General features: G+C 45.0%; 1 protein-coding gene and 1 non-coding gene across 4 annotated transcripts; both read right to left on the minus strand.

Moving 5' to 3' along the window:
- Positions 1-24,385: 24,385 nt before the first annotated feature.
- Positions 24,386-118,724, minus strand: LPGAT1 (lysophosphatidylglycerol acyltransferase 1). 3 transcript variants are annotated; one of them, XM_062210302.1, is made up of 8 exons: positions 118,559-118,724; positions 109,494-109,758; positions 69,573-69,691; positions 63,337-63,432; positions 57,053-57,326; positions 52,315-52,441; positions 31,097-31,206; positions 24,386-29,166 (listed from the first exon to the last, which is right to left on the minus strand). In XM_062210302.1, the coding sequence occupies exons 2-8, from the start codon at positions 109,729-109,731 to the stop codon at positions 29,015-29,017; spliced, it is 1,116 nt and encodes a 371-aa protein (XP_062066286.1). In that variant the 5' UTR covers positions 109,732-109,758; positions 118,559-118,724; the 3' UTR covers positions 24,386-29,014. The 3 variants fall into 3 exon arrangements, with proteins under 3 accessions (XP_062066286.1, XP_062066287.1, XP_062066285.1); XM_062210303.1 differs by lacking the exon at positions 118,559-118,724 and adding an exon at positions 111,049-111,069; XM_062210301.1 differs by lacking the exon at positions 118,559-118,724 and adding an exon at positions 110,610-110,679.
- On the minus strand, positions 68,520-68,621 carry LOC133774040 (U6 spliceosomal RNA). Its single transcript, XR_009868018.1, has one exon. It is a non-coding gene; the product is annotated as a U6 spliceosomal RNA (small nuclear RNA).
- Positions 118,725-121,896: the final 3,172 nt, after the last annotated feature.

Raw genomic sequence — 121,896 nt, forward strand, 5'->3', positions numbered from 1 at the left:
ATATGTCCACAAAGACCCTTTTTCCAAATAAGGCCACGTTCACAGGCACCAGTAGACATTTGATTTGGGGGGAGCCACAGGTCAACCCACTACATGTAGACATACGTGGGCCTTTTCTGTTCCATAGATCTATTTGTCTGCTTTCCCCCACAGCACATGATCTTGGGCACCATAGCTTTATAATAGACCTTGAAATCAGGTAATATTAGACCAAAGTTGTTTTGGCTACTCTAGGTCATTTGTATTTTCATATATATTTTGGAATCAGCATGTCAATTTCTTCAAAGGGACTATTGGAGTTTTCATTTTGAGAGTCTGTTGACTTTTGGGGAAGAATTAACATCCTAACATTACTGAGCCTTCCAACCCATAAACAAGGTAGGTCTCTCTGTTTATTTAGCTCTTCTTTAATTCCTGTCAGCAATGTCTTGTAGTTTTCAGTGTACAGGGTTTTCACATCTATTTCTATATTTACCCCTATTTCATATTTTTTGATGCTATTAAACAGGGTGTCATCACTTAAATTTATTCTAGTGGCTTATTTGTAGGCAATCAGATTTTCTTCCACAGCAACCACGTCACATCGTTTGAGAATAAACACAGCGGAACGGCTTCCTTTCTAACGTGGGCTTCTTTACCTTGCCTGATGCATTCCTTGGCGTCTCCAGAATAAGGCTGGTAGAAGTGGTGAGAGTGCATGTTCTTCGGCGCACCAGGTCTTAAAGGGAAGGCATTGTTTTTCTCCATGAAATCGCCTGTGAGTTGTAGGCGGGGTAACCAGTGCTCTGAATTTCCCCAGGTCTGAGGGGGTAATCTGGAGCAACTTACAGTGAAAAAACCGGGGTGGTCCTGGACAAACCAGGACAGTTGGTCACCCTGGTTGCAGGTTCTGGTCAGTTTCAAGGATTTGTTTTTCTCTGTGCATCATACTCTTGAGTTCTCTGCATGCCTGGTAATTTTGTGTTGGATGTCAGATGTGTGAGTTGCACTTTGTTGGATGCTGGATATTTGTGTGCTCCTATAAATATTTTTTAATTTTGTCCTGGAATGCAGTTAGACAACTTGAAAGAGTTTTATATTCCAGGTCTTTAAGATTTGTTAGCTGGGATGAGAGAAGTATCCAGTTTAGGGCTGTGTTTTCCTTCGTCCCTCCCTCACAGCAACACATGCCCGTTCCAACAGATGTTTAAGTCCGTGGCATTTGCCTGAGTGATTATTTCCCTTTCTTCCATCAGATGGTTCCCAAGGCCACGCATCCGCCGGGAGTCTTCCTGGCTGGAGATGGAGGATCCTTCCCCTTGCCACATTATCGAGCCCTTTCCCTCTGCTCTCGGTGGGCTGGTGACTCCAGTCTGCCTCAGAGCTCCTCTCTGCAATCTTGGGATCTCCCAGGAAGATTTTAGTCAACTTCATCAGTTACGTGGAAACATGGGGCTTATGGTTCAACGAACTTTGGGAAACATTGCTGGCCATGTCCCACCTATGAAGATTCAGAGAGCACATCAAGATTTTAAAGGCTCTGATAAAAATTGACGTACAGAAACGCGATTGCTTTGTTTACACCTATCCTAAATGTATTCGATCTCAGTAGCATTTAGGTGATGTGAGAATCTCTCTGGACCATTGATTATTCTTAGGAATGTACTAGAAGAGGGCTGACGCCATGGCTCTCTTGGTTAATCCTCTGCCTGTGGCGCCGGAATCCCATATGGGCGCCGGGTTCTAGTCCCAGTTGCTCCTCTTCCAGTCCAGCTCTCTGCTGTGGCCCGGGAGGGCAGTGGAGGATGGCCCAAGTGCTTGGGCCCCTGCACCCACATGGGAGACCAGGAGGAAGCACCTGGCTCCTGGCTTCGGATCGGCATAGCTCCGGCCGTAGCGGCCATGTGAGGGGTGAAGCAATGGAAAAGGAAGACCTTTCTCTCTCTCTCTCCCTCTCACTGTCTGTAACTCTACCTGTCCAAAAAAAAAAAAAAAAAAAAGGAATGTACTAGAAGAAACACCACCCAACTCATCATGCACAAAGAAGCTCTTCTTCCTTTCCACGGAGCTCCAGAGCTTACAGAGGATGAACGCGTGAATGAGTAAATGAAACAACTTGAGAGCGTTCTCAACAACCCATTCTGATGAGCCTTCTGGATCGGCCTGGGTTTCCACAGGACTCCCTCAGCCCCTCACACTGCATGTTCACTTGCTTCTGCTCCCCGTGTGCTTCGAACCCCGCTTTAATCCATTTCTTCTTATTTGGAATTGGTTTAATGTACCACAAGTAAGACAGTGTACACAGATGGACAAGGACACAGGTGGAGCCACAGCGTTCGCACAACACCAGGGGGCAGCCTTCGCACTGCACTCCATGTGACAGGCATTCCCTGGAGTTGGAAGGAAGAGTGTGCAGGCAGCAGCACCGTGGGCATTCTCATTCCTAGATCTCTGATCACACCGTGGCTATTGTGCCCATTGACTGTCAGAACTCTACCCAGCATTCGCGGCCTTGCCTAAGGCAGTTCTCCAGTTTCCTCGGGATCGTCAGCCCCTCTTTCTCTGCACTCCCATGATCTGTCAGAGTCCGCCTGGGGCCAGGAATAGTTGTGTCCAGGCCTTTCCCCGTGACACAAAGGCAGGAGCCGTGTCTTACTCGTTTTTATATCTCTGGATCCTCACACAGGCCTGGCCTGGGAGACACACAGTGATTGTTTGGGGAATGTTGAATGAACTGAGATCAGTGGAAACTCAAGAACAGGCGTTCTCAGCCCTCCTGGGACAGTCTTGGGGGCTTTTGGATGTTAGGATACATGTCAGCTCTGGGTGAGACGCCAAGGAAGCGGTAAGACTCAGTTCAACGTCCAGTCTACTGTGTGGATGTCTTCATGCTGCTGGCCATTAAACCTGGCGGGTGAGCCCCAAGGATGCCGGGCACACACACCTACGTACGTTCTTACGTGCACGCACAGGGACAAGGCAGGCAGGCAGAGGAATTTTCACACATGGTCATATGCACATAGAAATGAAACACATGAGAGATCATGCATGTGTGCACACGCACACGCACGCACGCACACACACACAGGCTGGGGTATCTTTGTGGCCCAAGAAACACGGCTGAGCATCAAGAACAGGTGTGAAACGGCAAGCAGGCAGGAGTCCAAGCGAACACCTGAGCCCTCTCTCAGTGACCGAAGTCAAAGGAAGCTGGAGAAGCTGAACACCGAACTGCTCCCAACCTTCCCTCCCTCTTCTCCAGAAAGGAGTCGAGGGCACAGGGCAATGGGCAAGCAGGAGCCTTGCAGCCTTTGCCTCCTGGAGGGAGCCGTGGCGTCCTGTGTTCCAGAGGGCAGCGCGCACTGGCTTTCTCCTCATCACACACGCCAAGGGCCCGACTGAGTGTGGTGTCTGAGTTAGGTTTCTCTCTGTGGGCTGTTTTCTCCTCTACAGATCTGCTTGGTGATCCTGGCTTTGAAAGGCTTTCATGGGGTGGGGCAGGGGCGGGGGCGGGGGTGGGCGGGGGGGGGGGGGGGGGGAGAGGCCTGATGAGTCAGCAGCTTTAGGTTCCAGTCCTTGGCAGGTTCAGAGGCCCACAGGCCTGGGAAGTGATTTCCTGCTCAATCGCAGCCGCAGTGCCCCAAGGACTGATCCTCTCGGGTTTCTTAGCATCCCTGAGTCGCTAGGGAATTGTTGAGAACCTGAGATTTCCTCAATAATTTACACTCCTGCTCCTCTCCTTACAGGATCACATGGCCCTGCACAAACGCAGTGAACTTGATCTTGGGGTAACCAAATCTCCCAGGTCCAGTAACGACCACAGGGGAGCACTACTAAGGATTAGCTCAACTCCGGCCAGCGTGGCTGCAGGAGAGCTAGACCTAGCTGAAGGCCCAGGACCCAGAAGGGACACTTAGGCTCAGCAGTGGGCTTCCAGGTGCAGGGGCATGGAGAATTACAGAGAAAGAGGAAGCCCAGCGCCCGGGAAGCCTCGGGGCAAAGGTCGAGGCATGTTGGGCCCAACCTCCCGAGCCTGTGGGATGCTGACCGAGTTCACTCTAACGTGGATGCCCCATTCTCCACCCTGTCTCTGGCTTGGTCTAAGCTGCAGGGTCTGCAGGTCATGCTTGCTACTTTCCCATCCAGCCAAGCTGTGGATCCACCACCTCCCCCATCCCATGTTTCTGGTTTTTCTGTCTCTTCACCCTCTCTCTTCACTGGCTCCATTTCCTCAGTATTTAAACATACTCAGGTCTTTGAAATCTTAAAGTAAATCCTCTTTTGGCTCCCCAGTCGCTACTCTGTCCTTTTCTTCTTGATGAGCCACTGGACAGTGACAGAGGGCACGACCCCTTCCGCACACCCACTGCCCACTGGCTCTGGCCTCCTCCACCTGCTGCACTGAAGTAGAGGTTCCCCCACCCGCCACCACATCGTGATAACATCTGACTATTCCACAGGAAAACTCTGAACTTGCTATTCCATCAGAAGTTGACTGAACAGCGTCTCTGTGACGGGCATTGAACTCTAAAGTGACATTTAAGGTCAAGGAGCTTAGGGTGTGATGGTGAACAGATACATAGGCCAAGCATTCTTGGTCTGATCATGTAACTGAGATGCGTCCAGATGTTACAGCAACCCAAGGAAGAACATCGAACTTGGAGGAGAAGAGCAGCTGGCCAGGGAAAGGCTTTCTCGAGGACCTGGGCTGGATATGGAGGAAACGAAAAGAAATTGGAATTTTGGCTATGGCGTAGTTCGCATTTCAAGTAGTGGTAACCCAGCTCAGATCAGATCATGCAAACCAATGAAGCACAGCACTAGGACAGCTGCGTGACGCTGGCCTCAGAGCCACACAAAGCCCGTGGACTTGCTGTTGTCCTCACATCATCTCTGCTGCTGCCCCCTTTGTACCGGGCTCCTTCTCTCCTAATCAGTGTCAGGACAGGAGGGACATGGCCTCCGGCAGCCTCAGACTTGCATCACCCAGAAGAAAATGAGAACTCTCTAGCATCCATATATATGTCCCAGAGCAGGTCTCGGATTGGCCCAGCTTGGGTCATGTGCCAGTCCTGGACCAATCGCTGTGCCTAGGGAGTACTGAAACTGATTAGACCTGGATCTCCTACCCATAATTAGGGCCAGGGGTCAGATAATGAGGTTGGCAGTTTCATCAGGACCACACAGACGTGAGAGGGATAATGCATTGATTTGGAAGTGGTTTGTCCCCCAAGGGTTCCTGTGTTGAAGGTTTGGTCCTCAGTGTGACAGTGTTGGGGGGGCAAGTGTTAGTTAAGAGGTGGGGCCTACCTGCACCCATGTAGGAGACCCGGAAGAAGCTCCTGGCTCCTGGCTTTGGATCGGCACAGCTCCAGCCATTGCAGCCATCTGGGGCGTGAACCAGTGGATGGAAGACCTCTCTGTCTCTACCTCTCTCTGTAACTCTTTCTTTCAAATAAAAATAAAATACATCTTTTAAAAAATTAAAAAAGAGGTAGGGCCTAGTGGGAGGGGGCTAGGTCACTGGGGGTGCTGTCCTCACAAGGGATAAGGTAGTTCTTATGGGACCCTGTTAGCTCCTGTGTGAATCAATTGTTATCAAAGGGTAAGCCTGACTGGCTGCCTGTCTCACTGTGTGACCTCTCCCTCTGGCTTCCTATTTTTTTTCTTTCAAGATTTATTTATGTATTTGAAAGGTGAAGTTACAGAGAGGCAGAGGCAGAGAGAGAGAGGTCTTCCATCTACTGGTTCACTCCCCAATTGGCTGCAATGGCCGCAGCTACGCTGATCTGAAGCCAGGAGCCAGGAGCTTCTTCTGGGTCTCCCATGCAGGTGCAGGGGCCCAAGGACTTGGACCATCTTTCACTGCTTTCCCAGGCCATAGCAGAGAGCTGGATCAGAAGAAGAGCAGCCAGGACTTGAACTGGCGCCCATATGGGATGCTGGCAATGCAGGTAGCAGCTTCACCTGCTGCGTCACAGTGCCGGCCCCACTGACTTCCTGTCTTGCCAGTCTCCCTCTCTGACTTCCTGTCTTGCTGTTTGACCTCTCATACTCACTCTGCCTGTGGGTGATGCCATCTGCCTAAAGACCCTCACCAGAATGGAGCAGAAGTTGGCATCATGCTCTTGACCTCCTAGAATTGTGAGCTCAACCAACATCTTCTCTTTTGTTACAGCGTCTGGCAGTGGTCTAGTACAGATGGCGACCCAGAGGAGGAGGTGCTGAGAACACAGAACGCCAGGTGTTCATTGTAGAGAACTGTCCAGACGGAGAGACTCACAAATGCAAAGCCCTACAACAGCCATGGGGTGTGTGTGAGGATTACCAGTGGTTTTATCAACTAGATCGAAGGATGAAGATGGGCTCTGCAGCATGTGTGTGTCTGTGTGTGTGTGTGTTCACGAAGTGCTTTATGTTCCCTGTTTTAATGTGCAAAAGTGAATGGCCACGTAATTTTTCTGAGTTGTGACTGAGTTGTGTTTTTCATGTTAGAGTAGTCCCTGGTGGGTTTTTATCCCTAGAGGTTCTGCGCTCCTCACATACACGTGTAGACACTCTGCAAGCTGTGCACTTCCACCCAGGATCACACCCACTCTCCTTGCTGTGCACCTGCTTACAGACATCGAGACAAGGTCCTTCCTGTATTCTTCTAAGGAAACCCTCCTAAGCTGAATCCTCTGAACTGAATATTGTGCCATGGGGAGTATATGGTCAGAATCAGCCCATCGTAACACATGGGACTGAAATCCAACACTAATGCATCTAACACTTCCCGCTCCTTTACCCAAGGGTAACCAAGTGGAGTTAACTTAGAGGGGATGACCTTGAATGTATTTCGTTTTTTAAAAACAACTAATTTCCCTACTTCATTGCTCTGTTAACATGACTCACTCCTTGCAAATCTGATCACAAAAACAGTGTCCTCCGAGCCTACCCTGAGAGTTGCTTACTGCGGGTTAATTATAGGGAAGAGCCACGTGTGTACACCTTGGCTGGAGAACAAAGCCAGCTGTTACCAACATTGGGGAAGCAGACTGGGCAGCTCCGTGACTACATTTCTATTTGTCTATTCTGTTGATTTTTTTAAATTGCTTTTTACATAACAGGACCATCACTACTAGCATTGTGTTGGCTATCTATTGCTTGTAATAAATTACCCCAACATCTTATGGCTTAAAGTCATACCCATGTACCATCTCACAGACTCTGTGTCAGGAATCTGGGTGCAGCTTTGTCTCGGGGACTCTCACCTGACTGCCATCAGGGGTCAACTGGGGCCTGATTTTCTTCCAACCTCCTTGAGCTGGGTGATGCAGGATTCAGTTCCTCAAGGCTGCTAGCTGAGAGCCTCTGTTTCCCACTGGCTGTCAGCCAGAGGCCGCCCTCAGTTCCTTGCCATGTGGGCCTCTCCAACATGGCAGCTTGATTTGTCAAAGCCAGCGAGCGGCAGAGCCTGCGTCACCTTCCTCTGTAACCTAACCACAGACTTGGCGTGCCATCCCCTTCTCTCTACTGTCCTTGTCAAAACCAAGTTAGCAGGTTCAACTCATACACAAGGGAAGGGGCCTACACATAGGCTCAGGGCCAGGAGGTAGGGTGCACTGGGGACCCTCTCAGAAGGCTGCCTACCATGAGATGCAGCCGTTAAAAAGTGCAACTATTTCAGTGTCACATTTGCTAACTTATATTGAATGGAACAGAGGTCCATCAACACGGTGTGTTAACCCTTGATTAAAACATACTGATTTATGTAAATAAATACGTTATTCTCAAACATGAGACTGAAAAACAAACGTGATTTCCAACTTTGTGTACTGACTTCCAACGCCAAAATGAGCTGACGTGTGCTTCTGTGTTGGAAATAATGATTCAGGCTGCTGGGTTTGCCTGTGAGAGAGATCCGGTGTGAAAGTGGGAATCTACTTAGGCCAAAGGGGAAAAATGGTGGCTCAAGTAGCAGAGTCCTGTGAGGGGCAGCCTAGACCTCCGGCGCTCTGAGCCTCTCTCGGCACACCCTGTGCCTGCGTTTCCCTGAGAGGGGCCAGTGCCTCGCGGCCACCAGCACCGTGGTCCCCCCAGAGCTGCCATCAGAATAAAGCTGAGACTCAAACCGTCAGACCCTGCAGCCTAACTTGCTAAGAAGAGGCGCTGTCACACATCCTGCTGAGTGCAGTCAAGGGTGTCGGGCGCTGGTCCCTAGGTGAGTCCGTGTGCCAGGGAGGGAACCCTGCCAGAGTCTGCTTGCTTCTAAACACATGACTGGAAGAGGACAAAACCAAGAAGAGAGGAGAGCTGGACAGACAAGGGGAAAACCCTCTCTGGCCCTCACTGTCTCTCTTGCACACACAGACGTACAATGTAACAGAATTGGGGGTGGGGTGGAGAAAGAGGGTTGGAGGAAGAATTCCCATCTGGGATCTCTTCCATCAACCAGTTACATAACCCCAGGCTTGGCTAACCTCTCTCCAGACCTGGGTTTCTCAATTTATCAAAGGGAACTTGACTTTCTTGCCCAAGAGAAGCGCTGTGAAGATAAGGTGCAGTGGGTTGTATGATCTCCCCCTTAATTTCATGTTTACTCAGATCCTCCGAATGTGGCTTAGTTAGAAGCAGGCTGTTTGCAGACATGAGTAATTAAGGATCTTAGGATGAAGTCGCCTTAGTTTAGAGTGGGCCCTAAAGCCAGTGACGGCTGTCCTTATCAAAAGAGAGGGCACCGAGAGAACAGGAGAAAAAGGAGACAGGAAGGTGACAGTGGACTTGGGAGATGTGAAGCAGCCAGGGGAGACAGCATGGAACGGCTTCTCCTTCATTGTCCTTGGTAGCATCCAGCCTGCTGATAGCTTGGTTTCAGATTTCTGGCCTTCTGGACCATGAGCATAAGCTTCTTTTTCTTTTTTTATTTATGTATCTGAAAGGCAGAGTTGAAAAGAGAGAGGGAGAGATGGCCAGGCTGAAGCCAGGAGCCTGGATCTCCATTGAAGTCTCCCATGTGGGTAGCAGGGCACAAGCATTGGGCCATCTTCAACTGCTTTCCCAGGTGCATTAGCAGTGAGCTGGGCTGGAGGTGGATCAGCTGGGACTCCAACCAACCTGAATCGGCACTCACATGGGTCGCCAGCGTTGCAGGCAGTGACTTAATCTGCCGCACCACAACACTGTCTCCAAGAATAAATTTCTGTTTGTTTAAGCTACACAGTTTGTGGCACTGTGTTATGGAAGTCCCAGGAGACTAGCACCCAAGATAAGATGAAATGTATGAAAAAATATCACGGGATGAATGATGTTCCAAGAAGCACAGCAATCGCCTGGCGCCTGTCAAACTCGGCCTGGCAGGTGTGTGGCACAGGCGCAGTGGTTAAACCGCTATTGGAATACTTGGCTTCCATTCAGAGGGCCTGGGTTCAAGCCCTTTATCCACTCTCCACTTCAGCTTCCTGCTGATGCACACTCTGGAGGCAGCAGGTATTGGCTCAAGCCCTTGGGTCCCAGCCACTCATGTGGGAGACTCTGGTGGAGCTCCTGGCTCCCGGCTTCAGCCTGGCCCAGCCCTGGCTATTCTGGGTATTCAGCGAGTGAATCAGCAGATGGAAGATCTCTCTCTCTCTCTCTCTCTCTCTCTCTCTGTCTTGGCCTCTCCTTGTCTCTCCATCTCTCGCTCTCCCGGTCTGCCTTCCAAATAAATAAGCTCGTAGTTATTCGGCCTAGTTCAGAGTGTGCAGATCTGCCCCCATTAGGTTACCGCCACAACCTCAGTGCTGCAGGAGTGACCTGCAGCTTGGCCAGCATCACTGCGCTCAGAGGCCAGGATTAGTGGGTTCAAGGCCAGCTCCAGGAAGTGTTGCTGGGGTGCTTGCTGACGCGCTGGCCACAGTTCTGAGCACCTGCAAGTGCACTGTGGGCCAAGGGGGAAACCCGCACAATGGCTCCAAAGTGGCTGAGCTCAGATTTGAATCCCAGCAGTCATGCTTCAGAGCCTGTGCACTAACCACTCCACCACACTGCCTCAAGGCAGCAGGGACCACGTCTCTCTGATTCGACACTCACAGCTGTTGACGAAGGCTCAGGCTGCAGCCTGGCCCTCCTCCTGCTGCCACCTTCCAGGGTGATAGCAGGCTCTGACAGCTCCCACCTTCTCTAATCCGACTCCTAAGGCCAAGCCTATCTTTGATCTTCCCACTGGATGTCCAGCTCTGATAGCAAAAAGCTCCTACAGAAGGGCCACGAGCTGGCTGGAAACGTGAACCTAACATGAGCCACTGCCCTGCTCAGGTGCATAATGTCAGGTGGGACAGAGCAGGGCGCTGGAGGAGTCCTTGCTGGACCCCAGGCTGGGCGGCAGACCCTGTAACTCCAGGGGGAAGGGGTCCCTGTCAGTGTCCACAGAGCAGGGTGTGGGTGGGTGCCCTGACCTCCTCAGACCCTGGCCTCCCGCCAGCCTCTCCCTGCCACAAGCCACTTTTGTGGCTCCAACAGCCCACCAGCTCCCTGTGACCTCACCCAGATGGTGGCTTCCCAGTGATGTCCCTCTCTCCAACACAGCCCTGAGCCTTGGGGCCGTGGGCTCAGTCTCTCTGGCAGTGCATCCCTTAGAGATGTAGGGAGCAGCTGAAACCCCACAGGCTCATCATTCCTTGCCCTGGGCATCCTCGCCTAACAAGCGGCACTGCCACCCATGCACCTGTTCAGCCCAATACCAGGGGTCAGCTTCATTCCATCTCTCCTTCACTCCACTCATCAGCACGTCACACTTAAGTCTTCTTTCCAAATCTGTTCCGGGGACACCACCCTGGCGGAGGCGAGGCCCATCTCCAGCCTGGACACCATGGTCACCTCCCAACAGGGCCCCTGTTTCCCCCTTGGACTTTCTGATCCATTCCCCGTGCAGCAGTCAGCCGTCTGTGAAAACCTTCTAGTCCACTGCACGGTTCTGTTAAATCTTCCAACCGCTGCCACTGGATGCAGAATGACAGCCCTAAGCCCCTGTGTGGCCCTCAGGACTGTCCCCCTTGTGTCTCGCTTCCCTCTCCTGCCTGCTCCCCACACTGTGGCCACACATGCCCTCAGTCTGCCCCCACCATGCCTGTGGCTTCCCACCCTGCGGCTGGGGCACCCAGTGTCCCCACCCTTGGGAGTGCTCTGCCCAGGTCCGCGCGGTTGCCTGTTGCCTGTCATCAGGTCTCAGGACAGGTGTCACCTCCTCAGAGAGGTCCCTTGACCACCCCTCCCTCCATCCACCTCCCCATTGGCTCTTCTTCACGGCACTTCCTCGTCTCGTGAATGAAACCACAGTCCTTTCTCATGGCAAGACTTTGTGGTGGTTGAGTTCTCCAAGGTCACCACAAATACTATTAGTGGATATTGAACCACTGGGGAAGTCCAGGGCTAGGCTTCTTGGAGTCCCTAGCAACAGCGTTTTCCCCACACATTAATGCAGGCCATGTTTGGCGTGTGCTTCTGTTTAAAGGTGGTGTTTAGTGTTTACCACTGACTCATGCGCGTTGAACTCACAGCCACCCACCAGCACCACAACCCGTGCTGGATGGAGCTTAGCTAGCACAGCTGTTTCCTTTGCCAGGCACACCAAGGCCTTCTCACCCCTAGGCACCCTGGGCAGCCTTCGGCACCATGATCGGGAGCCATTTTCAACAGTGACATCATCTGCACACGTGCCAAAGTGCAAGGCAGCATGGCGCTAAAGAGACCACGGAAAGGATGCTGGGCAATGGTGTGAGAGTCACATCAAGAAGGTGGGAGCAGATGCGGGCACGACGTGGGCATGACATGACTCAGAACCAGACGTCTCGGCAAGTGCCCCAGGCGTTGCTTTTGGGTGACAAGTGTTAGTGAGCAGGTGGTTCCACAAGTGTAGCTTCTGCAGATGAAGAGGAGCAACCGTGTGGGCCCTTGTTTTCTGTTTCTCCCAAGAATACCTGCTCACCCTGGGGGACCTTGTCTGTGTTGGTCCCTGCAGGGTACCCAACAGCCAGCACCATGCCTAGTACCCAGTGATGGGGCTGAGAGAGGAAAATGAAGGGAGACGTGACAGCACAGGAAAAAAAGTCTGGGAAACTCTTCACCGCCAATGGCTGGGGATGCCCGTGGGCCACCTCCTGCGTCCACAGAGACCCCAGGACCTCTGTCTCTTCACACAGGGAACTCTGTCCCTGCCTAGCCTGCCCCATAGTTCTTTGGCTTCCCCTTGGGAATGCATGCCTTGCTTTGTCCTCTGTCTCCGTGGTTGGAGTCACATGGGCTGCACACGCCAGCAGGGCCTGGGCTTTGAACGCCGATGTTTGCCTGGCACTTTCCTTGTGTTTTTTTTGTTTGTTTTGTTTTTTTTTTAAAGGCAGAGTTACAGAGAGGCAGAGAGAGAGATTTTTCCATCTGCTGGCTCACTCCCCAATTGGCTGCAACAGCCGGAGCTGCGCCGATCTGAAGCTAGGAGCCTGGAGCTGCTTCCAGGTCTCCCATGCGGGTGCAGGGGTCCAAGACGGTGGGCCATCTTCTACTGCTTTCCCAGGCCACATCAGAGAGCTGGATCAGAAGTGGAGCAGCCGGTACTCGAACTGGCACCCATATGGGATGCCAGCACTGCAGGTGGCAGCTTTACCCACTGTGCCACAGTGCGGGCTCTCCTGTGTTTTAAGGAAAGGGTAAGATCACTCTCTTGCTTATTGTGCTGATCCTAAGACTTGTCTATAAAGCACTTTGCAAACTGTAGCGTCCTCTTCCACGGCAGGTGTTTGCATTACTCTACTCCTGGTTATCTCGTCAAGGGGGTGCTAGGCGACAATGGCTTGAATCAGGGGGCATTCCTGCAGGGGGTTCCTAGATTGTGACTGAGCAGCTGGACAGCGCCTGGGGCCTGGGGGAGCCTCTGGGCACCACCCTCACCCTCCAAGCCTGGGCCTCACCCCCAGCAGTCCTAACAGCACGGTGCGGCCAGGAGCTGGTTGGCAATGTGAGCCGGGCGTTATCTGACTCAGATGCTTAATAGCAGGCGGGACAAGCAGCTGGAGGTGCTGCTGGTGGGAAGGAGAAGCCAGGCTTCCCACACCTTTGGCGTTGTTTTAAAGGGGAGGAAAATCTTTCCCAGAAGCCCCCGGAGGTGAATTCCTCAGGCTCTGTGGGCCAGGCCTGGGTCCCACTGAGTGGTCGATCACAGGCTGCTGTGGTTTGAATACAATTTGGCTTCCGACCCCATGAAGGGAGCTTAGTCCTCAGTGTGTCATTAGCGGAACTCAGAGGGTGGGTACGGAGGCTAGCTGTGGTGTTTAGAGGCCGCTTTGGGAAGTGACCCGGTCAGATGAGGTCATTAGGGTAGAGCCCTACGGCTGGACCCTGGTGGCTGTGGAAGACCAGAACGGGCAGGCACAGAGAGACAAGCGCACTCCCTGAATCTGGCAAACAAGAGCACCATCAGCAGAGCCTGGACCAGTGGGATCTGCCTCCTCTTGGACTGTCACTTTCCAGAAACTGGAGCCAAAGTAAACCACTTTTCTTGATACAGCAGCTAGCTAGTAACCCAGTGCTGCCTATCGCACTACACAGGACAGATTCCAAGCTGATCTCGGATCATGCTCATGGGCAAAACGAGGGTTCAGGAGCAGGTGCCGTGGTGCAGCAGCTGAAGCCAGCCCTCGGGACACCCACATCCCGGACTGGAGCACTGATCCGAGAAAGGACCACTCCGCCGCTGAGCCAGCTCCCTGCTAATGGCCTGGGAGGCAGCGGAGGACGGCTCCAGAACTTGGGTCCCCGCCCTCCATGTGAGGACCTAGGACGGGACTCCTGGCTCCTGGCTGGTAAGGTCGTTTGGGGAGTGAAGCAGCAGATGAAATCTCTCTCCTCCTCACTGTCATTCTGCCTTTCAAATGAATCCTTAAAAGAAAAAGAAAAAAAAAAAAAAACCAGCAGGGTTCTGCCCCCATCACCTGCCACACACCTGCCTTCTCTCCTCCCGCCCAAGCCTCCGTGGCAGCCCCTCTGCGGCTCCCGCCCCACCTCACACAGTTTAGGGGCTGCCTGGCTCCCTCCTTCCGGTTCCTGCCATTCCTCCCGTGACCTCCCGCCATTTTCGTCTTCCTTTTCTGGGGCTCCAGTTCCACTCCTGTCCCGCCTCTTGTCTTCTTTGTGCCCACCAGACCTTCCTACAGCCACCCCGCCCGGCCGTGGGAGCTGGGGGCCCCTGGCTGGTGAGAGGGCAGTCTCCGTCCTGGTGCACGGCTCCTCCTCTGGTGCTGAGAAAGCGTTCCAAGGGCTCCTCTGTGCCTCCACGTGCACGCTGGGCCGCAGACGCGATCAGAAAGCCTGCAACACACAGCACCGACCACGCGGCTCACCCTCGCACAAATTCCTTTATGAGGTTTATTTATTTGAAAGGCAGAGTGACAGAGGTTTGGGCGGAAGAGTAAAGAGAGATCTTCCATGTGCTGGTTCACTCCCCAAATGATTTGGGCAGGCAGAAGCCAGAAGTCCAGAACTCCATCCGGGTCTCCCACGTGGGTGCCAGGGGCCCAAGGACTTGGCGCACTGTCCAGTGCTTTCCCAGGTACGTGAGCATCAGGAACAGAGCAGCCAGGCCTTAATCGGTGGGTGCTCCGGTGTGGGATGCCCGTGTCGCAGGCTGGACCACAACTCGGACTCGGACTCGTTCACTTCTGGCCTGACCATCCTGAGGTTCCAGAAGGCAGACAGGGCCGGCCTAACAGCCCCTTCTGTTAGTTGCAGGAGGCTCTGGAAAGCCAAGGCATTTGCCTGAGGCTATGGAGCGCCTCAGGGTTGGATCCAGAAGGACTTCAGGGTCCTGATCAAGCACCCCCCACAGCCCAGAGACAATGCGCCAGTGGCCTGTCGGAGCGTCCAGTTCACAGTCCAGACGCATGAGCCTCTGTGAAGCTCCTGAGTTCCAAACAACCAAGTCCATGGTGTGTGCCAGTGGGCAGGTGCAGCGACAAGGCACGGGGCTGCACATGGCGGCCCCTGAGCTCCGTTCCCACAGAAACTCCATTCCTCGCCGTTGTTTCACATGACCTCACAGCCACCCCGGGAGTGGCCACACCAATGGCCACCTGGACATGGGCAAGAAAGACCCTGAGCCGGGCTCCTGCCATGAGGCTCTTAGTCCCCTGGCGGGATTCCCCTCCCCCTGGCAGGCAAACAACAATGACCTTGCTCCTCTGCTGGCCGGGCTGCGGGACAACTTGCCAGCCAGTTTCTCAGAACAATGGAGGAGCCACTGGGGCCTAGAAAGTGGTTTCGAGGAAATGTGGCCAAGGAAGAGAGCCTGGAGGAGGGCAGGGATGACTTGGCAGGAGGCTCCGAGCCTGCCTGTGCCAGCAGCCCTGGCTGGGCCTGGGGTAGGCTCGGCCTTGAATCCCGGGGGGACCCTGGGGTGAGCAGCAGGCAAGGAGGGCGGAGGAGCGAGGTGGCGCGGTCCCCTCTGAGTCCGTCCCTGGCTTGGTGTCTCCTTCTGCAGGAAGCCCTCAGGGATTCCTCCTGTCTTCCTCCTCTCAGAATCCTCTGGAGGCCACCTGTGCTGTGTCAGTCAGCTGTAGCTGTGACAGTAGCAGAGCCGGAGGCCCCTCCCTCGCCCCCTCCAGTCTGTTCAGCAAACAACAGTGGATCGATCCCATCCCACTGGCTCTCTCCCGAGTTTCTGGTGTTGTCCCCATGGTGTGACTGGGCCTAGGGTAGGGGAGTGGTGTGACGTGGCTCAGAGATGGGACACTGTAGGCAGGAAAGGAAGGCAGGCAGGAATAAATGAAGTCACAGGACAGTGCAAATTGTTTTTGTTTGTTTGTTTGGCAAATGTATTTGAAAGGCAGAGGGAGAGAGAGAAAAAGAGCGCATGTGCGAGAGATCTCCTATCCCCGAGTTTACTCCCCAAATGCCCACACTAGCTAGAGCTGCGCCAGGCAAAACCTGGGAACCAGGGACTAAATCCAGATCTGCAACACGGGTGGCAGGAACCCAAGTGCTTGAGCCATCACCTGCACCTCCCAGGTGTGCACTGGCAGGAAGGTAGACTCAGGAGAGGAGCCAGGACTCGCACCCAGGCACTCTGATACAGGGTGTGGGCATCCCAAGGGCCTCTTAACCACTGTGCCAAATGCCGGCCCCTGCAAGCGGTATTTTGCCCACAGATGTTGCATCCGCCACCCTGTGTGCTGGCAGCAGCCGGGTCCCTGGGGATATCTTGCAGCCCCTGCACAGAGGTCTCAGCTGCTGCTCCCCGTATTCCCTGGGCGCCCTGTTTTCAGCTGCCTTCGAGGCGGGCAGCTCCAGGGCAGACCCTCAGTCAAGCACACACTTTGAGTCTTTCTGCTTTTGGCCTGGGGGCGTCTCTGGTTCCAGGGTGACCTCTCCCACCCGTGGCAGGGGCAGCCCAGCCATTTGGGGGAGTTACTCGTGGTGGAGCTGGGAGGGGCTGGTGGCTGTCCCGCCTCCCAGACTTCCGGGGCCCCGTTCTGGCAGTGCAGCTCTCACTCCCTACAGTTTGCTCTGCTTTTATCCTCCTCTCGGCCGGTCAGCGCCTGGCGCAGTGCCCCGGAGGAGGGTCAGGGAGGGGACACAGAGACCCCCCAGGGGCCTGGCATTTCCTCCTTGGGGATCCTGACACCAGGAGCCTCTGAGCAGCTCTGCCGTCCCCGGGGCTCCTGCTTTCCCAGCAGGTCCTGCCTGTGGCTGGGTGCCGGGCAGGCGAGGCCTCTGCAAAGGCCGGGACGAACAGAACGCGACAGAACCCTGTCCTCTGGCCAGGCTGAGCTCATGGCTTCTACCCCACTCTGAGCCAGCATAGTGAGAGCTTTTACCAGGGGCCCCGTGACGAGAGCTTGGAGGGGCTGGGGGAGCCTAGGCGTCAGGGGCCAGCTGTCCACACCTGCCACCCCCTCCCCACCACCAAATTGGGTTCTCCCACCCCACAGCCCTGGCACAGACTCGCCCAGCCTCTTTGTGAATCCTTCCAGCCACAGAAAGGGCCTGTTTCTCCACGGACCACATCGTAAGCACCCTTACTCCCGGCAGCGCCAGGAGCCTCCCAGACTCCATCAAGGGTGGGTACCCTGGATTCCCAGCCCCCTCGCCCTGGGCAGCAGGGGGGAAACTGAGGAAATCGGGTTAAGTCCAGACTCACAGCACCCGCTCTTCCCACTGAGCCTCTTCCCGGTGCTCTATCAGCCGTGGAAATCTCACCTCCCCCAGGAAGTCCTTCAGCCTGTCCAAAGGAGAGAAAGAACTCCCAATTCTTTGTATGAATCATTTCTCCCCGGGGCTGTCGGCAATGGGACATCTTTTTCAGATGTGCTTTTTTTTTTTTTTTTTTTTGACAGGCAGAGTGGATAGTGAGAGAAAGAGAGACAGAGAGAAAGGTCTTCCTTTGCCGTTGGTTCACCCTCCAATGGCTGCTGCAGCCGGCGCATCTCGCTGATCTGAAGCCAGGAGCCAGGTGCTTCTGCTGGTCTCCCATGCGGGTGCAGGGCCCAAGGACTTGGGCCATCCTCCACTGCCTTCCCGGGCCATAGCAGAGAGCTGGCCTGGAAGAGGGGCAACCGGGACAGAATCCGGCGCCCCAACCGGGACTAGAACCCGGTGTGCCGGCGCCGCAAGGCAGAGGATTATCCTGTTGAGTCACGGCGCCGGCCAGATGTGCTTTACTAGGAATAAGTCACCATGCGCTCAGCAGCCTCGCTTTATTTAGTTGGAGTGTTCTAAGTGTATTATGTGTTAGATCTCAGTTAAAAGAAGGGAGCACCATCCCAGGACCACCCTCCTCTATTGCGCAAAGAAATAAACATGGGCCAGCGCTGTGGCTCACTTGGCTAATCCTCTGCCTGTGTCGCGCGCACCCCGGGTTCTAGTCCCGGTTGCTCCTCTTCCAGGCCAGCTCTCTGCTGTGGCCCGGGAGGGCAGTGGAGGATGGCCCAAGTGCTTGGGTCCCTGCACCCACATGGGAGACCAGGAGGAAGCACCTGGCTCCTGGCTTCGGATTGGTGCAGCGCCGGCCGTGGCTGCCATTAGGGGAGTGAACCAACGGAAGGAAGACCTTTCTCTCTGTCTCTCTCACTGCCTACTAACTCTGCCTGGCCAAAAAAAAAAAAAAAAAAAAGAGAAACGCAGCAATTTAAAAATGAAACAAATCATAGCAACCAGCTCAAGCAGCTGGAGTCTCTAACGTGAACCACTCAAAAGGGTAGAGCACACACTTTGAAAAGTGCCGGACAAGGAAAGATGCAGAAGCTTCTAGAACCAGGTGGCTTTTACTGAGCCCTCACACGGAAGGAAATGTGTTCATTACGAACATCCTAGGGTAGTGGTTAAGATGCTGCTCGGGAAGTCAGCAGCCCATATCCGAGTGCCTGGGTTCGAGTTCTACCTCTGCTTCGGATTCCAGCTTCCTGTTAATGTGCACCCTGGAGGCTGTAGGTGGTGGCTCCCTGCCACCCACGTGGGAGATCAGGATGGCGTCCACGCTCCTGGTCCAGCCGCAGCTGTTGTGGGCATCTGGGGAATGAACCAGCAGATGGAAGATAGGTCGTCTCTCTGCCTCTCAAAGACAGAAAGGAGAGACAGAGACAAAGAGGAAGGAGGGAAGACGGGCAGAGGAATGGATGCAGGCAGGGAAGGAGGCAGGGAGGGGGGGAACCTTTTCACCAACGCTGCAGTTTGGAGAGCAGCTGCCTGCAGCTAGCGGCGGAGGCAGGAAGGGCTGTCCTTGGCTTGCTGTCTTCAGGGTGGGGTGCAGGGTTGAAGGCAAAGGCTGCAGCCCATGTGGCAGGCCGCCCGGGAGGAATAAGCCTGTCCATGTGGGCTCCACCAGTGTGCTCAGGCAGAGGTGCACACCGCTCGTGAGGGACCTGGGGGTGAGCAGGCGGCAGCAGCCCCTGGAGGAGAGAGGTGTGTGCTCCCCTCTTGCCTGCTATGCCTGCTGCTCCCCACTTCCCTGCTCAGAGCGACCCTCAGGGGCTCAAGGCCTTCACGTCACTTCCTTCTGGCCAGATTCTTTGCACCTGCATCCGTGCCCACCACGGCCACTCCTCCCCCCACCCTGTGGCAGCAAGAAGCACCTGTCAAATGAGAACCCTGTCGGTGAGAATCTCCTACAGTTAGACAGGGCCCCTCTGCCGTCCAAGGCCCAATCACAGCCAAGGCGCAGCCTGAGCCAATGCCTCTACTGCCCTGGCGGCCTCCTCCCCACGTCCAGAGCTCTCATCCTCACTGCGGTTGTCAGTCCTCCTCTCATGGGACAGATGATGCTGCTGCTTCCAGTAGTCAGCTATTTCACCGCCCCACTTCCAAGGAGAAACCGCCTTGTTAGTGCCACAGGCATTCACGCATTCACTGCCGGGCCGTTCCTGGCAATCCTTCACACAAACAAAGGCCGGCTTTCAAACGCCAGCCCAGGACTTCTCCAGATCCTGTGATGCCTAAGCATCACTCGTTCATCCCAAACTTCATCCAGATCTCTTCCAGGTGGCAGCAATATGGTGCAGCTGGTTAAGCCGCAGCTTGCGACGCCAGGATCCCTGATGAGTTCTGGCTGTTCCACTTCCCATCCAGCTCCCTGCTAATGCACTTGGAAAAGCAGCAGAAGATGGCTCAAGTGCTCGGGGCCCTGCCACCCATGCAGGAGACCCAGATGGAATTCCTGGCTCTTGGTTTAAGCCTGGCCCAGCCCCAGGATGGAAGATCTGTGTCTTCCTCTAACTCTGCCTTTCAAATAGACAAATGTTAAAAAAGTCTGTTTTGAGAAACCTGTTCCATAATTTCGTCTTGGCCCTGCGTCCTCTTCTGGAATGCCCGCTGTCGGTTGCTACAGTGCAGCTCTGTGCCCAGTGGGCTGGGCAGCTTGTTAGCTATGAGATTAGGGAACCAAAGGCTCTTCGGGCAGGTGAGGCTTTGACACATCAGCTGCTTATCACTTCCTCAGCCCCACCCCAGCAGAGCTTGGCTTGCAATGCACCGCTGCTGCCCCAGCTGGGCAAGTTTCACTGGAGCCTATGACGTCACTGCCGGCACCTCAATGACCATGGCAACGTTGGATTCTAACCTGCCCATAGCACTTTTGTATCTGGATTCCTAGGACTTGAGCATGTGGTGCTTAGCCATTGGAAGAGAACATGTCACTTCTCCAGATACATTTGCAACTGGAGAGGAAAAAGTTTAAAATTACTTTGACCTTCTTGAAGCTGCAGGATGCGTCCAAGGCTGTTTTATATTTAGGATGCCGTGAATTATACACGGAGAACCATGGTTGGTGAGGAGCTTCCAAATACTGGAAATTCTATTTCCCTACCTTTTGATCATCAGTTCAAGGGCTTCACCACAAGTGACATCATGTCTCAGAAGCAAAAATAGGCCCCTGTGAAGACGATGTAATGTTTTTGTCCAGCAGATCCTGTTTCCTCCGAATGCCCTCGTCTCACCTTCTTAGCCGGCTCTCTCACCACTGGCTGCGGTCTGGAGGGCCTGAGCTACATGATACAGGGCGATGATGTGGGGCGAGGAGCTGGCCATGCTGACGGTGGCTGTCTGCCTTAGAGACCCAAGGACCCAGGGCTGTGGAAAATGGGCTGGTGAGCACTCATGACCTCAGGGAGCATGGCACAATGTCTGCACAGAACTGGCCATTTGGAGTTTAGGCACAGCCGAGCAGGGGAATAATTCATACCCTCTGTGAACTCAACGGGGGTGGGATAGACAGTCTCCTTACCTAATGGATAATACTGTTCCAGTGTCCTGTTTGTGTATATGATCTCATTTAACACTGAAAAGAACTCTCTGGAAGTTTCTCATTCAACATACGAGGGGAGTGAGCTGAGAGGGTAAGGACAGAGATGGGGTTGCACTTGATCTTAGCCAAAAGGCCGAAAAGCAATAGAGATGGGATTGAAGTTCATGGGCCAAGTCCTGGTTCCTGCTGCCCTTCTGTGGGTTTTTTACTTGGACAAGACTTTGTTTGCCCTTGGTGCCATGATGGAGGAGGACTATGGTGCCAGAGACAGTCGACCTAGAATTATCACTGCCAGTTTCAAATGAGAATGATTATGAGACTGAAATCGTTACCCCCTTCAGTGTTAAGGGAGGCATTCTCTTCAGCTTCTGCTACATAGGGTAAAAACAATACCAACATGTATTTTACTTGTATGTCTAAAGACATAAATCATGGATTTCAGACATTTTTTTTGTGAGTAAAAAGTATTTCCCTACAACAGCTGAGGGGGAACATTAGTTAAAAAAATACCCTTTAGGTTTGGAAATTACTATATTCACTTTAAAATTGGAGAAAATGAAAATAGAGAAAGAAGCTTTTAGATACACTGTCCCTTTAACAGTTGGACTTAATCCTTTGCATTTAACTCTTGTTTACCAAACACCTGTTCAGAAACCTGAACAGAGCCAGTCTCTTGTTTTTGGGGAAAATATCTGAATGGAAGTCAACAGCGCTGGTTCCAGTCCTTTCAGTTCTCATAAGCAGCCATTTCAATGCCACCAGCAATGGACCAGGACTATACCAGAATGGAAGCTGCCATCCCAAAACAAGGTAATTTCCAAAGTTCTGCTATTTCTGAAATCCTAAAAGGCAATGACTTAGGCAGCAATGTCAAAAATAATACAATGATTACTCTCAACAAAGCTTCTTTCAGCCAGGGGGGTCCACTGGATCAACATGGCTTACATGAATTGAGGGATGGTACAATAGATCTAGGCCTCTTCCATGGTCTGGAAACTCAGAGCATCCCCCAGTGAATGGAAATTATGGGCAGCCTTGCCACAGTGTGAGAAGTCTCCAGACTTACCGAGTGTTTTCTATACCTGAGGACTTTCCTACTGGGGTAGCTCATCTTCAAAGATGGCTCCCCAGGGGCTGGCATTCACAGCCTTCTGTAGACCACCCCGCACTCAATCTGGACTGGACCTGGGAGCTGCTTTCCCAAATGAATGCAGCAGCAGGAGACACTACCCCAGGCCGGGGGCTGTGCTCTAAGCCTCTGCTTATGCCTTTGGGAACCACACACAGCCACTGCTCTCATTGTCCCACACTAAATAAATCAGAATAACGGGCCCAGGCGGTCTACTCCAATGCCATCCTTTGTCCTTACTAGAATGTGTGTAAGTCAGGGAAAGGCACAGAGACCTATTGTGGGCTACAGAAGCCTTGATTAAAAGAAGCGTTTGTATCATCACTATCTGGAACGTCCCTTGGTTGGGTGTCCTGGAGGGAGATGCCTGACGGCTGAGAGGTAGGCCTTTCTTCTGTAAAGTGGGGCGTTACTGGAAATGGGAGGTGGGGGCCTCTCCAGAGTCCTCAGGGAGGTCACGCTTAGTCCAAAGCCCACACGGCAGCGGACTCCCCCCGGAGTGTGAGCACCAGGGCTGTGTGCACCTGTTTGTGGACAGCAGCCTCCAGCCTTCCCTGTCTCCTGACACTCCTGGTTCCTCTTCCTAGCACTCTGAACCAGGAAGTGCTGCTTTCTCTGCTTCCAGGTAATCGTTTTCTCCCCCTCCCCCCTCAGCTGGTCCTGGCACAGTGCCGACTGGTCAAACAATTGAACATAGACCCTTTCAAGGGAGTTCTTGCATCAGAAATGAAACAAAGGGATGAAGACTCAACCACTGGCATTTAGGGGGAGGCTCACAGCTCTGTTTGCTCAGTGGCACCAGGATACTGCTATAGGCACAGAGTGGCTGAGAGTTCTCTCTTGCTTCAGGTAAGCAGTGAGAACTTAACCACTGAGGCAGAAAGAGTGCCAAGGGGGAGGCGACACCTTTCCAAGGGAAAGCTCAGGCTGAGCTCTGCAGGAGGCTGCAGACTTACTGGCAGGAAACACTGCTCCAGTTTCTTTTGTGAACTGAGCATCGAGCCAGTACTGCTCTGAGCACGAAAGGACCGGGTCTCGTTTCTGGGGTCAGCCGATCCTCTTCCCACATTCCGTGTTCGGTTCTCTGCACTCTATACTGCTGGGACTTCACGTCTCGCAAACCTCCAAGAGTTAAGAACACGGTTACCCAAATCCTGAGAGGTACACATTTATTGATTGCTATCATACTGGCATGTTATGATGCGGTCACACCTGCTCATACAGCTGACTTTTTCTTAGAGCCAAAAGAGGATGTTTTTTCCTTTAAAAATACATATTTTCAGCAGGAAGACACATTTGATAACAAACACTTTCATATTAAGTTGGAATTAAAACCAATGGCTTTCCTCCACCAACTCAAGGGGATGAGGGCTGGTCAGTAGGTCTCTAAGCGCTCACAACTGGCTTGAATTCAGGGCCTCTGCCCTAGTCTGCCCTTTGTCTTCTCAGAAAGTAAGGCCAATAAAAAAAAAAAAAAAGGAGAACCTCATCCAAAAAGCAGTCTAAGTCTAGAGAGAAAAGCAGAGGTAGAAGGTGAACTTAACTACTAACTTTTTGTAAGACTATGCAAGATGTTTTAATACATTTCAATTTTTTCAGTGGGACAAAACATTCTACAAACACCTAAACCACTGATGCTTTTGATGCATACAATCTTAGAAATGTCTACACTGAGTTTACTTAGCTTTGGGAAACACAAAGCAGGAAACCAACTGTAAGAACATATGAACTTTCCATATATTTTAGAAGCTTATCTTTGTCAAGTTCTTCAAAGTCAAAAGCTCTCACTCTGTCGTGCTGATGTTCCCACAGCTGGTGCCCACACCAGGGTCAGAGAGAATGACCTTAGGCCAGTGAGTAACCAACAATGAGGAGTTCACTCAACACTCACAGTTTAAACAAAACAAAAACAGGCTGAGGCGGACGTGTGCTGGAGACACTTACTGGTTTCCAAGAGCCAACTGTTAACTTTTAGAATTTTGCCAGCAGTTGTTAAACAGTCATTATTAAAATTGGATTACATACACTTACAATTAGTGCTGAAGCTAAAGGTAGTTTCAATGAATAGAATTCATGCAAGGGTAAGAAGCAGTTTAACAACAGACCATACATCAGTCTGAGTGACAATAAACTGATGGAGAAGTGAGTAAATGGATTAGGAGAGAACACCATTTTTCAAATCATGGTTGAAATGTAATCACAGACTGGCTATAAGGGGTCAGCAAAAAGCTGACAATTAATTTGCTTTATGGAACTTATACTACAGTATTTATATTTTATTATTTAATTGTGTCATACATCCTTGCTATGTAACTCACAGATACCTGTGTACACAGTTTTTTCCGCAGGAGAATGGGCTGTGAACCACTCCCCACACACCCTGGGTGGGGAGAACTGGGAGCTTTCCCACTGGGTTCTTCAGTTTGCCCCAGCATTCACTGTCCCAGCTCTGAGGCACTCCTGCAGGTGCCAACACCCAAACAGCTCAGGTAGCAGGCAAACCCCCACTGCCACTACTCAGAATTAAAAGCACTTCATTTGAAAAAAATCAACTTTATTTCTCTAGGTTTAAAAAAAAATAGAACCAGCTATTAATTTTTATTGAGAAAATGTTTCTTTTGGTGTTCACAACTAAATATCTGAAAAGGTGATCCGGTTACTAAGATCACCCCGATGCATTCACAAACCAGACCCACATGTGACCAGCCCTTTACAAAAATCCATTACAGTTGCCACAGCCTTTACATTCACCCTTACCACACATTACAACATGCAGATCCTCAAAGAAAGAAAAGTCAACAAGCTGAAGAAGTAAACATTACAGCATCAGGAAACAAAAATCCATCTGTATCAAATAAATACAACTTTGTAATAACTGTAAAGAAAATGAAAGCACTTAACAAAAATAATGGCAGCTGAATGTATAACTGTCTCATCACCCGGTCATAACCTAAGCTGCTGTAAAATGCATAGACTCCTCACATGGAAAGGATTTGTGCATCACAGTCATGTGCTCAACAGTTTTACACAAGAAAAATAAAGCCATTCAAAATGTGGGCATACTTTGCAACTAGGATACACTTAAAAAAAATGTTTGCTCTTTAAACTGTTTTAAAAAAATATTAAATGTAAAAATCCTCAGATGGAAATTGTGCAGAAAAGCCCCCATTTTGTCTTCCATATGGCTACAGTCACCCTCCCCCAACAGGTCAGCACCCTCAGCTTGGGCCCAGGGTCCAGTTCCTAACTGTTGGGGAGTGGTGCGAAAGGATTACAAGAAAGCACCAACCAATGACTGCTCCAGAGTACACCGGCCCCTCTGTGACCCAGAACCTTCCAACTTAGGTGACTTTGGTCCCAAACACATCTGTCTCCACCCACGCTGAACTGAGCCAGTACTCCTGCTGTCTGTGCGGCTCCTGGCTTTGCCTTCTCTGTTAACAGATGTAAGGCTCACAGCACTGCAGGGCAAAAACAAAACAAAACAAAACAAGAGAGCGAGAACAAACCATTTTTATCCATCCTTTGTGGACCAGAGCTGAGCACACTGGCAATGGTAACCCTGGAGAGAAGTCTTGTGTAATGACTTCAGAAAAAGAACGGAAGAAAACAATGAATGCTTCCTATTCAGTAGTGCAAACAAAACATTTTCTTTTTAAATATAAAAAGAATCCAAGAAGACTACCCATGATTAAAGACTACTTTCTATGTTTATAAGCAGGTCCAACTAGTTCAGGAGAGTCTTTCGGGAAGTGATTGTCAGAAAACATTACTCAGACGAATCCACAAGAAGTGAGCAATGGGGAGCAGAGCAGGAGGCTTTCTCCACAACACTGGCCGCTGGGCAAGCGCAACGCCCCAGGGTGCTCGGAGGCTGGCGCTGGTGATCCAGGGCTCCACTCCACAAAGAGGCTCGAGAGCAGCTTTAACTCCAGCAGCTCTGGGCCCGTGCAGGGATGGCTTTGCCAGCCTACAGGGTACTCGGGTGCTTGCCTCCTCTTCTGACAGTGGCCTATCCGACATGCGCGTCATTTCCCTGCTTGTTAACAGCCACAGATCCATAGGCAGAAGGAATTAATAAACAACTCAGTGTATTTTTAATTAGTAAAGAAAGTTTGATGAAAATACAAATTCAAACTCCTAATAAAATAAAAGAGTTTTGGTTCAGCTTGGCTTATTACTGGATTCATTATCCATTCATTAATTAATTATCCAGTAATCCCTCATTCCTTTACCATGGAAAATTAAAGATTTAATAATATTACAGATCCAAACTTACAACTATATTTTAAAAAAATCTATTTAGATTCGCTAATTTGCCCACCCAAAACATCATTTCCGCTCTAATTTTAATTTACCTTTCATTGCTTGTAGGTTGCTCTACAATATATGTATATTTCAACAGCAATAACTGTTCCTGAAGTTCAGCGTGAACTGCTAGCCTGGTCACTTCTGAAGTTGCTGGACCTGCCCGTGGCCAACCACAGGCTCCATCTCTGTGACTGACTGACGCCAGGGTTCCAGCAATGGATTCTTCAATCCTGTGTTCTGTGGGAATCCAGGCAGCACAACCAAGACCAGGAGGTGCTGCAAGTCTCCAAGCTACCGGAAGAAAACTGGCACGGTTTTATCTTCTTTCTCCTTGACAACACATGCATCACTTAGACCTCCTGTCGTCTCACTTCACAAAGAAAGCACAAATAGGAGTAACTGCTCAGTTCTGGACAGTGGCAATCTGGTGGCTCCCCGAGGCTATTTCAGAACACCAACTCTCTCTTCATACTCCTTAGTGGAAGCAGGTGAACTCCAGGTACCAACACAGAAAGCACCAGCAATGTGCTCAAACAAACATACTTTGCAAACAGAAGAGAGAGAACATGTTGATAAAGGATCAAAGAGGGGTAGGGCAGATGAAATGTGCAGCTATTTACACTCACAATCTACTTTCAAAGATTAACTCACACACCCACCGGTGCTCATCACTCTAGAGACTGCGGGAGGGCACCCTGCTGGAGAAGGAAAGAGTCTTGCTGGAAGGTTCCTTCCACGTGTGCAGTGCACCTAACGGTATCACACTGCTCCGGAGCAGAGCGATGGCAAAGGTGGCCCTGGGCCCCAACTGCACGTGCATGAATGCAGTTGTTTTGGCCAGGAGAGCTGGCCACTCGACCCTGTGGCTCGCTTTAGCAGCAAGGACTAAGCCTATCTTCCTGCATCTTGGGATGTGCATGTTATACTTCACGGTGAGCAATTTCTTCCCCAGGTGGCTGACTGATCTCTCAAGCGAACAATTTCAATTCATCTTGTAGTTCAGCGGTGTTTGCTAGGCCTTGGACAGAAGCATTGTTAAGCTCCTGCCTGGCTTCTTATCATCATCTACACCTCTAAACGGAGATGAGCTTCACTTATTCACCGTCACCAGAGAACACATAACAAAATGCTTACATGTTGAACAGGGTGCATTTTACAGCCACCGTTACACTCAACCAGACACACGACACTGTCCCCTGCACTGTGCCAGCGGTAGCACAGTATTCAGTGAGGTATTTCAGTTAGCACATCATCTCTCTATAGAAGCACTGAGTTCCCCAAAAGAGGAAGCTGCCGTGGGCTTTTATTTGGTGTTGCTTTATCTTTCCCACATAACTGGGGAAAAATTCACATCTTTTCCATTTTTTTTGGTGTATTCAAAAATAGGAAACATTAGCTTTTAGTTTTGATTTATAGCCTACTTCTCAGAATTGTTACCCGTGCAGTTAGTGACAACCGGGGAACCTAGGATGCTCCCATCACAGAAAGCTACAGCTGGCTCACTGGGGTCTCAGCAGGCTCTGAGCCCGAGCCTGGAAATGTCACGTCCACCCTGCTGCAGCGCCAGCACTGGTAGAGAAGTGTGGTTCTCCTGGGAGGTACATCACAGGAACACAGAAACAAACAACAAAGACGGTTTTTCTAGAACGACAATTGTGACTTTGCCCTCTTCAGAAGCAAAGGGAAGCCTTCCCTGCTGGTCTCTCTCCTGGCTGCACCCACCCTGAGAGGCAGCTCCTTCATGTGGCGACGGGACACACACTGCTCCAGTTCTGGGGGAGCTGTGTGCACACTTGTTACCATGAATAAGCCAGTGTCTGGCTCTGGCTCTTATTTTTCTAAGAAATGAGTCTATTTCCTCCTAAACCGATCATTGAAATGTTGGACATTAATTTGTTTCCATTGTCCCCATATGTATTTGGTGCTAACATGTCAAGATGGAAAGAAAAAAAAAAAAACCCTCTGCGCCATCAGGTCGGGTGGCATCAGGCCGCGTGACATCAGGTCAGGTGGCATCAGGCTGCATGGCATCAGGCCGGGTGGCATCAGGCTGGGTGGCCGAGGCAGGCCGGAGTCCTGCAGAGCAGCTCTGGCCAACACCAAGTGGGATGGGAGACTCGCACTCCCCTGTCCAGGCCACACTCTGCATCTTCTGCTATATCTGCATCCGATAACAGTGCATTTTGTAAAATACAATGATCAATCTGTGATATGCCTTCTATACAAAAAGAGAAGTTGGGTGAACCCCTCCCCACAGGGGGAAGGACCAGTGCATGTAAACAAGGTCCGGTTTAAGAGCGCAGTCTAGTACCAGCAGGTGTTCAGCCCACAGAGAATCCCGCAACACTGCGCCTCGTTAGCGGCCGAGGATGGACTCAGTCCTGCAGAGGGTGCCACTGGCAACACAGCACAAGTGGCGGCAACGGGGATGCCCGGGACACTGCCCTACCACGGACTCCTGGCTACTGGGGATGAATACAACTTTGTGAGCTTGAACTAAGTTATCACGTCTGTCTGGGGCAATAGTATTTCTCTCAGATAGTCTTCTAGGATGATTTTATTATTTCCTTTTCTTCAAATGTGATGTTTGCTTAAATACGTGGTAGAGCATATCCTTTTAAAACATGAAAAGTTCTTAAAATATATTAGCAGGTCATTATATTACCGATCCTCATTTTAGTAGAGTTTTAAAATATCCCAAAGGGGGATAAATATTAATCCATCCATTGAATTTCCTCTGCTTTATATATATATATATATGTATATATATATGTATTCTGATTTGCATGTGTAAAATAATGCACACTTATGAAAGTCTGAATTCCTATGTGACCTTGACAAGTCCAAGTCAATTCTTAAAATAGGCAGTGGTAAAAATACTGAATGATGTTGTACCACATATAGCCTGACAAAAACGCAAAAGACTGTATGAGAAATATCCACATGTTGCTGAGGGTCATCTCCCTGGAAACAGCTTCCTTCTGGCCCTTGGGAGGTGGAAAAGCTCCTGAAAGACAAGAGAGAGACACCGATTTGCTTTACCGCAGCGGCAGGGGTATAACTAGGTTGCAGTTTTTAAAAAGTATCATGTGACCTTCCATTGCTCGTGAAGACGGATCTTACTTGAACTGCAAATCCCAAACTGCCTGCCCCTGCAGCACTGCTTTACGCTCTCGGCTGCAAGGCGGCCCCTCCATCTCAGCAAACAGCTGGCTCATCAGCATCCTCCCGTACCAGGGAAACGCCCACTCCCCCGGCCCTAGTCACTCTCCCCCATAGCCAGGTTTGTGTCCTTCCTGGCTCTTCCCCACTATGGAATGGTCTAGATCCACCACCTATCTTCCTTTCCTCCCCCTCCATCTGCCCATCCCTCCCTCCCTTCCTTCCTTCCTCTCTTTCTTTTTTAAAGATTTATTTATTTATTTATTTATTTGAAAGGCAGAGTTACAGAGAGGCAGAGAGGGCAGAGAAAAAGAGGTCTTCCGTCCACTGGTTCACTCCCAAAATGGCTGCAACAGCTGGAGCTGGGCTGATCTGAAGCCAGAAGCCTGGCTTCCGGGTCTCCCACATGGGTGCAGGGGCCCAAGGACTTGGGCCATCTTCTGCTGCTTTCTCAGGCACATTAGCAGGGAGCTGGATCGGAAGTGGAGCAGCCAGGACTCAAACCAGTGCCCATATGGGGTGCTGGCACTGCAGGCGACAGCGCCCCCCACCTCCTTATCTTTCTACAGACTTGTTTACTATCTGTCTCCCACAGGAGTGGAATCTGCATGAGGGCAGGTACTTTGTCTTATTTCCTAACAGATCCCTACAGGTTTCCATCATCCTGGCCAGGCGAAACTGACATTACATAATTTCTAAAACAGTGCAATTTATATCCTCTATTTGTAAATGAAATCAGGGTTGTTTTTTTTTTTGCCACAAAAAGTGGTCTTTTAACACTGACATTTTCGAAATGCCATATAATGTATGAAATATCTCTTAAAAAGGAAAAAAACGAAATAAACAGATGTCTTTAAGTTCTTTTCGGGAAAGGAAAGCTACATCATCACTCCAGAGCGACAGTGCCTAAGGTCATGGCCATTACACTCTGCAGCACTTCAAACAGTCTTTGTCCTTGCGATAATCCCCCAGGGTAAGCTGATTCATGAGGGGATTTGCTTCTCACAAGCAATTTACTGAGTGCACTTCCAAGTTTCAAAGTCTAACATGCAAAGAGCTTTCTTAAAAAGAGGTCTCCATTATTATTGGTATAATTTAGGCCAAGTGTGATAAGGCAAGGCACCGAGGTTGGGAAAAGAGGGACACACAGTGGGCACCTTGTCACCTCCTCCCTCTCAAGCTCTGTTAATCTAAAACCTCCCGCCTGTTGCTCACTCAGGAGGTGGCAGGCACTAGGAAACAGGTGCAGCGCACAGCACTCTGGGAAGCAGTCTGCTAGTGACTGGCCTTCTACCACAGCCTTTTTGCTGTGTTTTAGTCTTCCCACAACATGGAGAGTAATAATAGAAGGGAAATAGTCTTTATTCCTCCCAAGGAGAAAAGTCCAAGACTATATTCATGAAAACTTAAAAAGTGAACTTACTCCTACTTGTAAAGATAAATATATAACAATGTACTTAAAATGATCTCAAATGACCGCCCTGTGATCGTATTCAAATAATCAAGGGCAATGCCAATGTAGTTTCACCCCACACACTCTCACACAACACGTGTGGCCTGTGCAGTCCCCTGAACCAGATACTTGCTGCACACAGGCTCATGAACACTTAGCTTGAATTAACATAACTCTGTCATCACAAAAATTTAAAGCTGAAATTCTTAAATACAGAAATATTTTATTCCTTTATCAGAAACATCAAAAGACAGTTATCTCCCCCAAAGTCTACCTTTGGAGTCAGCAGTACCTTCAGAAAAGTTCAGAGAAGGCTGGGTACCTGTTTCATAAAAATGTGACAAGAGGTCCTCTTTCTCAATGAACCGCTGGTAGAGCCAATCGGCAAGGTCATCATCAGTCTCCAAGGGCACATCTTTGATGGGGAAGATCCTAAGAAGAAAAGGGCGAATTCAAAAGTCAAAACCACGAGAAGGATCGGATCGCTTAGCTCAGATAATGGCCAGCTGAATAAAAATGAGAAGCCACCTTTTCTTTTGCAAAGGTTTTTCTCCTCAGCTTCTCAGGGCATCTTGGTTTTTGTAAACCGCTGTTGTGAATTACACAATGGAGACCAGGTATGCCTCATTCAAACATTTACTGGCCCATCATGTGTTGGGTCCAGTGACAGATGCTGAAGACATACTTTTAAATTATACTGCATCTATAAATAACTACTGAGAATAACTATGACTTTCTGTACTTGTGGATTAAGTAGGAATAGTATTTAGAATATATGAAGTTTTAAAATGCAGCTAAATCCAAAGATGCAGTCATATGTTTAAATGTTAGGCCAAATAATGTATCTTAGCAATCAATGCTTTTTTCGTAGGTCTAAGAACCAAACAGAATCTGCCCAAATTGGTGGATTTTCACTAATTATGTCAGAGGTACTGGTTGCATGGGTAGAGACAATGTTTACTGACAGAGTGCCACTGGAACCCTACTGTGAAGAGGCTGAGACCATGTCTGACTCAACAGGACACGGGGTGGGTGGTGATGTTCAGTGACACCCACGGATGTCAGAGGAGAAAGGGGCAGCATGAGGACCCCCTGTATTTGCTGACTTTGAAAAGAGTTTCTTCCCTTTTCTGTTTTCCAACTTTGTGTATGTGGGAGGCATTTCTCTTATTTCCTTTTCTCTGTATTAAGGTACACAGTTTTTCTAAGATTTCTTTATGTATTTCAAAGTCAGGGAGAGGGAGAGGAGAGGGGGAGGGGGAGGGAGGGGGGAGAGTTTAAGGGAGAGGGAAAGGTTTTCCCCAGGCCATTAGCAGGGAGCTGGACCAAGACCCATATGGAAGCCTGTGTGGCAGGTGGTGGCTTTACCCACTTCACCACACCATCCCCCAAGGCACACAGTTTTACAACTGCAACAGATTTGTCTGTATGAAGAATCACAGCCCTATCTGTCCCTCCAGAGGACTGATTTTCGCCTCTAGCCAGTCACCTTGGTATGTCTCAGCAGGATTCTCACTCAAGTTTAGGCCTTATCTACCAACTCCCCACTGTGGAAGATGGGGATTAAGCTCTCTCATCTTGCCTTTCCCTCTAACATTCACATCCTCCCACTTTTCCAAAGGTGATGTACAATAATGTGAACTAGCTCAGTACTAGACATCCCATTATTATGTAAATAGACTCACTTTTTCTTCCTTGCCCTATTTTTATTTGCCCTGGCTTGGGCAATTATATTATTTTTCATTTGCTTAGTTTTCTATTTACATATAACTAATTCAACCACCAGCTTTCAGTCAAGGTCTGAAGTCTATTCTCTGAAGAGGGTCAGCAAAAAAAATTTTTAAGGGCCAGAAAAAAAAAAAAAAAAAGAAGACCTAAATGAAAGATCTCTGCGAGTGAGATCCCAGTGGAAAGAACGGGGCCATCAAAGAAGGAGGTACCTTTCTCTGAAGGGAGGAGAGAACTTCCACTTTGACTATGACCCTGTCGGAATAAGATCAAAGTCGGCGAACTCAAAAGGCTTCTATAGCCTCGGCAACTCATGACTAGAGCCTAGGGAGATTACTGACGCCATGAACAGGAGTGTCAAATTGTTAAGTCAACAACAGGAGTCTCTGTGTACTTACTTCTCATGTGAGAACTGTCCTTAATGTGTTGTCCAATGTGAAGTAATGCTATAACTAGTACTGAAACAGTATTTTACACTTTGTGTTTCTGTGTGGGTGCAATTACTACTAGCAATTTTTTAAACTGGAGAATAACAATTCAGAAGGATCTTATTAGGTATAGATGACAACTACCAGTATTTGTCAACTGATCTAAGTCCGCATGGGAACATACTCTTGGGACTCCTTCCATGACATATTCTTGGGGCTCTTCCATTCTAAGAACACAGACATCTTCAGTTTTCATTTCAACATTCGTTTTTTGGGTTTTTTTTTGACAGGCGGAGTTAGACTGAGAGAGAGAGAGAGACAGAGAGAAAGGTCTTCCTTCCATTGGTTCACCCCCCAAATGGACGCTACCGCCGGTGCGCTGCACCGATCCGAAGCCAGGAGCCAGGTGCTTCCTCCTGGCCTCCCATGGGGGTGCAGGGCCCAAGGACCTGGGCCATCCTCCACTGTATTCCCGGGCCACAGCAGAGAGCTGGACTGGAAGAGAAGCAACCAGGACAGAATCCGGCGCCCCAACCTGGGTGCCGGCGCCGCAGGCGGAGGATTAGCTTAGTGAGCCGCGGCGCTGGCCAACATTCTTTATTTTTAATATTTATTTATTTTATTTGAAAGGCAGAGTTTCAGAGAGGCAGAGGCAGAGAAAAAGGGAGGGGGGGTGTCTTCCATCCTCTGGTTCACTCCCCAGATGGCTGCAATGGCAAGAGCTGCACTGATCCGAAGCCGGGAGCCAGGAGCCTCTTCCTGGTCTCCCACGTGGGTGCAGAGGCCCAAGGACTTGGGCCATCTTCTACTGCTTTCCCAGGCCATAGCCGAGAGCTGGATCAGAAGTGAAGCAGCTGGGACTCGAACCAGTGCCAATGTGGGATGCCGGCATCGCAGGCAGTGGTTTTACCCGCTATGCCACAGTGCTGGCCCCTCATCATTATTAATAATAAATACATTCTGAGACATAAGCATCTTATAATTTAGTGCTGCCACGTGATATAGGTGCATACACTTAAAATCATTTTGAAAAAAATTTTGATACACTATGAAATTACTTTAAAAGTAAAAGGCCAGAAAAGCAGACAGGGGTACACTGAAGAGCAAAACATATTCTCTCACCTCTTAAGCTTTGAAATTTAGCTGTAACTTTCCCTGTGACTTTTAATATCCATTAAAATATAGTAAGAGAGGGGTTCTGCTCCTTGTAATGGCAGAGTAGTTCATGGGTAACAATTGGAAATTCTGGACAAAACATAAAAAGTAATTAGTGGACAGCACTGGAAAGTGACTAGAAGCAGGTAGATATTGGAGAAGTGCCAGTACTTGGAAGGTGGGAATAGCACTGGGTGAATTTCTCATTTTTCTACAACTTTTCACTTGAGAATAGTTTCCTGCTAGTATCACATGGGGAGACGAAAACTTAAACAGAAACACATTTCAGGTCCTTACAGAAACGTAATCTGTAAATCGTACTGGTTGAAAGACTCCAGACGAGAGATTAGGGTGACTGCAGCAGGTGGCAGGCGAGGAATCCAGAAAGGAGCGAGGTAGAGAAGGGTGGCCACGGCCTCTCAGTATACACCCTGCTGAGTTTCTGCATGACCCCTGAACTGTGCACAGGGGGGGCAGACTCCAAGCACGAGACAGCCCTTGCTTCTCAGGCAACACAGTTCCTGGTGCAGGAAATGTAATCATTTCTCTTTCCTCCGGTTTAAATGTCCTTAAATATTTGAATGCTTAGGAAGGCCAGAGATGTCTTATTTTAAAACCTAAGTTAACAGCATTACAGATTATGGAATTTTTATTTTTAGATGATTGTCTTAACCCAGTTTTGCAGTATAAAATAATCATTTATTTTTTTAAAAAATTATTTATTTCTATTTATTTAAATGGTGGAAAGAGACAGAGAGATATCTCCTAGTCTCTGGTTCACTTCCCAGATGCTCACAATAGCTGGGGCTAGGCCAAGCCAAAGCCAGAAGCCTGGCCACACCCAGGTCTACTATATGGGTATGTCAGCAGTAAGCTGGAATTGGGAGTGGAGCTAAGACTCAAACTACAGCATGCAAATGCTGTCCGGCTAGGCCAAATGCCTGTAACCTCAAAGTACCATTAAAAAAAAAAAAACAAAAAACAAAAAAACTATTCACCTTTACCACACTGAGTATCAGCCAAATATCTGCATTACTTTTTCACTCACCTTTGCCATGTGACAGTATTTAACATAAAAGGTTTATCCACCCAGCCACTCTTAGGGATCCTCTCACCAAGAATCTATTTATATTTAGTTATTCTTTTAAAAATAAAATAAGCCATCCAAAGCATAGGTCTGCAAATCTGTTATCACTCAGCTAACTGTGGTAGTCCTGGCACCATGACCATCAAGAACCATGTCGGAGTCTGTTGTCACATACCATGCCCTTGTTGAAGAGAAATCAAAGAAAAGTTAATCAAGTTTTTCCTTAAGTTCATCTTTAATGGAAGTGTGAGGTCTTGACTGTTTTTTGGCTTTGTAGCTCCTGGGTGAGGATGAAACCAACACACGAAGGAGAGCAGAACTGAGGAAGCAGCTTGAGTCAGGAGATTAAGCCCATCAGAACCTGTCTTACTCTGGATGTCCAGTTATGTGAGCCAATGCATTCTCTTATGGGTGAAGTCTAATTCCACTTGAAGTGAGTTTTCAGTTACTTAGAGCTACAAATATTTAGCTTGACTTTTAAGAAGCACCAAAATCTGAACTTGACTTTCTACAACTTCTCTTTATGCGTGCTATGTTATAGACCACTTACTGTTTCCTACACATGTGCTATGCTTCCACTGTTTTGTGTTTATTCATACAGTCACCACACAAAACGTCTACCCATACACCTTTCCCCTTCCTACCTATCTAAATTCTATCATTCCTAAGATCTAGTACAGATAATTCATCGAAAAGGTTTCTCTGGTCGAAGCAAGTCCTAAGCCCAGCGGTTAGTGCAGGATAGTAGTCTTTGTAAGGGAATCATATCAGATAATACTTGCAGTATATATTTTATTGTATAAGGGTAATGTAGTTTCTGTTAATATAAAAACAGGTCTAATTAATTTAATAACTTAGCAAGAGTCACAGGGCTAAAGAAGATCTTCAAAAAGCATTTAAGGCCAGCGCCGCGGCTCACTTGGCTAATCCTCTGCCTGCAGTGCTGGCACCCCAGGTTCTAGTCCCGGTCGGGGCACCAGATTCTGTCCCGGTTACTCCTCTTCCAGTCCAGCTCTCTGCTGTGGCCTGGGAAGGCAGTGGAGGATGGCCCAGGTCCTTGGGCCCTGCACCCACATGGGAGACCAGGAAAAGCACCTGGCTCCTGGCTTTGGATTGGTGCAGCGCCAGCTGTAGCATCCATTTGTGGGGTGAACCAACGGAAAAAGGAAAACCTTTCTCTCTGTCTCTCTCTCTCTCTCTCACTGTCTAACTGCCTGTCAAAAAAAAAAAAAAGCATTTAAAATATCTTTAAAAGGAGAAAACTGACATTAAAAATAAGGCTACATTAAACAGAAGTAGTTTAGGCTCACCGATTGAATGTAAGAATGTGGAAAGGTTGGCGAAGCATCTGTCACTTTAAATGGGGTGAGCATCGGGGAAGGCTGTGTTTTGACAGGGAGCCTAACCTACCATCTGCCCAGAATAGTTTGCATATTCTCTTGACTTAAGAGACAGCCTGGCGGGCAGACCAAATGCTCCCTCAAGAGCAATCTACTCCTATTACTCTGATTGTTTGGTCACCATGGGATTAAAATATTAAAATGACTAATCCCCTAATATGGCAAAGGATCAAATGCATTGAATACCAAGTCCTCTTAGAATCAAATAAGAGGAGTTCTTGTGAGATTGAAATCCATACATACAGATAGACCAGAAATAAACTTTTACAATACCAATAGCTATCCAAATGAGAAACTAGCTCCTAATTTTTGAGAAACAAAAATTCTTATTATCAGTCATCCATAATGTGCTCTTAAATACAAAGTATCCTACCAAACTCCCCAGCATCAGACTTAAGAAGACTAGGCAAAACCGTACCTTCAAAAACAGATGTAAAACAGGTGTTTAGATGCCTGTCCCCCACACTGGGGTGCCTGCGTTCTAGTCCTAACTCCACTTCCAATTCCAGCTTCCTGCTAATAATATATGCCTGCTAGGAAGCAGCAGGTGATGGGTTCAAGTCTTTGGGTCCCTGCCACTCACTTGGGAGACTTGGATTGAGTTCTGGACTCCTGACTTCAGCCTGGCCCAGCTCTGGCTGTTGCAGGCACTAGGGAGTACGTCATTGGGGAGTTAAAATTCCAAAATATGAACCAAGAAACAAAAATATGGCTAAACCCTCAATTAAATTATGTAACATATGTAAGGAACTGAGCACTGAAGCAGATGCTAAGATTAACAGTTCTTACTTTCAAAAAGCTAATAACCTGGCAGGAAGATAAGAAAAGTAAACAATTGAATATGCTAAGTATCAGCTGATGAGTTTAAATGATGGAATGTGCATGTTTGCTTATGGTACAGGATATATGGAAAACATATCACTTACATTTGGCCTAAAAGAGAAAGTAGGACTAAAACATTTAAAACAAAAAATTTTAACTGACACATGCATAGATTTTTCAGAAGTTACACTGAATATAAGGTAGACAATGAAGGCTGGCGCCGTGGCTCAATAGGCTAATCTTCCACCTTTCGGCGCCGGCACACGGGGTTCTAGTCCCAGTCGCCCCCCTTCCAGGCCAGCTCTCTGCTATGGCCCGGGAGTGCAGTGGAGGTTGGCCCAAGTCCTTGGGCCCTGCACCCCATGGGATACCAGGAGAAGCACCTGGCTCCTGCCTTCAGATCAGTGCGGTGTGCTGGCCGCAGCGCGCCAGCCGCGGCGGCCATTGGAGGGTGAACCAACGGCAAAGGAAGACCTTTCTCTCTGTCTCTCTCTCACTGTCCTCTCTGCCTATCAAAAATAAAAAATAATAATAAAAAAAAAGGTAGACAATGAAGAGTGACAGCCCTTGTGTGAGGCAGTGGTGCAGCAGCCTAAGTCCCTGCTTGACCACTGGCTCAGGATGCCCGCATCCCTTATCCTCTTTGCTTTCAATCCAGCTTCTTGCTAATATATGGCTTAGGAGGCCATAGGTGATAGCCTGAGTACCTGGGTACCCATGCAGGAGACCCAGATGTAGTTCTGGGCTCCTGACTTTGGCCTGTCCCTGTCCTAGATGTTGTAGGACTTGGGGGAGTGAAACAGAAGATGGAAGAGCTCTCTCTGTCATTCTATCTCTTTGCCTTTCAAATAAAATGAAAATAAATAAATAAAAAGCTTTCCCTCCTCAGATGTTTCCTAGACAGAATCCCTTCCAATTGTTGCTTCTGCTATTTACTTCCATTTAACTTATGAACATATGAACACACTAATTACAAATTATCTCATTTAAAATTTTAATGGTTGACTTCCTACCCTGGATGGTAAATTACTATTTTACACCACTGTCGTCTTCCCCATCATGTTCCTCCTCCTCGTCTCTTACCTAAAAACTTCCTTCTCAGTGCCAACTCTGTCATTTGTAATATATCTACAATCATAGTTATTAATTTGTATTCTATTTTATATATCTGTTTACCCTATGAGACTGTGCTATACTCATCTATGCAACATACAAATCGGTACCTGCTCCTTGGTGGGAACTCAGGTTTGCCAAACTGAATGAAACTGAGCATAATCTGCCAGTGTGGATAGCCACCCAGGTACCACAGGCTCAGTCATGTTCAGTATGACAAAAATAACTCAGAAATTCAGAAATCACTTGGTACCAAAAATAGATTACGGACAAGCCATCAAATTTGACATTATCAGGATATCTCTTAGCGCTGAATTCCCAGAAGTTTCACTTTGAGCCATTAGCCTGAGGTAAGCTGCTCTGGCCTAATCCTCAATATACTAAAATGTAGTAATTAATAGCTTCCCCTTGGAACCATTAGAAAGGTATAAAAACAAGCAAACAAAACACACCCCCTCAGTTATCTGACAACAGAATTCAGAAGCTCAGAGATAAACTTTTACCTAAGGGAGATAAATCAAGGCAGCTTTTTCCCAAGACTCTACAGGCAGCAAATCTACAGTCATGCCAGGAAATCATTCCGACCTTAAGGTTTGTGTGGATAGGAACATGGGAAACACTCAGCACCCAAGCCACTGTTCCCCTCACAGTCAGGGACAGATGCACCCCTTGCCCTTGAGCCCTGCTGCCTGCCACAGCTAAAGCTCCAGCCAACCACGATGCCCCTTGAGGATATAAGGAAGATGGCACTGCTCACAACTGGAATTCATTTATTACATCTTTATTCAATGTATATCCTTTGAAACCCAGTAAGAGGCTTACCAAATGCTTACTGAATGAATGGAAGCGAACTATCCAGTAGGCGAAATATGACATGGATCAATTTGCTTAGAACAGTCACGTTTGTGCTTCCATGTGTACAGTGACTTTTAAAAACTCTTTATTTTGAATTTCACACTCAAAGGAAAGCTGCAAAATCAGTTAAAAATTCACACATATGCTTAACTGAGACTCCCCAAATATTGCTATGTCCCACATTTGCCATACTTCATCACCTCCTCATTCTTTCTCTCCATATACAAGGGTACTCCATATACAAAAGCCCATGAAAAATGGAATCAAGAAATACATTCATTTTGGTGAAAAGAAAGAAAGAGAGAGAGAGAGAGAGAAAGAGAGAGAGAGAGAAAGAGAAAGAAAGAAAGAAAAAGAGAAAGAGAGGAAGGAAGGAAGGAATCCATGCATATGACAGTACTTTGAAAAAAAAAAACCCTCAAAGAAATTTTTTTGTACCAAAATACACATCTTTCAAATATGTTTTCTATGAACTTTTGAAGTTCCCTGTATACATATATTTTTTCTCAATTTTTGAGAGTGAATGAGAGGTTAGACAAGAAGACCTAGGTAGCCCTTGCATTTCTCAGCTTCAAGGACTATAACTGAAGGATAAGCAATGATTATCAGAGAATTATGCTTAACTATAATTCAATTAAAGTTTAAACCCTAAAAAGTTTTAGGCCTGGAGACTTAGTATTTCCAACAAAGCTATAATAAATTAGAAAGCAGTAAGTAGTTTTGAATACCAATGGCCCTTTGCTAACGTTGAAGAGAGACTGGAGGTGGGAGAGGGCTCTTCATTTCTAGTTGCACACCAGCTTATACAGTTCTACAAATCATATCGTGTCTAGATTCATAAATGAATAACATCTCAGTAAATCAGCTTCATCTATGACCATCTTGGCTCTTTCTAGGTGTGGAGGCTAATTTTACACTTCCAGGCGAGGTCTCAACAGGCTAAGGGTTGCTCAGGACGCTGTAAGAACTGTGTGAGAACCTAGAGGCAACAAGAAAGTGGAAGATGGGCAAATTCACTCTGAGCCAGATGGCCATTCCTGCCCCCTAACATCAGACCTCCTGGTTCTTGGGGCCTACACAATCAGGTCCCTGTTGCCAGGCCTCAAATCTTGAACTGGGCCTTACGCCACAGGTCCCTAGTTTTTGGGCCAGGCCTTAGAACATGGGCACCCATAGTCGTGGGGCTACACTGCAGGCTTGGACTGGAACTGCACTACTGGCTTTCCTGGGCTTTCAGCTTGCAGACCACATATCAAGGGACTTCTTAGTATCCATAATCTCATGAGCCAGTCTCTCATAATGAACCCCTTTCCATAAGTTTACATAAATATCCTATTAGTTCTATTTTCTGGAGATCCCTGACTAATATGCTACAGAAACATAAGGAAATATTTTCATATATAACTTTGCATCTTCTAACCACAGGATGAAGATTTTATCATATTTAAAATTATGAGAAAAAAGTAAAAAAATATTAAATGATGATTCACTGAAAAGATCAAGGAAATACAAAACAGGCCTAAATACCATTTTTACTCATTAATAGCAAATATTGGTGAGGATACAGGAAAATTGGTACAGCCTATTCAGATCATCAACTTCATTACAGAAATACAAACTTCAGGGGATGGCACTGTGGTGTAATGGGTAAAGCTGCCACCTGCAGTGCTGGCATCCCATATGGGCGCAGGTTTGAGTCCCAGCTGCTCCTCTTCTGATCCAGCTCCCTGCTAATGCACCTGGGAAAGCAGCGGAAGATGGCTCAAGTCCTTGGGCCCCTGCACCCACATGGGAGACCTGGAAGAAGCTCCTGGCTCCTGGCTTCAGATAGGCCCAGCTCTGGCCGTTGCAGCCATTTTGGGAGTGAACCAGTGGATGGAAGATCTCTCTTTTTCTTCCTCTCTCTCTCTCTGTGCAACTCTGCCTTTCAAATAAATAAATAAATCTTTTAAAAAAATACAAACTTCGCCGGCGCCGTGGCTTAATTGGCTAATCCTCCGCCTTGTGGCACCGGCACACTGGGTTCTAGTCCTGGTTGGGGCACCGGATTCTATCCCAGTTGCCCCTCTTCCTGGCCAGTTCTCTGCTATGGCCCGGGAAGGCAGTGGAGGATGGCCCAAGTCCTTGGGCCCTGCACCTGCATGGGAGAGGAGAAGCACCTGGCTCCTGGCTTCGGATCAGCGCGATGAGCCGGCCGCAGCGGCCATTGGAGGGTGAACCAACGGCAAAAAGGAAGACCTTTCTCTCTGTCTTTCTCTCTCTCACTATCCACTCTGTCAAAAAAAAAAAAAAAAAAAAAAATACAAACTTCAACCCAAATTCAACTAAGACCACTTACTTAATGCCTCTATCTTGAGTGGTGTCAAACTAAAATGTTTTATTTTTTTAAAAGAGAGAAAAATCTAACCTGGTGTGGGAGAAAAAAAGAACTTGTGGGTGGTGAACAATAATAACAACAGACAAGCAGAACTGAAGATTAAACTTAATATGGAAGTTTCCATTTTCCAAGTGGAAACGGAAGAGTGATTGATGGCAAAAAGGTCTGGCCTTTGCATGGAAAAGCAGGGCACAGAGGCAGAGCAACAGACCACAAGAGAGGTAAGAAGAACAGACAGGAAGAGAAGACAAGCAGTAGCCAGCAGAGGCAGGAGTGACATGAGCAATAAGCACAAACACTGATGGAAAAAAGCCCCACCTCAAGAAGAAGTGGAGGCGAGGTGCTGCTCCCTTCCGCGGGAGGACATGCCGCCAGAGCTCCTGAGCCTTCAGAGGCGATCTGAGCACGCCCAGATGGGCCGCCTGCCGGAGCGGAGGCTGGCGGGCTCTGGGCATGTATCGTCAGTACCTGAGTGTCCCACGTATGTCTGTACCACTAGAGTTACTCAGTTACTGGAGGAAAAGCTGGCTTAAAACTTAGCCCCTAATATGCTGAATAACTAACCGTTACCATAATCATTCTATTCTACTTTGTTCTAACTTTTACATCAAAGAAGTATTGTTATATGAAGTCAAATCTCTCTCTCTCTCTCTTTTTTTTTTTTTTTTTTTTGACAGGCAGAGTGGATAGTGAGAGAGACAGAGAGAAGGGTCTTCCTTTTTTGCCGTTGGTTCACCCTCCAATGGCCGCTGCGGCCGGCACATCTCGCTGATCCGAAGCCAGGAGCCAGGTGCTTCTCCTGGTCTCCCATGCGGGTGCAGGGCCCAAGGACCTGGGCCATCCTCCACTGCCTTCCCGGGCCATAGCAGAGAGCTGGCCTGGAAGGGGGGCAACCGGGATAGAATCTGGCGCCCCAACCAGGACTAGAACCCAGTGTGCCGGCGCCACAAGGCAGAGGATTAGCCTGTTAAGCCACGGCACCGGCCGAAGTCAAATCTCTTAAAACTTTTCTTTTTAGGAGATATATTTTATTTTTTAAAAGGATTTATTTATTTATTTGGAAGTCAGGGTTACACAGAGAGAGGAGAGGCAGAGAGAGAGAGGTCTTCCATCTGATGGTTCACTCCCTAATTGGCCACAATGGCCGGAGCTGCGCTGATCTGAAGCCAGGAGCTCGGAGCTCCTTCCAGGTCTCCCACGCAGGTGTAGGGACCCAAGGACTTGGGCCATCTTCTACTGATTTCCCAGGCCATAGCAGAGAGCTGGATTGGAAGTGGAACGATGCCCAAATGGGATGCCGGCGCTTCAGGCTAGGGTGTTAACCCGCTGTGCCATAGTGCCGGCCCCTCTTGAAACTTTTTTAAAACAATGGGTAAAATGCTACAATATGAAAATCTAGACTACTGATGTAATTTGAGCATTTCAATGTGCTAGATTCAAAAGGGAAATATCTATTAAACGGGATGCATTTTAAATGTGAACTTATTAAATTTTTATAACTATCAGATGAAAATGCTTTTTATTGCAGTTATTCAAATTGCAAATTCTAAATTCTGTGGTAATTCATTTTTTCACTTGATTTTCTTAAGTGAAGAATTAATACACTCAAACCATAAAAAAAAAAAAAACAACTAGTACATTGAGATGCAAGAGTCCCTCCCCAGGGGCGGCCCCTGCCGCAGACAATTGCTGCAGCGGTCACTGCGTTGCCCACCTGTTTTTGTGCAGTGGGCGCATCCATTACATTTTCGACTTCTGCAGGCTTGAACTGCTGCCTTCCAAATAGCCAATTAAATTATAACCATTGCTTTATTATATTGATTTGAGGATGCCTCCAAATTTCAGGGATGTTAACATGTAAAAAAACACGCATCTGAATTTATGAAGTATAGTCTATGACTTCTTGCTTATTGTACAGTTTTCAAAACTTAATTCTGATCTCTAAGAAGTGACATTAATTTAAGGAATAGCCCTGAATTTCACTTTCATAACTCTCAAACACAGGAAATACACCTGGAAAATCACCACCACCCCCAAATCTACCGTGAAGCACACTGGGCTAGGGGAACAACTGCAGTTCTAAATAGGTTGAGGGGCGGTGCCTGGCGCAGGTTAATCCTCCACTGTGGCGCCACCATCCCATATGGGCGCCAGTTCTAGTCCCAGCTGCTCCTCTTTCAATCCAGCTCTCTGCTATGGCCTAGGAAAGCAGTGGAAGATGGCTCAAGTCCTTGGGCCCCTAAACCTGTGTGGGAGACCAGGAAGAAGCACCTAGCACCTGGCTCCTGGCTTCGATCGGCGCCGCTCTGGCTGTTTGCGACCATTTGGGGAGTGAACCAGCAGAAGGAAGATCTTTCTGTCTCTCCCTCTCACTGTCTATAACTCTACCTCTCAAATAAATAAATAAAATCTTTAAAAATAAATAAAAATAGGTTGAGGAAATTACATTTGAACAAAGATTTGAAGGTACTGAGGGAATACAGCATGCAGATCTTTGTAAGGGGAGATTCTTTGCAGAGGAAGAAACAGCCAGTAAGAGCCGCCATGGTGAGAACGTGTGAGGTATGTTCCCTAATAGCAAGAAAGCCAGTACAGCCAGTGGGGAGCCCAGGAGATGGGCAAGTGAGGTCAGCGGGAAGAAACAGGTGAAATGGGCTGCCACACCTTGATGAGACTTCTGAGTTTTCAGATGGGAAGCCGTGATGGGATTCTGAGCCTAGGCTGAAGGAACTAACTGAGATATTCAAAAGGATCACTGGATACTGTGTTGGAATAGATGCTAAAGGGACAAAGCAAAAGACAGGGCAACCCATTCGGAGGTTAGGTAGTGATCTAGGGGCAGTAATTCAAGTGGTGGTGGTGGCTGGGGCCAGGGTGAAAAGAAGTGGTCAGAACCAGGATATATTTCTGAATTTAGAACCAAAAGGACGTGAGAAGAAGAGAGGAGCCAAAGATGACTCTGGGCTTTGACCAGAGAAAGTGCCGCTATCAATACTGAGACGAGCAAGGCTATGGAGGAATATGCATTTTAGGAAATCCAGAGCTCGTTTTAAATATGGCTATTGAATTTCCTTGTGAAGAAGTCAAGTGGTCAGACCTAGACATCTGTTAAGCACATTCCTTTGAACAATACAAACACAGCATTTTGTTCAGCCACTCCTCTCTGGATGGACATCTAGGTTGTTTCTAATTTTTCATTCTTACAAAAAATCCTGCATTAATATCCTTGTCTTTAAGCTATGTGGTTCTAAGCAAAACTGTTGCATCAGAGAGAATTTAAGACACCAACAAATGCTCTTCAAATAAGTCACATTGGGACTGCTGCTGTGGTGCAGCAGGTTAACGCCCTGGCATCCCATATGGGCACTGGTTTGAGACCTGGCTGCTCCACTTCCAATCCAGCTCTCTGCTAAGGCCTGGGAAAGCAGTAGAAGATGGCCCAAGTGTTGGGCCCCTGAACCCACGTGGGAGACCCGGAGAAGGCTCCTGGCTTCGGATCAGCACAGCTCCGGCCATTGTGGCCATTTGGGTAGTGAACCAGCGGATAAAAGACCTCTCTCTCTCTCTGCCTCTCCTCTCTCTGTGTAACTCTTTCAAATGAATAAATAAATCTATAAAAAAACACAAATAAGTCACATCAATTTATATATTAATTCTCATATAACTTCAATAATATTTGTTATTGATTCTAAGACTGAAGGATCTTAGATTTTTAAAAGGATCACTGGATACTATGTTAGAAATGATGAGTAAAAAATAATACTTTGCCCGATTTTGCACTTCCCTGATCTTTTCATATGTTTATTTCTACACATAATTAAAAGCTTATGTCCTTTGCATATCTTAAAATTGCACTTAAAACTTTTTTTACTGATCTATAGAAACTGGTTACATATATACTCAATATTAATCCTTGATACATTCATTACAAACATTTTCACTTTGTTTATAGTCTCTTTTGTATACTATAGCTTTTGGTTTGATACAGATCTTTGCATCTTATAAGGAGTCCTACTCTACTGTGAGGCTAGTAAGGGTCTCCAACATTTTCCTCAAATACTTTAGAAATCATTAAATTTATTTTGGCATATGATTTGAAGTGAAATTTTATTTTCTTATGTATTGTGAATCAGTGGTCTCAAAGCCATTCATTGAATAAGGCATCCTTCTTCCATTGATATATGATATCTACTCAACCACATAAGAGTTCTCACATATACATATACCTGGATCTAGATTCTTCTAATCTTTCCATTCATGTGGCCCTGCTCCTAAGTTAGATATCAGGTAGGAAGTATCTTGTGGTGGAAATGAGAAGGCAGTGCCATAGCAACAGTATCTCACTGCTATATTCTCAAAACTACTTTAGCTACTCACTTATTATTATTCTCTTGAAAATTAGAACTGTTTTGTCAAGTTTACTGAAAAAGCAGCATCTTGGATTCTAGCTGGAATCACATTAAATTTAGAGATTATTTTGGAAGAACTGTCATTTTGATAATTTTGAGTATTTCCCACTACAAATATTCTCTTTCCATATGTTCAAGTCTTTTATATTTTTACATTTTTTAAAAGATTTTATTTATTTATTTGAGAGGTAGAGTTACAGACAGTGAGAGGTAGAGACAGAGAGAAAGGTCCTCCTTCTGTTGGTTCACTCCCCAGATGGCTGCAACAGCCAGAGCTGTGCTGATCCAAAGCCAGGAGCCAGGAGCCAGGAGTCAGGAGCTTCTTCTGGGTCTCCCATGTGGGTGCAGGGCCCAAGCACCTGGGCCATCCTCCACTGCCTTCCCGGGCCACAGCAGAGAGCTAGATTGGAAGTGGAGCAGCCGGGACTAGAACCAGTGCCCACATGGGATGCCAGTGCCGCAGGCGGAGGATTAACCTACTGTGCCATGGCGCCAGCCCTATATTTTTACATTTTAAAGAATATATAATGAAATACTTACAAATGAAATGATGAGATATCTAAGACCTGCTCCCAAATAACCTAACAGGGTCTGGGAAACAACACAGAGGAAACAACACTGACCATAAATTGATAACTGTGGAGGGTGCTATGGGTGCGTGAGGCTTTGTCTACAGGCTTCCATACTAAAGAGTTCTGGAGAGGTGTGCGTCACATATCTGAGTGCCTGGCTTTGATACCTGCCTCCAACTCCTGACTCCAGTTTCTGCTAATGCAGAGCCTGGGAACAGCAGGTGGTGGCTCAAGCAGCTGGGCTCCTACCATCTACATGGAAGACCTGGGTTGCTGATCCCAGCTCTCAGCTTTGACCTTGGACCAATCCTGGCCATTGTGCGCATCTGGGGAGTGAACTGGTGGATGGGAGCTCTCTCTCTCTCTATAATTAAAAAAGTTTTGAAGGGAATAACAATTTTTTTTTTTATTTGACAGGTAGAGTTATAGACAGTGAGAGAGAGAGAGAGACAGAGAGAAAGGTCTTCTTTCCATTGGTTCCCCAAATGGTCACTACGGCCGGCACTGTGCCAATCCAAAGCCAGGAGCCAGGTGCTTCCTCCTGGTCTCCCATGCGGGTGCAGGGCCCAATCACCTGGGCCATTCTCCACTGCCCTCCCAGGCCACAGCAGAGAGCTGGACTGGAAGAAGAGTAACTGGGACTAGAACCCGGTGCCCATATGGGATGCCGGCGCCACAGGTGGAGGATTAACCAAGTGAGCCACGGAGCCGGCGCCAGGAATAATAATTTCTGAAATTATAGACCCTAAAACTTATCTTGTGGTTTTTAAATTTTGTTGCTTTGAGGAATAAGGATAAAAGTGGAAGAGAAAACCAAAATGATGTATTGATCATAAATATACTCATATCACTTCTCAGCCTTTTGACTGAGATCAAGTGTAAATACTCTCGTATAAAGATTTATGTTTAAAACTACTAAATGCTATCCTCTATTTTTTAAGTGTTGATAAGTTTTCTTTTCTCTTTGATAATCACTCTATGGATATGTTATTTTAATACTCTCAAAACTAATGTATGATATACATGTGCCACTAATGGAACTGCTAGATCATAGGATCTATCCATTTTCACCCTAATGGATGTACGTCAGATAGTTCTCCAAGTGCTCACAGCAGATCACAATCTAATTAGCAATACACAAGAGATCACTTTTTCCTATATGTACAGCAAAGTCATCAACTGATTTTTACAAATCTGATAGGACTGAAATGGTTTATCATTTCTGTTAATTAAAAAAACCTCCTAAAGTAAATATTCCAAAATGTTAATATTTTTAGACTCTCATTAGTGAGTATGGCTTTAAGAATTTTAAACGTTCCTTTTCTAAATTAACATCCCCCTCCCTCACTGCCACTATGCAAATAAGATCATGCCCGAAGTCCTTGACTGAGTGCCTTCTCCAAGGTAACCAAAGTCCTAGTCAAATTAGGCATGAAATAAAACTTCTGCTTTTAGTAATCTATCCATGCTTCTACACGTAACCCGAAGTATATTTTTTTCACAAGATTCAAAAAATGAAAACCTAAGGTACTACTACAGAAGAAGATTGTATTTCTAAGTCACTGTCCTAAGTTGGAGTGAAGCAAGCATTCCCTAAAAACACCCTATTCCTATAATTAAAATATAATTACATTTAAAATTTCTCTTAACCATTCAACAGCAGCATATTGTGCCCACTACTTATTTAACGAGAATAAACTATCTTCCAGTTTAACAGAAATAAAAAACCCTCAAATATTCCAAATACCTGAGTCTTAGTTTCTCTTTTATTTTTATTTATTTATTTTTAAATATGTATTATTTATTTGAAAGGCAGAGTTACAGAGAGAGAGGAGAGACAGAGAGAGATCTTCCATCTGCTGGTTCACTCCCCAAGTGGCCACAATGGACGGGGCTGGGCCAGGCTGAAGCTAGGAGCCAGGAGCTTCATCCAGGTCTCCCATGTGGGTAGTAGGGGCCTAAGCACTTGGGCCATCTTCTGTTGCTTTTCCCAGGCCATTAGCAGGGAACTGGATCAGCAGTGGAGCAACAACATGAACACCAGACATATGGGATGCAGGCATTGCAGGTGGAGGCTTTACCTGCTATGCTACAGCGCTGGCACCTTAGTTCCTCTTTTCAAACAAGCCTTACTTTTGAAAAAGATCAGTAACATAGTTGTAGTCCTACTAATAAAAAAAGTTTCCCTACTTAAATAATATATATTGGGGAAGGAACTAATAAGAAATCTTTTCTCTTAAAGTAGTAAACTGCTGAGACTCAATATATGGGGAATGCTGTTTTACAAATACTGTACTTATCAAAAAGCCATGTACATTTTATATGTCTTAACGGAGCTGGCATGTGGAGCAGTAGTTAAGACACTGCTTGGCATGCCCACATTTTACATTAGAGTGCCTGGTGAAGATCCAGCTACTCCTCTTCCAATATAGTTTCCTGCTAATGTACCTGGGAGGCAGCAGATGACGGCTCAAGTACTTGGGTCCCTGCAACCCACATGTGAGACCTGCATTGAGTTCCAGACTCCTGGCTTTGGCTTGACCCAGCTCTGGCTATTAAGGGCATCTGGGGAGTAAATCAGCAGATGGAAGCTCTCTACGCCTTTCAAATAAAATTAAAATTGATTAATTAAAATATTAATAATTCATATTTGTAAGGGGCTTTGTAATGTAACATTTTCTTTGGTCAGTTTGGTGTTCACAACAATGAATTCACTGAAGTTGGGGCAACTCTGGCCACAGAAGTCCCAGCAGGCCAGCTGCCTGAGAAGCTGTGTACCCACTGGGTTTAACCTACACAGTGGCCTGGGCACCTAATCTCTACTTACCCCAAGTTTTCTAAAGACTCAGCTTTAATACCTGTCCTAAAAGCTCAACTTTTGAAAGAAAACAACATTACCTATTTGTAAGAAATGATTATATAACTGTGCCACAAGTGTTTATTTTCTCATCAAGGTGGCATGTTAGACATTTATGTAGTACTTTATAATAGCATTCATATTTAGAGTTCATCTCTTCCTGAAACACAAAAAATCAAGAAATGCCTAAGAAGTAAGGAGTAAATTGACGTAGAAAACTGCTGCTTTCCGAAAGAGTTTATTTCAGAGCACTTGAAATAATCACAATCTTATGCTTTTGTCCTAGGTGTCAGGATAGAAATATGGAATCTAGAAAACACCCTGCTGCCTGTGCTGATAATCTAGATATTCCTTTCCCATTTGAATAAATGCAAGTGTTCTTTTTTTCAGGAAATTGGTAACACAGTTGGAAGGGAGGCATTTGGTAGGGAAAATGTTATTTTTGCTCAGAGACTTCCATTCACTTGTCACATTATGTTCCAGTGAGGTACAGAAAAGGCAGTAGAACTTACTTGGTAGCTTTAACTTCAATTTATAAGAGAGAAGAAACATATTACAGAAATTCATATGTAAAGTAAAAGACCATTTTTAATGGTCTAAACACCGACTAATGCCAACTGCCTTGTTTCTCCAGTGGATTCTGAGGGTAAGGACCAGCATGAGACATAGTGAGCCAGACACCCAGGGCACATTTAGAGGTTATCAGTAGTGCCAAGATGTACTCTACAGATGCAGATGGCTGCTTTGGTTTAAGCTAAAATTACCACCTTTGAAGGAGCACTAGTTTTCTAGCATTTACTTATCATGGTTCATTTGATAACCTTTCACTACTATTTTATTTATTTTAAAATGGAGAAATTAAAGCACATGAAATACTTTACGGGGCTTCAGGTAAAGTCTGAATAAAATGGAAGAGCTACTTTCTGAATCTCATACACCATACTCCTGAAAAACAAGCAGTGGTATTAACTTGCCCCTCTGCTGGATTGGAAGCGGATCATCCAGGACTCAAAGGGGCACCCATATGGAATGCTGGAGTTGCAGGGGTTGGCTTAATCTGCTGTACCACAGCCCCGGCCCCTAAACTTATCTTTTAATTCCACTTTTCAATGACCTTTTTGAAGTACCCTCATCTCTTTATCAAATGAACCATTCCACGTCTTCTCTTATGATTTGGTTTTGATCTTTAAATCTGAGTCTTTAATCTCTTTTTAGGTCATGGATAATCTGGAGAAAAAAGTGAAAGCTATGTTTCTGTGTAGAAACATACACGAAATTCTGCATAGAGATTTGGTTAAAAAAATTCTCTGAGGTCTATCCATAAACCCTCAGGTTAAGAATGTCTGCTTCAAGTGAATTTAAGAGCATTATACTTGCTCTTGTTAATATTGTTTTGCTAAAAATGGACCAATCTTTCAATTTCTAAGATGTCTTATGATTCCAATCATCTTTTTAAATTAGCTTTAAACTAAAACTTCTTCTAATTATTGTTAAAAAGAAAAAGAAAAGCAGGGTCAACTATAATTGAATGTCTATATAGTAGAATGTTTTCATCCTTGCCTCACTTCTCTTTTGGTAGGATCTTCTAGGAAGATCTATATAAATCCAATGCAGATACAATCTACCTGAATCCAACACATACAGCCATACTGTCATGTATTCTAAGCTTGGGCATTAACACTGACCCGCATTTATAAATTACAATTGTGAAACTTACTGAAAGCTAGATATATTTCACATATATAGAAATAAACTTTTCCTAAAGAAATTTTTCCTGGACCTATCACCTAGCCTTACACATACTAAGTGCTCAATAACTTAAGTAAAATAGATAACACATGTGGGATGGCGTCACAACAGTCATCAAGAACCATATTCTTACCTTAACATGAGCTTTAGAATTTGGCAGTCACACATTAGAATCAAATAATTTTATAATCATCCCTTACACAGCAAAAGCTCAAACTATAATATTTAACTTTCAGCTTCAAATTTTGTTTTATATTTTTCCAACTCTGCATTCATATTTGTAAAAATCTTATGATTTATACATAAGAAAATACGCTACCTATCTACAATCAGTAGGTATATAATTTGAGTATTTCTCCTCTTGATTTGTGGGCTTTTATGGAAATTCTGGTCTTCTTGGGTCTATAAGTTTAGCTGCCATGGGGTGTAGTCATGGATAAGCAAACAGAGTAAAGCTAAATGGCCTAGAAAGTGATCAAGTCTACACAGGATTTATCAGCACCATGATTTAATATAAATAGTTTAACACATTTACATGAAACTCCTGCCCCAAAAATCTATACTAAAAAAAAATCTCAAGATGTTAGCATAGAATATTCAATAAATGTAATTGTTGTTACTTACACAAACAACATAAGCATATTAAAACATTCAAAATTTTAAAATGGAAGTCATGTCTAAATTATCAGTTTAATCACTGAGAAAATTGTATTTCAACACAAATTCCATTTCTATTAATACATACCTTCTTAGTCCAAGTGAGTATATGTTTATCTTTTAAGTCAGGCAATGGGATAATAATAGGGCCTCTAGAAAGTCATTTTTAAGATATTTATCATTCAGTGAAAATAACTTCAAAAATACAGCATAAGAATGACTTTTGAGCCAAACATGTTCACTGTCTGATTAAAAACGAAATATTACAATATTCACACATCTGGAGGAAAGACTGTTGGATATAAACTAAGTACTAAAATAGAATTCTTACCTGTAATGTACATGTGTGACTGTTGGCTTCCTGTATCCAAGGATCCAGGTTTGAATGTCTATAGGCTCAGCTTTGGGATAAGCTATAGTTGTATCTATTATCCACTGGAGGCCTTTTGATTTGCTCTCTGAGAACAAAGAAAAAAGTGACCTAAAATTGGGTCAATTTTTAGGTAACCTGCAGCAAAAAACATAGTATAGATTACTCAAGCATACTGATATAATTTCACATTAGAAAACACAATGAACTTTGTTGCTAATGCTCTATAACACATTTAAGATGAAATTCAGTGTTGTTATTATGATATAATATAAACTTCTAAACTTCAGAACAAATTAGCAAATAAAATAGCACTATAATTTAGTAAAACATTAACCATTCAAGTATTCAATACAATTAGCACTATAAAAGTATAATTTATATTTCATCACTCCAATAAAAATTGACCTATGAAAAGGCTAGAAGTTAAAGTATTATTTCACAAAAATGAAAATCAGACTTCAAAATAAAACCATTCACTAAATGTATCATAACACAAACACCAAGATTTGTGATTCTTATGAGATATTAATAAATATTGGAACATGGAAATAACATTAAGCATGTTTCACATACATTACTGTCCTCTTGTTTAAAAGGAGGCCAAAAAAACCTCCTCCAATTGTAGCAAGAGTTACATACAAATAAAGCAATAACCCTGCCTGCCACTTGGGAGTTACAACAGGTAGCTTAACTGCTGTGGACAGGGGATGGGGAAGTTCTGTTTAGATGGTCCTTTGCACAGTGCTTTTAAACTTTAAAAAGAATTTTTTTTTTTTTTTTTATTTAGCTGAAAGGCAGAGAGAGAGAGAAACAGGAAGAGATCTCCCCATAGCTGATTCACTCCTCAAATGCCTGTAACAGCCAGGGCTGGACCAGGCTGAAGCCAGGAGCCAGGAACTCAATCCAGATCTCGGGATTCAAGTACTTAAATTAACACCTGCTGTGCCTCAGTGTGCGCATTAGCAAGAAGCTGGAATCAGAAGATAGCCAGACTTGAACCCAGGCTCTGATGTGGGAAACAGACGTCTCAAGGAGTTTCTTAACAACTCCCTCAAACTGCTGCCCTGCACCATTTTCATTCCCAGAATCGAACACAAAGTCGACCAAGAATTGAGAGAGGAATCCTCCAAAGAATGCTAATAGTCAGATTTTAAAGTGTAACCACTTGGCTTTATAAAGCGTAAGTCCAAATGCACATTAGGAATCAGTGATATATTATGTCTGTATACAAATAATTGAAAATTGCCCTTAAATTCATTAAACATCTTAGAACAACATTCTGAAAGGAAAACAAATTTCAGAACAAAAACAAATAAAGGGATCAGGCTTGAGATGTTCTCACTCTACACAAGGGTTAAGTCCTGGCTCTGCTCCTGATTCTGGCTTCCCACTTGTGTGCACCTGGGATGCAGCTGGTGATGGCTCAAGCACTTGGGTCCCGGCCAACCACATGGGAGACCTGGACAGAGTTCTGGGCCCCTGGTTTCAGTTTGGCTCAGCCCTCACTGTTGGATTTGGGGAGTGAACCAGCAGATCTCTCTATCTCTGTCTCTGTCTCTGCCTTTCAAATAAAATGAAAAAAAAAAAAAAAAGAGAGAGAGAGAGAAGGAGAGAGAAAGAAATTAATATTTAAATAACATATTGCTGGGGCCGGCGCTGTGGCATAGCGGGTAATGCTGCTGCCTGCAGTGCTTGCATCCCATACGGGCACCAGCTCAAGTCCTGGCTGCTCCACTTCTGATTCAGTTCTCTGCTACGGCCTGGGAAAGCTGCAGAAGATGGCCCAAGTCCTTGGGCCCCTGCACCTGTGTGGGAGACCTGGAGGAAGCGCCTGGCTCATGACTTCGGATCGGCGCAGCTCCAGCTGTTGTGGCCAATTGGGGAGTGAACCAGCAGATGGAAAACCTCTCTCATTCTTTGCCTCTCCTTTCTCTGGGTAACTCTATCAAGTAAAATAAATAAATCTTTAAAAAAAAAACATATTGCTAAGTAACAGAGTTTATGTAAAGAAACGCATTTTAAAAGCTGCCAGGCCGGCACCGCGGCTCAACAGGCTCACTAGGCTAATCCTCCGCCTGCGGCGCCGGCACACCAAGTTCTAGTCCTGGTCGGGGTGCCAGATTCTGTCCTGGTTGCCCCTCTTCCATGCCAGCTCTCTGCTGTGGCCAGGGAGTGCAGTGGAGGATGGCCCAAGTGCTTGGGCCCTGCACCCGCATGGGAGACCAGGAGAAGCACCTGGCTCCTGGCTTCGGATCAGCGCGGTGCGCTGGCCGCAGTGCATCGGCCGCAGCAGGCATTGGAGGGTGAACCAACAGAAAAGGAAGACCTCTCTCTCTCACTGTCCACTCTGCCTGTCAAAAAAAAAAAAAAAAAAGGAAAAAAAAAGCTGCCAGTGATACACATGCTGAAATGTTTAGGGGTATAGTATATTATTTTGATATGCATTAAAAAAATCCCAAGAAGGACTAATTGATGGACAGAAAGATGGAGAGAGATGTGATAATGAAAATATAGTAAAATGCTAATTATAGAAACTAGTCAGTTCACTGATATCCACTGTAAAATTATTTCAACATGTATCTATGTTTGAAAATTTTTATAATGCAATGATGGGGGAGTCATTAGGATTCCATTTAATATCTGTTAAATCATACAATAAATACTTTAAAACACTTAACCTTTTCAAAGTTCATTAGACAGAACTTACACTGATACATGTGTATGGCTCAGACATTTAAACAAAGCCAGGGTTTGTGTTCACAGGAACTAAAATGTCAGAGAATATGGAAACTATAGAAATAAAATGCAAAATACCAAAACACAGAGAAGAAAACAGTAATATACAGGTAAAATTAGTTTTCCAGTACACTTCTGGTTTTTCCTAAACAGCTAGAATATAACATTTTAATTAAAGTAGGATAAATCATACACTATTTTGCTTTATTATAAACAGAAATGGTTTCTCGATAAAAGAAAAGGCCATGTTTCCTCAATATCAATCAGTCTGACACCTGCCCTTCCTGTACCAACTAGAGTACCACAGGGCCTGACGCTGGGGGCCTGCGGAGGGCACTATTTGAAAACAGGAGTCTTTCTGAGTGTAATGAATCCTTTCTGGAAGACCTTGGCCTTCAAGCTTCGGCTTGGCTGACATTGCCACAGTATCTCTCCACCAGTGAAGCTATTCTGAACTTCCACTTTCTATTAAAAGACTTTCAATTTGTCTTTTTAATAGATGATGAATGATTAAGAGAGCTGACTGCCATGCAGCTGCTTGAAAAAAAAAAAAAACAAATGAAAGGAAAAAGTGCAGTCTCACGGCATTATTTTTGAGGCTGGTCCTTATCACTATTTAAAGACATAAATGTGGGTACTTCAGGAAGTTCGTGGAAATGGAATGAAAAGATGTCGGGGTACAAGGAAATTTTTGAAATTCATGCATAGCTTTTTCAGAATACACATTTTCCATGAACATTTTGAAGATCCCCTGTATTTCTGATTCAATCATTTCAATCTCTGCTTTACTTAAACAACAGTAAAAGAAATAACAAAATGCTACCAAGGAAATAGGTTTAGGAAGTTTCTTTCATCTTTAAATTGATAACTTATCACCAAACTTTTACAGCAGTAGTATCTGAGATCAACTTGCTCAAAACAGTCTCCATGCTGGTGGCACAAATATCTATTGCAAAACTTCACAATTTACCAGATTATCTCCAAGTTAAGGGTAACTTTCTCCTGGCCATAAAAGCAATCCATACTTATGATTTTAAAATTTGGAAAATCCAGAAAGTGTAAAGAAATGGGGGGATATAATCCATAATGTGACAACTCAAGAGAAATGATCAGTGCTCACATTTCTGGTATTCTTCCATGCACTTGCTACAGCCTACTGTTTATAGACCTGAGCTCATATTACTGTCACACGAGTTGCCATATTTCCCCCTACCCCACTCACATTATAGCACAAGCATTCTTCCAAGCCAATAAAAACTCCGTAAACACCATCTGTAAGGTCTGTGTTGTTTTCCATTGTACAGGCAGAACATAGTTACTTATCCATTCTCCCTCCTGGCTATTTCCAAATTTTTTGCTATCATAAATAATGCTATGATAAATTTCTTTGTTTATATTTCAGATTATTTTCTTTTGATAAGTATTATTTGCAGTAGAATAACAGTCATTTATTAACACTTGAAGGTTCTTAATACTTACTGTTAAAATTGTATTAAACTCATTCTCAGTATTAAAAACAAGCAAGAAAACTTTCTATAGTTAATAAATGAAGAATGACAATCATTACTGCTCATATTTACATATCTAGGATTAGTTTTTCAAACGGGTCGTTTCTGTATCGGTATCTTTTAGCCTGACAATTCTACTTCTAGGAATTGACAACGCAGACACAGTTTCATAGATAATGCATTTACAGAATGCTTCCCGCTGCAGTGACAGTGGCCTGGAGTGGGGCTGGGTAGGGCAGGGGAAAGGCTCCTCTATCTTTAAGCATTGTTGTTTCACTTGAATAGATTATTGTAAGCATAAACTACATTTATAAATAAAAACATGCTATCAGTTTCACATTCTCCCTGAGTACTACTTCTAGTGAACAAAAACTATACATATATATTTTAAATGATATCTTCTGAAACTCCTTTAATTCCAAAAACATAAAAAATGCTAAAAGCCACCATACCTAATTCTTTAGCATCTCCTCCTGCTGGACTTCCATTTTCCTGTCGTGCTACAAGCGCACTCAAAATAATTTTCGTTGCACCAAACCGTGGCAGAGTGACATGTGTAAGAAATGGCAAGTTGTTCTTCCTGGCAAACGCCTGACTGGTTTCTCGCCTCTTCCTGAGGAAGCCCCCTTCTGGAAACAACACGATCCATTTTCGATCTCTGCTCCTGTAATTACTTTCCAGGTGCTTCTTGAGCAGCAGCAGCTGCTGGTCCCGATAAGATCTCCCCTAGAAGGCACACACACATAGTGAGTACAGGTGCACCTGAAATCACAGTGCCACGAGATTAAATAGGAATAACAGGTTCTCAGTCAAAATCCAACCATAAAACAGAAGTGATCTTCCCTTCCCCAAACCCTCTACTTATTTATTGTTTTTACCACAGTGGGAAAAAATGCGAGGTTATTAGCACTCATAAGTAAACCATTTTCTGAAGGAACAGCAGATTGTTCTGATTGCCCCTGGAAATCGATGTACTGAGTGCCTACAATTAGCCCAGCACCGTCCTAGACTCTAGAGTTAGAGGAGTAAACGGAGACTTGCGTGGACCTCACACTCTCCATGGGGAAGACGGTGATTATGTAGTAGTAAGGTCAACTGGTAACGTGTGAGGAGAAAAGAGCAAGAGAACAGGAGGGTCAAGAAGGATGAGAAGGAGAGCTGCCTTGAGGAGGTGACGTGTGTGAGGGAATAAGCCACGTGCAGGCGAGAGACAGAACACTCCAAACGCCACAAGGCCCTGAGGAGGGCTCAGCTGGGCGTGTTCCAAGAGCAGCACACCGAGGCCAGCCTGGCTGAAGTCTGAAGAAGCAGGGACTCAGTGGTAGGAGATGGGATCGCAGAGGGGCGCAGAGACCAAATAAGGACCCTGGGCCCAGGTCAGGAGCTGTGGATTGTTTTGAGCAGGGAAGCGTCATAGCTTTAATTTTATTTGAAAAAATCTGCTGGTTCCTTTGACAAAAAGATCACAGAAGCTAAGTTAGGAGACTAGTGCCACAGTGCACACAAGGGCATCTGGTGAGATTCAATCATCTAGGGCATTCATGAGTAGTGGGTACATTCAGGAAACAGTGTGAAGGTACAGCTAACGTTCTGATGGGCCTGGATCTTAGCTGGAAGCGAAGAGAGGAAAGAGGACGGCTTGAAGGCTGCAAAGAGGAATCCAGAAAAAGGTATAGGAAGACTCCAAACCAAACATCACTAAAGCTCTTCCTTTCTGTGTGATCAATTTGCTTATAACTTCCAGTCAACCAAATTATAGGAATGACTAGAAATAATTAGCATGCTCAGTCTTTAGAGGAGGTGTATTCCCAATGCAAAGCGAACTAGTCATTTTCTTAGCTAGTTTACTGAACTGGACTGATTGCAGTTAAGGAAGCTATTAAGTTCCCACAGTCACAAGTAAAATATTTTTACTCTTCTTGGTGATTTTGTCTAGTAACAAAATCTCAAGGGATTTATTTATTTATTTAACAGGTAGAGTTATAGACAGTGAGAGAGAGACAGAGAAAAAGGTCTTCCTTCCATTGGTTCACTCCCCAAATGGCTGCCATGGCCAGCGCTGCACCGATCCAAAGCCAGCAGCCAGGAGCTTCTTCCTGGTCTCCCATGCAGGTGCAGGGCCCAAGCAATTTGGCCATCCTCCACTGCCTTCCCAGGCCACAGCAGAGAGCTGGCCTGGAAGAGGAGCAACTGGGACTAGAACCCAGTGCCTATATGGGATGCTGGCACCACAGGTGGAGGATTAACCAAGAGTTTTTTTTAAACATTAACCAAGAGTTTTTTTTTAAACATTAATACTTTTTCCCTTCACAACCCCCACATTATAGATTCTTATTACTAACCTATCAGGGAAAAATGTTCCCTTTAGAAATGAATTTGCAGGCCGGCGCCGTGGCTCACTAGGTTAATCCTCCACCTTGCGGCGCCGGCACACCGGGTTCTAGTCCCAGTCCAGGCACCGGATTCTGTCCCGGTTGCCCCTCTTCCAGGCCAGCTCTCTGCTATGGCCCGGGAGTGCAGTGGAGGATGGCCCAAGTCCTTGGGCCCTGCACCCCATGGGAGACCAGGAGAAGCACCTGGCTCCTGCCATCGGATCAGCGCGGTGCGCTGGCCGCAGCGCGCCAACCGCGGCGGCCATTGGAGGGTGAACCAACGGCAAAGGAAGACCTTTCTCTCTGTCTCTCTCTCACCGTCCACTCTGCCTGTCAAAAAAAAAAAAAAAAAAAGAAATGAATTTGCAAATCTCGCAGCTACTCTGGAATACAGTCTTTAAGTACACAAAACTTCACATTAATACATTCATTTACATTTACTTTAAAAACAAGGAAAATATTTTAGAGTATGGAATTTTCAACTTTCATTCCCTTAAAGAACATGGAAGATGCCTGAGGACCATCTTTAGGATCAGCTGTTGCACTGCTCTATAAATCCAATGGCTGCCTCAGACTCCCCTGCTGGAAGGGGCTCAGCTAGGGCTCCACTGGATTCCCCTGGACTGCTAAGCCTCCTAGTTCCGCTGTCCTCTCTGAGATACCTGGCCAGGCTCTCAGTTAGGTGCTTCTGACCACTGCTTATCACTTGTGGTCAATCTCCATTGTCACTTCTTTCTAAAGCTCCCATCCACAATTCCTCTGTCTCTCTGTTCAGAAGACCCAAGGGTGTTTCTAGAAGAAACTAGAAAACTGCACAGCATGTGAGAAACAAAACCATGTTGTGTACATAAAACTGTCTAGAGTGAAGTCCATGTGTATTGTGACACCTACTTTTACAGAGCTTAGAAGAAGCTTCTTTCTGAACCTGAGGTTTTTTAAAAAATTTCTGTTCATATACTTTGCATTTTTAAAAATATTTTATCTTTATTATTTATTTGAGAGGTAGAATTACAGAGAGCAGGAGAGACAGTGAGAAAGGTCTTTCATCTGCTGGTTCTCTCCTCAAGTGGCTGCGCTGGCTGGAGCTGAGTAGATCCAAAGCCAGGAGCCAGGGGCTTCTTCTGGGTCTCCCACGCGGGTGCAGGGGCCCAAGGCCTTGGGCCATCTTCTACTGATTTCCCAGGCCATAGCAGAGAGCTGGATGGGAAGAGTAGCCGGGACACAAATTGGCACCCACATGGAATTCTGGCTCCACAGGCAGAGGCTTAGCCTACTATATATACCACAGCACCAACTCTGAATCTGTGGCTCTTTTAGAAAAGGTTTTTGGTTACTAACTACTTATTATTTGCAAAGCACTACACAATCTATACAATCCAGGTTAAAGTTGCTAAATATACAATACCTAATAAGTGTGGCATTACCACACCTAAAAACTTACAGACATCTAGGGCTGGCATTGCAGTGTAGTAGATAAAGTCACCACCTGTGATGCCAGCATCCCATGTGGGCACCAGTTTGAGTCCCAGCTGCTCCACTTCTGATCCAGCTCCTGCTAATGTGTCTGGGAAAGCAGAGGAAGATGGATCAAGTGCATGGTCCCTGCCATTCATGTGGAAGACTGGGAAGCTCCTGGTTCCTGGTTTCAACCTGGCCCAGTCCTGGCTGTTGCGGCCATTTGGAGAGTGAACCAGCAGATTGAGGACCTCTCTTCCTCTCTCTGTGATTCTGAATTTCAAATAAATAAAATCTTAAAGAAAACAGAAAAATGTTTATATATCACATGTCAGTTACCTACTTTGGGGACAATGTGTGATATTAGTAGCATATCAGGGACACACTCCAATGCAGTGCTGACCTGTTAAGAGGTTATCAATCTTTTCTCTCTGCTGAACATTTCCTAATACTAGGGACCCTCTCTCAATTCACCTTCATTCATCAAGTCTATATCCATTCTTTAAAATTTATGCTAAATATTATCTTCTCTAAAGTTTCTCTGGATTCACAGAAACCTGATGAATTCACTTTTCCAACAGTGAATTCCCAAAATGCTTCCATTTATGGTTATACTTACTTGATAATTTCCCTACTGGTAATTTAGATGACTTTTATACCATACAACAAGACCTTATAAATAAAAAATAGGGGCCAGTGCTGTTGCACAGCAGGTTAAAGCTCCAGCCTGCAGCGCTGGCATCCCATATGGGCACCAGTTTCAGTCCCGGCTGCTCCACTTCTGATCCAGTTCTCTGCTATGGACTGGGAAAGCAGTAGAAGATGGCCCAAGTCCTTGGGCCCCTGCACTCACATGGGAGACCAGGAAGAAGATCCTGGCTCAAATGACCTTACTATGCTAAAAAAGGCTTCTCAAGAGTTAGGCCCTGACTCTCCCGACTTTGAACAGGTGCTCACACAATGGGCAGCAAACCTTCAAACTCATTTTGACTGGGTTGCACTGCTCAAAGCATGTTTGTCGAGACCACAGTTCTTATAGTGGAAAGCCTCCCATGAGGAAGAGGCTGAAACTGTGGCAAGGAATAATGCAGCCTATGGAATAGCAGTAACCTTTGATATGCTTACAAGCCATGGCACCTACATCTATCCTCATGAACAGGCCCGCATTGGAGTAGTTGCCTATTTTGATCAGGTCAGAGATTTGGCACTTACAGCCTTAAAAAATATAAATCCTCCTAATTATAGTCAGCTCTTTAGAAACCTAGTTCAAGGCCCAGGCGAATGGTTCCCCAATTTCCTTGCCAGAGTCTTGGAGGCAGTAGAGAAGATTACCGCTTGGCCCTGATCAAGACAATCTGGTCAAACAATTAGCTTCGGAAGGTGCTACCAAAGAGACAAAAGCTGCAATCGCCCCAGTCCGTAATGAAGACATTTCTAAATGGATAGTAGCCACAAAGGAGGTAAACCCTGCTGATACACCCATACAGGCCCTAACTGCGCCCATTAACAAACTGAACACAACGAAGTTTAATAATCCTCCAGTTTGTTGGGGATGTCAAGAAATAGGACACCTATGGTGAAACTGCCCATAGCCACATCTGTTACTGTTTTATACCCCACTAGCTCTGGTCAGCTACTCAAACGGCCCACAGCCTGTGTGCGGTCATGCCATTCCTGATTACCATTGTTCCTCATTCCTACCCCCTTCTGAGCAAGCACTCCTGTGGTCTCCCGTTTTGAGCGCTGGTTAGTCAATGACGGGTAAGATCCCCTGGGGGACAACCTAAGACAGGCACAGCCACGTAAGGAGACCACATGGAAATGGGGTCAACAATGGTATGGCCAAGAATCATGTCTCTCGTTGCTCAGAAATAAACGAAAAGGGGGAAATGTGGTGGAATGAGAAGGCCATGTCAAGATGGCCACTGGCAAGCGAGCATCAGTTACTCAGGAATGGCTTTGAAACCCACCTGGCAACAGAGCCTGCCTGCCAACAGGCTGTGATTAGATGGCTTTGGAAACCACATGGCAAATGGAGCCTGCTGGCAACAGGCTGTGATTGGTTAGGACATAAACTGCCCCTTGACAGGATTGGCTGCCTTGGCTATTTAAGCCACTATACCAACTGAAATAAACGAGTCTGCGGGCTGCTTGCCTCTGGCCCGCTTTCACCCGACTCCCGGGGTCTGCGTGGTGACTCTGCACCTCTTGCCCCCACCCATGCTCCTCCTCTCAGAACGAATCCACAGCAACAGGAGACCAGGAAGAAAATCCTGGTTCCTGGTTTCAGCTCAGCTCAGCTCTAGCCATTGCGGTCATTTGGGGAGAGAACCAGCAGATGGAAGACCACTCTCTCTGGCTCTACCTCTCTCTGTAACTCTTTCAAATAAAAAAATACATCTTTCAAAATAAATAAGTAAATAAATAAAAGTGATAATATAGACGAGAGGGATAATCATGATAAAATGATGAGGGTAGTAGGCACTGTTGGAAGGTTTTACATGTATTGCTTCATTTAAAAGAATCGTCTCAAGGGAATACTATCTATTATTCTTACTTGAAAAACAAGGACACTACGAGCATCTAAGTAATTTGTCCAATATGTGAATAGCTAAGAGCTGAAGAGCAGGGAATGTGGCAGGTGCTTGATAAATGTTTACTGAATTCAATTGTACCCTCCAGAGGGGAGGAGAGCAGAGATAGAATATGCGCATGAAAAGCGCTTTAATATTTATGCATACTTAAATTCAGGTTAAAATAAATGTTTCTGGAACAAAAATTCAGAGGACGCACTCCCTGAGACATAGGAACTGGATCTACTTACTATGATTGGTTTTGTTATGCATCATTTAATAATCAAGAATTGGTTGATTAGGCTACCACTGTGGGAAAAAACGCTCAGCACTTACCTGTCTTATAAAGAAGTCTCCGTGAATTAAAGAAACAATTCCAAAGTTGGTGTACTTAAAAATATGATCCATCAACCACATCATTTGAGCAACAACCTAAAATATTTAAAAGCAGGAGATAATTAAATGTTATATAAAAGAAACCTGACCATAGCCAAGTCTTCGTTTTAAATAAATTCATCCAAGTATAATCTTAATTAACCTAAATTTCTTTCTTTTTTTTTTTTTTTTGACAGGCAGAGTGGATAGTGAGAGAGAGAGAGACAGAGAGAAAAGTCTTCCTTTTTGCCATTGGTTCACCCTCCAATGGCCGAGGCGGCCGGCGCATCTCACTGATCCGAAGCCAGGAGCCAGGTGCTTCTCCTGGTCTCCCATGCGGGTGCAGGGCCCAAGGACTTGGGCCATCCTCCACTGCCTTCCCGGGCCATAGCAGAGAGCTGGCCTGGAAGAGGGGCAACCGGGATAGAATCCGGCGCCCCAACCAGGACTAGAACCCGGTGTGCTGGCGCCGCAAGGCGGAGGATTAGCCTGTTAAGCCACAGTGCCAGCCAACCTAAATTTCTTAACACTAAAGCCTTTCTTACAAAAACAGCACAATTACTAATGGAGTCCATATGAAAAATTACAGGTCTTGATTACAAGTATTATAATCCCAAGTCATTTGTACAACAAGTGAAGCTGAATTAACTTATTATTATTATTATTATTATTTTTGACAGGCAGAGTGAACAGTGAGAGAGAGAGAAAGGTCTTCCTTTGCCGTTGGTTAGCCCTCCAATGACCACCGTGGCCGGCACACTGCGGCCGGCGCACCGTGCTGATCCGAAGCCAGGAGCCAGGTGCTTCTCCTGGTCTCCCATGTGGATGCAGGGCCCAAGGACTTGGGCCATCCTCCATTGCACTCCCGGGCCACAGCAGAGAGCTGGCCTGGAAGAGGGGCAACCGGGACAGAATCCGGCGCCCCGACCGGGACTAGAACCCGGTGTGCCGGCGGCGCAAGGCGGATGATTAGCCTGTTGAGCCACGGCACCGGCCAAATTAACTTATTTTTTTAATGAACTTCTTAAATTGGACTTAATGATTTCAAATTTGCTTTGTCCTAAACGAGGTGTGGTATTTCTTACATATAACTTATAAAAAACATTTCCAATCAATCAAAAAAACTGTTAAGGTTATCAAATGAGGGCTATTGTTTAATTAATAAGCACTAAAGCTTTGTGAAATGTGAGTGTACCTTAATGGCTAAAATGTAAAAAGTTTATGTCCAAAATAAAGAATATTTTTTAAAAATAATCTAGTAGAATGATTTACACATTCTGTTATGCTATTAAGCATATTTGTGAGTTTGTCAGGTCAGATTCTTTGCCAGCATAAAAACATTTATAATGCTATTCCTTATATACAAAAATACATCCATTGCTGATAAGCATTAATACCCATACTGAGAGTAGACTTCATTTCAAGCAAATTTTAAAACTAACAGTAAGTATAAGCAGGATCTAATTAACGAATTGGTTAATTGTTCTTTCCTGCTGAGGAAACAGCATTCCTTGTTATAAACCTTAAATAAAGTAAAAGCTACAACCTCAATCAAGCATGTAACCCATGCTCCTGTGGTTTCTCACGGGATTTTTTTTTTTTTGAAGATTTTTAAAATTTATTTATTTGAGAGGTAGAGTTACAGGCAGTGAGAGGGAGAGACACAGAGAAAGGTCTTCCATCCATTGGTTCACTCCTCAAATGGCAGCAACGGTGGGTGCTGTGCCAATCCGAAGCCAGGAGCCAGGAGCTTCTTCCGGGTCTCCCATGCGGGTGCAGGGGCCCAAGGACTTGGGCCATCTTCTACTGCTTTCCCAGGCCACAGCAGAGAGCTGGATTAGAAGAGGAGCAGCCGGGACTAGAACCGGTGCAGAAGATTAACCTACTGTGTCACGGTGCTGGCCCCTTCTCATGGGATTAACAAATGTAAACATCATCTCTAAGCACCAAATTATGTGACCTTACATATAAGGAAAAAATTCAACACTTATGTGCTACTTTTATGAAAGCCAGATAATATAATATTACAGCTTCTGCCTTAATTTCTCAGTTACCCCTATTCCATCAGCTTTACTATATTAAATTACTTTAAAAAATAAAGGTATGTGCCTAGTGAACAATTCAGTCTCCAAGTCAATAGAGTAAAAATAATCACCAGCATCTCACTTTTGAATATTGTTTTGCTTTGCAATGATGATTACTTTGTTTAAATAAAATGAGATTTATATCAAATGGAATTTGTTGAAAAGTGACCCGAGAATAAAACAAACATAAGTGGGCCAGCGCCGCTCACTAGGCTAATCCTCCTCCTGCGGTGCCGGCACTCCGGGTTCTAGTCCCAGTTGGGGTGCCGGATTCTGTCCCAGTTGCTCCTCTTCCAGTCCAGCTCTCTGCTGTGGCCAGGGAAGGCAGTGGAGGATGGTCCCTGCACCTGCATGGGAGACCAGGAGGAAGCACCTGGCTCCTGGTTTTGGATCAGCACAGCGCTGGCCATAGTGGCCATCTGAGGGGTGAACCAACGGAAGGAAGACCTTTCTCTCTGTCTCTCTCTCTCTCACTGTCTAAATCTGCCTGTCAAAAAATATAAATAAATAAATAAATAAAAATAAGCGGACTCAAACTGTGGCACAGCAAACTAAGCCACACCTGAGACACCAGCATCCTGTTTGAGGTCCCATTCATGTCCCGGATGCTCCACTTACCATCTAGCTCCCTGCTAATGTGCCTGGGAGAGCAGTGGAAGATGACCTAAGTATCTGAGCCCCTGCCCCGACCTGGGAGACCCAGATGGAGTTCCTGGCGCCTAGCTTCGGCCTGGCCCAGCCCTGGCCACTGCAGCCATTTGTGGAGTGTACCAGGAGAGAGAAGATCCCTGTCTCTCCTCTCTCTGTAACTCTGCCTTTTAAATAAATAAACTTTTTAAAAATATCTTAATTTTATGCTTAGTAAGAAGTATAGTTGTGATTTATGCGTCTCTGAGATTTTTCATTTATGATGGGTTTATCTCTTACGTCTGAATGATCATTAAAAAACAAAGTTCAGGAAGACAGTTGAACTGTATTCTCAGATTTGTCCTCATTTATTTCAGAGGAACTCTCACGTGTCAATATAGAGTTATTTTTGCAGAAATAAGTGTTCTTGGCTTTATTACCATAAAAGGACAAAATGCCTTACTTCACAGACACTTATTAAAAAGATACCAGCCAGCCCATTTAGAAAAAAACAAAACAAAACAAAACAAAAAGCAAAAAGCTCATCCTTGTTTCATATTCCTCAAAGGAAAAAAAAACGGTCAGTAAAAACACACTGCCTGAATTAACCATCAGTGCTGGACAGTCGGACACTCGGAACTTTGCTAGTTACCTCTAGGAGATGAAACTGGTCTACATCAATTGTTTTTCATGTGGAAGCACAGATTTTCCACCCATGGAAGCATCACCTAGACAGACTTAAACCAATGACTCGAGTCTTTATTTCTGTTTGAACTTAGAAGGAGGGCAGTGGTTCTCCTCTAGATGAGTAAGTCAATCTGGAAGGACAATCTCTGTTGTCACAGTGACAAGGGAGTGGTGCACCTGTTCAGTGGGTGGCTGGCCAGTATGCAAAACATCCAGCAATGCCCAGGACAGCCCCCAGACCACAGTGTTGTGCTACGAAAATGCCAATGGTGTCCCCACTGAGAAACATTGACCAGTGCTTCAAGTCTCCTGAATTCAAAAAGCTATATTACAACTGTATCACCATGAAGATAGTATTTTTAAACTTGCTTACAATTTATCAATGCCTTTCTTTGAATGAACCATGGAGTAATTAATTCATCCAATAAACTTTCCTACTGTAAATGTAAATTAGTTCTGCCCTGTAGTTAATAGGCAATCTCTACTAGGAGGTAGAGATTACCATGCCTCAACTCTGTATTTCTCTATTATTTCTTTATGAGAGATTAAAAAAACTCTTTTAGATTTCAAATTATTGAAGTACCAGAGCATTAAATGTTCAGTGTTAACTAACCTCAAAGTAAAAACAAATTACTCAGTATAAGAAAATGAATGTGAACAAACTCAGATCTTTTTCAGAAAGGCAAGCTAACCAACCTTTCATTTGTCCACATGCATTTCACACTAATACTCTGGCTAGCACAGTTAGCATCTATGCCAAATTGGAGTTAGCAAACAGGCATATTTATACTGATGATTTAATCATTCCATGAGACTCAAAAACCACTTAAGGATACTGTATTCCCTCAGAATAATTATCACTATAAATGTAATTATCATATTCAGCAAGAGTAAAACTGTTAGCCAACTGGAAGATTTTCTTTCACAGAAGGCCAAATGATACTTGTTTTTACAAAGTTTAATATCATGAATTTATGACAGGCCACATGTATTATTAAGTGCAAATACATCTACACAATGATTACTAACACTTCAAGATTCTGAATATAAAAATGGTTGCATTTATTCCACATTCTAGCAAGATTATGCTTCTTGCTTTTCAAATAAACAATAAAAACAGATTCTGCAATAACCAAAACATACTTTCCTTTAATCTCACCTCACTTTCTGACCCTACCCTGACCTGGTGATCAAAATCTTTAGGAGCTAATAAACACACCTGCCTTACTTTCAGCTCTTGTTTCTGCTAGGATGGTTTCACTAAGGCAGAAGGCCCTGCTCCAATACTCTACCCAACTAAATTCTACTTATCCTTCAAGGCCAAGTTTATGTCCTGTCCCCTACACAAAGCTTTCCACATCCATCAGGTACCTGGTGATCACCCTCCACTAGAGACCTCTCCTGCAGTTACTATGGCTGATGATACCCTCTCCTCCACCTCCTACGTGCACATCTATACTTCTTTAAGTCACTCTTCTGGACTAATAAGTTCTGAATGAACATCAGCATTTGTTGATTTGTTTATTTACTATTAAGCCAAATATTAACTCCATTAATTTTATATACTATTTATCTAATTTTCTATGAACATAACTTCCTTAACTTCTAAGATGACAACTCTTTTTTTAAACACTTTATGGAAATACAGTACACATACCAAGTAATGCACATAAATGTGCAGATAAATGAGGTTATTTTTGTCATCTGATTACACTCATAAGCAACATTCAAATTAAGAATAACAAGAAAAATACAGAATGCTTTACAAATTTCTGTGTCACTCCTGCACAGAGCTGTGCTAGTCTTTTCTGTTCCATTCTAATTTTAGTATATGTACTGCCAAAGCAAATATAAGGTGATAATTTTGAATGATAAAGACCAAATTAATTTATTTTTAAATCTACCCAATTTGTTGGTATATTTTATTATTTTTTAAACTTTTTTTTTTTTAATATTTATTTGAAAGACAGAGTGTCAGAGAGAGAGGGAGAGACAGAGAAATATCTTCCATCCACTGGTTCACTCCCCAGATAGACACAATGGCCCAGTCTGGGCCAAGTGGAAGCCAGGAGCCAGGAATTCCACCTGGGTCACTCAGATGGATGACGGGCCCTAGCTTCCTTCCCAAGCACATTAGCAGGGAGCTGGACTGTGAGCAGAGCTGGGACTCAAACCAGCACTCTGGGATGCCAGCATTACAAGAGGCAGCCAAACCCACTATACCAAAATGCCAACCCCTATTGATATATTCTAGCTACCAATACAAGAAATGTAAAATCAACAGCCCAAATATAGCAAGACTGGATAAAGCTAGTCTAATATCTTTTCTTTCAATCTACTTTGTAAATAAAGAAAATAATAATAACAATAACACTGACCTTACTTCCTTCTGCTAGAGATCACCAAGATAACTAATTCACTAATTAATTCTACTCTTCCATCTTAAGTAATACCTCCTTTTGAGTTTCCATTTCTGAAACTGACAACCTACTACTTCACCTCAATTTGAACTATATTAGCTTTTCATTCAACCCAGTTGTTACTTTTTAAAAATAGTTTTGAGATGTATTACCCCAGGTATTATTTTTTAAAGTCTCTAAATCCCCCTCCTAGAGTGACTTAGAATTAAATATATACTGATACAGCCATCTATCTATATCTACAACATTTTAAAAATATATAGGTAGATCTTTCTTTGTAGCATTTCCTAAGTTTTCAGGAAGGTACACACGTTTCGTCCACATGTGGGATTCCTCCGCAGCCTTCCCCAGAAGTCCCTCAGGCCCTCGGGTAGCTTACCAGCCCTTTGTCCTGGAGACACATCATCAGTGTGCACACGTCTCCTGTAGCCTGATGATTCACCAACATCATTGCTTCATCTTTTGAAATTGCTTTAATATCTTCCCCCCATTCCATTACTGTAAGAATAAAAAGTTTTACAGCTGTCATTTTAAATATCTTTACATCATTAGGAACCTTCTATTAGAAAAATATTTCTGAAAGTTTAGAACAAAGTTGATTTCCTATAAAAATCAGAATGTTGATATAACATTTATAGAGCCTCTAAACATCCATTAAAATATAAATGTCATACCTTTGGTCTAGAAGTTTTAGTTCCTAACATTTATCTCACAGAAGAAACATTAGTCCAAACAGGCAAAGATATACAAGGGAGCTTCAAAAATTTCAAGGAGAATTGAATTTAAAAATCACACAAATTCTCCATGAACTCTTTCAAGTCCCTTCTCATAAACACAAACACACACACACACATACACGTATGTACATATGTTATTTATTACAACTTAAATGTTTACAAACAGAGGAATAGATTAGAAAATTATAACAAAATGGATATATTACCAACTAAACACAGCAAATCACAAAATCTTACCCATAGCATGATTCTATCTTTTTAGAAGAGGAATACAACTTATGCTATATTAAGAGACTGGAAAAAGTCCTAGGGAATGGGTTGCAAACTATCTACTGATCATCGCCAGAAAGTGGTTCTCAGATCTTCCAATTCTGTAGAAGAAAACATTCAAACACTACAAGTATATTTAAGTATCTTCATTTTAAGGAAGCTAAACTTATTTAAAATATACAGATGAAAAGTCATTGCACCAAATCCTGTTTATACACTACTAGGAAAGGAATGCTCTCTATATTGTTATACTTCACTTTATTTAGTTAAATTGATTTATTTCACAGGAAAAAACCAGAGCAACATTTTCAAATACCAGGATTCTACAAAGAAGCTGCTAGAGTTCTAAATACCTGGCATGAACTATCAGGTAGCATTCACTTTTACCCTACCCCTACCTTACTCCCTGCTATCAGGACAGAGTCATGCCTGCTGCATTGAACAGTTCTGGATGCAGCAGGGATGGGAGGCCTGGAGCCACCTGCTTCACCACCCCTCGCCTGCCTCTTTTCCCAGTCAGCCCTCACATCACCCCAAAATACTGAAGCTCCCTATGATACAGTGCAGCTCTACAAAAGAGTTTGTTTGAAAGAAGGATTGTTTGTTTCTCTATTAAAACCCACTTGAGCAAGGCATCTATTCATTCACTGTTTTGTTTTGTTTTTTAAGATTTATTTAATTATTTGAAAGGTGATAGAGGGGAAGAGATGGGGAGATCTTCCTTTTGCTGGTTCATTCTCCAAATGGCTGCAACAGCCAAGACTGAACCAGGAACTCCATTCATGTCTCCCTCAGGTAGCACAGGCCCAAGTACTTGAACCAGCATCTACTGGCTTCTCAGGCACATTAGCAGGAAGTTGGATTAGAATCAGAGCAGCACTGCAAGATGGAAAGCTGGAATCCCAAGAGACAGCTTCATCTGCTGTGCCCCCATGCTGACCTCTATTCATTTATTTTAAAGATCTTAAAATTTTATATTAAGGAAATTTGCAGCAGGGCTGAACATATAAGTTGTGGTACCTACTTGCAAATTGAGGTATTCTAATCATTCTAGCAGATGTTATTACTAACACTCAAATAGCTTACAATGTTGATGAAAAAGATTTTTCTTTAGAAAAATTTAACAAACCAAGGATGGTGCCAAATGCTTGCTAAGGAACAGAGGTAGAACCCTGGGGAGAGCAAACTGTAGCGGCACTGGCTTTTCTCAGAACGGCCTGCCTTTCCCAAGCTTCCGGTTCAGTTCAGCTGACAAGCTAACTTTCCCAAAATATTCAAACAGCTTTGACTTTGCTGATGAAGTATAAATTGGTACAATCTTTTTGGAAATCAATTTGTATTAAATGTCAAAATTAAGAGGCCGGTGCCACGGCTCACTAGGCTAATCCTCTGCCTGCGGCGCCAGCACACTGGGTTCTAGTTTTGGTCAGGGCGCCGGATCTGTCCCGGTTGCCCCTCTTCCAGGCCAGCTCTCTGCTGTGGCCCGGGAGTGCAGTGGAGGATGGCCCAAGTCCTTGGGCCCTGCACCCGCATGGGAGACCAGGAGAAGCACCTGGCTCCTGGCTTCGGATCAGCGCAGTGTGCCAGCCGCAGCGCGCAGGCCGCAGCTGCCATTGGAGGGTGAACCAACGGCAAAAAGGAAAACCTTTCTCTCTGTCTCTCTCTCTCTCACTGTCCACTCTATCCAAAAAAAAAAAAAAAAGTCAAAATTAAGAAATGCACAAACCTTTTCCCCAGCAATCCCATTTCTAGGAATTCATCCTACAGATGTACTTGCTTGTGTACAAAATGACACATACCTAAGGAGATTTACTGTGGCTTTGCTTGCAAGAGCAAAGATGAAAACACCTAAATCTCACAGGCATGGAAAGCCAAGACACGGTGGCAAAAAACAATCTAAATGAAAGACCCTGGTGAACAAGACCCCAGCAGAAGGAACAGGCCATCAAGGAGACAGGCGCCTTTCTCTGAAGGGAGGAAGGAACCTCCACTGTGACATGGCCTTCACTAAACAAGTTCAGAGTTGGTGAACTCAAGGGGCTTCCATAGCCTAGACAGCTCATAGCAAGAATCTTGGGTGACTGCTGATGTCACAAATAAGAGTGCCAATTGTTAAATCAACAATGGGAGTCACTGGGTACATGCTCCCCACATAGGATCTCTGTCCTTAATGTGTTTTACTATGAAACTTAAAAACACTACTAGTCGAACAATACCCTATACCTTGTGCGGTTGTGTGAATGCAGCCTGCTGAAATCCTTGCTTAGTATATACTAAGTTGATCTTCAGTATATGAAGGTAATTGAAAATGAAACTTGATAAAGGGCAGGATGGGAGAGGGAGAGGGGAGGGCCACGGGAGGGAGGGAGGTTGGTGGGGGGAGCCACAACAATACAAAAGTTGCACTTTGTAAATTCACATTTATGAAATAAAAAATAAAAAAAAGAAAACACCTAAAGCGGGAGACTAGCTCCAATCCACAGAAACGGGAAGCAGAGTGGTTGGTGGCAGCAGGTGGGAAGGGGGAGTCCGTTGTTTAATGAGTGCAGCTGTCCCTCAGTGTCCCTCAATATCAAAATCCAGGGATGCTCAGTCCCCTAGATAAAATGGTACAGCACTTGCATATAACCCATGTACAACTTCCCGTATACTTCAAATCATCTTCAGATTACTTATGATACTGAGTACAATATAAGTGCTACATAAATAGTTTTTCTGTATTGCTAGGGAAATGACAAAAAAAAATCTGTACGTGTTCAGACAAATGTAACTGTTTCTGAATATTTATGCTGGTTGACTGTTTCATTGGTTGAGTCCATGGATACTGAACCCACAATTATGGAGGACCAACTGTACAGAGTTTAATTTTCGCAAGATGAAAAGTTCTGGAGATTTGTTGCACAGTAATGTGAGGTGCTTAATACTAATGTGTATATTTAAAATGGTTAAGAGGTTAAATTTTGGCCGGCGCAGTGGCTTAACAGGCTAATCCTCCACCTTGCGGCGCCGGCACACTGGGTTCTAGTCCCAGTTGGGGTGCCGGATTCTATCCCGGTTGCCCCCCTTCCAGGCCAGCTCTCTGCTATGGCCCGGGAAGGCAGTGGAGGATGGCCCAAGTGCTTGGGCCCTGCACCCACATGGGAGACCAGGAAAAGCACCTGGCTCCTGGCTTCGGATCAGCACGATGCGCCGGCCGCAGAGGCCATTGGAGGGTGAACCAACGGCAAAAAGGAAGACCTTTCTCTCTGTCTCTCTCTCCCTCTCTCACTATCCACTCTGCCTGTCAAAAAAAAAAAAAGTTTAAATTTTATGCTGCATGTATATTACAAATAAAAAATTGGAAAAGAGAGATGAGCTAAATAAATTATGATGTACCAATGGTATATCATGCAATCACAAATTTATATATTAATATGGAATGATCTACTATAAGCAATAAAACTATAGAATAGGGTGAAGATGACATTGGTTACATTTTTAAAAATAGAATATATTTACTGAATGAAAACTCTTTATATCATAGTCCTGCTAATAACCCTTCACACACACACACACACACATACACACACACATACTCATTCATTAATTCAGGCACTGTTAGGTATTGTTGATATACAACAAAACATTTCAAGTACTATTCTAAAGTGAATAAAAGTGGAAACACTCAAGAAAATTCTAGCTTGGTTCTGTAAATATCAGCTAAGAGTAACATGAAAAGTTTGCTGGCTCCACAACTATACAAATAAGATGTTTCATAACCAGTGATTCCTTTAGTGGAATCTCTGCTAGATATCTTAAGCTCCTGCAGGAAAGCATATATGTGAATGTAACTGCAAAAAAAGGGGGAGGTTTAAAGATGTATTTATTTATTTGAAAGGCACAGGTAGAGAGAGAAGGAGGGTCACAGAGAGCCAGAGCCAGAGCCAGAACGAGAGTGAGAGCAAGAGAGAGAGATCTGCTGGTTCACTCTCCAAATGGCTGCAATAGCCAGGGCTGGGCCAGGCCAAAATCAGGAGGCTGGAACTCCATCTGAGTTTTCCACATGGGTGTAGGAGCCCAAGGACCTGCATTATTTATTCTCCACTGCTTTCTCAGGCACATTAGCAGGGCACTGGATTGGAAGTGGAACAGTCAGGAATCAAACCTGTGCCCACATGAGATGCCTGTGTTGCAGGCAGTGGCTTAACCCACTATGCCACAATGCCAGTCCCCAGGATAAATTTTTTATAGATTTATTTATTTGAAAGGCAGAATTATAGAGAGAGATAGAGAAAGATCTTACATCTGCTGGTTTACCCTCCAAATGGCTGCAACTGCAGGGGCTGGAGGAGGCTAAAGCCAGGAGCTTCATCCAGGTCTCCCATGTTTCGTACAGAAGCCCAAGGACTTGGGCCATCTTTTGCTGCTTTCCCAGGCACATTAGCAGAAGGCTATATTGGAAGTGGAGCAGCTGGAACTCAAACAGGTACTCATATGGAATGTGGGCATTGCAAGTGGTGGCTTAATCTGCTTTGCCACAATGCCTGCCGGTCACCAAAATAAATATTTTAACATAAAATGCAACTTATTTGTTTGTTTTATATAAACTATATATAAATAAAATTTAAATATAAAAATGTAAATTGAATTTGGATCCCTCTATGTTGAATTGTGTGACCCTAACATTCGCATCCACATAGAAGCTGTAAACCAAGTTAAGATAAAGTCATACCGGATTATCTTGCTTTCTCGTTTCTCACTCTTGCCTCCTCTTGCCCTTCCACCTTTTTGCAATAGGATGATGCAGCATGAAGGCTAAACCTAGTATGACTGGAGTCCCTAAAGAAAGGGAGAATTTGGACACAGGAGCACAGAGAGATCCAGGTGATTATGCAGGCAGAGCTTGGAGTGACATCTACAAGCCAAGGGACACCTACAGCCTTTAGAAAGAGCGTGGCCCTCGAACACCTTGATTTCTGATTTCTAACCTCTGGAACTGTGAAGAACAGATTTCTGTTGTTGTAAGCCACCCAGCTTGTGGAACTATGTTATGACAGCCCTAAGAAATTAATATTACTACCCTTAGCTTTTTTTTTTAAAGATTTATTTTATTTACTTGGAAGACAGAGTTACAGAGAGGTAGAGACAAAGAGAGAGAGAAAGAGAGAGAGAGAGAGAAAGAGAGAGGTCTTCTCACTCCCCATATGGTCACAACGGCTGGAGCTGTGCCGATCCAAAGCCAGGAACCAAGAGCTTCTTCCGGGTCTCCCCATGGGTGCAGGGACCTAAGAACTTGGGCCATCTTCCACTGCTTTCCCAGGCCACAGCAGAAGAGCTGGATCAGAAGAGGAGCAGCCAGGACTAGAACTGGCACCCATATGAGATGCCAGTGCTTCAGGCCAGGGCTTTAACCTGCTGCGCCACAGTGCCGGCCCCTACCCTTAGCTTTCTCTATACTCTCTCCCCTTTTCATTCCATTTCTCCCAAAGTTATAATCTTTCATTCTTGTCAAATATAGGAAAAGAACTGCATTACGCTTTTTAATATGTAGAACACTTTAATAGACATCTAACATGTATTATAAGTGGTTCAGTGTTCATTTCTAAATACTTTCAAAGTATAATCATCTTTAAGAGTTGCTACACGGGCAAGCTAAAGCCTCAGCCTGCAGCACTGGCATTCCATATGGACACAGGTTCAAGTCCTGGCTGCTCCACTTGTGATGCAGCTCCCTGCTAATGTGCCTGGGAAAGCAACAGAAGACCTCTCTCTTTCTCCTCTCTCTCTTTCTCTTCTTTCTCTCACTGTCTCTACATCTCTCTGTAATTCTTTTTTTTTTTTTTTTTTTTTTTTTGACAGGCAGAGTGGATAGTGAGAGAGAGACAGAGAGAAAGGTTTTCCTTTTTGCCGTTGGTTCACCCTCCAATGGCCGCCGCGGCTGGCGCATTGCGCTGATCTGAAGCCAAGTGCCAGGTGTTTCTCCCGGTCTCCCATGTGGGTGCAGGGCCCAAGCACTTGGGCCATCCTCCACTGCCTTCCCGGGCCATAGCAGAGAGCTGGCCTGGAAGAGGGGCAACCGGGATAGAATCTGGCGCCCCAACCGGGACTAGAACCCGGTGTGCCGGCGCCGCAAGGCGGAGGATTAGCCTGTTAAGCCATGGCGCCGGCCTAAACAACCAGCTGTAATTCTTTCAAATAAATAAAATATATCTTTTAAAAAAAAGAGTTGATACAACATATGTTTTGTGTCTGCACCAGAACTTAACCAACTTATTTTCAAAATAAATATCCATTTACCAAGGCTCAGATGCATATTATACGAAGAAGTAAAAGTAAATGGATGAACTTTGTTGAATTTTATAATAGTCCAAATTTCATTTAATAACAAATTTAATTTCCTATATATGGTATTTCTTCTTTTAGAATACACATTGGGGCTGGCACTATGGCCTAGTGGGTTAAACCACCACCTGCAACACCAGCATCCCATGTGGGTGCTGGTTCGAGTTCTGGCTTCCAACCCAGCTCTCTGCTAATGCACCTGGGAAAGCAACAGAAGATGGCCCAAATCCTTGGGCCCCTGAACCCATGTGGGAGACCCGGATAAAGCTCATGGCCTCAGTTCAGCCCAGCCTCGCTGTTGTGGCATTGGAGAGTGAACCAGCAGATGGAAGCCTTCTCTCTTTCTCTCTATCGCCTTCTCTCTTTCTGTATATCCCTCTCTTTCTGTAACTCTGCCTTTCAAATAAATAAAAAATAAATCTTTAAAAGAAGAACATAGGAACAAGGATCCCTGCTAGAAAATTAAATGACAAAATCAAGATAAAAATGTAGGGAAAGGACAATTTATTTTGTGTATGAAATAGCTCTGCTCCTCAGACCACACCCTGCTATCCCAGGACTAGTAATACAATAATAATAAAGCTAATACTGGTGGCAAGTGTTTGGCCTAGCGGTTGGGAAGCTGGTAACGATGCCCACAACCCATCCTGTAGCACCTGGGTTCATTACGTCCCTCTGGCTGCTGACTCCCGCTTCCTGCTAATGCAGAACCTGGCAGGCAGCGGTGATGGCTCAAGTGATTGGGCTTCTGCCACCTACTTGGGAGACCTGGATGGAGTTCCTGGCTCCTGGCTTTGGCTTTAGTGTCATGGGCATTTGGGGAAATGAACCAACAGATGGGAGTGCTCTCTTTGTCTCCATTTCTCTGCCTCTTAAAATTTAATATCTTAACCAAGGGATAGGATTATTCACATATTAAAAAACAGAAGCTGTGGATACCTGCCAGTTCTTACATTGCACTTGATTAGAAGAACAAAAATATTCTAACACTCTGTTCTGTAAAATGAATTCTCAAAAAAAGAACTGGGTCAGGCCCACTATTTCCAAAGGGAACGAAGGGCAACTGAATAAAAACTGGAAGAAAAGTTCTCCAGGGACAATGACTTTTTAAAATTCTTATTAAAAACAAATACTAAGGATGATCACCAACTAAACTTTCTCTAAGTATCAATACACTGCTCCCAAAAGTTATAGGTAAGAATGAATCAGGGCCGGCGCCGAAGCTCACTAGGCTAATCCTCTGCCTGCGGCGCCGGCACACCGGGTTCTAGTCCCAGTCGGGGCTCCAGATTCTGTCCAGGTTGCTCCTCTTCCAGTCCAGCTCTCTGCTGTAGCCCGGGAAGTCAGTGGAGGATGGCCCAGGTCCTTGGGCCCTGCACCCACATGGGAGACCAGGAGGAAGCACCTGGCTCCTGGCTTCGGATCAGCGCAGTGCGCCGGCCACAACACACTGGCCGTAGTGGCCACTTAGGGGGTGAACCAACAGAAAAAGGAAGACCTTTCTCACTGTCTCTCTCTCTCTCACTGTCTAACTCTATCAAAAAAAAAAAAAAAAAAAGAATCAGGACAGTTCATATTTCAAAATGAAAATAAAAACAACAACCCATCAAAAACTCCTAAAAACCCGTGGCACTATAAAGACACTCTACCGGCCGGCGCCGTGGCTCAATAGGCTAAATCCTCGGCCTGTGGCACTGGCACACCGGGTTCTAGTCCCGGTCGGGGTGCCAGATTCTGTCCCAGTTGCCCTCTTCCAGGCCAGCTCTCTGCTGTGGCCTGGGAGTGCAGTGGAGGATGGCCCAAGTCCTTGGTCCCTGCACCCACATGGGAGACTAGGAGAAGCACCTGGCTCCTGCCTTCGGATCAGCGTGGTGTGCTGGCTGCAGCGCGCTGGCCAAGGCGGCCATTGGAGGATGAACCAACGGCAAAGGAAGACCTTTCTCTCTCTCTCTCTCACTGTCCACTCTGCCTGTCAAAAAAAAAAAAAAAAAAAAAAAAGACACTCTACCGACCCACAACACAGAATTAATGTGGAGAAGAATAGTTGTCTAATATATAATCCTAATAACCTGCCTTTCCAAGTTCAAAAAGAATTATGCCTGCTAGCTGATGCCACAAACTATTTTAGCTTTATGCTAGTTTTCTCATTTGTGAAATATTAATACTATCATTAATACTGCTCAAACATGTTGTGAAATGAATGCGATACAACCGATACTGCCACGGAGACCTTAAGTAACTGAAGTCAGTTTTGGAACCACTATTAAATAAAAGGGCCATATACCTAATGGGTCCCATATGGTCAGACATTCCAATATGAATAGTAAGGATTAAAGAGCCAAATACCTCATGGATGAATGTCACACAGCTCGAGAACTGTGGCTTCCCGAAGCCCATGTTAGAGGCAGATTACATTGGATTGATCCATGGTTAAAGGTTACCAAAGCAAATGGGACAAGGAAGAGAGAATGAGGACAGTAATCAGAGGTGGCTGTGAGAAAGTGGCTTTAGGTACTGATTAATGGAGGGGAGACTGGTGAGGCCTAGAAGCCAGACAAGAAGGTGATTAATGAGAAGAAATGGGAGGAGTGAGGGCCATAATGACAGAGATACTTCATGCCACCCTGATCTCCACAATCTTCTATTTGAACTAATCAAAGAGAGGCCCAGACATTTTCAAAAGCCCCCAGGGTGAATTTGATGTACACTTTCCACCTGTTTGCTCAAGAGGCAGAAGAACACAGAAAGAAGGGGAGAGACAGGCAAACAGCTTCCACCCACTGGTTCACTCTCCAAATGCCAGTCACTAGGACTGGGCCAGTGTAAAGCCAAGAACAGGGAGCTCAGTCCAGGTCGCCTTGTGGGCGGCAGGGACATAGGTACTGGAACCATCACCAGCTGCCTCCCATGGGCTGCACTGTCAGGAAGCTGGAATCCGGAGCCAGAGCCAAGAATCAAACCCAGGTTACTCCAAGACCACCTTTGATTCCCCCTTTCCTTCATCTTTCACATTCAATCTATCTCTGTGCACTGTGGACCCTACCCCAAAAGCACATCCTGCACCCTCGGTGTCTCTCCTTCTACCATTCTAGTTTGAACCACCTTTATATACCTCATGTCTAACTTCCACAGTGACCTTCTAACTGGCCTTCATGCTTCTACCCTGGCCACCTACTTCAAAGAAATCTTCCAAATTCCAATTCCAATTATAATTAAAATCAGAACCATCACTGGTAAGCATAACTTAAGGAAGAGCAAGAGAGTCAAAGATAATAACTGGTAATTAACTTTAACCAGTACTAAGATTTGCTCTAATGTAGACTTGCCCTGCTCTCAAAAGGGCAGCTATTTGGCATTACGGGTGATGCAATTGTTCATCCTACAACCATTAGCACTGCAGAACTTTTAGCACCCCTGGCCAAGAGTCTCTATTCCAATCAAAAGGCAATTCCAAACATCTGCTTCCATGTCATCCTATTTGAGAACCATTAAGTTAAAGGGTTCAAAATCAATTAGGTCAATATAAGCCTGTGGTAACTTAGGGTCAGGTTAAAGAACAAACAAGAATCATCCTAACAACCCAAAGGCTAAGTAAACGGCTCTCTGATCCCCTCCCTGCACCCACTCAGTCCCAGGCCATGGCAGCCAGGAGTTGGGAAGAGTGTTCTCTAGGAACCCTGACCAGCCCAGGAGGAAAGACTACAAACACTGACACCTGGAGTTCCCCGTGGACGTGTTCCAACCACATCGCCCTGCAATGAGGCTCACTGCTGACACTCCTCAGCCACTTGCACGGCTTACTCTTAAAACAACAGTCCCTTACTCTTAAAACAACATCAGATAGCTGAAAAGATCATATTATGTCACCCCAAAATATGTCACTCTGGCCTACCAATTCTTTTGAGCTGAACCCAACAGATGGGGCAAAGCCTCTCTGGAGTTCCTGTTTCTGCCAGAAGCATGGCACAAACTCCTTGTGAGAAAGGTGCCCTCCCAGTGCCAAGAAGAAAACACTTTTATCACAGGATAAAATGAAGGCGGAATCGACAGGAAGATATGTGTGCACAAACTTTACTAAAGTAATCCTTCGTCCCCCCACACATTTGCTACTCACTATCCCACAATTTATCACCCCTGGAAGCTCAGGCTCCGTTTCCTGGTCTAGTCCTTTCCCCACCATGCCCTAACCTTTGTTAAACGGCACACAGGCCTTGGAGTCTAACTGCTTCCTTAGAATTCTCACTTCTTTTCTAGGAAGCACCTCCTAATCTCACATAAAATACAAATATCAAACCAATTTTTTTTTTTTTTTGACAGGCAGAGTGGACAGAGAGAGAGAGAGAGACAGAGAGAAAGGTCTTCCTTTGCCGTTGGTTCACCCTCCAATGGCAGCTGCGGCCGGCACACCGCGCTGATCTGAAGCCAGGAGCCAGGTGCTTCTCCTGGTCTCCCATGTGGGTGCAGGGCCCAAGCACTTGGGCCATCCTCCACTGCACTCCCGGGCCACAGCAGAGAGCTGGCCTGGAAGAGGGGCAACCGGGACTAGAACCCGGGGTGCCGGCGCCGCAAGGCGGAGGATTAGCCTGTTGAGCCATGGCGCCGGCCCAAATATCAAACAAAATTTGTATGCTTTTCTCTGGCCAATCTTTTGTTGGCCCCAACCATAAAACCCAAGATGAGGAAGGAAAATTTGTTCCTCCCTTAAATAATCATATATTACTAGATACATGAAAAAAAAAAGTAGAAAAGAGAAAGTGAGCAAATCAAAAAGAGAAATAAAGAATCTGAGGGAAACAGAAAACAAATGAAATAGAGATTAATGGTATGTTAAGGTAAGAAATAAAAATGGTGGCCAACCATGAGACATGAACAACGTGGTATATTTTTTAAAGGGCACATCATATAAAAAATAAAAAGTCTCTATAGAAGGACTGAAAAAAACTTGGGAAAATTTCCCAAACAGTAGATAGGTCGACAGCAAACAGGAGAAAAAAGATTTGAATCATGGGGGACTATAACACAAAATCCAACATTCAAATAACAGGAATTTACAGAAAAAAGAAATAATTAAATATCTGCTACAGTTTGAATGCGTCCTCCAAAGCTCATGTGTTGAAAATTTCATCCTTGGGGCAGTGAAGTGGTACAGTGGGTTAAGCTGCCATGTGCAGTGCTGGCATCCCATATGGGGGCCAGCTTGAGTCCTGGCTGCTCCACTTCAGATCCAGCTCCTTGCTAATGCACCTGAGAAAGCAGTAGAAGATGGCCCTAGGCCGGCGCCGCGGCTCAATAGGCTAATCCTCCGCCTGCGGCACCGGCACACCGGGTTCTAGTCCCGGTCGGGGCGCCGGATTCTGTCCCGGTTACCCCTCTTCCAGGCCAGCTCTCTGCTGTGGCCAGGGAGTGCAGTGGAGGATGGCCCAAGTCCTTGGGCCCTGCACCCGCATGGGAGACCAGGAGAAGCACCTGGCTCCTGGCTTCGGATCAGCATGATGCGCTGGCCGCAGTGGCCATTGGAGGGTGAACCAACGGCAAAAGGAAGACCTTTCTCTCTGTCTCTCTCTCTCTTTCTGTCCACTCTGCCTGTCAAAAAAAAAAAAAAAAGAAAGAAAGAAAGAAGAAGAAGAAGATGGCCCTAGTCCTTGGGCCCCTGTAGTTACGTGGGAGACTGGGAAGAAGCTCCCAGCTCCCGGCTTCACCTAGTCCAGCCCTCCAGTTGCCGTCATTTGGGGAGTGAACCAGTGGATGGAGGATCTCTCTCTCTCTCTCTCTCTCTCTCTAATGCTGATTTTCAAAAAAACAAACAAATAAATCTTTAAGGAAAAAAATTCATCCTCAGTGCAATGTTGGGAGGCGAGGCCCGATAAGAAGTGATTAGGTCATGAGGGCTCTGCCCTCAGCAATGGATTAATGTCATTACCTTGCGAGTGGGTTAGTTGTCATAAAAATTAATTTAGCCCTCTCTTTTTGACTCATTCTTGCCTTCTTATCCTTCTGCCTTTTGCCATGGTTCTTCATGAACTGTAGAAAGTTCACAAGCATGAAAGTCCTTGCCAAATGTCAGAATCATGCTCTTGAACTTCCTTTCTTCTATAAATGTGAGCCAAATGAGCTTCTATTGTTTATAAATCACCCAGTCTATGAAACTATTATAGCAGCAGTAAAAAATGGACTAAGACAGTATCTGAGGATGTAGATTCCCAGAATGATACGAGATACCCAGTAATTAATTCAGTGGCTAAAAGTAGACCCACACCAAGCCATACATCCTCATGAAACTTCAGGGCAACCAATCAGAAGATCCTACAAACTCTTTAGGAAAAAGAGGCCATATACAAAGATTAAGGAATCCAACTACTTTGAAGTTCCCAATAACTCTACAAGGCTGAGAGATCATAGTTTTACCTTTAAAACCCTGAAGAAAAATGGCTTTCTACCTAGAATTTTCAGCCAACCAAACCATCAATTAGTGTGACAATAGGAAACATTTTCAAGCATGCAAAATTTGATAAAACTACTCTCTTGCTTTCAGGATGGTACTGGATGATTTTCTTCAGTAAAATGATGGAGTAAACTAAGAAAAAGAAAGATGTGTGACATAACAAATTGAGAATGCAGCCTAGGAGAGAAGAAGAAAGAATTCCCAGCATGGTATAGATGGCAGATAATCAGGGTCCTGGTTGTACAGCAGGCTCAGTGATTGGAACAACTTTGAAGTTTCCCGGAAAGATTTTCTAAAAAAAGAGAAAATTGACCAAATAGCATTTGAACAAGCTGAGGGGAGATCTAAAACTGATAAGGAGCTTGGGGATAAGTTAATGATCACTTCATAGAAAAGCAAAGGAAAAAATAAAAATTAATCTAGGTAAAACTGTGCAGGAAAGTAAAAGTAAAAACAGTTTCACACAAGGCTCAGCTGGGAAAAGATTTGTATGTTCTTAATAAAGAAAAGAAATGAATATTTATATAACCAAAAGTGTAACAAAATTCATACCCAAATTTAAAAATCTACTTTTAAAATTATTTTATTATTTTAAAATGAAAGTTGATCTTTCCAAAAGGAATGGCTTTCTGTATATTAAAATAATGTATGTTCATTTGTAATACCAAAAAAAGACAAAGAAAATCATCCCAAATCCTACCATCCAGGGATAAGAAAACACCATTAAAATTCTGTAGTACAGGCCGGCGCCGCAGCTCAACAGGCTAATCCTCCACCTTGCGGCGCCGGCACACCGGGTTCTAGTCCCGGTCGGGGCGCCGGATTCTGTCCTGGTTGCCCCTCTTCCAGGCCAGCTCTCTGCTGTGGCCAGGGAGTGCAGTGGAGGATGGCCCAAGTGCTTGGGCCCTGCACCCCATGGGAGACCAGGAGAAGCACCTGGCTCCTGCCATCGGAACAGCGCGGTGCGCTGGCTGCAGCGCGCCAGCCGCGGTGGCCATTGGAGGGTGAACCAATGGCAAAGGAAGACCTTCCTCTCTTTCTCTCTCTCTCACTGTCCACTCTGCCTGTCAAAAAAAAAAAAATTCTGTAGTACATCTTCCAATGTTTCTATGTGTGCAAAGATAATTTTAAAAATTATTTATTTATTTATTTATTTATTTTTGAGAGAGAGAGAGAGAGAAAAAACTCTTCCATCCAATGGGTCAATGGCCACAACAGCCAAAGCTGTGTCAGGCCAAAGCCAGGTGCCATGAACTGCATCGCCATCTCCATTGGGTGTTGCAGCAGCAATCCAAGTACTTGGGCCATCATCTGCTGCCTCCCAGGTGCATTAGCAGGAAGCTGGATAGGAAGCAGAGGTGGGACTGGATTCCGGGCACTCTGAAATCTCGTACGGGATACAGGCATCTCAAGCAGCATCATAACATGCTGTGCCACAACAATCACCCCAAGAATAACTTTTTAAACCAAAAAGGAATGATGCTTATCATACCATTTTTATAATGTTTGAAATTTAATATATCATGTAAAATTGGCTGTCATTAATTTCCCCAACATGCTTTTTAATAGCTATATAATAACTCATTATATTTATGTCCTATAGATTGGTTAATTCTCTAATGATGGGTACTGGGTACAGGAAAGTGGTAGACAAATAAGTTTATAAAGCAAAGAATTACAGAGTTTCTGCTCTAAAAAGTACGGTGTCTTTCTTAAAGAGTAAAAAGGTTTCTTCCTACACATGTGAGTCACCAAAAGAAATAAAGTTAGAACACAAAAGTTTTTTTTGGGCAGTATGGACTATTCTGTATCTTGATGGAGGCTGTAATAGACCTGCAGAGGTCTGTCAAAATTCATAGACTATACACTAAAAAGAATGAATCACACTATTCTAAATTATACTGGTATAAACTTGACTAAACACACACAATGCTTTAGAAGACACAAAGACATTTTAACATTTTTTGAGCCAATGAATAAATTCAAAGAGAAATTTAAAACTTTAGGTATATTAATAAATTCTAGATTGAGAGAATACCAAAGAGTCAAAAGCAAACAGAAAAAGAAAATTAATGAAATTAAAAGTGACTCTTTGAAAATGTTAAAAATTTATAAAGTTAATATCCAGGGCAGGTGTTCTGTTAAGCCACCACTTGGAACACCTGCATCTCACATCAGAGTGTCTGAGATGGAATCCTACCTACACTTCTGATCTAGCTCCCTGCTAATGCACCTGGGAAGCAATGAACGATGGTCTAAGTACTTGGGTCCCAGCCACCCACATCAGAGTCTCAGATAGAGTTCCTGTGTCCTGGCTTTGGCCTGACCCAGCCCTGGGTATTGCAGGCATTTGGGGAGTAAACCAGTGGGTGGAAGATCTTTCTCTGTTCTCTTTCTGACTTTCAAATAACTAAGTAAGCTTAAATATTAAAAAATGAATTTAGAGATATTTTGATCCAAACTCTTCCTTCACGGGTATTTAAAATCAAGTACAAGCACTGAACGTTAAGGTTGCTCTTTGCCTGACTGAATAGTTGCAAAGAAAAACACACAGATGGTAAGTATAATTAATTCACATCACCCTCTGTGCTCACCATCCCCACAGCACTTACTGATGTGTTCATTCAACTTGTTTTACTCTCTTTATACAGACACAGGACACAGAGTTCTACCACTATGGGTATACAAAAATATACCTGAGTTCTATAACAAAGTAATTACTTACAAAATTCAACTACATGAGCTTAGCAAAAAGAAAAAAAAAGAGAAAAGGGAGAAGGGAGAAGGAAAGGGAAAAGAGTGTAAAAGGAAAGAGAAAGAGGCAAGCATTTTCAATAGTCCATGCCATTGTGCCAGTCTTTGCAGGCAACAGATGCATGCCCTGGAGTAAGCACGAGACTGGAACTGCCAGTCTGCTCTTCCCTGGCATGTGCAGCTCAGGTGCCTGTCCTCATGCCAGCAGCTCACGGAGCTGTAGAACTGTAGGTTTTTAAAGATATATTTTCTTCTATACGAAATTTAGGCCCATTTTTAAATTGAGGTAGTATGATCCCTGCACTCAAGAAGTTTGCACAATTCTTGGGAATAAAAGACAAACTAGGGCTCATGAAAATAGGTACTACAGGAACTAGCAAAGGAGGAAATCACTGGGAGTTGAGACATACAGGGAAGAGATACAAAGACAAGGGAGTATACATCTGAGTAGAGACCTTAAGGAAGACAAGGCTGGTGCTGGGCTGAAGAGGAAATAATGTTACACCTGGACACACACCAGTTCCAATTATATAACTGTTCTTAAAAGTCAGGAAAAAAATATTTTTGTCACCAAGTAGGTGACAACTAAGGACAGCAGGCTTCCTGCATGACAGGAAGAAGCAATGGACTTTATTTATTTTCATTTTATTGGTAAGGCAGAGAGAGAAAAACACAGAGATCTTCCACATGGTGGTTCACTCCCCAAATGCCCACAGCTATCTGGGGCTAGGCCAGGCTGAAGCTAGGAGCCAGAAACTCTATCTTGGCCTCCCATGGGTGTGCCTCCCAGGGTATGCATTTGCAGGAAGCTGGCTCAGAAGTGGAGTATTCAGGACTCAAGCTAGGCACTCCAATATGGGATGTGGGTGCCAAGCCACAGCTTAACCATCGTACCAAATGCCCACTCTTGGGATGTGGGTGTCCCAAGCCACAGCTTTGTACCAAATGTCCGCTATTGGGATGTGGGTGTCCCAAGCCATAGCTTAACCATTGTACCAAATGTCCGCTCTTGCATATAGGTTTATGTAAGTACACTCTCTGATGTTTGCACACGGATGAAACTGGCTGCTCAGAATCCCCGTTAAGCAACACATGACTGTAATTGGACATTCCAGAATTTTTATGGAAATTAAAGAAAGAGAGAATAAAGAAGATAAAAATGGAAGAAGGTCCCTGGGCAGACAGGAAAGGAAGGAATCTAAACAAAGGGACAGGCTCTTGATAAGAGGAAAACTCCACCTTGCAGCAGGAAGAATAAAGAGAAAAAGCAGCAAAGACACGGGCTGAAGAGGGAGGCTTGGGCAAGGCCAGGAGAGCACCAGAATTCTGATATTACAAACAACAAAGGGCCAGCAGATGAAAGGGAATGACAAGACAATTAACATGAATGATGGCTTTGGGGAGGAGGCAGAGTAGCTGTTTGTTACGGGGGGGGGGTATTTTTCTAAAGATAAGAATGCATTTAGTATCCTCATATTGTAGAAAATAAGAGAAGATAGTATTAGCAAGGTGAAGTAAGAAAAATGGGATACTTACTAGCACTGGATAAGGGACAGCCTATAGATGACTGACAGAATGAATAAATTAGGGGAGGATGATCAGAGAAAAGAGGGAGAGATTCCTGAGGATACCCCCAAACCACCAACCAAAGCCATAGCAAAGCACAAATGAGAGCAGCTACAAACTGACCAAGGAAAGAGAACTGCTCAGAAAGTTATCACAAGCACAGCTATCTTAAGTGGAGCTGAGCAAGACAAAGTTGGGGAAGTCCATTAAAATTAAAGAGCACCCCCCCTGGACCGAGCAGCACAGTCTTTCTAAGGCTACTGTCACACACCATAAGACAGATAGCAAGAGGAAATACCCAAATCTCCCTCGACGCCCACATGCCAGCTTTGAAGAAGTTACAGAAGACGGAACTCCATCCATAATCCCAAAAAGAATTTTGGGTATTACCTCTTGAGGGGGGAATGTTAGGTAGGAAGTCAGTTATGAGCTTATGTGTGTGTGACAGGCCTAAAGAGAAGACATCTATATGCATCTGCATCTCAAAGTCATCCTAACAATGTTTCAGGGGAAGCCCAGATTTCGCATCCTGCCTGCCCTGCCCCTTTCTACCTGATAACCTGCCAGGCGGAGGCCCTCACCCCTCCTGCTTCCTGCCTGATAAATCTTCCACAATCTCCCAGGTGCAGCCCAGTATCTGCATCTCAAACACCCTGCTCCCTTCCTCAGCTCTGATAACATTTGCATCCATAAAGTCCTTTGTTCCAGACCTTCAAGAGAAGTTTTTCTATTTACATCCAAAAAGCCCTTTGTTCCAAGAGGAGCAGAGGTGGGGAAGCAAGACCCATCTCCTTAAAAACCCCCAGCCTCAACTGGACTGCGCGCTCAGCTCTCTGCATCTTTGCTGAGCCGCCCGCCTGGCCTGGCAGGGTGTACTCTCCACTCACCCATGCAGCCCCCCCCCCCCCCCCAGTCTGAGGGACTGGGCACTCTCTCTCAGGCCCTGTCTGGAGAGGTGCCCATCCGTCCTTACAGATGTTCCTTCTTAATAAACCTTGCTATTTTACCTCCCACTAAAAAAAAAAAAAAAATTTAAAGAGCACCAAGCAGAGTAGAAACGTTCACACCAGCCTAATGCCCAAGAGCAAAGAAATTCAGTCGGGGCTAATGGAGCCTTTGGTTTGAGGCTTGGCCATATTCCCAAATTTTGAAATCTAGGAAAGTAAAAGAAGAAAGCACTAAAAATATAGTAAAATGAGAGACTAATTAATTGTACCACATATCAGTAATATTTTCCTACTTGGAAGGGCTTTCATTCATATTCTCTCTATTTCTGTAACAGCCCCAAAAGACATACAAGTCAGGTATTAGCTGTACTTAAAGCTGAGGATCAGAGAAGATACTCAGGCAAGGTAATACTTCAAGTAGGCACTGTCCATCTGATTGAAATCCAGGTCTGCTGACCTTGAACCCAAAGCACAGATGGCCTGGTCTAAGGAGATTACCAACCACTCAAAGTGAGCTGTGCCATGTTCTCCTGGTACAATGAACGGGCTTTGATGCAGAAGCTCTTCCTTCGAAAACCAGCTCTGCCCCTTGCTAGCTGCAGCACACACACTGAGCAAGTCACTTATCGGCCCCCAGTGGTCATTTGCTCCATGTTGCCTCCCCTCAGGATTGTTCTCGGCATTAAAGAAGCAGCCACGCGCACACACTTGCTCAAGAAGTGCTCAATTGAGCCAAGGTTTTCTGCTCACTGGAGGAGTTACAAGTTACAGCTGGCACCAGAGTTTAGTCTCCCTACTGCAGAAGGATGTAAAAGGCTTGGGAAAGACTTTTCTTTTATATTAAGTTTTATCAGAGGATGAATAGTCCCTAGAGGAATCAGAGAAATTAACTCAAAGAACAAAGTACAAATTGAGGAACCTAAGAAAACATTATTTCAAGGCTAGTATTAATAAAATGGTGAGTGTAAAAATAAGACACAGAGAAAAGAGAGACTAAAGAGATTACATAGGGGCCAGCATTGTGGTGCAATGGGTTAAGCCCCTGCTCGAAACACCAGCATCCCATGCTGGAGTGCTGGTTCAAGTCCTAACTGTTGTGCTTCTGCTCTAGCTACTGTAATGCATCTAGGAAAGCAGAATAAGGTGGCCCAAGATCTCTCTCTCTTTCTCTTTCTCTCTGCTGCTCTGCCTTTCAAATAAATCCTAAAGGAAAAAAGATTTCAGGGGCCAGCACTGTGGTATAGTGGGCTAATCCTCACCTGTGGCTCCAGCACCCAATGTGGGCAGCAGTTTGTTTGTTTGTTTTTGACAGGCAGAGTTAAGACAGTGAGAGAGAGACAGAGAAAGGTCTTCCTTCCGTTGGTTCACCCCCTAGATGGCTGCTACGGCCGGTGCGCTGTGCCAATCTGAAGCCAGGAGCCAGGTGCTTCCTCCTGGTCTCCCATGCGAGTGCAGGGGCCCAAGCACTTGGGCCATTCTCCACTGCACTCCCGGGCCACAACAGAGAGCTGGACTGGAAGAGGAGCAACCGGGACTAGAATCTGGCACCCATATGGGATGCTGGCACCGCAAGTGAGCCACAGCGCCAGCCCGTGGGCACCAGTTTATGTCCTCGCTGCTCCTCTTCTGATTCAGCTCTCTGCTATGGCCTGAGGGAAAAAAAAAAAAGTGGAAGATGGCCCAAGCACTTGGGCCCCTGCACCCACGTGGGAGACCCAGAGAAGCTCCTGGCTCCTGGCTTTGGATCAGTCCAGCTCCGGCCATTGTGGCCATTTGGGGAGTGAACCAGTGGATAGAGAAGACCTCTCTATGTCTCTCCTTCTCTCTGTCTGTAAATCTACCTTTCAAATAAATAAAAATCTTTAAAAGCAGTGCTTGGGGCAGGTGTTTAGTGAAGCAGATAGACACTGCTTGGAAGACCAACATCCCACTTCAGAGTTCAAGTCCTAAGTCCACTCCAAGTTCCAGCTTCCTGCTACTGTGCTCCCTGGGAGGCAGCAGGTGATGGCTCCAGTACTTGGGTCCCTGCCAGCCATGTGGGAGACCTAGGTTGAGTTCCTAGCTCCTGGCTGTGGCCTGATCTGGCCCTGGTTGTTGTAGGTATTTGGGGAGTGAACCAGTAGATGGGAACTCTCTCTGTCTATGTCTCTCTGCTTTTCAAATGAACTAAATAAATAAAAATTCAAAGAACTCAACAGCTTGTTAAAAAAATAGGTCCAGGCTCAAACCCTGATGAACTGAACCAATCTCTAGGATAAAAGAAATATATCTCTCTTATATTTATACTTATATATATATTTGTTATTTACTCATTTAAAGCATCTCATATAATCCAGGTGCTACGATAAATTCTGGTACTATTACTATAAGGCAGGGGTTGGTAAACTTTCTAAAAAGGATAAGATAGTAAAAGGTTTAGGATATGCAGGCCAAGACATCAAATTGATGATATTATATAGGTTCTTACACACATTTGTTTTCTAACAAATTTCTACAAGGTTTTTACTGGCAAAATATAAAAATAATAACTGAATATGCTTTTTGGAAATACAGGTCTATTAATGAGAACGGCATTCTTACTTGGTAGAGCGAACATTTTGCTCAGCTGGAGTTCCAACATGTTTGTATCATCACATTGACTGCAAACGCCCATCTGTACAACTTCCCTATCTGTAGGAGACTCCCAGAATTCACTGCCTGCAGTGAGGGAGATTTACCCTCTGCTGTAAAGTATAACAAAGGAGAAACCACTGCCCTTAAGCAATTTACAAGTTAGTTAAGAGACAGGAATAGCAGAAGCAGACCAACGTGAGGAACATGAAGCAGAGCCCTGAATGCTGTGTGCTGCAGACCGGGGATTCCCAACCTTTCAAGTGTGAACATTCTTTCGTAAGGTCAAAAAGTGTGGCAGGGGACTGGCTGTTGTGGCGTAGCGGGTTAAGCTGTCAGCTGAGAAGCTGTCATCCCATGTAGGCACCAGTTCCAGTCCCAGCTGCTCCACTTCCCATCCAGCTCCCTGCTGGTACACCTGGGAAGGCAGTAGAGGACTGGCCCAGTGCTTGGATCCCTACACTCACGTGGGGGACCCCAGTGAAGCTCCTGACTTCTGGCTTTGGCCTGGCCCAGCCCCAGCAATTGTGGCCTTGTGGGGTGTGGACCAGAGGGTGAAGGATCTCTCTTTATTGCTGTCTCTCCTCTCTATAGCTCTACCTTTCAAATATATAAATAAATCTTAAAAAAAAAAAAAAAGTGTGGCAGACCTGTATGTCATAGTTCTTTTCACACTGAGTGAAGAACACAGTTGCATGAGAAAGCAACTATAAAGTCTACACTGCTTTTAAAAGATTTATTATTAATCAAAACAGGAGCTACACAGATTAGAAAAACATTCGTACATACTTATCAGACATCTTGGTACATCATCCTCAGATGCAACCATGCTTATGGATTCCTGACCCATAACTCAAGCCCAGGGATAGGCCCAACGATTACAGAGGAAATGCCAAAGAGGTTTGGAAAGAAAGATACAGTGGATGCTGGATGATGCCTGGATGAGGCTGGAAGGGCATTCTGGGGTCAGACAGGCAGGTAGAAATCGTCCAAGGAATGGAGGACAAGATTTTAGGGAAAGGAAGAACATAAATAAGAAAATGATGATGTAGGAGAGCAGCCTTCCCTACTGAATAGTTTGGGACTAGACCAGACCATGGAGGCTCTGGACCCCTTGGCCTGTTTCTGCCATTTGCAAACATTTAAGTGCTTTCCTTGCATTGAGTGATGATATGTATTCTCTCCTTCAGTCCTTCCCAAGGGTAGTTTCCTAGATAACACTAGGTAAGTAAGTAAGTTACCTTGGTTCTATGAGCTACAACCCTAAATGGGCCAGAATCTAGATAGTTCTATCTTAAACACACAAAAAAAACCAAGATTTAAAAATGAGCTTTCCCTTGGCCCTCTAACCCTCTTGCAACAACTACCCCCTGTTCTTTCACAGCAAACTCCTGGAAAGTCATTCATTTCTGTTTCCATTTTACATTTGCCCATTCATCACTCATCTCCAACCCACTCCACGATCCAGTGTTCAATTCTATCACCTCAGTGAAGTTTCTTTTGCCAAATGCAACAGAAGATATATCGGTACTCATCTGATAAAACAGAAACTCAGGCTCTGCCTTTAGACACTACCTGTTGTTGACTTCTGTGATGCCACCCTCTTGAGGCAGACATCCCTGCTACTGTCTCCCTAGCTGCTGCTCCTAAATCTTTGCCATCACTCTCTCCCTGACCTCCAAATGCTGGCTTTTCCTGGAGCTTGATCCTGGACTTGTCACCACTCATGACTTAAAGTCCCCCTAAGTGATTGGTAATTTCCCAATTTCTCTTTCTAGCTCAAGTTTCCCTTCTGGGTTCCAGTCTGCAGATCTGTGTCTATCTCACAGCTCCACCTGGAAGCTTCTCATCTACCCTATGTTGAAATCTTAAAATCTTGCCTCTCAGCATTGGCCCTTCTCTGGGCTTGCCAACCAAACCAGCAGCTCACCCCAGAAAACTCAGGGGCATCCCTATCTCTAGTAACTTCACTGCGTCCTCCTTGTCCAATCCTTAGCATACCCTGACAACTGTCCTTCCTGTAAATTCACTTCTTCCCATCTCCTTAGCCATCACCCCTAGAAAAATTACCCTCACCTGAATAAGGTGGAGTCTTCCAGAGGATACACACACACACTCTCTCTCTTTCTCGCTCTCTAATCTGTTTCCACAAAGCAAGCAGAGCACGGAATTACAAAAAAGTTACAAAAAATAATCTAATTTCATTACTCTCTTACTTGAAATCTTTCAGTAGTTTCATCCTAAAATAAATTTCAAAATTCTTACTATGTACTACAAGGTCGCAGAGGCTTTGATCTCACCAACTTGCCCCATGCCCACCTCTGCTCCTCTCCCCCACTCAACCCCTGTTGTGGCCAGCCTGGCCTTCCTGGTGCTCCTCAGATGAGACAAACCCGGTGGCTCCTCCTCGCTTCACCTGGTCAGTATGACTGCTCAGCAGTCTCCAGATCTGTTGTCTGCTACATCCTCTCAGATCCCCCAAACTTGGTCCATAGAGCACCCCTCACAGCTGTGAGCCCTGCTTACGAAGGAACTCACCCTGTCTGCCACCCACTCACGTCACCTCCTGAGGTCCAAGAGCTGTGCCTTTTTGTTTGCCCTGTCCTCCCAGCCACCAGCACGATATCTGACACAGAATAGGCACTCAAATATCTTTTATTAGAATAGGACTCTGAGTTAATAAAAAGATAGCAAAATTTAAATTACTTGGAAACATTCCAGAATTTATAAACATATAATTTAATTAGCTGATGTTTTGGTTAGACTAAGGCTTAAATTATTTATTAATTTAAAGCAAGAACTTAATTGAGCTACACTCTTATCTAAGTTTTGTATCTTCAAATATATTTCCAAAACTTTCCCATGAGTTAGCATTTACTCATCTACACATGCCTTCTCCCAAAAGGTTAGCATACGTGTTTTTCCAGGCATTAACAGAAACAGGACCGTAATCATTTACAGGGTGTCAAATACCAGGCTATTCACTTTACATTCAAGCTTCACAAGAGATAAATCCCATAACCTCTGCTTTCACAGGAGATGAAACTGAGCTAAGCAACTAGCTCAAAGTTATACAACTAGTAAATGGTAGGATCCAAACTCAGACCAATTCAAAGTCTATGTATTTTTCCAAGATTTCGTGCTTTCTTTAATATCACACTTATATAGCAGTATCTATTGTTCACTGAACACACATCTGTCTGAGGCTTTAAAAAGCTTAAGATGATTAAGCTTTCAAAGAGTTGCTTATTTCAGTCTCTCTTACACAAAAACTAATTCTATCCCACCCATATAAAACAATCTGCCAACAACTATTCCAAAAGATACCCTTTTCCATGCAATCTATACCTGATTTTACAAAATAAATTTAGCTTTCAGTTAACTTTCTTCTCTGCAAGGACCTCAATTAACTTTTAAAACTGAAACCACCACATTAGGGGAAAATGTGCACACCTGTCTCCATTTCTTTCAGAAAGCTTTTTGTAGGTGCAATTTGAACACACAGTTCCTATCAAACTCAACTATTCCCCAAACCATCCATCAGAATCAAAACTATACCAAAAGCTCTTTTGGTAGGAATTAATCTAAATCACACTCTCTAGCCTAGCATTTTGTGTATCAATAACTTTGCTAACTGCAAGTACTTATCTGAATGATAAACCACAGAATACTTTCACAACTAATGTCCTGAGTTTTTGAGAGAGTAAACAGGAAGACAGGATTCTCAGTAAAGCAAGTATTAATGAAACATACGACTAGTAAACATTTTATCAACTTGCAGATAGGAAGGGGTCATTTCACACAATTATGTATATTAATTCTTGAAAAACACAGCTCTGATTCAATAGCACCTTTTAACCCAAAACAGTTTTTTTTTTTTTTTTTCTTTTTTGACAGGCAGAGTGGATAGTGAGAGAGACAGAGAGACAGAGAGAAAGGTCTTCCTTTTTGCTGTTGGTTCACCCTCCAGTGGCCGCTGCGGCCGGCGCATCGTGCTGATCCGAAGCCAGGAATCAGGTGCTTCTTCTGGTCTCCCATGTGGGTGCAGGGCCCAAAGGACTTGGGCCATCCTCCACTGCCTTCCCGGGCCATAGCAGAGAACTGGCCTGGAAGAGGGGCAACCGGGATAGAATCTGGCGCCCCGACCAGGACTAGAACCCGGTGTGCCAGCGCTGCAAGGCGGAGGATTAGCCTGCTAAGCCACAGCGCTGGCCAACCAAAACAGTTTTTTTAAGATTTATTTTTTATTTATTTATAAGGCAAAGAGAGGGAGAGAGAGAAAGAATCTTTCATCTGCTGGTTCACTCCCCATATGGCTACAATGGTCAGGGATGTTCCATACTGAAGCCAGGAGCCAGGAGCTTCATCGAGGTCTCCTATACATAGGTTCAGGGGTCCACATACTTGGGCCATCTTCTGCTGCTTTCCCAGGCACATTGGCAGGGAGCTGGATCAGAAGTGGAGCAGCTGGGTCTTAAACTGGTGCATATACGGGATACTGGCATTGCAGGAAGTGGCTTAAACTGCTACACCACAATGCCAGCTCTCCCCCCACAACAGTTTTAAATTAGGATTTCTGAGCAGTGAATTAGTCTCTTATCAAAGTCATAATAATAAATAATAACGAAAAGGATCATGAGTTCTTAAAGAATTAAAATACTTGAAAATACACTTAACACTAAAAATAGACTATAAAAGTATAGTAATTAAGACAGAGTGGTACCAGCAGAAGGACAGAGAGACCTGTATAGATCAATGAAGCAGAACTGAGAGTCCAGAAATAAATCCATACCTCTATTGTCAACCGATTTTTAACAAAGGTGCCAAGATTGTTCTGTGTGGAAAGAACAGTCTTTCTAACAAATGACACTAGGACAACTGGATAAACACTTGTAAAATAATCAAGCCTGGACCTTTATCGCATACCATATAGAAAAAAAATCAGCTCAAAATGGATCTAAGAACTAAATACAGAAGTCTATTTGTTAGCTTTTCATCACTTACAACAAATGCCTGAGAAAAGCTGCTTGCAAGGGAAGGAGGTTTACTTAGGTGTTTAGTTCTGGAGGGTCACAGTCCACGAACAGATGGCTCCCATGGGTCTCATGTCTGACACAGGTGGGGAAGGGTAGAACACATGCAGAGAATGGTTTCACCTGAGGATCACATGGCAATCCAGAAAACACAGAGAGAAAGGGAGTGCACTTGTCTTAGGTAATGAAACCTCTGTGAGAATTACTTTCAGAAATCAAACCCCACTGACCAAAAGACCTCCCACCAGACCCACCTCCCAGATACCATAATTGTATCAAGCTTTCACCTATAATCTATAAGCAATTACTATTAATCTAGTAACCATTAATGTAAGACTTTGGGGTTTAAACATCCACATGAGTAGGAATATCAAAACATGTTCCAACTATAGCAAAAAATTCTTAACAGAAAACAGAGGTATAAATCACATTATTTGGGATTATACAATGATGTAGATATAACACTATAAAGTAAAAACAATCAACAAACCAAAAATATGATCTAGTATCCAGTGGTTAGAAAGAATTCTTACAAAGCAACAATAAAAAGACAAATGACTCAACTAAAGAATGGGCAAGTGACTTGAATAGATATTTCTCCAAGAAGATTTACAGATGGCCAATAAACAAATGACAAGACCATTAGTGATTAACAAAATATAAATCTAAACCACAATGAGATACCACTTTACAACAACTACGATGGCTGGAACTGAAAAAACAACAGGGCAGGCATTTGCCCAAGTAGTTAAGTTGCCACTTGGGCTGTCCAAATCCCATATGAGGTTCAAGTCCCAGCTTCACTCCCTATTCCAGCTTTCTGCTAATGCAGACCCTGGGAAGCAGCACAATGGCTCACATAATTGGGTCCCTGTCACACCCATGTGGGAGACCTGGATTGAGTTCCTGGTCCCTTTTGGCCCCAGCTTTGGCCTCAGCTGGGGGCTGTTGTGGGTGTTTGGGGAGTGAATGAGCAAGCGGGAGCTCTAAGTCTGCCTTTCTTTCTCTCTCTCTCTCCCCCTGCCCTATTTCTCTCTTTTTCTCTGCCATTCAAATAAATAACTAAAATTCAAACAAAAACAATGAAACAAATAGAATAACAAGTATTGGTGAAGATATAGAGAAATTGGAACCTTCCTACATTGTTGGTGGGAATGCACAATAGTGCAGCTATTATGGAAAACAGTTTGGCAGTTCTTCAAAAGTTAAACACAGAATTACCACATGACCCAGCAATTTAACTGCAGGGGCTTAAAGAACGGAAAACATATGTTTATACCAAAAAACACACATGAATAATTATAGCAGCATTATTCACAATAACCAAAAAGTGGAAACAAACCAAATGTTTATCAACTCATTAATATATAAACAAAATGTGGTCTATCCATGCAATGGAGTATTACTCAACAATATAAAGGAATGAAATAATGACACGTTATAAAATAGATGAACACTGAAAAACATGAGAGGTGAAAGAAACCAGGCACAAAATCATATTACACTATTCTGTTTAGATGAAGTGTCCAGAACAGGCAAGTCCAGAGACTAAACGTAGATTAGTGGTTGCCCAGGGCTAAAAGGAAGAAGCAGGAAGCAAACAGCTCATGTGTTCACAGTTTCTACTGCAGAAGTGATGAAATGCGCTGGCATGAGACAGCGGTGACAGATGCAAATCAAGTGAATAAACTAAAGAAAATCCTGAATTATGTACTTTAAAATAGTGAATTTTTATGGAATATGAATTATGTGCTTAACACCAAATCTGTACTGAACATAGTTTATCTTTTGATAATTCAGAAACATCTTGATGTACTTCAATTACAAATGTTTTCCCTTTAAAGTGTCAAATAATGTAAGTTTATAATTAACAGCATATGCAAAATATGTACTAGATAATGTGATTCATATGGTTTCTTAATCTTTAATGAATAAAATGTTTAGGAAAATGTCCTCCTAGAAAACTTGATCAGGTCTACTGAATCTCCAGAAAAAGATAAAACCTCATAATTGATCTTTTTATAACACCATTTTTTAAGTTATTGGAACTATAATTTAAAATAAGGCTTGCTTTGCTTTTCTTATTTTTTTTATTTGACAGGTAGAGTTATAGACAGTGAGAGAGAGAAACAGAGAGAAAGGTCTTCCTTCCGCTGGTTCACTCCCCAAATGGCCGCTATGGCTGGCAAGCTGCGCCAATCCGAAGTCAGGAGCCAGGTGCTTTGTCCTGGTCTCCCATGCAGGTGCAGGGGCCCAAGCACTTGGGCCATCTTCTACTGCCCTCCTGGGCCACAGCAGAGAGCTGGACTGGAAGAGGAGGAACCGAGACTAGAATCTGGTGCCCATATGGGATGCTGGCGCCGCAAGTGCAGGATTAACCAAGTGAGCCAGGGCACCAGCCCCCGCTTTTAATATTTTAAATATAAAACAGCAAAGAGAAATAACTAATTTTTTAAAAGATTTTATTTATTTATTTGAGAGGTAGAGTTACAGACTATGAGAGGGAGAGGCAGAAACAAAGGTCATCCATCCATTGGTTCACTTCCCAAATGGCCGCAATGGCCAGAGCTGGGCTGATCCAAAGCCAGGAGCCAGGAGCTTCTTCTGGGTCTCCCACGTGGGTGCAAGGACCCAAGGACTTGGGCCATCTTCTACTGCTTTCCCAGGCCATAGCAGAGAGCTAGTTTGGAAGAGGAGCAGCAGAGGACCAATCTATTGTGCCACAGTGCCAGCCCCAGAGAAATAACTAATTTTAATGATGTAGACTTTTTTTTTTTTGGACAGGCAGAGTGGATAGAGAGAGAGACAGAGAGAAAGGTCTTCCTTTTTGCAGTTGGTTCACCCTCCAATGGCCGCTGCGGACGGCTCATCGTGCTGATCCGAAGCCAGGAGCCAGGTGCTTCTCCTGGTCTCCCATGTGGGTGCAGGGCCCAAGCACTTGGGCCATCCTCCACTGCACTCCCGGGCCATAGCAGGGAGCTGGCCTGGAAGAGGGGCAACCGGGATAGAATCCGGCGCCCCAACTGGGACTAGAACCCGGTGTGCCGGCGCCGCAAGGCGGAGGGTTAGCCTGTTAAGCCACGGCGCCGGCCATGATGTAGACTTTATGTATTACATTCATAAGAGTAAATGCAACATTCTACTAATAAGGCACAAACAACAGGAAACAATTCACTAGGTTAATAATATGGGACACAAAACTTGAAAACCTTGTGACTGCATTCTTGCTCATACCATTTCATTTTTCAGGTCCCAGTGAACTGCTCTGCCTCATGAAGTCCACAGATGAGATCATGAACAAATGTTCTGTTTTTAACAATAGAGTTTATCAGTTTTAGGCACTAGTAAGGGGTATAATGCAAAACAAATATCATAAGCCTTACAGAAATAAACTAGTAACTGTAATTTAAAGTTTTTTTTTTTTTTTTTTTTTTTTTTTTAATGAATATAACCCATGTCTCTGGGGTCCATCAGGGAATATAAAACAAGCTCAAAGTCACACAAGGAAGGAGGCTGGTGTTGTGGTGCAGTGGGTTAGGCCGCCACTTGCAACACCAACATCCCATATTGGAGTGCAGGTTCAAGACCCTACTGCTCCACTTCCAATCCAGTTTTCTGCTGTTCCGTCTGGGAAAGCAGCAGATGATGGCCCAAGTGTTTGAGCCCCTGCCACCTACATGGGAGGTCTAGATGGAGTTCAAGGCTCCTAGCTTGGCCTAGGCAGCCAAGGTGATTGCAGCCCCCTGGGGAGTGAACCAGCAGATGGAAGATCTCTTTCTCTCTCTCTGTCTCTCCCTCTCTGTCAATCTGCCTTTCAAATAAATAAATATTTTTTTAAAAAAGGCAAAGAAGAAATGGGATCATGGGTGAACTGGAGAGCATGGGCCTGCTGAAACAGGGCAACCAGGAGGCAGTGCTGGCAAATCGCTGCCAGGCCTCTAGTTTCCCAAGAGTAGTTATAGCACAGAATTTTTCCTTGTTTTGTGAAATCCACATTAGTTTAAAATGTTGGCAACTAAACTTTTTTTTTTTTTTTTCAAACAAATCTAGCAGCTCCTGTGTGTGGCCACTAGTTTGCAAATTCCAAAAAGTCCGTTTTAAACAAAGACTAACTACTCAGCAAACCCCAATGTTAAAGAAGGAATGGTAAACACAGGAAAACTATACTGATTTAAGCTGGGTGGCACTGGGGATGCACAGACTAGACCCCAGACAGCAGTATTGAGGTCACATTTCTTTCATATTTATTACTGAAGCATCAAAGGTAACTCACTTCTGCCACTTGTTTTGATGACTTTTTCTTACTGCAGCCAAGTGGGAACAGAGTGGATGTCTTAACTGCACGCCACTGGTAAGCAGTCCAAGAACCACAAAACCACTGGGGAGGGGGATACATTTTGGAGGCTATTTGTTTTTAGACAGCTCTGAGAAAATTAACTAAACAGCAAAATTGGTCTCCCTTTTATGACAGTCAACTAGAGTATATAAAAAGGTGACACAGCTATTTGAACTATAACTATGTACTTAAACCAGAATCTTGTGTTGCACCTTCTGGTATGAACATGGTACCATTACATACATGAATATCTCTGGAAAACACACAAAGCAATAAGCACACACATACACACACATACACCCCTTTTTCAGCAAACCTAGGAGAAAAATACGTATAAAAACTCTGAAGTGGCTGAGAGCAAGACTGCGGCCAAATGGGCCAGAATCCATGTTGGGGCAGAGAGCAGACGCAGAGAGAGCTGGTGCCCCACCCACTGAGGACCCAGCAGCAGCAGCTCTCAGAAAGCAACAGTGACTTCCCTGAGGAAAGGGGTGTGCAGGGCCACGCCGGGGCCGTGTCCTCCAGCTACAGCTGCAAAGGAAGGAGGGGAAGTACAGAACCAGCAGCCAACGCCCGGATTCAGACGGGCTTGGTGAGGCCAGTGACTTGTGGCAATTCTAAGAAACCCATATGTGGGTGCCACGTGTGAGAAGCATCATCTCTGAGGCAGAAATGTGGAAATCCAACCTGGCCCTGCCCAACCCTCCTGCAAATAACAGACTAAGGAAATCTAATTCATTAAATCACAGGAACAAAGAGGCAACTGGCATGGCACTGGCTGAAAGATACAATGAGAAGAAACGGTAGAAGAGAGCAGCGCAACGTACTGACTGCCAAAAAACACTGCAAAATTGTACCATGAAGAGGATTAAAACTATAACTGGATACTCTCACAGGGGCTGAAGAAGCCACCACCACTATGAGCAAGACCGCAAAGCAGAAACACACAAGCAAGGAGGCAATGTCTAGACAACAGGGAGCCAGGAAGCACGTGCTGCTAGAACGCAAGAAAGAAATACACAGGAGCGTCAAAGAGTTCATGGAAATTTCTCATTATCTTCTAAGTCCATTTGCCACGAACTTTTTCATGCTACCTTATAGAAAAATAAGCAAAATCATCACAGAAATGAAGAAACAAAAAAGAGAACAAAGAGACATCACAGAAAATATAGCAAGATACAGTAAAGAAACAAAAAATTGAAAAGGATTAAAGGGAAAATAACAGGTATAAAAGACACACAAAGGAAGAAGCAAAATACATATAACTAGGATCTCCAGAAAAGAAAACCAAATCAATGAAACAAAATTTAACTATAATTTTAAAGAAAATTTTCATGAAACAAAAAACAGATTGGAGGGGCTGGTGGTGTGGTGCAGCAGGTTAAGCCGCTGCCTGAACAACTGCATCCCATATGAGCACCACTGAGTCCTGGCTGCTCCATTTCCAATCCAGTTTTGTTGCTAATGCACCTGGGAAGGCAGCGGAAGATGGCCCAAGTAGTTGGGCCCCTGCCACCCACATGGGAGACCTGGATGAAGTTCCAGGCTCCTGGATTTGGCCTGGTCCACACTGTAGTCATATGGGGAAAGAATCAACAGATGGAAGACCAATCTGTCTCTGTCACTTCGCCTTTCAAATAAATAAATCTTTAAAAAATATAAAACAGATTTGAATCCACATATTAAAAGTGAACATGTATACCAGCAAAACTTGAGCTGAACAGTCAATACCAATATATCCCAGCAAAGTTACTAGATATCAGAGATAAAGAGAATCTTTTAGGCAGATAAATTAAAAAGATCAAGTCATTAATAATGGGAAAAAAAATTCAAGTTAGCTTCACACATCTCCATAGTAACATTTAACATGAAGAGACATTTGTACATCTGTAGGTTACTCAAGAAAAGAATGCATAAGCCAAGGGTTTTATAACCTGTTACACTGTCCTTCAAATGTAAAGCAACAAAAAAGTTCCCAACATGTTATAATTATGTTTCCATGAAATTTATTCTCATGAACCTTTGTTCCCACGAACCTGTATTGAGAAATGACTAAAGGATGAAATTGAGCCAACCAAAGGAAAACTGGGAAGACCTGCAAAAGTACTTGGTTGAGCTTTACATATATCTAACTAAGGAACTAAAACAAAAACAGATGGAGCTATAAGGATAATAAAATAGAACATAAATATTGCAGGCTATAATGCTATATAAATGCAAATAACGTAAATAGGGAGAAGAGAAAAGAGCAAGAGGGATATAAAACAAGCTTACTGATTACCTTGATGAAATAGCTGGGAGTCAAAGGACATCTTTAAAGTCACAAAGCAAGTCACAGAGTGCAGGCACACGTAATAGTGCAGATGAAGCATAAATGCTACTGATTAAAGTTGGGTGAAGGAGAAAAGGGAAGACAGAGGGATTAAAGAGCTTCACTCTGATTCACAGACTATCAGTGAAGATTGAAGAATACTAGATAAGGTAATTAGTAAGACAAAAATATGAATCTTCCTAAATATCAGAACAATCAAGCAAAGGAAAACAGATGACACAGTGAAAGACAAAAACAACACAGGGGTTGGCATTGTGGCACAGCAGGTTAAGCTGCCACTGTGACACCAGCATCCCACATCGGAGCAGAGGTTCTAGTCCCTGCTGCTCTGCTTCCAATCCAACTCCCTGTCAATGCACCTGGGAAGGCAATGGAGGATGGCCCAAGTACGTGGGTTCTGGTCACCCACATGAGAGACCAAGATGGAGTTCCTGGCTCCTGGCTTCTGCCTGGCCCAACCCTGGTTGTTGCAGTGAACCAGCAAATGGACAATCTCATTCCATTTCTCTGTGTGTGTGTGTGTGTGTGTCATGCTGTCTTTCAAATAAACAGAAAACACAAAATAAGAGGTAACAACAGTGCCAAGACAAAACATCCTTAGTATGAAAAACTGTAAATTGATTCAATTTACAGAATGGTGAATGAGATTTTCAAATTGACTAATAAAGAAAAACTTAACTCCATGCTATATATTATAGACACATCTAAATCAAAGTAATTTTTAAAATTTGGAAATGAAAGGCTTGGCAAAGATATCAAAAAAAAAGTAAACAAAAATATAATAGGCATTGTTTTATCCAGCTCCTTCTGACTCTAAGCCTGCATTTTAATACAAATACTGTCCTATGTGCTTCTATAATACTTCATGAGGGTGTGTATGCTGGTAGAAATATATACACATGGTTTAAAAAACTATGTAAAATAAATTATTCAAGTATAAGCCATCTTTGAAATAATACCAGATTATTGAGCTTAAACCATCTAGTCATATTACCTTTAGTGGAATATTTTCCAAATAAAAACCAAAACACTGTCCTGAAAACTCTTCCCTTGGATTCATGTCAAGATCAGTTGTCGATATCACATCATTCACTAACTGTTCAAGCTGACGACAATCTGCTTTCAAACACTCAAAAAGTGAAATTTCAGTGGAGTTGTTGTTCTTCATTGAGGTAGCTAATTAAGGAAGTGAGAGTTTAAGAAATTTCTAGTATACTATAAATACTTCCATTGAAGCAAGAATTTTTAACTTCTTGCAGAAATCCATAGCCACGACACTGCTTTCAGATGGTAAAACTTCGGAAAGAGATTTCATGCCTCAGAAACAAAAGGGCAAATGGACAGTAAAAATTAAAAAAACATTCTAAGAACATTATCTAAAGATCAATATTAGCTCGTTAAATACAAAAATAAATTTGTGGCCACATCAACGTAGTTAATGCTTAAAGGGAAGTAGCTGTGAATCTGTTTCAATTTCAGTATCAGTAACAAAAAGAGAATGGATAATAACAGTACCGACCTGATAAAACTGTCGTGAGCAATAAATGACTAAAGGTTGCAGTGAAATGACACATTCATTAACATGAAGTACTTAGAACATTACTTGGCTTACATTTCAGTAAACGTCAGCTAATGTTATTGCCACAAAGATATAAACTTCAAACGTACACGTTATTCATCCTAAATCTATTTTTATAACTACTGATGACACAGATGACACACCCACAGGGAACTATTTCCCTAATAAAGAACAGAATTTGAAAGTCTCCCTTCCCTAAGTCCTATTCCCTCCCTGCCACAATCTACCACTCGTGTTAGATCAGGAGCACCATCCACTCTCATCCCGTGCTACATTCTGTTAGAGCATTCTTCCCAGCGTCGCTGTGGGTGCACCCTCTCTCGACCAATGCCACTGAGAGTTCCTTACAGTCAGGGATTACATCCTGTGTGTCTCAGCACCTCCCGGGCATCTATTACCACATAATACAGGAGCTCAACAAAGGTGTGCTAGGTTAACAAACGTGTATTGCAGGAGATTATACGTATGCATATATATACAACATGAACCATGTGGGGTTTCAACTTCATGGATTCCAAAGATCTTGATAGCAGACTTTTCAAGTGAGGTAGCCAAGGATCTTCAGTTGGGATCAGGAAAGAAGGGGTTCTTCAAGAAACAGACATTCACTAAGCACTTTGCGAACAGCAGGCAACATATAGCCTTTTTGTTATAAAGAAGGCGCCTGGGCACTGTGCAGGTAATGCTCACTCTCACCAGTGAACAAAGATGTTCGAGTTAAAGGTAGATCAAGACCATGACCCCCGGAGTTCTCCCAAATTGAGTGCTCTTTCCTCTAAAACAATGCCTTTCAACTGCTTACTGCACTCGGAGGGGAAAAAAATACATTTGTAGCACCACTTAATATAGACACATGCATTTCTGGTATTTTCTATTTAATTCTATTCTATTTCACTTCTTATTTATGAGACAGACAAAGACAGAGAACTCACACACTGGTTCACTCCACCAAATGCCTGTAATGGCCGGGGCTGGATCTCCTCTGCAAGAAGCTGGAATTGGGAATGGAGCTGGGACTCAAACCCAGGGGCTCTGATGTAGGATGCCCATCCCTATTTCCACTTTTTTTAAACGTGCATCTTAACACACTAAATTGGTTTTATGACTCAAAGGTTAAAGAATACTACTCTAGGGATAAGTTTTTGGTATAGCAGTTAAGAGGCCACTTGGGACACCAAATCCCACATTCACTTCCAGCTCCTGGGAATATGCGTCCCAGAAGGCAGCAGGTGATAACTCATGTAGTTGGGTCCCTGCCACCCATGTGGGAGATCTGGACTGAGCTCACAAGTTTGGCCTGGCCCACCTATGGCTGTTGTGGGCATTTGGGGACTGACTTAGCAGATGGAAGATCTCTAGCTATCTCTGTCTCTGTGCCTTCTAAATAAATAAGTAAAAGAAATACTGCTATAGAAGATATGTTTTTAAAATTTTCTCTAGAATTTCAAGATCAGAAACAAATCCTAAAAATTTTTCTTACACAACAAATCTGTATCTCAATAAGAAATGTAAAATACTATCAAATAATCAAATAAATCAAAAGATTAACATACAATCATGGCAGCTGTCACTTGAGGAGTAGGAAGAAGCCAAACCTAATCTCCATCAGCTTTCTCTTAAGCTACCCCAAGTAAACATTCAATCTAAGGAAAACAGGGTTTGCTAAGCAAAAATAGCTTGGCAGCAAGTCTTCTGGCACCTGGTTCCTGTTCAGACTGACCCTGGTCCATAAGACTCTCATCCTGTATAGAAATTCTGGAATGTCCACTTACAGTGAATATCTTTAAAGCATTTCATGTACAAGGGCTTTAATGAAATGTGCTTGGACAACAATGATTTTATTAAAACACATGGATGAAAATATAAATGTTTTAAAACCACATTGTGTTTTGTACAAAATCTCTCTTTGACAATCTTCACTTATATGGGGAAGGTTTCTACCAGTGGCAAATAAAGCATGCAGAAGTGTAGCATTAGTTAGGCTAGTGTCTCTTTTGGTTTGCTCTTAAAATACTAGGGCAAAGGCAGCATGAAACTTCTCCAACATGAGATACCTGCACAGCACTTCCCACTAGAGGAAACATGATAACAATGATCATCACCACCTCGGAGCATTGTCTTGAGAGTTCTTTCAAGAAATGTGTTTCCTTGAAAACATAAAGTCAGTGGGGGCTGGTACTGAAGTATAGCAGGTTAAGCTGCTGCCTGCCAACTCTGGCATCCTGTGTGGGAATGCTGAGGCAGTGGAAGATGGCCCAAGAGCTTGGTGGCCCCTAACACCCATGTGGGAGACCAGGACGGAGTTCCTGGTTCCTGGCTTCAGCCTGGCCTAGCCCAGACTGTTGGGATCATTTGGGAGTCAACGAACAGATGGAAGATGTCTGTCTCTATCTCTCCCTTGCTCTCTGCTGCTCTGCCTTTCAAATTAATTAATTAATTTAAAAAAAAAGAAGAAGAAGAAGAAGAAGCAGGCAGAAGGACCAGAAAATCTCTTTTCCATCTTTTGTGTCCCAAGGCAGTTCTCTAACTTGGAAAATGCAAAGTACAAGAAAGTTCACTGATGTTCTTGGGCTTCCCAACCTTGCCAATCCCCATCCAAGAAGCAGGCCTGAGTTTAAAGAACTTATTTTTGTAGCATTTGCCTCAAATAAACAGACAACTTTCTAGAATTAAGAAATCTTCCCATCTAAGTCTGTTTAGAATTAGAGAAAGATGTTCTTTTCATAAAGATAAAATATAATTTTCCTAAAAAAAGGAAGAAAGTCATACATACTTACTATTTTTATTAGCTCTGTCTGTGGTGGTAGAAGCATTGTGTATCTGCTCTGTCCAACACCATGGCCACTAGCCACCCAGTACTGAGCCCTGGAAATGTGGCTGGTGTAACTGAAGAACTGAATTTTCAGCTTTATTTTCATTCATTTCCATTTAAATGGTCTCCTGCAGCCTGTGGCTACTACACAGGGCAATGTAGTAGCTTAGGTAATCCACATACATCCTCAGTTCCAGAGCTAGGGAACTGACTGGACTTACATCAAATGTCACTTGAAAAAAAAAATGACATTCTATACCAGCACTCGATTTTCAGCCTGCTAATTAATATTTAAGGCTTCCTCATCAGCCTTTCAATAAAATTTTGGCAATCTTTCTTCTAAAATATGAACATACTAAATCTGTTGAGTGGCATCCTTTGGCAACATGCAAGTTTCCATTTGTGAAACCCAGACATAGGGAAAGAAAAAAAAAAACAAAACTTTTTAACAAGTCTACTCTTCTCTTGACACAAAGAGAAGAAATAAAATATGTAACCCAACGAAAGGCCACTATATCCCTTGAGATTCTTTCCTAGGTACACCTGAATGAACTTATATGTCCATGTAAGCTCAACTGATGTATGGCAACAGAAAAGCTAGATATGCTCATCCATATTTCTATTTCTCTAAACCCAGTTGCAGTTTTCAACAAAATTCACCCCTACCTTTGTTTGACCTCTTGACTGTGTTCTGTTATGATCACACTCTGACCAGACCCACTAAAATCAAGCATTCTACCTATGGGAAAACAACTTAAAATATGAGTATATACACTAAAATATCCTATACTTAAAAGAGATAAACTGATCAAATTGTCAAAAATGCAATAGCCTGAAGAGCAGATGCTTCAGAGACTAAATTATGCAGATCAAACTTAGACCACTTTCTAAGCAGGTGGCAAAAGAAACCACACAGTTCTACACTCAGCCAGGAAAAGATATACCCCTCCCCCAAAATATGCTTAAAGATACACTGCAGCCATGCAAGGGCCGTCGGATAACCAGCCACAACTCCCAGCAGCACCACTGTACAACCTCAAGGTCAATGTCAAACTAATTTTTTCCCCTTCCCAACATGCTAACACTTACATAAAAACATAACACACACCAGCACAAACATCTCAATAATTTCACTATGAACTTCCAGGACCTGTTTCTAAAAATGTTATGAGCATATTTAAAGCAAGCACATTTAAGTATACTGTAGGAAGAATGAAGCCACTAATACTACATGGCTCAAACTACACTGAACAAAGCTAAGATACCAGTACCACCACAGAATAGAATTTCATTTTTTCTCTACCAGTGCTGCTGGTACTACCAGGGCCTACAAAAGGACTGGAAGCTCACCTACTGTATCCCTAAGAGCACTGGACTCTCAACAAGACGCAGGACAAGGATGCATACACCATCCTAAGGGCTTCAGCTCTTGCAGAATAAGGAATGACATTGCTGGAAGGAGAAAAGGCTTCATCTGGCACAAGGGAGAGCACTAGCTATCAGTTCTTGTCTCATGTCTATGGCTAAAACCTGCAAAGGCCGCCTGGGCAGGAAAGAGGGGGATGGAGAATTTAAGATGGAGAACTGCCGTGCGGCTCGACTCTGAGAGTACCCTCTCCGCTCCTCCAGGTCCTGAACTACAGACTCCTGATGGCAGCATCTGCAGCTGATTCCCCAAGGAACTGCCTACCAATTCTAAATGTCTGTGATAAAAGCCTCCCTATCTGACAAGTGCTAGAAACTCCCGTGCTTTCCTCATTATCCTAATTCCTAGAGGAAAAAAGTACAGCAAATAAAATAAAGCATGCAGACTTTTCACAGCAGAGGCCTAAGATCTCAAAGCACAAAAGCTTTATAAACAGAAAATCAACACTACAGAACTACATTTAGTTCTAAAAAAGTCCACGTTAGAACCGCATTACTCCTGCTTCCCAAAGCGCAACTTAAAAACAGCAATATAAATCCACTTAAAGACACTCAGAAGGTAAATTAGCATAACAGATAATTTAATACGCTCAGATTTATGAGAGAAAAATATAGGTTCTAGAAAACAAAAGAAACAGACGGAACAGAAAAGAAAGCCATTTTTGGCTTGGCTTAAAATGTTAACACTGCACAATGTCACATCAAGTGGAAAAAAAAAACTGAATAAACCATCTTGGCACATACATGGCTCATTTTTCTAAATCCCCCATGTTTATGGGCTAAACATCTTATCTCTTCTCCTTGTAAGCCCCCAAGTCTTAAATAACACACTCTCATTCCTGTGTGAGAGCTTTTGCAGACCAGTGTGAATAACTGAATATCAACTGCATTCAAAACATATCATTTAAGGGATTTGTCATATGTGGTTATGAAATTATACTTCTGAAAACACCACGCTTCGTAATTAAGATCTTGAGGGGAAAAACCCAATCGGATTGTTTTCCATTACTTTTTCCAAAGCCAAAGCATAAAGGCATGTTCAACCCAAAGTGCAGTACATATGTGATCATGGCTCCTGACTTAAGCACATTAGGTGTCTTTACTCAGGCATGCAGCCACAGAGCCCGGACTCTCACCTGTGTATCCGGCGTACCATCCCCAGGAAGCCACCATTCCTAAAAGCCATTTGTACATGATTCCTTCAATGTACCAGAACTGCTTGCTGTCCAGCACGCGCAGCGGCTGCAGGATAATCACGTAGCAGATGTAGGAAGGAATGGCAACCAGGTTGTTGGCGACCATGAAGGCAAACCTCATCAGGGCTTTCACCAAGATCCAGCCCAGCCACGGAGCCTCTTCCAAAGTCACGGCCATCCTCACGCTGCAGTCCGGCCAGTCTTTCTGGGGCGAAAGGAAAACATTCACTTACACACAAACCCTAGCCAGCACAGAAGTCGCCTGCAGCACAAAAACCAAGGACAACGCGAGGGTCTGAGGCTCCGGGGGAGGGGGAGGGCGAGTACCTCGGGGAGAGAGTCCACCGGGGGACGCCGGCGAGGGAGGAGCAGCAGCGGCAAGGTCAAGGCAGCCGGGCGGCCAGGCGCGGGTAGGTCACAATATAGTTAGCAAATAAGCCAGTTCCCCCTCGCAGGGCGGTCGCCGTCCTCGTACCGCGTCTCCCCGCGGTCGTCCAGGTGGACTTGAGAGGAGGAAAGAAACACGGGCACCCTCAGTGTGTCCGAACTGGCGACACGGGTGACACGCGGGAAACGTCCTCTACAGGGACCTCTCGGGGGGGACTCCCCGGGTCGCCTCACCGCCACCCTTCCCGCACAGTGATTCATTCCTTTAAAAGGTCTGGCGCGCGCACCAGCGAGGAGTGAGCTCGAAATTCTCAGGTGCAGCAATTGGGGTTTGGGCTCCTTTTTTTAAAAAAAAAAAAAAGAAGAAGAAGAAGAAGAAGGGGGGGGGCTAGCAAGAGAGCATAAGAGGGGAGGAGGGGAAAGTGGGGGTAATACGGCGAAAACGCGAACGCACCGGAGTAGGGGGAGGGGAGCAGAGCCCGCGGAGGACAAGGCAGAGGGGCCAGGGATGAAGGGAATGAGATCTCCGGCCAGACCGGGAAGCCAGGGATGATGGACGCAGCAGGGGAGAAGAGGCGACAGCAGCCTCGGGGCGGGTGGAGCCAGCAGCGGTTTCCGCGAATGTGGACCGGGTCGGGGCGGCGGGCGCGGCCCACGCTCCGGGCTCACCTCAGCGGGCGCGGACGGCGAGCGGCGGCAGAGCGCGGGGGCGAGCGGGGCCGGGGGCCGGCGGCGCGGGGCGGCGGCGGCGGCGGCGGGTGTCCCCGGCCGAGGGGTCGCGGTCATGGACGCGGCGGCGGCCGAAGCGGCCCGAGGCGCGGCGCGAGCGAGCGCGCGGGCGCCCTACTCCCCTCGCGGCTGCCTGCGGACAGAGGGACGGCGGGGACTCAGAGGCCGGACCTGTCACCGGGGCGGGTCCCGGGGAGGCGGGCGGATGCCCCGCGCCCCCGCCTCCTCCCCGGGGCCTACCGCGCCCTCGTCCCTCAGGCCGCGCCGCCGCCTCCTCCCCGGGCCACGCGACCACGACACCCCTTCCCCGCCCCCAGCGCCTCCCAGAGCCCGGCTCCGCTGCCGCTCCGGGGCCTGCGTCCGCCGAGCCTGGGGTTACCTCGGGCTGGCCCAGCCCCAGCCCGGGCTGCGGGAGCCAGAGGAGCCGGAAGAATGCATGGCCGGCGGCAGGGCCGGCGGAAGGAGGCGGCGGCGGCGGCGGCGCGGCCCGCGCGCGGTCCCAGGCGGCGCCGAGACGCGGTCCCCGGGACCCGGCCGCGTTCGCCCCGGCTGGCGGGCAGGGGCGCGGGAGGAAGCGGCGGGAGTCGGGACTGCGGCGTAGCCGCCCCCAGAGCGCCCTCTAATGAAGGCGCGGCGGCCGCCGACGCCGCCGCCTCCCGCGCCCGGACCCCGCTGGCCTGCGGGTCACGGCCCGGGGGGCTGCTCGGCCGCTAGGCCCGGGCCCAGCTGAGGCCAGAACCGAGGAAAAGGGCCTCTCGGAAGGGTTCAGGAATGAACAGCCGCCCTTACACCGCGTGAGGAGCGCTCGGTGCGAACGGAGAGCCCCTTTCAGCCAAAACGGTCGCTTTTCATTGTTAAAAGACTCGTTCTCTGCCCAAACTGGGAGGCAGCCCTCCGGAAGGCTGGAATGTCCTCCCTTCGTTCCTAACGAAGCCCAGGTGCACTGATGGCTTTCCTGCTGAACCTCCCCGGAGTATTAAGGGCTCGAGTTTTAAATCAATTCTTTCAAGCGCCAGAGCTCTTGTTTCTGGAAAGCACCTGGCGCATCCGTGGCAATTCCCATTTCCCATCCACCACCGCCCAGCCACTGGGAATCCGGTTCTGCCCGGAGAGACCCAAATTTGGTTGGTCGAGGAGGGGAAAACTCCACCAAGGCAATGACCACGGGAACTCCCAGGCCGTGCTGGGCGCTCCTGGTCCATTCTAGTTCCAAGTCTGGACCACTTGAAGGAAACGCTAGAACTATCCCAATGGCCTGCCCGCTTGCACGTTCTCAAATGGCCTACATTTCAGCTTTAAGAAACTCAGCTTTGAAAACCTTGAATCCCTTAATAATATTTGTTGGGCGGGGAGTGAGGGAGGCCTGTTAGGGCTTTCTTTTGTTTGTCCCTAGGGAACCATAATACCAGTATTTTTCATCAGAATGCCACTTAACTCTGCTTACTTTGAAAATATTCTCTCCCTGCCCCCCCCCCTTTCTCTTTTTCTTTCTCTCTCTAGTTCCTCTTTGGTCCACAGATTAAGGACAGAGAAGAAAATTCACCTTATGCTACTGAAAGAATATGTTGTGTTCCCTTTCCCTTTGGTGGTGAGGAAATATTAGGACTCTTCAAATAGTTCGTGGAAAATGCACCTTATCTTTTAATTCCGTTTTCCATGAACTTTTTGAAGCACTCTTGTAAATGAAGGACAGAGACTGTCTGAAGTACTTATTAGATTCCTCTCCATTTAGTATTAGCTTTTATTTATATCATCTATCTTATTAATATTATATCTGTTACTGTAACATAAATATTTAAAAAGGCATAAATCATGTCCATACAAATTCAACTGATGTATAGCAATAGTAAAACTAGATATGCTCATTCTATTCCTTGCATTCTTGCTGTTAATTTGGGTGCTAATGTAATATAATCTTTAAATAAGTCTCTTGAGAGAAATAATTTTTATACTGTAGATTATTGTTCAAACCATGCCGCGACAGTCCTGAGAGAGGTGAGACCCATATTTCTTTTGAGAATCAAGAGTAAACTCTCCCCTAAGGATCCCAGTCGTTCCATCCCATTCAGCTTTCCCACAGTGGGTGAACACTGGCTGCCACCTGGAAACAGAGAGCCTACAGTGGGATTTACACCTGGTTCCTGGATCACGGAGCACCTGCCAGCACACCAGACACACCAGTACTTGCTGGGATGCAATTAGTACCAGCCAGCCAGGCCCAGGAAAAAGCCAGAGGTTGGGCAAGACCAAGCTTGAGTGTGCGAAAGCATCACTTGGGACGTCTACCTGAAGGACACGTTCTTAAGCCTCATACCAGGACATTTTACTACTCCAGATCCAGTGGGTCCTGTGGGTCCTGTGGGCCTGGGGGCTCACTTTTTTATATATATAAAAAGTCTCATAGGTGATGCTAATGCAGGCAGTAGGCAGGCCTCGTTTTAGATGATCTTGATCTATGGGTATCTTGACATGATCACATTCTTTTCTAGACCCTTGATTTTACTTTATTTTGGGGTAGTAAAGGGGAATCCTATTTTCAAATGTTTATTTATTTATTTTCGTCTACTTGAAAGTCATAACTACAGAGAGACAAAGAGACACTTTACATCTGCTGGTTCACTTCCCAAATGCCCAAAACAGCGAGGGCTGGGCCAGGGTGAAGCCAGGAACCAGAAACTCTATCTGGGTCTCCCATGTGGGTGGCACGAATCCAAGCTGAGCCAGCATTTGCTACCTCCCAGGGTGTGCATTAGCAGGAAGCTGGACCTGAAACAGAGGTGGGACTGGATCGCAGGCACTGTGAAAGGACTGCTTAACCCACCAAGTGCAACACCTGCTGCTTCCCAAAACCTTTTCTGTAAGGACACCACCCACATTGGATTAAGAACAGCAATAACAGCACTATCTTGACTTCATTAGTTCTTTTTTTTTTTTTTTTAAGTTTTTTGACAGGCAGAGTGGACAGTGAGAGAGAGAGAGAGAGAGAGAGAGAGAGAGAAAGGTCTTCCTTTTTGCCGTTGGTTCACCCTCCAATGGCCGCCGCGGCCGGCGCATCACACTGATCCGAAGCCAGGAGCCAGGTGCTTCTCCTGGTCTCCCATGTGGGTGCAGGGCCCAAGCACTTGGGCCATCCTCCACTGCCTTCCCGGGCCATAGCAGAGAGTTGGCCTGGAAGAGGGGCAACCGGGACAGAATCACGGTGCCCCAACCAGAACTAGAACCCGGGGTGCCAGCGCCGCAGGCGGAGGATTAGCCTATTGAGCCGTGGCACCTGCCTTGACTTCATTAGTTCTTTAAGGCCCTATCTCCAAATACTGTCACATTGTGAGGTTAGAGCTTTGAGAGGCGACTTTTGGGGGCACACCATTCAGCCGTAACATCATCCTACTTTTACACTGCAAAATTCTGCCGTTTTAGTAGCTCCTCATAGAAGGGACATGGAAGCCCTAATCTGATCATTTCAGTTATTCTCTTGACTAGCTCCAACCTCATTAGACTTTTCTTGAGGCTCAGCAAACAGTACAATACATCATGTTCCAGGGGTAGATGTGCCCTCGCTTTGTGCCAAGGGTGCAGGGGGAATTGGCTTTCTGACCTCAGCACACTCAGTTTCTGCAGAGAGTTCAGCACCCATGAACCATGAGACTGCGTTCGGGTGCACGTCAGGGAACAATTTCAAAGGACGCTTATATTTATTTCTTGTATTTGAAAGTCCAGCTGAGTTATGCACTTTATATTCTTTTGCCTTACATGTGTTACCTTCCTCTTGCCTCTTATACAACTTTTTTGCTCTATTGTTTTTCAGTCACTTAGGCACACTCCTGTGACCCTTCTCTGACATAAGCACGACAGGCAGACAGATGGAGGCTGGAACCGCTAGCTCTTCGGGCAGACAGATCTTAAGAAAGCGAGGACTTTCTCAATGACTACTTAGCTTCTAGCCTCCTATCCTACTTGTGAGCCACCGTTACCAAAACACAAAAATGAAGTCAGTAATCTCACAGGCTTCTTGCACGCCCCCACTGGGAGAAATTGGGAAACAGATCCTAGCCGATAGCCACAGGTGTTACAGTTTCTGTTTTGAAAGTCTGTATTGGAACCGCAAGAGAGATGATCCTTTGAAAGGGAAACAGGAATTCTTGCATTTCTTGGAGTCGCCAGACATTCTAACTGCAACACCTCAGAAGGCTTAATTCCACCCATCTGGTCCACATACATACAACAAATTAGATTATAACCAGGGAGAGGCTCCCATGGGCAAGAACATACCCCTTGGGCCCTCTCCTTTTCCTTGTGGCAATTATAAAAACATTTCACCTACCTGGGCTGGTTTCTGCACTAAGGCTCCAATGAACTATTTCCTCTCGAGGGAAAACCCCACCAGCAGCATTGCAGATGTGCAATGACTTGGCACAGGCCCATCCCCAGCCCCCTGTCACTGGGAAACAGGGCCAAGCTAGGAATCAGCAGCCCAGTAGAGCAAGGCTTTTGTTAGCTTAGCTTCAAACAAAAGGGGGAAATACGTATATATGGATGTCTTCTTCTATATTCATAGAAGTAACCATTTTACATGAAATGTACTAGGCTTATAACCTTAAAATTATTTTAGACAAGGTCAGTCAAATCATCAAAAACTTGATTGCAACTTTCTTTAAGGCATTTAGCAACTTTTCTTAACAGAATTGGCCCTAAACAATATTATCGGGTAAATAAGTCCATCCTCTCCACGCGCCTCTCCAGTTCAGCTCATTTTCCTTTTCCCTTTTAAGACTAAAATTATTTCAGGGCAGGGGAGGGAAGGCGTTGTGATGAGCTGGTTAAACCACAGCTGGGACAACATCCCATATCAGTGTTGGCTGCTGCCTGCTTCAGATCGGCTTCCTGCCTATGCACCTGGGAGACAGCAGATGATGGCCCAAGTACTTGGAGTCCTGCCACCTACATGGGAAACCAAAATGGAGTTCCTGGTTCCTGACTTCAGCCTGGCTTAGCCACAGTTGTTGGGGGCATTTGGGGCATAAACCAGTGGATGGAAGACTGATTCTATCTCTCTCTCTCTCTCTCGCTCACTGAGGCCTCTGTCTCTCCCCTCCCTCTCTTTGTGTGTCACTCTGCCTTTCAAATAAAATTAAATAAATATTTAAGATAAAATAAAATAAGCCCTCTTGCTAAAGAGCCTTAAGGCTCCCTTTTCCATCCTCGACAGACAACACTAACAGGATCTTCTTTCTCACCCGTCCACTATTGCATTTCTTTGGCTTAGCGCGCTCTCTCTAGCCTAGTATTAGTAAAACTAATCCCTGCAGACGTGCTTATGGCTATAAATGGTGTTTTCGCTTCCTAAAGTGTTAACATTTCACAAAGGAATTCTTAAAATCCCCAAAGCCTTTGCACACTTCTGCTGGTGGAGTCTCGGTACTGCAGTGGATAAATATACTTGTGAGATATTTAGAGGAAGATTTCAGCATGTTCCTCCACTCACAGAACCTACAAAATCACATAAAAAAGACTACCTCAAATCTCAAATAGTATTTTTCTAACCCAAGAAACTAAGTAATAACATGTTGTTGATTATGTCAAAATACTAACAATCACAGGTACTTATGGATCATTTTCAATATTTCAAGACATGTTCTCAGAGTTTTAAGTGCATGACTTTGGAAGGACTACATCGTTGTTCGCTCACCTTTTACAAGTGGAGAGATGAAGCCGTTTGTCCTGGATGTCTCAGAGGCAGAGAAGAGACTCTGTTCCCAGATACCGGGCTACAGAGCTGCAGACGGCTGGCTCCTGCAGAGCAGCTCTTCCCCTGCTGGTGCCGTGGCTCAATAGGCTAATCCTCCGGCACACCGGGTTCTAGTCCCGGTCGGGGCTCCGGATTCTGTCCCAGTTGCCCCTCTTCCAGGCCAGCTCTCTGCTGTGGCCCGGGAGTGCAGTGGAGGATGGCCCAAGTGCTTGGGCCCTGCACCCCATGGGAGACCAGGAGAAGCACCTGGCTCCTGGCTTCGGATCAGCGCGATGCTATGGCCGCAGCACTCCGGCCGCGGTGGCCATTGGAGGGTGAACCAATGGCAAAGGAAGACCTTTCTCTCTGTCTCTGTCTCTCTCTCTCTCAGTCCACTCTGCCTGTCAAAGAAAAAAAAAAGAGAGAGAGAGAAGCTCTTCCCCACCAGAAGGGATGGGAAGATTCAGAGGATGCCCTTCTTGTCCAGCCGCAAGCCCTGTGGCTGCCTCCTCTCCCCTCCTCTACCACTGACCCCTCGCCATGTTGCATGAGCCACACTTAGAGTACTCACCACCTGGAAAGAGGATGTGTTGCATGGCTTTGCATGTGCAAGCTCATGGGGACCTTTGGCTCATGGTTTTCCCTTCTGTGTCTGTCTGATCTCAGGTTCAGCCGAGATAAGAGAGGGTCTGTACTTCCACTCCTACCTCTGCTTTAGGACTTGCTGTGTCTTCCTCTGGGCCTAGGCTTCTGTTGGAGTGCTTATGCTCTGAGGAGAGAGACTGGGCGTTTCATACCATCTACTTTTTCATTATTGTTTTCCCAGCATCTAGCTTAGTGCCTCATATGTGATAGGAAACATACTTTTGGATGCAGTGTTTGTTTTCTTTACTATGATTGCTTTTCACTTTTTATTATTATTTATTTAATTGAAAGCAGAGTTATAGAGAGGCAGAGTCAGAGAGAGAGAGAGGTCTTCCATCTGCTGGTTCACTCTCCAAATAGCCGCAATGGTCAGAGCTTTGCTAATCCAAAACCAGGAGCCAGGAGCTTCTTCCGGGTCTCCCATGCTGGTGCAGAGGACCAAGGACTTGGGCCCCCCTCTACCGCTTTCCCAGGCCACAGCAGAGAGCTGGATTAGAAGTGGAGCAGCCAGGACTCGAACCAGCACCCATATGGGATGCCAGCACAGCAGTCGGGCTGGGGGTGGGCTTTACCTGCTGAGCCACAGCTCTGGCCCCTACTTTTCACTTTTTAAACAATAGGATAATTTGGACAATAACATCATCATTATCATTCAAACCATGGCCAAAGAAATAATGTTGCTAATACTTCATTTACTAATTTATTTCCACCTTTTCAAAATGATTGTTTTAGTAATGTTCAGTGGCTACACCTGCCTCAGCTGAATCACCAACTACACAAATACCCCTTTTATTATTAAAATTCCTCCTCCCTTAAGCTATCCCCTATTCCCATCTCAGATTATGTGGTCAAGTATTTAACTTTTTGTTTTGATGTCTAAGTTTTGACATTGCGTTTCTATGTCTACCTAAGCAAGTCTGATGTCTCTATCTGGCTTACTCTAGGATCTTCTCTATTGCATTCTTCACTCATTATTCTAGAACTTACCAGTCAACGGGCCATGTGCTTCAGTGAGGCTTAGGTGGTTGAGCCTAGCACTGCTAGGCAGCAAACTAGTAGCCTCTGATTACATCATACTGCTAGTACCGTTTTCAATGAGCAGCATGAAGTGGAAAGGATGGAAAACACTGTCAAATTCTCAATGTTCAATTCTCATTGCCTCCTCTAGTTTTAAACAAGCACATTCCTATAACTTCTCTTGGTTGATTCCTCCTGCCTGGAACACCTTCATGCTTTCTTCCTGAGCATTGTAACTACCACCTGAAGCCTGTCTCCTCGTCCAGGACTCCAGAGTTGTCTCTCTGAGTGACGACTACTTTTATAGAGAACACCACACTAGACTTAGGTCTTCACTGTCACACATTCCAGCAGCAAGCTGTTGTAGTGTAGAACCGCAATTAACTGCTCACCTTTGAACCTGCAGCTCAAGAAGATCTCAGTACTACCACAACATTTGAGAAGCTCCACATGCGCGGTTCCCTGGTTCTCCATTCAGACTGCAGACAAGTTCCCATCTTACCTCTTTATCTGCTGGTTCCTCAATGGCCTGATCCTTTCAACCACCCTGTCCTTCCACGCTCCAGCCGCTGGTTTTAAGCCAAATCTTTCTTAGTGTCTCTAGCCCTTGGGAAGCTCAGTCTTCTCAAGGCCTTGAGTTCCCATCAGTTTCCAGCCAAAACTGCTCTCCTCACAGTCACCTGAATTCCAGCGTGGCAATGTCCCTGGACTCTGTCCACAGAACTTCCCAGGATGGACTTCTTTCTGGAAACACGATACTGATGAGCTGCTTTGAACTGGCTTCTACCCTCTGTCCTCTGCCCTCACTTTTATCCCCAGAAAACCAATGAATCTGCAGCTTTCTTGCATAACTCCAAGCCCTGCAATTGACAACCAGCTCCTGACTTCTGGATCTCTTATCTCACAAAACCTTATGTTTCTGGGTTTCCTCACAAATTTGAAAAAAAAAAAAAAAGCAATGTTAGAACATCTTTGTTCTGGTGTTAGGGTGGTGGTATTTAGTGATATTTGATGAGAGTGAGGAATTCTCCTGTAGCAAAGATTGCAGGATTCCACGTATGTATGGGGAGAACCAGGTATAGAGAAATTGTGTGGCTTGTTCATCATAGGCTAGAAATTTGATGTGGTCTTCTTTAAAAGATTTCTTTCTTTATTTATTTGAAAGGCAGAGTTAGAGATTGAGAAAGAGAGAGCTCTTCCATCCACTGGTTCACTCCCCAAATGGTCACAATGGGCCAATCTGAAGCCAGGAACCAGGAGCTTCTTTAGGGTCTCCCACATGGGCACAGGGGCCCAAGTACTTGAGCCATCCTTTGCTGCTTTCCCAGGCACATTAGCAGGGAGCTGGATCGGAAGTGGAGCAGCCAACCAGCACCCATATGGAATGTGGCACCTATGCTGCAGCTCTGGCCCCAGAGTTGATGTGACCTTAAGGTGACCGACTCATCTTGGTTTACCCAGTACGTTCACTATTTGAGCACTGGAAGTCTCACATCCTGGGAAACTCCTGAGTTCTGGAAAATGGTTATGATTCTATGTGGTCCCCTGCCTCCTGGTCCTCCATGCAATCCTTTAGGTGGTTCTACAGAAGCCCAGGTTTCCTGCCCCCTCCCCCAGGATGTGATCTGTCACAGTTTAGCAAACCATTCAAAGAGGATAACGGTGTTTTCTTCTTCTTCTTTTTTTTTTTTTTGACAGGCAGAGTGGACAGTGAGAGAGAGAGACAGAGAGAAAGGTCTTCCTTTTGCCGTTGGTTCACCCTCCAATGGCCGCCGCCGGCGCACCGCGCTGTTCCGATGGCAGGAGCCAGGTGCTTCTCCTGGTCTCCCATGGGGTGCAGGACACAAGGACTTGGGCCATCCTCCACTGCAGTCCCTAGCCACAGCAGAGAGCTGGCCTGGAAGAGGGGCAACCGGGATAGAATCCGGCGCCCCAACCGGGACTAGAACCCGGTGTGCCGGCGCCGCAAGGCGGAGGATTAGCCTGTTGAGCCACGGCGCCGGCCGATAACGGTGTTTTCTCTGCAGCATATTACCTGTCCTTACCTGTGCAGCTTGTCTTTCTGTGGTTCTCATCAACTTAAATCATTAGGAGTTTGAGCAGAACTCTTTGCTGTGCTCCTACTCCAATAGGGTTTAAGATTAATTTATCACTTGGGAGACAGAACTGGTTGGTTGAGACTGTTGTAATGAAAGTCGTGTCACCTTCCTTTCTTCAGCACTCGGCAATCAACAATGCTCTTTCACTCACACACACACACACACACACACGCTATCTTGTTGGATGCAAACAATAACCTCATGAAGTAGGCAGGTATTTATTGGTTGAGAGAAGTAAGAAGAAAGGTAAGGAAAGATAATTTCTTTACAAATGATTTTCTCTTGAAATGTCTTCAAGAAACATTTTGTAAAACATGCTTTAAAACCCTTTGTTTTGGGATGAGAATTTGGTGCCCCTTGGGATACCTGCAACCCATATTAGAGTGCCCTGGTTCAAGTCCCATCTCCACTTCCAATTCCAGCTTCCTGCTATTGTGCATCCTTGGAAGCAACAGGTAATGGCCCAAGAACTTGGATTCCTGCTACCTACATGGAAGACCTGGAGTAAGTTCCCAACTCCTGGATTTGGCCTGGAGCAATCCTGGCTGTTTCAAGCATTTGGGGAGTAAACCAGTGGGTCTTAGAAGATCTGTGTCTGTCTCTCGGTCTCTCTCTGCCTGTCTCTTTTTCAAGTAAATTAAACGAATACATAGATTTTAAAAACAAAACCAAAATGAATCCTATGTTTCCCTTAAACTTTCTTTTCAAACCATAAACTAAATTGGAGACCTAAATTAATTGGAATCAGCTACTGGTAACCATATAGGTTTCAACCCCCACATGAGTCTGCTGTCCTAGACCAACTCCTGCCTTAAGTACTGTGACTTAAATAAGACTATGGGTAAGAGAGTGATGCTAAAATGCTAGCTCTTGATTATGGGATTTTTTAAAGTTTAGAACAATTCAAGTTATGTTAATACATAGTTTAAGTTCTTATATTAAGTTTTGGTAGTTTTACTTATTCAATGTTATGCTGAACTGAATGACACTCTTCCAAAAAGCTACCTACTCTATTCGATTTTTTTTTTAAATATACCTTTGCTAGTAATATACAGGGGCAGATCAGCAGACCCATATGGGCCATGCTCACAGCTGTTGGAATGGAGAAGGCATCCATATCCAGATTAGCAAGGCAATGTGGACAGCAAGGTTTGGGGTAGAAGCCAGCAAATGCTTCTAAGATCTCAACACTGACTGATGGCATTAGTAGTGAAACAAGTGGATGCTTATTGAGCCCCTTTTTTGTGCAAGGCACATTCTAGGTGTTCAAGGCACAATGAGAAACCAAAACACAAATGCTTCTTACACTAATAGAGTTTACATCCTGGTATGGGAGTCAACTATTAAACTACTAATGAGCAATTACATAATGACAGACTACGGCGAGTGCCCGAAGGAAAGGAGCAGAACGTTCTGGGAGCTTGTGTTAGAGGAATCTAACACAGTGAAGCAGGGTAAACTCGGCTCGAGGGTGAACAGAGGGAGAAAGTACATTCCCTGAAGGTGTTATAGGCATAAGTATCTCAATTTTTATTCTAAGTTCTTGCCCACACGGAGATAAGAATTCAAGGCAGAGGCATACATAGAGTGTACAAGCGAGAGCAGAATTTATTTTAAAAAGAGAGTGAATATACATTCACGGGAGAAGTGGGCTAGGCCCACAGAGAGATACCCATCGTGACTGGGCCAGAGAGTTGCTTGTGAGGAGACAAGTGTGAAAGGAGGCCAGAGAAGGGCCCGT

This window comes from Lepus europaeus, chromosome 14 (assembly GCF_033115175.1).
Source record: "Lepus europaeus isolate LE1 chromosome 14, mLepTim1.pri, whole genome shotgun sequence".
NCBI classification, from domain to species: Eukaryota; Metazoa; Chordata; class Mammalia; order Lagomorpha; family Leporidae; genus Lepus; species Lepus europaeus.

Bases quoted from the DNA above. Each gene is read 5' to 3' on its own strand.
- LPGAT1 (XM_062210302.1), bottom strand. From the start codon at position 109,731: ATGGCCGTGACTTTGGAAGAGGCTCCGTGGCTGGGCTGGATCTTGGTG. The intron at 69,692-109,493 runs GTGAGAGTCCGG...TTATTCTTACAG, and splicing joins ATGGTACGCCGGATACACAG to TAATGGAATGGGGGGAAGAT. The intron at 31,207-52,314 runs GTAAGAATTCTA...TTTTCTTCTTAG, and splicing joins GTCACACATGTACATTACAG to GATCTTCCCCATCAAAGATG.